This window comes from Erpetoichthys calabaricus, chromosome 12 (genome assembly GCF_900747795.2).
Source record: "Erpetoichthys calabaricus chromosome 12, fErpCal1.3, whole genome shotgun sequence".
In the NCBI taxonomy this organism is placed as follows: domain Eukaryota; kingdom Metazoa; phylum Chordata; class Cladistia; order Polypteriformes; family Polypteridae; genus Erpetoichthys; species Erpetoichthys calabaricus.
This window is the reverse complement of record NC_041405.2, coordinates 14,775,743-14,893,341: the sequence shown is the minus strand read 5'-3', so window position 1 is coordinate 14,893,341 and position 117,599 is coordinate 14,775,743. Positions and strand designations below refer to the sequence as shown.

Sequence of the window (117,599 nt, the reverse complement as noted above, 5' to 3'; positions counted from 1 at the left end):
TATGACCCACACATAAGAAGAATGGTATGAGATACAACAGGAAGGTCCTAAACAGGGGCATAAGGGCACAACACAGAACTCATCAACATGGACATGAGGAAACAACAGAAACATCATTAACAAGATCATAAATGCACAAGATAATCAGAAAATTCTTAACCAAAACCCAGACGAAGACCAGGAACACAACAGAACTTAGCTAAAGGAAAATCAAGAACATAACTGGAAACTCATTAATGAAGACAAGTGCACACAATAAGAAGTTCTTTAACTGGGGAAATGTTCCCACAATCGTGAATTGAAAATGAGGACAAAAGGAACACAATAAGAAACCTTTCAACGATGTCAAGAGTTCCAAACAAAGCTCGTTTAAAGAGAACATTTGGGCACAGCCGAGAAGTCAGTCACGAGGACACAGGAACTCAGGAGGAAACTCAAATATAGTAACTTTCTCAAAAATGAAAGAGAAGTATTTTTTAGTAGGGGGCTGGTAATCTATAGGATTTTTCTAGAAGTCTAGTTTGAAGTTGTATCCAAAGAACGTTTGTATCTGGGAATTCTTCTTAAAGGCTCATTTACTTTAAACAGTTCTTAGTCTACTCCAATGGACCGCATGGGATCTATCGTGGTGGTGTTTGTCGGGGTTTATACACATGACTATGGTTTTTAAATGTTCAACAGGAAACGGAAATTTTTCATAAAAGGATGTCTTATTTTTTTTGCTTCTGCTTTCATTTGCTTTTTTATATTAACCATTCAGTGTGTTGGAATGAAAAATTCAGGTTCATTGAACTTTAAAAGAAAGCCTCTTACAAAAAAAAAAGAAGAAAATGCTGAGTAATTTCTTTTTCAGTTTGATGTAATACAACTTGCACTCATTTTTCACTTCCCTAAAGCTGCAGGAATCCGTTGAGCTCAAATATTTTCTTTTCCTCACATTTTATTATTGTCTTGATTTGCACGCACTGTATTTTCACAACTTCCCCTGCAACATCCTTTATAGTTATTTGTGTTAAAAATATCTTAAACATTTTAAAAGCCGTGTTAATAGTTCCCCTTCCATATATTCTCCCTATAGAGGAGTAATTGATAGGTTGTCCAGGCATCCCGCTTTGACCGGGACAATCGCAACTTCAGGATATGCGTCAGGCTGTTTTTATACATTGCGTCCCACTTTATGTTTAGCATCCTTGGAATTAAACAAAATGACCTGTTTGCCCCATTTTTAGGAGGACAAAACACGAAGGGTGGCCTCCCCCCACTCTTTGATTTCATGTGAATTTGTTATAAGATGCACGATACTTCGTCAGCAGACCCCCAAAACACTCACTGGATTAATGGAACCATGATAATCTGGTCCGTTTATTCAAAAGCATCCCAGTTTTGGACTTTGGACCAATTGGGGAGGTCATTATACTTGAATAGTGGTACACAGTATGACTTTAGAGACTTTCAAAACTCCACTTGATGTTATTTTAGAAGAATTAAGTGAATAGGACTGGTGAGCTTTGTTGGGCTGAATGTGTGTTCTCGTCTAGACTGTTCTAATGAATGCCTTATATAGACAATGAACTAATAATGGTGTCCAGCATTACTTCTTCTTCTTCTTCTTCTTCTTTAGTCATTATACAACCCAGCGTGACAATACTGCAATTTTGCAGAAGTAATAATAAGTTTTGGGTGCTTAAAAACCTTACATGGAAGCCAGAGTTTAAACGTACCTAAAGTTATCCTTGGTGTCTTCAGAATTATTTATGGAGATGATTTGCCTTTTTTAGAACATTAGAAAAGTTATGATGAGAACAGGTCACTCAGCCCAAATGAGCTCACCCATCCTTTTATCTAAATTGTCCAAAACAACATGAAGTCAAGATTTGAAGGTCCCTAACATCCTACTCTCCATCACCTACTTAGTAATTTACTCCATGTATCTACGGTTCTTTACATAAAGAGAAATTTTCTAACATTTGTGCAAAATTTGCCCTGAAGAAGTCACTAACCGCGTTCCTGTGTTCTTGTTGCTGAATTTATTTTAAAGTAACAGCTGAGATCCACTTAACTAATTCCTTCTATGATTTTTAAGCACTTCCATCATGGCGCCCCCCTAATCTCTGTGTGTTAAAAGGTTCAGCTCCTTCACTCTCTCCTGATGGCTCATACCTTGAAGTCCTGGAATCAGCCCAGTTATTCTTCTCTGAACTTTCTCTAGCTCTGCCATGTTGTATTTCATGTTAGCTTGACTCCTGGTGGCACCTTCCCTTGTGTTCACATATTGGGAGCCCAAACATTTAATAAACAAATGAAAAAAAAAACAAAATGAAATGTTTGTGGCCATTTTTCAAAGGATCATGGGTGATGTAACAGCACAGTGTCTTAAAGTTAAATAAATAATAAACAAATGAATATTATTTCCACTGAGTCATTCTTGTATTGGTGTCTTGTCATTGATTGATGTCTGTTGTGGATGCTAGGGGTCGCTGTTGCCCCTTTGAACCCACCAGACAGACGTCCCAGACACACGTGTAAAACACCAAGAAGATTTTAATAATAATTACTTCAATAAAGTGCCCAAAGCACCGCACCTTCCACAATTCTCAATAAACAATTGTACAAATCAATAATAATCAATAATAGAATCCTTCAACTCCCAGCAGCTCCGTCACACTCCCACCCAACTCTGGCTCGTTCTGCTGGGGTTTCCCATAGTCCTTTTATACTTCGTGACCCAGAAGTATTTCTTCTCCGGGTCACCATCATATTTTCCTTTATCAAGCGTCCCGGAAGTACTGCGGGCTTCCGTCCTCGTGACCCCGAAGCACTTCCGGGTTGACGTCCTCGTAATATCCCCCTGGTTCTTAGTGAGCACCCCCTGGCGGCACCCACGACACCCAACAGGGCTGAGGATATGGACTCCATGTCCCATGCTGCCCTGCGGGAATCCGAGGAGCCATTTCTATCCAGGGGAGCTGCCATCTAGCGTTCTGGGGGATGTAGTGTCATGAAAAGGCTATTTCTTTCAGTTGAGGGATGTCCTGGCCAGACTGAAATGCCGGCCGTCCCTCACACTGTCTTTTTATGCCATACTTCCTGGGTTTTTTACACTCGCATGGGGTTTTTGTGTTCAAGAAATACACCATTGATATTGTTTCCTGTATTTCACTTCATTTAATGATTTTTTAATTTTACCATTTCATCATATTTTGTTTTCTTATGGGCACAGCCATTTGTTTGTGTGCACAGTCCATGACATCAGAGAGGCAACAGGATAATACGTCGCAAATTAGGGCACATCTCTATCCACAGCTGAAGATAACTCCCAAACTTTTTGTGCTTCAACGAATCTGAGCAAGTTTGACTCGTCAACTCGAGAGAAAAAGCTCAGAGGTTTGAATTTTAAAGCTTCTGCAATCGCCTGGATCATGGATTAGCTGACCAATGGACAGCAATTTGTGAGGCGGAGGGGACCGTGTGTCAGAAATGGTGGTGTGTAATACTGGGCCAACTCAGGAAAATGTCCTTCTCCCTTCCTGCTTACCTTCTACACAATAGACTTCAAGCACTTGTCATCTATAGAACCTTTTAGATGACTTATCCATCTTTGGCTGCACAAATAATGGAGATGAGTTGGAGTACAGGAAAGTTGTGAAGAACTTTGTCTTGTGGTGCAGGGACAACAACCTGCAACTCAGCATCAGCAAAAATAAATAGAACTGGTGGTGGAATTCCATCATGCCAAGAAGCGACTGTGACCTGTTACCATTCAGGGGGAAGACATGGAAATGGCACAGAGCTACAAGTACCTGGGATTCACATAAAAGTAGATTGATCTGACAATACAGTGGTGCTGCACAAGAAGGGGCAGAGCAGACTGAACTTGTTAAGGAGACTCGGATCTTTTGGTGTGTGCAGCAAGCTGCTGGAAATGTTCTACAAGTGCAAAGTAGCCAGTGTGGTGTTCTACGTTGTGGTTTCTGGGGGAAGCAAATTGAGCACAAAAGAAGAACAATGACTGAACAAACTTATTAGGAAAGCCCACTCAAGCACAGAGTGAACCCCAGACACACTGAAGCTGTTGTGGAAAAGAGAATGATGGCACAATTGGATCCCATCATGAAAAATCCCCTCCAGGAGGTGATCACATGGAGCACTTTTTAGTCACATTCTCATTAAACCAAGGTGTGCTAAGAAGCGCCTCTGAGGGTCTTTTCTGCTCACTGCTATCAGGCAATTCAGTGCTTCCACCCGATATGCTCGTTAAGTTTAATTAATTAATTAATTAATTTATTTATTTATTTATCAATCAATCTATTGATTGACAGGATGAATATTGAATATTATTTGTTCTGTGAGTCTGTATTCTTGTTTCTTATGTTTCTGCTGCTGTATGCATTTTAATTTCATATAGGACTAGTTGATTACCCAGTGGCTTCGCTCACTGAGTGCAAGGGAAAAAAATAAAATGTAATCTATAAGTTATTAAACAGTAAAACATTAACATTTTAAGAAGTAAAGATACATTGAGCACTACAGGAGTGGTTTCGGGTAAACTACATTTTAAAGGCGGTATAACATAACAGGTAAGTATTAATAACAGCAGCTAAAATGTATTTGGATCCATTTTGAAAGGTGGTACACGACCGCTGTGGTATAGAAATTACATTTTCTATGTGATCGTCCAAATTTCTGTCTGACAACCTTGCACTATGTGCCTGTGATTTAAGAGAAAAATAATTGTAATAAATGTGGACGCTGCCCTTCCGTGCTTAATGGGCAGAAGATCCAAACAATTTCGCAAGTCCAACACTTTACATGAAGAGGTCTCTACATCTTCTTAGATGTAAACTCTCCATCTTCTTAAAATAATTGATCACAACAGCAACCTTGAATGTTGCAGGGTTTTAGTGACTCGAACTCACCTTAAGGGACAAACAGAGTTTTGCTTTGATGGCACCAATTACACTCATTTGCAAAGATTTCCACTCTCCCAGGAGCCAACTGGGCACTTGAAGTGTCACAAACAGTGCGAGAAGAAAGGACGCTGCCTGACCCGTTGTTTACAGCTCGGTGAAGTTAAAAAATAGAAAGACGCAAAGCTGTTTTCTTCATCTCTTCTACTATCAAGTACTGCCAACTAAAAAAAAGTTACAATGTGGCAGTTTCCGCAGCAGTCACGTGGACGAAAAAATAAAACTTCTCGGCGTGTTTGTGTTTACTTCTTTTTAATATCAGTAAAATAACTCTCACACACATAATAACAATTCCTAAAGACAATATAAAAATGGCGTCCACAAACGAAGTGATTAGTTCCTGTATTATAATATGTTCTGTGGTCATACGTAATTTCCATTTTATACGTAATTTCCATATCGCGTGGTCATACGTAATTTCCGTTTCAAACGCGAAAAGAATTTTATATATATAGATTAATAACATTTATCTAATCTAATCAAAAACGAAAATTAAAATGAGCCCAAATCATATCACAATCTCAGTATAAGTTATATCAGGGACCACTTGAGGAAGCTCCATGGAATCAGCCCTGCTACTTTTTCTTGTTTGTGGTTAATGCATAAGCATTTCCCTCACTACCCAAGCGTGCCACTGGGAGTACTCCCATCTGTGGCCTTTAAAGGACCTCCATTTTATTCTTGATTCAGATGAGGTGGGAACTGTGAAGAAGAGGAGACATTGGCTCTCTTCAAGAGGATGAAAGAGGCCAGGCATTTGTAAACAAGTTTTGAGAAATGATTTCAGGGACATGTGCTACCGGGATCCATAAAACTCTATGGAAAATGTCAGAAAAGGCACTATATTTATATGATCAAAGACCAAAGGGGAATACTCACGTGAAATGGAAAAATCTAGTAACTGCCATTTTTTTCAAAACTGAGTTTGTTTAGTTTTTGGACTTACTAGGCATTGTATCTTTATGGTCCTGGAGAAAGTATATGATAGGGTGTCTTGAGAGGAGTTATTGTATGGTGGTATTGTATGAGGAAGTTGGGAGTGGAAGATAAGTATGTAAGAGTTGTACAGGATATGTATGAGGGAAGTGTGACAGTGGTGGGGACTGTGGTAGGAGTGATGGGTACATTCAACATGGAGGTGGGATTACATCAGGGATTGACCCCTTCTTATCTGCAATGGTGATGGACAGGTTGACAGACGAGATTAGACAGGAGTCCTTGTGGACTATGATGTTTGCTGATGACATTGTGATCTGTAGCGAGAGTAGAGAGCAGGTTGAGGAGACCCTGGTGAGGTGGAGATATGCTCTAGAGAGGAGAGGAATGAAGGTCAGTAGGAACAAGACAGAATACATGTGTGTGAATGAGAGGGAGGTCAGTGGAATGGTGAGGATGCAGGGAGTAGAGTTTGCGAAGGTGGATGAATTTAAATACTTGGGATCAACAGTACAGAATAATGGGGACTGTGGAAGAGAGGTGAAAAAGAGAGTGCAGGCAGGGTGGAGTGAGTGGAGAAGAGTGTCAGGAGTGATTTGTGACAGACGGGTATCAGCAAGAGTGAAAGGGAAGGTCTACAGGACGGTAGTGAGACCAGCTATGTTATATGGGTTGGAGACGGTGGCACTGACCAGAAAGCAGGAGACAGAGCAATAGGTGGCAGAGTTAAAGATGGTAAGATTTGCATTGGGTGTGACGAGGATGGATAGGATTAGAAATGAGGACATTAGAGGGTCAGCTCAGGTTGGACGGTTGGGTGACAAAGTCAGAGAGGCGAGATTGCATTGATTTGGACATGTGCAGAGGAAGAAGGATGCTAAGGATAGAGCTTCCAGGCAAAAGAAAAAGAGGAAGGCCTAAGAGAAGGTTTATGGATGTGGAGAGAGAGGACATGAGGTGATGGGTGTAACAGAAAAAGATGCAGAGGACAGAAAGATATGGAAGAAGATGATCCGCTGTGGTGACCCCTAACAGGAGCAGCCGAAAGAAGAAGAAGGAGGTGAGAGTACTCTTCATTGTTTTCTGTTGAGTTCCTCATAAGTACTCCTATGAAATTTGATTCCAATTTTCGTTCAGCTCTACTTTCTGTCACTTGATATTCTTTACATGGAAGGACTGCTCGATAGTATCTTATTTGAACGGCAGAGATGCGAAGTGGCTGGCGCGTAGCGCAGGCCACGGGGATTGGCATGCAAAGCAAGCAGGGGGTAAGCCCCTAGTAATGATAATATGATTACAGACATTTATGAACTAACTAACTAAACAAAGATTCAAAGTGTCCACAGTGTTAGTGCAAGGTTGGGCACCTTAGGAGTGAAGCACAGCATCCCATCTCTTGCTCTTTACTCTCCGTCTTTTTAAAAGTAATCTGTGCTTCTAGAGACCTAAACTCCCCCTCTCGATTCTACAAGCACCAAGCAAACAGACTTCCCTTTACTGGGAGATTCTAGCACCACCCTGACGAATGCCTTATGTGTTTACTGCCTGAGTTTCCACATCAGTGTGAAGAGACAGGAACTGGGGGAGGACGGGGACGACTGGAGGAGCCGCAGTGATTCAGGCAAACTTGAAAAGAGGAGTTAGAGTGATGACACTTCACTTGCCTGTGGCTCACCCCTCGCTTTCTGCGTCTTTGGGTCAGCATTTTTTATTTCACAGCAGGTCTATGAAAACAGAGTATTGTGGTGGGAAAGGGGAGACGGGGGTCATGGCAAAACAAATTTTAATGATCTTGACCTTATTTTTCAACCATCATTTTTGCTGTAATTCTTGCCACCACTCCCTTTTGAGATTTACAGCTTCAATTAAAGTGTTTCTTTTTTGAACGGGGAGAAATGTAAAAATCTGATAGGGGAACTGTTTCCTGGATACAGAAATTAATGAGGCCTCCTCCTAAAACAGAACCTACCACAATGCAAGTGACCTTCAGCAAATTGGAAGCCAGCTGGCTGTTTGTCCAACTGAATGAATTACATACAGCAGGAAAGGCAAAGGACCTGCAGAAAGGGTGGGTTGTGTGAATTGTTCCTTGAAGATGAGAATATTGCTTCAGGAAATATTAAATGGATCCTGTTTCTCTATGGCTGCAAATGTTCTGAATTTAGATTTGCCAAAAAAAAAAACAAATATTAAATTCATTAATCTACAGTCATATGAAAAAGTTTGGGAACCCCTCTTAATTCTTTAGATTTTTGTTTATCATTGGCTGAGCTTTCAAAGTAGCAACTTCCTTTTAATATATGACATGCCCTATGGAAACCGTAGTATTTCAGCAGTGACATTAAGTTTATTGGATTTACAGAAATATGCAATATGCATCACAACAAAATTAGACAGGTGCATAAATTTGGGCACCCCAACGGAAATATGACATCAATACTTAGTTGAGCCTCCTTTTGACAATCTAACATCCTCTAGACGTCTCCTATAGCCAGTGATGAGTGTCTGGATTCTCAATGGAGGTATTGTTGACCATTCTTCCATACAAAATCTCTCCAGTTCAGTTCAATTTGATGGCTGCTTCAAATCATCCCATAGATTTTCAAGTCAGGGGACTGTGACGGCCATTCCAGAACATTGTACTTCTCCCTCTGCATGAATGCCTTTGTAGATTTCAAAATGTGTTTTGGGTCACTGTCTTGTTGGAATATCCAACCCCTGCATAAATTCAACTTTGTGACTGATGCTTGAACATTATCCTGAAGAATATGTTGATATTGGGTTGAATTCATCCGACCCTTGACTTTAACAAGGGCCCCAGTCCCTGAACTAGCTACACAGCCCCAGAGCATGATGGAACCTTCACTAAATTTGACAATAGGTAGCAGGTGTTTTTCTTGGAATGCGGTGTTCTTCTTCTGTCATGCAAAGCGCTTTTTGTTCTGATCAAATAACTCAATTTTTGTCTCATCAGTCCAAAGCACTTTGTTCCAAAATGAATCTGGCTTGTCTAAATGAGCATTGGCATACAACAAGCGACTCTGTTTGTGGCGTGAGTGCAGAAAGGGCTTCTTTCTCATCACCCTGCCATACAGATGTTCTTTGTGTAAATTGTGCTGAATTGTAGAACGATGTACAGATACACCATCTGCAGCAAGATGTTCTTGCAGGTCTTTGGAGGTGATCTGTGGGTTGTCTGTAACCATTCTCACAATCCTGCTCATATGCCGCTCCTGTATTTTTCTTGGCCTGCCAGACCTGCTGGGTTTAACAGCAACTGTGCCTGTGGCCTTCCATTTCCTGATTCCATTCCTTACACTTGAAACTGACAGTTTAATCCTCTGAGATGGCTTTTTGTAGCCTTCCCCTAAACCAGGAGACTCAACAATCTTTGTTTTCAGATCTTTTGAGAGTTGCTTTGAGGATCCCATGCTGTCGCTCTTCAGAGGAGAGTCAAAGGGAAGGAAGCACAACTTGCAGTTGACCACCTTAAATACCTTTATATCTCATGATTGGACACACCTGTCTATGAAGTTCAAGGCTTAAATGAGCTCATCCAACCAATTTGGTGTTGTAAGTAATCAGCATTGAGCAGTGACAGGCATTCAAATCAGCAAAATGACAAGGGGACCCACATTTTTGAATAACCAGTTTTTCACATTTGATTCAATTTCATACAACTAAATACTGCCTCACTATAAATCTTTGTTCAGAAAACACCGCAGTACTCAGATGTTCCTAGGAAATAAAAGACATACCACCGTTATCTTTTTTGTTGAAAGTAAATTATTATGCAGGCTGAGAGAGGTTCCCAAACTTTTTCATATGACTGTATTTACTGAATGTGCTTAATCTAATTTGAGCTTGTCAGGTCATCACGTGCAAGGGAGGAACCAATCCTAGATAGTGAACCAAGCCCATACTAGACTCAAGCCATTACAGTCATCCACTCTGTCATTTTCCATTGCAGGGTTAACATTATCCGGGGCCTGTCTTATATATAAATGTCTATGCGTGGAAGTGTGTGTGTGTGTCTGTCTCGGGAGTTCAAGGCTATAGAGTCAAGAGCTGGCAAGGTGGCTCCAAGTTAATGAGTCGGAAGAAGAACGAAGTACAAGGCTACAGCATGAAGGTGAAAGAAAGCGACTCCGTTGCCAAAGTGAAACCACTGAAACTCACTTAACCACTAATACACAAGTGAGGTAAGCACATCGGCGAAACAAAACCTCTGAGGAGAAAGAAACTCACTTAGTTGATAGACAACGGGGGCGAGCACATCCGCAAAATGAAACCACCGACTCTGCATTTCAATTTTTTTTCTAACAGTTTCAATAGTTTCTAGGAGCCTGGGCTTTTTACACCATGGGCTTACACAGTTAGTCTTATATATAAACGTCTACATGTGGAAGTGTGTGTGTCTGTCCGACCGGCCCGGAAGTGTGAGGCTTCAGCGTGAAGCACAAAGTGAAATCGCTGAGAAAAGCGAAACTCACTTAGCTGCTAATACACAAGCGAGGCGAGCACAGCGGTAAAATGAAACCTCAGAGGAGAGAGAAACTTGCTTAGCCGCTAATACACAAGCGAGGAAAGCACATCGGCAAAATGAAACCTCCAAGGAGAGAAATACTTGTTTAGCTGCTGATAGACAACTGATGCGATTGATCGATTGAAGTGCCAGAATCCATGATTTCTAGGAGCCTGGGCTTACACAGCTAGTACTGGTATATCTGTTCGAATCAAATAAAAAGTATTTGCAAGCACAACTGTGCTGTGATCCGGTTCAGCGCTCTGGTTACCTCCAAGGCTGGACCTTGTGTGAATGTTAACTTCTCATGAAACTCACAGTTATATTTAATTAGGACCAGAATGGGTATCTATCACCAAGACTTGGAGTACCACACTACTGCAGTCCTGGATTACATCAGGTTCTGCACGGACAACGTCACCAGGGACAGACGCATAAGGATTTATCCTAACAGGAAGCCCTGGATGACGAGGGATGTCCAGAGTCTGCTGAAAGCTAGGAATACTGCTTTCAGGTCTGGGGATGGGGCTCTTTACAGTGTAGCCAGAGCGAACCTGAAGAGAGGCATCCGAGAGGCCAAGGCAGCATACAGAAGGAGGATAGAAGATCATCTGAGGAGTAACAACACCAGGCAGGTGTGGCAGGGTGTCCAGCACATCACCGGCTACAAATCCAGCAACTCCTTGGCTGCTGAGGTAGACGCTTCTCTGGCAGAGGAGCTGAACATCTTCTTTGCCCGCTTTGAGGCGACACCAACAGCAGCTCCATCACAACAGCCTGTTCACAACAGCAATTTACTCACAGTGGAAGTGTGTGAGGTGAGGCGGGTGATGAGGAAAGTGAACCCGAGGAAGGCTGCAGGACCCGACGGTGTGGCTGGACGGGTGCTGAAAGACTGTGCAGATCAACTGGCCGGAATCTTCACCAGGATTTTCAACCAGTCCCTGTCCCAGGCCACTGTCCCATCCTGCCTCAAGTCCTCAATCATTGTTCCGCTGCCAAAAAAATCCAACATGAACAGTCTGAATGATTTCCGCCCAGTGGCACTCACATCTGTCATCATGAAGTGCTTTGAGAAACTGGTGCGGAGTCATATCATCGCCTGCCTGCCAGCAGACCTGGACCCATTTCAGTTTACTTACAAAGCAAAGAGATCCACGGAGGATGCTGTGGCCACAGCCCTTCATGCTGCCCTGACCCACCTGGAGCAGCAGGGGAGTTACGCCAGACTGCTCTTTGTAGACTTCAGCTCGGCGTTTAACACCATCCTCCCACAACGACTGGTGTCCAAACTGGCAGATCTGGGACTTCCATCACTCACCTGCAGTTGGATACTGGACTTCCTGTCGGGTCGCTCCCAGAGGGTCAGGCTGGGTCTCCACACATCCACTGCTCTCAGCCTCAACACCGGGACGCCGCAGGGTTGTGTGCTCAGCCCGCTCCTCTACACCCTCTACACATATGACTGTGTCCCCACTCACCATAGCAACAAGATTATAAAGTTTGCGGATGACACGACGGTGGTCGGACTCATCTCGGGCAAGGAGGGTGAGCTAGCATACAGGGACGAGGTGGAGCGACTGTCAGAGTGGTGCACAGTCAATAACCTGCTCCTCAACAACAAAAAAACAAAGGAGATTGTTATTGACTTTAGGAAAAACAAAACTGACATCCAGCCACTCACCATTGGCGGGGCCTGTGTGGAGAGGGTCCCGGTGTTCAGGTTTCTGGGTATGGAGCTGGAGGATGACCTGACCTGGAGTGCCAACACCAAGGAGCTGCTAAAGAAGGCACAGCAGAGACTGTATTTTCTGAGAATTCTCAGAAAGAACCACCTCCCAAAAAATCTGCTCTTTGCTTTTTATCATTGTTCCATTGAGAGTGTGCTCACGTACGGACTGTGTGTGTGGTACGGCAGTTGCACTTCCTCAGAAAAGAAAGCGCTACACAGGGTCGTCAGGATAGCGGAGAGAACAATTGGCTGTACCCTCCCCACTCTGGAACAAATCTACACCTCCCGAAGCCGCAAAAAAGCAATAGACATTTCGCAGGACTCATCACATCCCGGTCATTGCCTCTTCCAGCTTTTGCCATCGGGCAAGAGATACAGAGCTATGAAAACTAGGACAAACCGCCTTAAAAACAGCTTTTATCCGAAAGCAATCATGGCCCTGAACTCAAAATAAAACTGCTCTATATTATTCTTCCAATGTGCAATATATACCTTAGCTCAACAAGTGCAATTTGTATATTTATTACTATTCGGTTTGTTATTATATTCTATCTTTTTGTCATTTTAACCCTTATTCCTCACACTGAGTTGATTGCACCTTCAATTTCGTTGTTCCTTTGTAAAAGTGACAATGACAATAAAGATCTATCTATCTATCTATCTAGATCCTGCAACATTCTTTCAGCTTAAAGGCGGATCACGTACCCGAGGACATCAGTGAAAATTAAAGGGAAGTGCATTTAAGACTGAACTTTTACTCACAGAATTGTAGGACACAGAATTGTAGGAAACAAACTACCGAGACAACCTTGACAACCTTTAAGAAGAATCTGAGTAACATATTGGGACAGCGTAGCTATTAACTAAACAAATGGACCTGATGGACTGAATGGTCTCCTCTCGTTTGTCAAATTTCTTATGTTCCTATGCGTGTTTGCGGCCAGCGGGGAAATGGAGTCAGTTGTCATCTGGGCTTTTCTCTTCCTCCAGTCTAAAGAGACAGACGGAATAAAAGATAACGGCAGTGTCACAATTACTTCCTTCTATATATTTGAGGATGTTGATGGAGAAGTTTAGAGAAGGCCAGAAGGAGTTGCATTCCATCTTTGTGGACCTGGAGAAAGCATATGACAGGTGCCTCGAGAGGAGCTGTGGTATTGTATGAGGAAATCAGGAGTGGCAGAGAAGTACGTAAGAGTTGTACAGGATATGTATGGGGGAAATGTGACAGTGGTGAGGTCTGCGGTAGGAGTGATGGATGCATTCAAGTTTGAGGTGGGATTACATCAGGGATTGGCTCTGAGCCCTTTCTTAACGAGCCTCAATTTTGTTCAAATAACTCCAAAATACATAAAAATTGGCAGAATACATTATAGCAGGGCAAAATGATGCTGCACAACTAAGCACGCTCCTTGGGGTACCAACCTGGTAAAAACCCTCTTTAATTTAAACAAAAAAAGGCAAGTAAAGTAACAAAATTCAAGAACTTCAATGTGCGTTTTCTTGCTAACAAATAATCCTTTCCTCCACGATGTGTGGAGTACAAGTCCAAGGAGATTGTGCTCAACCTTTGTAATGCACTGGTGAGGCCTCATCTTGAGTACTGAGTGTGGTTTTGGTCTCCAGGCTACAAAAAGGACATAGCAGCACTAGAAAAGGTCCAGAGAAGAACAACTGGGCTGATTACAGGAGTACAGAGGTTGAATTATGAGGAAAGATTAAAACAGCTGAGCCTTTACAGTTTAAGCAAAAGAAGATTAAGAGGTGACATGATTGAAGGGTTTAAAATCATGAAGGGAATTAGTCCAGTGGATCGAGACTGTTACTTTAAAATGAGTTCATCAAGAACACGGGGACAAAGTTGGAAACTTGTTAAGGGTAAATTTCCCACAAACATTAGGAAGTTTTTCTTTACACAAATAACGATAGACACTTGGAATAAGCTACCAAGTAGTGTGGTAGACAGTAAGACGCTGGGGACTTTCAAAACTCGACTTGATGTTTTTATGGAAGAAATAAGTAGATAGGACTGGCGAACTTTGTTGGGCCAAATGGCCTGTTCTCGTCTAGAGTGTTCTAATGTTCAATCAGACGTCTGGAAGGATGTAGCACTGGCTCGGGGTAGTGCAAATGCCTGGTTAACATTTAAAAATGAGACGGCATCCCCCGGAAGGGGTCTCTTCTTCTAATGAATGGACCGGACGGGGCAGGGCTTCTTTCATCTCAGCGCCCTCAGGGATTGGTTTCCTGTTAGCAGCAGTGCCCCCTCTCGTCCAGAGGTGGGTTTACTTACTTTAAGCGAACCTGGAAGATGACATGTGCAAGTGTGATAATGTTTAAATAATAACAATAACCATCAATACAAACCATTGTAAGACATTACCCTTTTCTAAATAATGTTTAATAAAGCACCTTATCTAGACTTTATCACTTCTATAGTTTAACATTTAAGGGAATGGCCTTTCAATGTTTCCTGGGCTTTTCCAGCTTGTTCACAAACCATGTTGGAGCCGTGATACCCAAAGTAATGTGAAACGACCCGAGTGACCTACAGCAAGTGGATGCTCAGGAATACATTAATACAATCTGCAGATCAGCCCTGCTGTTCAGAACAGCATCTGAACAAAGCAGCATCAGCTCAGAGAATGACGTTACTGGGATTGTGTGTCATGATTATCCAGCTCCACCCCAAACATCCAGTATACGAGAACAAAAGAAATTTGACAACCGAGAGGAGACCATTCAGTCCATTAAAGCTTGTTTGTTTATCTAATAGCTAAACTGTCCCAATATCTCACCCAGATACGTCTTAAAGGTTATCAAGGTTTCTGCTTCAACTCCATGTCTTGGTAGTTTGTTGCAGAGTCCCACAACTCTTTGAATAAGAAGTGCTTTCTGGTTTCAGTCCTAAATGCACATCTCCTTAACTTCCACTGATGTCCTTCGAGTATGTGATTCAGACTTAAGTTGAGGGAATTCTTGTGTATCTACTTTATCGATGTCTTTGAGAATGTTGAAGACCAGGATGGAAGACCCCATGCATTATCATCTGTTTGAGACTAAATGGGTTTAATTCTCTCAGTCTGTTGGAGTAGGATGTATCTCTGTATGTCCCCAAACATTAAGTTCATCATCTGTTTACCGGACAGCGGTGATGTGTACTTGGAATGACTGCGTAGATCAAGGGTCTCCATCTCCAATCCTCGAGCGCTACTCTGCAGCTTTCATGCTAACCCTTTTTTACTTTCTCGTATACGAAGTATAGGGAAAGTATTGCAATTGTCCAAAGATTCAATGTCGAGATTTTGATGAATCTCGTCATTTTAGACCTCCCTGACTTTCTCATATATGAAGTATAGGGAAAGTATTGTAATCGTCCAAAAATCTGATTTCAAGATTTTGATGAATCTCGACATTTTAGATCTCCCTGAGTCTGAAAATATCATTTTGGGAATTATGTCTGTGTGTGTGTATGTGTGTGTGTAAACACAATAACTTGAGTACACTTTCACTTCTTCTTCTTCTTCTTTCAGCTGCTCCCGTTAGGGGTCACCACAGCGGATCATCTTTTTTCATATCTTACTGTCCCCTACATCTTGCTCTGTTGACACCCATCACCTCCATGTCCTCTCTCACGGCATCCATAAACCTCTTCTTAGGCCTTCCTCTTACCTGGCAGCTCTATCCTTAGTACCCTTCTCCCAATATACCCAGCATCTCTCCTCTGCACATGTCCAAACCAATGCAATCTCGCCTCTCCGACTTTGTCTCCCAACTGTCCAACTTGAGCCGACCCTCTAATGTACTCGTTCTCAATCCTATCCATCCTCGTCACACCCCAGTGCAAATTTCAGGCTACTTCCGCTAACCGCAAGTGGTACTTTACTTTTTAGTCATGTAGCTGAGTCTGATTTATTCAACTTTACTTTTATAATAATTGATCAATATATTATTAATTTGATATGATTTGTCATTGATGGTTCTTTAATGTACATAATATAAAAAAATAATCATTGTCTTGCGGTTTACTCCTCAAATATCTATCCCCATATCTGATTACATGAGAAAGTCTAGGGGAGACCACAGTCGATTTTTTAATTAGTGGCCAATTTTTACTGTTATTCGACTTCTTGTACCTTCATTTTACAAGGTTCAGTTCTCTGAATTACTTCATTTTTTCATTAAATGTGAGAAGTTAGCCAACAGATGACCAGCTAAGTCCAATCACTTTCTTGATTGGTAGCCAACTCTCATTGTTAATTAAACCCATTACTTGATTCCATGGCTGGCTGCTGCTCTCATTCTACTACATCAGGCATTTCCAAAACTGTTGATTTTCTTTTCCCTAAGAACACTATCAGAATGTTTTGAGGATATGAGAAGGTCAACACTACTTAGACTTGCACCTTTCTTTATTTTCAGATATTGTGTGATGGACACAGGTTAGCTCATGGGTGTCAAAATCTGGTCCTGGAGGGTTTTTCATTCTAACCATCTTCTTAATTAGTGACCAGTTTTGCTGCTAATGAACTTCTTTTGCCTTTGTTTTAATTAACCTGACTCAGACACCTTAGTTGTTTTTTTTTTTCCTTAATTAGCAGACAAACAATAATGAGACACAAAACGAGCCACCATATGAGCAGCTCACTGGTGTTCATCACACAATATCTGAAAATAAAGAAAGCTGAATGTCTCGGTAAGACTGAACTCTCAGGTAACCAAAATCAGCAGTTTTGGAAATGTCTGCTGTGGCAGAATGAGAGCAGCAACAAGCCATGGAATTAAATAATGGGTTTAATTAACAGTAAGAATAATCTGCTTCTCATTAAGAAACTGGTTGGAGTTTGAATCCCCAGTTTAGCTGGTCATCTGTTGGCTTGTTTTATGTCTCACTTCTATTTGGCCATTTAATGAAGAAAGGAATCAATTCAGAGGTATGAATCCTTAAAAACAGGGCTATTAAAATGAAGGGTAAAGGAGTTAATTAGCAGTGAAAACTGGTCACTGATTAGGAAAAGGGTTAGAATGAAAACCTGCAGCCACTGCAGCCCTCCAGGCCTGGGTTAGCTGGTCATGCATTAGCTTGTTTAATATCTCATTATGATTTGGCTGCTAATTAAGGAAAAAAAAAGAAATATTTAAGGAGTTAAGCCTTACATAGCAAGACAATAAAAAGTGAAGGCAAAAAAGTTAATCAGCTGCAAAAATTGGTCACTAATTAGGATTAGTTTAGGAACCTGCAGTCAGTGCGGCCGTTTCAGGTTCCAAGTTGAAGACCACTGGTGAAGATGATGGTGTGTTAGTGGTGTGTACCAAACTCTTCATATGTCCTAATTTTCCATGAAGCTAGAACGCCTGGATTTTGAATTATAATTAATCTGTGTAGCCCTTTTCGGTGTAATATTGCTGTCATGAATGTGTATATTAAAAAATATTGGAGAAAAAGCAGCCATGTGCATTTGAAAATGTAGTGAAAGTACTTGTAGGCAAATTAGTTTATACTGAAGTGATGTTGAAATATTCTCAAAACATAACCAAGTACAATTAGAAAGTGTTTCTACTCGGTTACTACACAACACTGGGTGGGATGCTAGTTCATCACAGCACACACTCAGGCTAATTTTCCAGCTATTTTAACATACAGTGGAAAACCTCCGAACCTGAAGAAAGACCTAAACACAGATATAGGCAAGGATTTGCAAACTCCACACAGACGGTGACTTCACTGGAATTAAAGACTGCATCCCCTGGGGCTGCGTGCATCCCTAACCGCTGTGCCACGTATGGTATAAATAACCAACACCGGATGATTGTAGGTCTTTGAAAAAAAATAAAATGCAAGTTCTATCTGTTAGGTCAATCTTGTTTTTGCTAGAATTAACAGAAAAAATGTGTCTGTACACTGAAGATGACATTCCTTTTAGGTGATCGGTTATATTTAGGAATTTTCGATGTTTTGCTCATTCATTAATACTCAATTGTTTCCCTTGGAGACATGAGTAATGTTTATTAATCTGAAACCACTTCAAAACACCTGTAAAATATCACTAGACTGTGAAATCCTAATACGTGTTAAGTAGCAGGGAATTACGCAACAGGAGTCTGGATTAAAAGTAATTATCGTCTTATTTCAAATGTCGTGAAACGTAAGCTGATATAATATGGGTGACACACACACACATGCACATTTATCTTGGTATAGCAGTCTACATTGTATTTATTTCTGTTTAATGTCTAAGATTATTCTAAATTCGAGTTATTTCCATCTATTGGCTAATACTGCCAGAAGGCCTCCTATTTCATTGGGCCCTCAAGCAGAGCCCTTAACCTGAAGCAAAGTATAACAAATTATGGACACAGCATTATAGATGAGAACAAGTAAGCCCGCGATTCGCCAGCGAATCGGAAATCCAAGAATGGCAATCAGTTTCTGCGTGATGAAATATCATGGAGGGTGTATGCGGTGGTGTGGGCGGTCGCGTACGGGCGGCTGTACAACCTGGCGTGCACGCTTTACCTCAGGTTTAGTTCACAGGTCGTAGGCATGGTAAAGTTTCCATTTAATTCAATAACATGTATCCATATGGGCTCATTTACAGGTCGTAGCCATACGGGCTCGTGTTTGTATTACTAATCGTTGAGCTCCCTCCATTTGGATACATGCCTCCTTTGCCTGTGCTGTGTCAAAAGCGCGGTGTGGGCGCGCTCGTTCATTGTCCGGGCGGCTGTACAACCTGGCGTGCACGCTGCACCTCGTTTTGGAGCCGTGACTTCTTCGCTTGTGGTGTTTGCGAAGTGCTTGGTAGGTGCCTCCGTTTATTGTTTGTATCCCTAACATGGCACACAGACTGCTGGCACATACATACTACTGACTCTGGGAGGCCGCTGCATTTGACTGTGGGTTGTGGTGTTTGGGCGCCACCTACTGACTTCTGGGAAGCCGCTGCGTTTGACTCTGGGGCGCCGCGGCGCACTGCGCATGTGTGTTGGTGCCTCCGTGCATAAATTAAAACTGTGGATTAGTAATGTAGATAGCAAAGCATTGCACGATGTCAGATTTTCTTAAAAATGTACAAAACATGTTCTTATTTATTGCATGGTTGCTGAGTAAGCCCGTGCTGTAAAAAGCCAAGGCTTCTAGAAACTATTGAAATCATCAGAAAACAAAATTTAAATTCAGAGTCTGCACTGTCGTTTTGTGGATGTGGTCACCCCCTTGACTATCAGCAAGTAAGCGAGTTTCTCTTTCCACAGAGGCTTCATTTTCCGATGTACTCACCTCACTTGTGTATTAGCAGCTAAGCGAGTTTGTCTTTTGTTGGCCGTTTCACTTTGGCGACAGAGTAGATTTCTTTCTGCTTCATGCTGCAGCCTCGCACTTCTCGGGCCGGACTGACAGACACACACCTCCACGCGTAGACGTTTATATATAAGATATGCATACATCATAAAAGATGCTCAATTTAGTGCTTTTCCTAGTTGATTCTGGGGTTCAGCAGGGGTCTGTTCTGCTCCTATTCTGTTCAATGCTTGTATGGACTGGGTGTTGGGCAAGGTTGTGGGGTCCAGAGGCTGTGGGGCATCTGTTGGTGAAGAAAGGTTCACGGATCTTGACTTTGCTGACGATGCTGTGATCTTCGTGGAGTCAATGGAGGCTCTGATCAGGACGCTCGAGAGACTGAGCAAGGAGTCTGAGTGTCTGGGCTTGTGAGTGTCCTGAATAAAAAACAAAGATCCAGGCCTTTAATGACCTCTTGGGCACAGCCATCAGCAGTGTGTCTGTCTTCGGAGAGAGTGTCGACCTCGTCGAGAGGTTTACTTACCTTGGCAGTGACATTCATGTTTCTGGTGACTCTTCCTATGAAGTCAGTAGACAGATTGGGAGAGCATGGGGGGGTCATGAGGTCATTGGAAAGGGGTGTGTGCTGCTCCCGATGTCTATGCAAAAGGACGAAGGTCCAAGTCTTTAGAGTCCAGGTGCTTCCTGTCTTGCTATATGGTTGTGAGACATGGACGCTATCCAATGACCTGAGACAAAGACTGGACTCCTTTGGTATTGTGTCTCTCCATAAAATCCTTGGGTACCATTGGTTTGACTTTGTGTTGCTCATGGAGTCCCGAATGAGGAACATTACCTGCATTGTGAGGGAATGTCAGTTACATATGGCACCATATGGCGCAATTCCCTGAGGATGATCCGGCTCACAGGATCCTCATTGTTGGGGATCCGAGCAGCTCGACCAGGCCAAGGGGACACCCACGTAACACCAGGCTGTGGCAAATAAAGGGTCATTTCCGAAGGGTGGGACTGGACCGCGTGTCTGCCAGGATCCCAAACTTTGTTTTGTCGTGTAGCAATGGTCTGGCAATGCACTGTACCAGTGCATGCTCCCTAACCTAACCTGACCTGAATTTCCAGTGTATTAGGAAGACTTGTCTAGTAGCATCTTCCACATCCTTTGGCATTCAGAACATTAAATCTAATTTAATTTTGGTTTTCACAAAATGAAATTCTTATTGCAATTTCGACCAAATATTTTTTTTTTGAACATTGTACATGTAAAATTACATATTTAGGTTACTTTTATTTTTTCTAGCTCTGATGTCTACGTGGAATTTAAAGCTCTCTTATTAAAACTATTCATTTTAACCTTTCTCACATTTAAGTAACGCTAGCAGGATTTTTTTTTATAAAAAATGAATAATTATCCTAAGAAAAAGCCTAAAAAAATTGAGATTGCCTGGCCCAGATTATATAACGACTCGTCCCACCGTGTCAGAGAATTTAAAGTAATCTCTCCCTAATTTCCATTTATTTTCCATCCAAAGTACTGAATGCTTTCTTTCACAGCGTACCTAAAGGGGGTTTCAAGAGAGGCCCTGTATTAGTTGATTTACGGTAATTTGGACAGCACATCTTGACTTGGAAGCACTTCTAAAGAATAATCGATGCAGTGATATGATCTATTTTAAGTGAAAATTTGAAAATTAGCCAGCGAATTCATGAAGCGTGGAGTGTTTTTTCTTTTTTTTTTTTTTGCTTTTCCATGATAATTATCAAGTGCTGGCAAGATTATTCCTTTTTGATAAATTTGGAGGCTGCTCTTCACTTCTAGTCTGCTGTACACGTGAGAGAATGTTAGTGCAGAAACGTCGCACTTCTTCACATTACTTTTCTAAAGGCATGCCACTGTAGATTAGGCCGGTGAAATTTTCTGTTCTAACGCGTCCTTTTTTGTAAATTTGCCAGAGTTTCCTGGAATCCTTCCAATGAAACAAAATGTTGCAACATTTCTTCAGGCAATCTTTTCTTCTGTAAAAGAATTTCAAAAAAAAAAAAAAACTATTGAGGGAAGTGAAAATTAACACTTTGAACACATTTTGATGAATATTAAGACATTTTGTGCCATTGTGCTTTCTGATATGTAAATATGTCCCTGAGAGAATGCACTTGATACAATGCACAATGTTTCCCATTAATGACCAGCACCTCAAAGCACAACCATCTTCTTTTAAACTCCGTAGGCCGCGATAGAACGAGAAGAAGCAAAAAAAAAAAAAAAAGAAAATGCTCTCTTCAGGAACTTTCTAATGATTTTGATTGAGTTCAAGAATGAGGATGCCACTCTGTTAGAAGTTTCTTTGATTGATAAGGCTGTCATCGTTTGGTATGGTTGAAATTTCAAGAATGAAAACAGCTTTGGTGCTCTGCCAAGGGCAATGAAGGGAAGGGGTTGGGGGGGGGGGTGACGGTGGTTCTGGCATGCAAGCGGCACGCACTTACAGTACTTGGCAGCAAAAACAAAGCTGGCTGGTAGGATGTCAGATGAAACTGAGTAAGACGATGGTGCCAGTCAACATACAGTAGATAACTGGGACTAGGCTGCCAGCAGAAGTAGACAGAGGCCAGGCAAAACTGGATTAGTGGGCCGAGGTTATAGTGCAGGAATTTTATTATACTAAATATTAATATGATTAGATTAGATTATTTATTTATAAGAGCACATTTAAAACAATAGAGGTTGCTGTACAAAGAAGCATTAAAATAAACACAATGCAAACAATCATGCAGGAACAGATTAATAAAATATCCACCACACAGCGAAAAGCAGAAGAAAACAAGCAGACTTTTAAAAATGAAGATCTAATACAACAACAATTTATTTCTATAGCACATTTTCATACAAATAATGTAGCTCAAAGTGCTTTACATGATGAAGAAAGAGAAAAAAGACAAAGTAAGAATTACAATCAGAGAAAACTAATTAAAATAGAATAAAATTAAGGTCTGATGGCCAGGGAGGACAGAAAAAACAAAAAAAAAAAAACCTCCAGAAAGCTGGAGAAAAAAAATAACATTTGTAGGGGTTCCAGGCCACGAGACCGCCCAGTCCCCTCTAGGCATTCTACCTAACATAAATGAAATAGTCCTCATAATAAGGGTCTTCAACCATAGGCTTGAGCCCGGACGTGACATCACAGGGGCCAGAGCCGGAAAGGTCTTCTTCCATAGGCTCTGACCCGGAAGTGACGTCAAGAGGGCCAGGTGGAATCTCCTGTGAATGGTCTGCAGGAAAGGGAGAAAAAGAGTCAGTGCTCTCTGCCACATCCCGATCTGATTCGGAATTGCCCTCACTCAAGCCCTTTAGCTGCTTCCCATGCGCACGTGTGTGACAATATATACAGTAAATATTTATGTGGTCCACAAACAATTATAATACAATACAACTTATTTTTGTATAGCACAAAATCACACAAGAAGTGCCGCAATGGGCTTTAGCAGGCTCTGCCTTTTGACAGCCCCCCATCCTTGACTCTCTAAGAAGACAAGGAGACGCTCCCAAAAAAAACCTTGAAGGGAAAAAATGGAAGAAACCTCGGGAAAGGCAGTTCAAAGAGAGACCCAATTCCAGGTAGGTTGGGCGTGCAGTGGGTGTCAAAAAGAAGGGGGGTCAATACAATGCAAAACACAGAACAGAACGCAAGTAACCCTCAATACAGTATAAAAATAAAAATATTACAAGTACAGAGCAGAATTTAACAGATGATGTCACATAATATGATTTGGATTTGTTTACAGTCCTGAAGACCTCAGTCATCAAGCCGCCTCCCCCTGTTTGGCCATTCCACAGCTGAGTCAGCACTGGGCCAGCCAATCTGATGAAAGAACCCCTCTACCCGATGATTCCTGCGATCCTCCATCAGAGATGACTTTACCTTAGGCAGGCAAAACAACTTGACAGGTGGGCAGTGGCACCTAGTGCCACATTTGAGTACCGAGAAGAGACACAGAATAGGTGAGTGTTAGCAATAAATTACAAATATTATATTAGTTATGTTTTAGTGCTAATGACTAACAACAGAGATGCAGTATGTACAGTTAATCAGCAGCTCTAGTCAGGGTGTGCTAAACTGAAGTAGTGAGTCTTCAGCCGGGATTTAAAATCTGAGACCAGGCAGACCAGTCCACAGTTTAGGGGTCCTGTAACTAAAAGCTCGACCTCCCAACATTATTTTATTAATCTTTGGAATCATAAGTAGACCGGCATCTTGAGATCTTAATGTACGCTCTGGTTTGTAAGTCATGATAAGTTCATACAAGTAAGCCGGACCTCAGCTATTTAAGGCTTTATATGTTAAAAGGAGGATTTTGAAAACTGCCCTAAACTTAACCGGGAGCCAGTGTAAGGATTTAAGAACTGGAGTTATGTGTTTGTATTTTCTTGTTCTTGTAATAATTCTTGCCGCAGCATTTTGGATTAACCGGAGGCTGTATAAAGAACAATTTGAACATCCAGTGAACACCACATTGCAGTAGTCAATCCTACTAGAAATAAATGCATGCATTAATTTCTCAGAATCCTGTTTATTTAGAAAGCGCCTTCATTTCCCAACATTTTTAGGATGGAAGAAACCTGATTTGGACAACTTTGTAATATGCGCTTTAAATGACATGCTAGAGTCAAGGATAACTCCATAGATTGCGGACTGATTCAGTAAAATTAATGGTGATTCCAACTGAGTTAAATGATGACAAAATATTGTGTGATCAGCGTCATTCCCTCCAATAATTAACATCTCTGTTTTATCTGTGTTTAAAGATAGGTAGTTTTCATTTATCCACTCCTTTAATTCATTAACACAGCTAATTTAAGACAATATTGGAGAAACTTCATTTGATCTAAAAGAAAGGTATAACTGGGTGTCATCTACATACGAGTGAAAATTAACATGATGTTTCTTATCACCCCAACAAACTCAAACCTGCTCAGTTGTGGACTAGTTGGAATGACTGGCTTCACGGGAGCACACTGCCGACTACCTCCGACTCGCCAAGATTATGGAAATGAAGGCTATGACCCTGAAAATCGTTGGAAAACTTGTATGATGTGACATAGCCTTAATCTGCTGCATTGTACATTTCTCATCCACTAATGGCAGAGCTTTACTTAATCTCAGCTCTGCTGCATTCTCTACTCACACTGGCTGAAATAAACACAAGGTTTTTTAGCTATTGAAATGTGATGGCTTCAATTTTTCATTTTCTTTTAACTGTCTTTTTTACCCATCCTCTGTTTTCTTCTAATTATTGTGTTGCTATGACATCAAAGCAGTACTTGACAGGATCGTTTGCTTTGTGGGGTATGTGTGCAGATGTGTTTGGCATGCGTACTGCGTATGACATTGTGGTATTCAGCCTTCTTAGAAAAATACAGCAGGTGGGGTGCTGCTCACAAAAAGCTATGAGCTCTTCTGATCTTTATTGATTTGCTGGAGACCATCTTTGTGACTTTCTCTATGCTTTCATAATTTCGTGCCGTTGTTATCTTTCTTTGTTTTACTTTGAACACATTCTTTGACTGCCGTTCACCCCACATTGTGTTACTTTATAATTGCCTTAGTTTGGATATTAAATAACATGTAGCTGTGTTTTTCCAAAATTACCAAAGTTCAGCAGCTCTGCCATACATAATGGGATTCAACAAAAGCCTGACATGTTGAAATGATTCCACAGACAAAATATCTTTGTTTTTAAAAACTTTAGTAAAAATTCAAAGTAAAACAATTCACAAAAAAAAAGAAAAAATTGATCAAGCAAAAAAAAAAAGAAAAGTTCTTGTTTAAGAGAAGTTCTGTTCAAAACTTAAATGTTGTTACATTTCTAATTGTTACCAAATCACTTCTAAACATTTCTGAACCATTTCAAAACGGTCAGAAAACTGTATGCCCATCCCATTTCTATGTTGAGAATGGGTCTTTTAAGTCCCTGTGTACTGACTCAATTGTCACACTGTATTTTAATTATAGCAAGAAAGTTCTATCTCATACTAACTTACAGGGGAAATAGACCATACCATTGTCTATGACTATGAGAGCAATATATATTCTACTAGGGGGTTCGCCCCCTGCTTGCTTTGCTCACCAACCACCCCCTGGCCTGTGCTACACATCAGCCACTTCGCATCTCTGCCACTCACGTTGTGAAGAGGGGGGCTGAACGCACCCCAAGGAGACACGGTCGCTCCTCTGAAACCCCCTCTTAAACGGTGATACAATGGGAAATACAGGTTTTTTTTACCTCCTCTTTGCTCAATCAGCTGCTGGCTTGCTGCTGCTGCCGTGTCACGTGATCTGCATCTCGAATATTTAAAAGCCTGTACAGCAGCTCTCCTACTCTTTGTGTTTTATTTCCGGTCCCGGGCATGGTTAAATCTGTTGGCACAAAGTCTCATCTCGCGGGATATGAGTTCTTGATATTTTTTAGTGTATAATTTAGAAACAGAATAGGAGTTCAATATATTCTGAAAAGAAAGATACCAAATTCTGAAAAGAAAGATAACAAACATATACAGTGGGTATGGAAAGTATTCAGACCCCCTTCAATTTTTCACTCTTTGTCATATTGCAGCCATTTGCTAAAATCATTTAAATTAATTTTTTTCCTCATTAATGTACACACAGCACCCCATATTGACAGACAAAAAAAAAGAATTTTTGAAATTGTTGCAGATTTATTAAAAAAGAAAAACTGAAATATCACATGGTCCTAAGTATTCAGACCCTTTGCTCAGTATTTAGTAGAAGCACCCTTTTGAGCTAATACAGCCATGAGTCTTCTTGGGAAAGATGCAACAAGTTTTTCACACCTGGATTTGGGGATCCTCTGCCATTCCTCCTTGCAGATCCTCTCCAGTTCTGTCAGGTTGGATGGTAAACGTTGGTTGACAGCCATTTTTAGGTCTCTCCAGAGATGCTCAATTGAGTTTAAGTCAGGGCTCTGGCTGGGCCATTCAAGAACAGTCACAGAGTTGTTGTGAAGCCACTCCTTCGTTATTTTAGCTGTGTGCTTAGGGTCATTGTCTTGTTGGAAGGTAAACCTTCGGCCCAGTCTGAGGTCCTTAGCACTCTGGAGAAGGTTTTTGTCCAGAATATCCCTGTACTTGGCCGCATTCATCTTTGCCTCAATTGCAACCAGTCATCCTGTCCCTGCAGCTGAAAAACACCCCCACAGCATGATGCTGCCACCACCATGCTTCACTGTGGGGACTGTATTGGACAAGTGATGAGCAGTGCCTGGTTGTCTCCACACATACCGCTTAGAATTAAGGCCAAAAAGTTCTATCTTGGTCTCATCAGACCAGAGAATCTTATTTCTCACCATCTCAGAGTCCTTCAGGTGTCTTTTAGCAAACTCCATGTGGGCTGTCATGTGTCTTGCACTGAGGAGAGGCTTCCGACAGGCCACTCTGCCATAAAGCCCTGACTGGTGGAGGGCTGCAGTGATGGTTGACTTTCTACAACTTTCTCCCATCTCATGACTGCATCTCTGGAGCTCAGCCAAAGTGATCTTTGGGTTCTTCTTTACCTCTCTCACCAAGGCTCTTCTCCCCCGGTAGCTCAGCTTGGCCGGACGGCCAGCTCTAGGAAGGGTTCTGGTCGTCCAAGACGTCTTCCATTTAAGGATTATGGAGGCCACTGTGCTCTTGGGAACCTTAAGTGCAGCAGAAATTTTTTTGTAACCTTGGCCAGATCTGTGCCTTGCCACAATTCTGTCTCTGAGCTCTTCAGGCAGTTCCTTTGACCTCATGATTCTCATTTGCTCTGACATGCGTTGTGAGCTGTAAGGTCTTATATAGACAGGTGTGTGGCTTTCCTAATCAAGTCCAATCAGTATAATCAAACACAGCTGGACTCAAATGAAGGTGATCTCAAGGATGATCAGAAGAAATGGAAAGCACCTGAGTTAAATATATGAGTGTCACAGCAAAGGGTCTGAATACTTAGGACCATGTGATATTTCAGTTTTTCTTTTTTAATAAATCTGCAACAATTTCAAAAATTCTTTTTTTTGTCTGTCAATATGGGGTGCTGTGTGTACATTAATGAGGGAAAAAATTAATTTAAATGATTTTAGCAAATGGCTGCAATATAACAAAGAGTGAAAAATTGAAGGGGGTCTGAATACTTTCCGTACCCGCTGTATATGTAGGTTTTAAAATAAGCCAGATTTAAAGCGTGACAAAAAACGTGACATAAAATCGTTGCACAAAATTGTTGCACTTTTAGGCTTCAGATTTTATATAGAGAGAGTAGATTGAAATTAAGCAAGCACTAATATGGATTTAACAGTATCATCAAGAGTTTAAAATGATGATGCGGAGTAGGACAGTGTCACTTCAACATAAATTCTCCAACAAAAGCATGGGGACAGAGTTGGAAATGTTTTAAGGGCAACTTTTGCACAAACCTTAGAAAGATTATCTCCACACTAATTGTCACACATGCGCGATTAGGCGACATAACGCTATTGGGATGGGAGTTCACCTTGGTTACGGATCATGCAGGCCGTGCACGGGGAGTCGAATCCTCATGTCACTAGATGGTTTTTAGACTTACAGCCTTACAGGTTCAAGGTTGTTTATGGTCGGGGTACTCTCCAGGCTAACCCCGATGCACACTCCCATGTTTTCGACCTCTCGGTTCAGGCCACCCGACCCAGTGGGTCACGTGTGATTAGGGGACAGTCAAAAGGCTTGATGGTGCATGAAAGAACAAGAGAAGGGGAACTGGAACGAGGCACTAATGCGTTTCTCTCCTTTCATCTACAGAAAAACACCTGAATAAAATGCTCCTATCAAACAAAACGCTCCAGTGTCCATCTCCATCCAGACAATATAGAAGACTTCTCTTCTGGCTCCATGGAATTACCTCACTTCCGGTCTCCTCCCGATGACCTCAGTTCCGTCCCTCTGCTTCTGACGTCATCTCCGGCCGCTGCATTCTACGACATCCCACTATTGATGTCACTTCCTCCCTGTTAATTGTACTTCTTGCATTGACGCTATAAAAGCTTGGACAATTCATATTATTTTGTCGAATGTGTGATTTGTTTTTGACCATTTGACTGAACTAGAACCTACAGCCAGTATACGGAGAGGCTCCCCAACATTTAATCTGTGTCTCTGTGCTTTGTTTTATCACATAATTTATATTGTGAAGCCTAAGGGACGTACAGCCACGCTAACCCCGACACAGACAGGCAGGACATGACTTTACCACACAACACATGGTTTATTTACATACAATGATCACAGAGCACAACACACTCCCTTTGTCCGCCAGTCCTTCCGCCTCCACTCCTCCTCAGGAGCTTCGTCCTCTTCCTCCCGACTCAGGCCGTTAAGTGGTGGTGACTTGCAGCTTTTATAGGGCACCCATAAGAAGTCGAGGTGCCCAATGAGCGTCTTCTGGCAGCACTTCCCAGTGTGACAGAAGTGCTGCCAAATAGGGCCCTGTAAATAATCAGGCGCTCTCTGTTGGTTGGCATGGGCCCCAGCAGGGTTAAACGTCTGTGCTCTAAACCTGTGAGCCAGGAGGATTTCCCTCTAATGTTCCGGGGAAGGTATTGCCCTGAATTTGCCCTCTGTCCCGGTCCTTCAATCACAGGGGCGTCCTGGCTGGGCCCTTCCCACAATATATATTTGTTGGAGGATCTCCTCACAGGCTCGATCGAGATATGTGATAACCTGCTGGAGCAAGATGGCGTGCTGATGCTAACATTCTCTTTTCCATTTCTCCCCACAGCCCTGAGAAACCGCCCAGTGAGGGCACTTAGCCCCACTCCTTCTGGTTCATCCGCAAAAACAGCTGTCTTTTGTGATCAGAATGACCTGTCGGCAGGAGCTCCGATAAAATGATCCTCAGTTCTATGGCTTAGAACCAAATACTTTTATTATTATTTTACCCAAGACAAGAATCATGCTTGTTGGACTCTGCTCAATTAAATCGGACAACATTGTTGGTGTCTAAACTTTAACCCTTTCTGTGACCTGTCATTCCTGCACCTGGCCACAATATATACTGTATATACACACGAGGGTCATTTGATAAGTATGGTAAAAAAAACGATGTTAAGCACTATTTTTTGGAAAAAATTGCTTCAAACGTCTGTAGAACATAAACAATGCGCTGCTACTTGCTAGCCATGATGTCACCAAATGAATTTTGTAAAAGAAATTTACCAAACTTATCAAATGACCCTTGTGTATATATATCTTCTCATGCATCTCCTTATGGGCTCTTTCGAGGTATGTGATAAACAGCTGGGACAAGAGGGGGCACCCTACCTAACACTGTCATCTCCTTCTCCTCCCACAGCACCGAGAAACCACCTACTGAGGACAACTGACTCCACCCCTTCTGGTTCAGCATTCATAAAAACCCAAGCTTCCTAAAAAGAGGTAAAATTTTGACAAGAGTGATTCACCTGATGGAGCTCCTGAGCAGACTGACCCTGACCTACGGCTAGAAGATGAATTTATTTTCAATTCTTTTGTAACCCAAACATAAGACACCAAAGAAATATACTTTTCTGTTTATTTTTGTTTGGATGATGAGGTTGGACCTCAGATTTGCTTTCAGTACCCAGTCATTCCTGCAACTGGCCAATAAAAAAAACAATGAGCAAGAAGTACCCTACAGAGAAATCCCTAAAGCAAATAGAGAGAGTGATACTTAAATAGTATCTTCCCCTGGCTAAACTGGCCCCAGGAAATGAGGTGCAGTGTGAATGGTCACATATATATATATATATATATATATATATAGTAATAATATGGGAGATATTGATTCTCTTGAGCACTTCTGGATCATGTGGAAACCGGGGTAGTCCTCCCCCAGCATCGTCCTCTGGCAGTACCCAAGGACCCTGACAGGGTTTGCATGTCTGTACTCCAACTAGCATGCCACCATGCAGGTGTGTTAACTGGGGTCTGCCAGGAGAAAGATTGGCACCAACTGTGTGGGGGAATGAACTGTTGTCTGGCACCCACAATTCATTATAGTTCTTTCCCCACTCAACAGACAACTATACTGACAGGGCCTTCAATCCTGCCATCCTCCTGGCTGGGATGCCTGTCCTTTCTCCATGGCACTTAAAGTATTCTATATATATATATATATATATATATATATATATATATATATATATATATATATATATATATACAGTATAAGTATAATATAAGTATATATATAAATATCTATGTGGTCCTTAAACCAAGATAAAGAGTTGATGTTTGTAGAATCATTTCTCCACAAGGCTAATTTTTGTCCTTGCTTGCTTACCTGTGAAATTTTGGCCTGATTGTGATTGCGATCGCTCCATTCTGAAAATTTTGTTTGTTCTGTTACTTCATGCATAAAGTTGAAAAATAATAAGTAGAAGTAATAGTAAGAAGTCAGCTATTCCTCCAACAAGCTGTAGTCATATGTTAGCAGTCACCATTTTGCCTGCATTATCCTACAACTTAATTACGGATTTCTGAAACCTGAACAATTCTCCAGTTATCAATATCTTTGCATTCACCTTAAGAATCTTTATCAGGATTCTTCATTTGTCATCTTGTACTTATTTTTTATTAAACCTCATCTTCACAGTAAAAGGTCTTTACTTTCAATTAATTTGTGCAAAGTAACTACATTTCATCATCATCAGCGATCCATTTCAAGTTTTTTTTCCCTCAGAATATGAGATATTCTTTGGAGTGCCAGGTTGTGTGTCTCCCTGAAACCTGACAGTTAGGTTTGTTAATGAACAATTGCCAATGGGTATCTCTGGATAATTAATTTACTTTACTTTGCAAGGGTGCATTACTGACACATTTAGTAGAACTTTCGAAAAACGCTGTTTAAAAATTATTAAACCATCAACATGACATGAGAAATGAACACACATTTAACAGACTCTCAATAGGTAAGGAATGCAATCTTTTAAAAATTATTTTATTTATTACTTAATATTGTTATAAATGTTAAAAAATAAAATTAAGATATTAGCCATAGGTAAAGTTTTAACACGGAGGGCAGGCAGCCCATTTAAATAATTTAAATATAAACAGAATTCAACATATTTTCAGTAGTACACATTTTTTCTTTTTACACAATACAGGGAAGATTCCTGTTATGCTCATGTTACATTAGCACAAAAGTAAGATGAATTTTTGATGCAATGCAAATAGAAAATAAGTATGCCATCTCAGATTCCAGGTGGTCCAGCCTCGAGTGTGTGAGATGATTAAAAAAAAAAAAAACATTCATGTTCATACCGGAGATTAAAAAAAAAACATATAAAACATATTTACTGTATGAAAAAAATGCCAGCTGAAGTCACCAATGTTAGAGTGGGTTTTAAAAAATATTGTCAAATGACAGATGAAAAATAAACAAGTATTTTTCTGAACTCTGTTATAGTATAAATGTATTTGTGAAATCAACATTTAGCAGAGATACAGGCCTTTTCCTATTGATTCACTAATTAAAATAACGGTTCAATGTAAATCCACTATAAAAGATTTTTGACTTTTTTGGTCATAAGATGTCATAAGCTAACAGAGGTGATTTCAGCTGGTTCAGCTCAAACAAATTGGAAACATCTCACTCCGTGACAGATCATATTCCAGTTATGCTCACTGTCACTGGACCACAGTAAAGGAAAACGGTATATTATTAAAAACCTCCTTACTGATCCCTCACTTTCTAATTGTTAACTGATCTAATAGGTCCTCAGTTATTCCCCACCCTTTCTTTTCAAGAGCTCTTCAAAATGTGCCTTTTGACCTATAAAGTGATCACTTCCAGTTAATAAAAGCATTCATACGTTCTTCAGTGTTGTAAAAAAGACGTGGTTCTTACTGACACCAAAAGTAACCCAGTGGTTGGTCATTGCCTATAAACCACAAAATACTTGTAGATGTTGCAAGCAACGATACAAAGAACAGTTATTTCATCAGCTTATTTGCTTCTTAAGCAAATCTAAATACAACACAGAATTCTTCTGAAGTCATCTGGTTGTAGAAGTATGGCCATCGTTTCCATAAATTTTTATCTCAAGAACGTCAGTAACAGATTTAAATATTTATTCCTCATTTTAGGCATTTGCCTTCAAGAAAGGCTGCCACACCAATTGCTACATCTGACAGCCGACGCTCATTAGTTGGTATTTCCATTATTTCGAATACTTTCCAAAGTTCAGAGTTCTTTTTTTTTAATCATCATATATATTTTGTTTTTACAAAAAATGTTAAAATATACAAATACTTCTCTCCTGAAAGGAAAGATTAGCACAATTATGAAGTCTTTTTTTAAGTACAATAATATAACAATGTGTTCAAGCAGTGTTCAGACACATAATAAAAAAATAGAACTGCCCAGCAACTTATGTCCACATCTGAAGCACCAGTTATTGATTTGACTTCTTTAAATATCAGCCGAGGGGAACCTGCAGGTATTAAAAAAAAAGAGAGAGAAATTTGCTTTAAAAACCACTTGACTGTAAAAATCAAGAATTCATACTTTGTAGGTTTCCAGCATTTCATTGTTTTAAATAATCACTCATAGTCTTTATCATGTGATCTAAAGGGAGCATGACTGAGTGTGGCTGAGTGGTTAGTGCATCTGTCTTACAGCTCCAGGGGACTGAGTTCAAATCAAGGCCCTTCATGAAAGTTGACTTCTTCACTCCGTATGTGTGTAGCGTACAACAGTTTTTGTTTTCGTAGACCAAACAAATTAATAATTGGTGCGTTGGGGACTCTAGATTGGCATGTTGTGAGTAGATGAATTTGTTTTCTGATTTACCACTTATGGTTTCTTCCTGTCTTGCATGTATTCTTGCTAGGAAAGGATTCATAAACCCGTGATCCTAATTTTGGATTAAGCTGTTTCAGTAAATGGTTGGGATTAACACAAATCTTTTTCCCCTCCCATCACTAACGACGAAACAAAACGATTTTTGTGAAACTGAATCTGTAGGAAAGGAGCTATATAAATAAAATGTATTATTATTATTATTATTATCATTATTATTATTATTATTGTTATTGTTGTTATTATTATTAGTATTATCTATTCTACATAGAAGAATGAACATAGAATACTGAAGTCAAATCCATTTGAAAAAATGAGTCAGGAATCAGTTGTGCCCAGGATCTCAGCCCATCACTAACAACTTCTATTCACACCTAAAAATACTAGTTTTACAGCTATCAGTTTCTCCCACTTATGTTTTTAGGATACGTGGGGAAACACGGAAAGACCCTAATTCTACACAGACACTAACTGACATGGAATGTGAATCCAGTCCTCTGGAAATATGAAGACCCAGCACTTACCACTTGTAAGGAAGCTTGTTTTGCAGTAATCAGCATGGCGGCAAAGCAGATAGCGTTGCTGTCCTATTCATCTAACATTGTGGGTTCAAATCCCATGCACCAAGGCCGCCCAAGTGGCTTTTGTTTGGTCAGCCCCTGTCCTTTTAGCAGGTACTCTGGATTTCTTCATGTATCGTAAAGAGTTTTTTGGTGACTCTAATTTGACTGTATGTGAGTGTGTGGATGGGGCCTGTCTAGGGTTGGTTCCCTCCCTTGGATCTGACAATGCTGAGATCATCCATGGACAATGAAATGAGATAATAGAAAATGAACATATTTTTCCATATTTTTTTTTTAATAAATAAATGTTTTTTTCTGGTTTTCAAGACTTGCAATATAAACTTGACATTTGATCATCTCTCTTTTCCGGCTGTAAGCCTTGCCTATTTTTTTTGCACTCACCTCCCATTCTTGTGCATCTCAATAATGTACTGTCTCGTTATGAGTCAGTACTGTACAGTAACATGGTTAAAGAAACAGCTGTTAGCGCCTGCCTTCTTTCTAAACAATATTCTATTTAATGTTCACAGGCTCACCCTTGTGTGAAGTTCTTGATTTCCTCCCTGACGAAGCACACGGTGGCTCATTCGGCCACATAATAAATTCGTCTTTGACCTTTGAGAGCTGACTCACCTGTGACTCTGTGCTGCCCACGTTTATCAAGACATCAAGTTTTTCAACGAGGACTGATGGATCATGTGTTTAAACTTGTGGTGTTTCTTTTTTAGAGGCCTCCTTCCTCTTGCCTGGGTGACACCTGCGGATGTGGCTGTAGATACCGCTGCAATCCAAAAGAGGAAAAACAAAACAAACAATTTTAGATTCAGATGAATTTTTCAGAAAATGTGTAATCCCCAAATGGAATTGGCTAATCAGTTTTGGGTCTTCTTGGATCTTATTGGAAGGACTCAAAGGTTAAATCCGTCGAAATTATAAAATGCTTATTGTCACCACTGATAGTTTCCATCTGAACAAAGTGCTTCTACTTGACATTCTGTGTCTAAGAAAGTCAGGTCAGGTTCAGGTCAGGTTGGGGAGCATGCACTGTACCCACCACACTACGAAACAGCTTGGGGTCCTGGTTGGCAACCCCCCAGGCAGACACGTGGTCCAGTCCCACCCTCCGGAAATGACCCTCTATTTGCCACAGCCAGGTGTTACGTGGGTGTCCCCTTGGCCTGGTCTAGCCACTTGGGTCCTCAACAATGAGGATCCTGCGAGTCAGATCACCTTCAGGGAATCGTGGCACATGGCCGTTGTGCCGTAACTGATGCTCCCTCACAATGCAGGTAATGTGACTCCTTCGGGACTCCATGAACAACACAAAGTCAAACCAGCAGTACCCAAGAGAGACACAATGTTCGTCTCAGGTCACTGGATAGCGTCCATGTCTCACAACCATATAGCAAGACAGGAAGCCCCAGAACTCTAAAGACTTGGACCTTCATCCTTTTGCACAGATATCAGGAGTGCCACACATCCCTTTCCAGTGACCTCATGACCCCCCATGCTCTCCCAATCTGTCTACTGACTTCATAGGAAGAGTCACCAGAGACATGAATGTCACTGCTGAGGTAAGTAAACCTCTCGACGAGGTCAACACTCTCTCTGCAGACAGACACACTGCTGATGGCCATGCCCAAGAGGTCATTAAAGGCCTGGATCTTTGGTTTTAATCAGGACACTCGCAAACCCAGACACTCAGACCCCTCACTCAGTCTCTCGAGCACCCCAATCAGAGCCTCCATCGACTCCGTGAAGATCACAGCATCGTAGGCAAAGTCAAGAGCGGTGAATCTTTCTTCACCAACAGATGCCCCACAGCCTCTGGACCCCATGACGTTGCCCAACAAGGGTGTTGAGTAGGGTCACAGAGAGTGAAAAAATAAATCTAAATGCTTGATGTCAGCACATATTGAAAATGAACAGTCACAGCTCTCGGGTTTACCATGTAAGTTAGATCACGAAAATGACGTTAAATCTGAACAAGAAGATTAAACAAATGAAGCTGCTACCTGGTCGCTTGGTGAATACAGGTGAGTGCTTTGGAAGAGGTGGCTTCTTGGCAGGAGTCACGCGCTGTCTGTGATGTCGCTGCACGGATGGGCTTGGACGAGGCCTGTGATGACTTTTATTTGGTGCCCCCTTCTGTTGCCTGGTAGAGATGCTTGTTGATTGTTGCTTTGTGACTGGGCGTGAAAGCTCCCTGGAGTGACTTTGCCCAGAGCCATTTGGATGCAGGATGGGCAGTTGAACAGTGGTAGATGTGGGATGCCGTGGGAAGACTTGAGGATTGATTTGAGATGAGTTTAACTCGGAATTCTGCTTCACCGATGCATCCAAATACTGTCCAGAGGTATTACCTTTGGAGTGGTCTGAGTGGTGACCAGAGTGGCTTCTTATATTAGATTCTGAAACTTGTCCAGAATAATGTCCTGAGTGGTTAAACTTTGAATGTCCTGAGGAATTTAAGATATGATCTCTCAAAGAGTGGTTGGACCAATGTCCAAAGTGGCTTCCTTCCAAAGAAGTTGAAATCTGTCCCGAATAATGCTTTGTGGAGGGTTCCAGATTCAGTTTGGGGTGGGATCCCATAGTTGGTTGAGGAAAATGTCTAGAGTGGGATCCCAGTTCATCATGTTGTCCCACGTGATCCTTTGTAGAAGGATCTACAAGATGTCTGGAGTTCTCTCCAAAAGGATGTTCTGACACATGTTTGGTCTGGAGTTGCCCAGTAGTACTGGGTTGTTGGCTTGAATGCCCCTGGGCTGTATTTGGGGAACTGGATGTCTCACAGTGACACTCAAGATGATCCTCTACTGTCACAACAGCCATTACCCGGGTTTGCTTTCCTTGAGTAAACTCGATCTTCAGGACCTAAGAGTGGACATAAAAACATGGCCAACTTTTACATTTAGGCACAAATTTTATGAAACACTGTTTAGTTTTCTACATATATTTAATTTCTGGCAGGTACCCATTCAAAAAATGGAGAACGATAGGAAGCCCTGACAGCAGGTGAGCAGTGATCTGAAACTGAGCCTGTCCTGGGGAGGTCAGTTCAAGACTAGAGGCATGTCAGAAAATCAAATAGCTAAGGATTTAACTGAAATTCTAAAAAGACACAGTATAAAGATTTGAATAAAACAAAAACAATTTAAACTGAGCCTACTGAACTCCTATGGAAACGTAAACATCCAAAACCCACAAACTGCTCTTCTAATTTAAAATTATTATGCGGTATTTTTATAATGATTCCTGATTGATCTTTTCTGTCTCAATATTACTCAGTCATAAGCACCTTTTTATCTATATATTGTTAATATGACAAAACACGTCCAAATTTCTCACCATTAGATGGCGCAGATGAACCCGCGTTGGCACGCAGCGTACATTTCGAGTGTTACAGCAGCCTGAGCAGCGCTGCACTTCCACACATGTGGGCCAAATTAGGAAGTTGGCATTGGTCCGGTCCACCATACCCCGGGTGAGCTCCATCACCTCTGTGCGAACTTTGCATTCTGCCAGCTTGGCTCTCTCTACATTGATTGCGGACCCTAGAAGACAAAAATGGAGGAAGTCACATTGCCGCTTGCACAATGACATTTCACAGCTCGGCTACAACAGGAAGGGGACATAGAGATCATTACAGAAGCAGAGTGGGGTGAACACCACTGAACATAAGAACACAGGAAATGCGAAAAAGAAGACCAAGCCATTTATTTCATTAAGTTCACTTGGTGGATTTTTAAATTAAGTTTCCCTAATACCTCATCAAAATCTTTAAGGTTATTCACTTCAATTACAAGCGTAAGTCAGATGAAAACCTTATTTTTTTTTTCGTAATTCATTGCATCCTCTACTGTCACAACAGCCAATACCCGGGTTTGCTTTCCTTGAGTAAACTCGATCTTCAGGACCTAAGAGTGGACATAAAAACATGGCCAGCTTTTACATTTAGCTACAAATTTTATGAAACACTGTGAAGTTTTCTACATATATTTAATTTCTGGCAGGTACCCATTCAAAAAATGGAGAACGATAGGATGCCCTGACAGCAGGTGAGCAAATGTATACTTTTTCTATGTGGTTTCCAGTGAGTTCAGCGTAAGTCCTCTAGTGCTAATAAAGTGTAAGAATTCCTTTAAAAAATGTCTTTTGGTTGCATGAACAGCCACTCATGCACCACCTGCACAATTTCCGCTAAAAAAGCCATGACCTTCTGCTTCAACAGGTCACAGAAATTGTTGACAGGCATCAACGTGTTGTCTTAATTCTAGAATCAGCTGCACTGGCGTCCATCTTGCAGAAACTTTACGGAAGTGGAACACATCATGGATAATGTGGTGTGATGAACCATGACTGATGTTTGTAAGCAAGGCTATGTCATTTATCATCTCTTCACAATTTTCCGTTGTGAAGCTTTCAACATGCAACAAAGCAATCGACTTTGTTATCATTAGTCAGTGTGCTTAACCCATCAAGTCACAGAACTTGTGCTGTTTCGGAACTTCCTACTACACTCGTATGCTTGCATTACCCTAGTGATAAATTTCGATAGTTTTCTCCCCTTTACTGATCAAAAAGTCGACAACAGAATGCTTCTTCTCATTGGCGCATGTTCCAGTGGAGTGGCCATCTTTATACTGCTAGTATGACGTCATGTAGCTCATGTGCACAGTGCTTCCACTATCCTTGCTAATGATGTTGCCAACATACATGACAATGGTATGGTGTTTAGAACTTCTATCACAATTTTAGGGCATTCATTTGTCTCACCCTTGTACATGACTAGTTAGTTTGTTCTGTATTGTTACTGGCTTCCATATTATTTGCGTTTCTTGTTTAAAGATGAGCAGCTGTATCAGTGTGTTAGGGAGTCTGTGTTTTCATTTTTAATTTCCACTAGCATTCTCAGATGCGTGAATCACTTCTTGATGAAGTATTCAGTTCTATTGATGCCTTGATAGATGTTAATATAGGGTGACGCACCAAAAAGCAAGCTTGCGTACGGTAGAGCATCACACCTCAGCTTTACCAACAGCAGATGTAGGCAGACGAAGCTAGCAGGAAGTCTTCATTCATGTTAGTTCTGCATGCATCCTGGAGAGAAGAAACGCTGTATTCATCTGAACAGCGTACTTTGATTGTAGAGCTGTATGTTCGTTTAGGCATTCATGTCTTCAGGTTGACATGTCAAGGATACATGAAGCAAGAACACATTGTGAGTGCTTCTGCAATTTAAATGAAAGTGCCATAGTACTAGTTTTGTTAGCAATACCCCAAAACGAAGAAGTTCTTCCATCAGTGCCCCACAGGTTGTCGGCAACATTGCGAAACACGTCATCGACAAAGGTGATCACCGCAGCAGACAACTTACGTCAGGGTGTACCCCATGATTTGCAGGCTATTTCTTCATACGCCACCTGGTATCTCTTCAAGAACTCCTACCCATTAACTAATATTAGATTTTGGTTGAGGACCTGAAAGCACTCAGTGTAAAAATTTGCAGTGATGAAGAAAATCGGAAATGGAGGAGATACATTTCACAGAACAGCATGTAAAACCTGATGCTGTCTTCTTAATCTCCTTTCACAACTTTGTCTCTAACAAGATGGAATAGAAATGGCAGGGGACAGGACTCTAATGAGATCTCAAAATGCCGCTACCATCACCATGAAGATTCTGATGACATGACAATACAGTCAAGGCAAATGCATACTGTCACCCTATGGTGGAGAACCAACTGCAAGGCTCCAAATTAATTTGGAGAAGAATGCGAGCCACTAAGGTTTCTATAAGATTGGTGTCCTACATGGGCAGCCACTGTGTTCATAACCTGGATCCTTTCTGCACAATGAACGCTGGCACATTGCAGAATCATCAGTAAGTGTGGGCTACTTGGAGGCAATCCTGAGACCCCAGTTCTTCATGGGGTAGGATACACTGATACCGGGACCTTTTCAAGATGGTAGCCCTAGTTCTGGCATCATCCCTGAATGAAAAGATGATTTTGTCATTAGATTTGCCAGCAAATCTGAGGACCCTGGAGCTAAGAAGCAGGGAAACAGATGAGTTGGGGTACATCAAAAGTTGGTGGCCACATTTTTAGAAGCATTAGAAACAAGCGAAAGTATAGAGCTAAAGAACAGCTATGATATAAACAGAGTAGCTTCTCACTGTGTATCGGCGCTGGAGGAAACTGCAATTCTGCACTTCTTCCTTCTGTTATTTTCCTGCCTTCCACTTTAACCTAGTTTCATAATTTATTTATTTATTTTATTTTGTGAATAAGTGTTTTGCAACATCCTTTGGTATCTTTGCCTCCATGGCAATCCTTTAGGGACAAGCAAAATGCAGGCCTGTAGCATGACAGTGATAGGATTTCCCTCTTCTCTGAAGGAGGGGAAACTCCAAAATGCTCCTTCAAGAAGACTACTTGCAACATAATGGAGAAGATGGCCAAAAATGCATTGTAACCAAATTCATTTCCATGTGACATTGTGACAATTTAGACTAGATCACTTTACATTACATTAGATTATGTTAGGTTAGGGTTAGGGTTGTTAGGTTGAATTAGATTAGATTAGATAGCTATTATAACTCACTTGGGAAATTCAGATGCATACAGCTGCAGTGGGCAGAACAGACCCCCAGAGGTGCTTCTTAGCACAGAGTGATGGAATGAGCCTGTGGCTGAAAGTGCTCCAAAAGAGAGCCTCCTGGTGGGGATGGAGGATGTTTTCATGATGCCAGTCCAGTTTTGCCATCATCCTATTTTCTACAGCAGGTTCCAGTGAGTCCCAGGTTCATGCTGTGATGAAGCAGGCCTTCCTGATAGGCTTGTTCAGACATTGTGCTTCTTTTGAGCTCAGGTTGCTTACCCAGCATAGAACACCACACTGGTTACTAATGAAGAATCATAAGAAGAGACCATGTTGCTAGTAGTTTTAATTCTTTTTAATCTGGAGTGATGGACTTTTAATTACCCAAAATTGTAGACTCAGAGGTCTAAGGATTAGACAAAATATCATAATCGGACCAAATCGTAAATCATGGACACCTTGTTCTGTTTTCTTTATACTCTTTATACTGTGTGTAATTCCACAGGCATTTGCCACACCAGACATGCTCAGTTAGCTCTTTTTTATCCTGAATATTTGAATAAGGTAAAATGGCAATGCTGTTAGGGACCTAATAAGATCAGAGATGCAAAAGGACTGAGCAGACTCCCCTGGCTTTCTCTTATATGGCACTTCTTATGTCAGCAAAACCAAGGAGATGGTTACAGCAATAGAAATTCCCCTCTGCATTGAAAGGGTGGGCAGCTCTAAATTTTTTGATAAAAAGTGACGCATGTGATGCAAACGGGAATGTTGTGTTTTGCATGTGACTTTGAAATTGTGAAACGCAGAACTCTTTAAAGAGTTTTTCAGGGTTCAAGTTTTTTTCCGGTTGAAACTAAGAAATGTTCCTCTGTAAAGCTTCTGTGCCCATCTTTCTATTTATGCCCCTCATTCACATTACTGTGTAGGAGAACAAAACATTTTTTAAAAATGTGACATATTTTCCATACAAAGACAGACTAAAACACACCTTCATGCACATTACAGTACTTTCTCCACAGGAAACCCCACTACACAGAAAGTCACTGCTGCCAGCACACACAGCCACCCGCAGGGCACTACCCAGCCACCGTTTTATCCCAGTTGAGGGGATGCACACTTCTGTGCGGGCTTGTGAGCATGAGAACTGACCACCAGAGAACGCTCTTCCAAAAGTACAATGCATATAATGCAGTGATGAAGAATAAGGAATACGAGTGTTTTGGACCTCACAAACAGGAGAAGAGCTCGTCTGTGTGCTGTGCCATGTTTTAAATACCATGACAGAATAGACAAAAGCAAAAAAAGGGCAGAGACTGAATCCGCTGTACCTGTTAACCCTTGGTACAACACCGGGTCCATCATGCAGAACTCGATTCCTTGTCAGAACAAGTGGTGAGCACGCAGTCACACAGTCTGATATGTCCAGTTGTTTAAGAGACATTAGATTAGCAACTGTAGCAACTAGACGTCACATAATGTGACATCGGCATTAGTGATCTTTGTAGAAATAAAAAATGACAGGCAGACGCATGCAAATTGAAGGCACGAAAACACTTGCAGACAGGAACTAAACGTCCTTCTTCTTCTGGGGATGGCATGAATTTCATTCGAGTTTAATTTTGCGAATCTTTTGGCGAAGCCACACGCAGAGTCTCCCTGCCAATTCAATTCGCTCAGATTGTTTTGCTCATTACTACTGATGAACTGAAGTGGACACCACAAGTTTTAGTTATTGTCAAGGAGAATTTCCATCTGTCTGGCCGTCTCTTTTTCTCTGTTTGCTCTCACTAGTTTCTGCAGGTGCAACGTGGAGTCCACCCTCAATATCTGCCAAATGCTGTGGCGTGGCACATGCTCAGTTCAAGATTGTACTGCAGAGAATGGTGAACGGGTGCCCTAAAAAATTAGCCAGTCGCCACAACTCAACGGCCTGAGTCGGAAGGAGGTGGACGTAGCTCTTGAGGAAGAGTGGAGGCAGAAGGACCGGTGACAAAAGGGACTATTTGGGTGCTTTACTGTGTTGTGCTATGTGAGCATTGTGTGCTGTGAAGGCAACACTGCATAAATAAACTATGTGCTGTGTGGCAAAGTCGTGACCTACCTGTCTGTGTCAGGGATAGGATGGCTGTATGTTCCCTGGGCTTCACAATATATATATAAAATACAATATATATACACTAGGGGATTCCCCCCTGCTCTCTTTGCTCGCCAGCCACTTTGCATCTCTGCTGCTTGTGTTGTGAAGAGGGGAGCTGAACGCACCCCAAGGAGACACGGTAGCTCCTCTGAAACCCCCTCTTAAACGGTAATATAATGGGAAACTAAAACTTTTTTTTTACCTCTTTGCTCGATCAGCTACTGGCTTGCTGCTGCTGCCGTGCCGCATGATCTGCATCTTGCACGGCGCTTCGAACATTTAAAAGCCTGTACAGCAGTGTTCCTACTCTATGTCTTTTATTTCCAGTCCCGGGCATAGTTAAATCTCTTGGTACAAAGTCTCATCTCGCGGGATGTGAGTTCATGATATTTTTTAGTTTATAATTTAAAAACGGAATAAGAATCTGAAAATCTAACAACATCACATTAAAGTTCGATAAATTCTGAAAAGAATGATACCAAACATATATACTGTATGTAGGCTTTAAAATAAGCCTGATTTAAAGTGTGACAAAAAACATGACATTAAAAATGTCACCGTTGCACTTTTAGGCTTAGGATTTTATATACTGTATATACTACACAAAGAGCCCGTTTCGACAACGTAAGATGAAACAAGCATAAGTTTGTGTCAGCAGTGTATGAAGAACAAATGATAAGTAACGAAGAAGTTGTTTTGTAATGATTGTAGTCTGCTTTACTCATTACTGTACAGGCTTGTACTGTTAGTTGATGAATTTTCCAGGCCTATAGTATAATATTGAATGATGAATGTTCCAGTACAATATGGAATAGTAATAAGTATAAGCACCACAAACCTGATATAGGTGTAGTGAATGAATGCGTAATTGAATCAGAATGCGTAATTAGGCCTCGAGCTGTAGTCGAAATTGCCTTTCAGGCCTCTAGAGCTTTAATCGAAGTCGCCTTTCTCTTTGAATTTTTGCGGCCGTAAATCCGCCGCCCGCCACAATGTTGGGGTTGGATGTCGGTAAGGTTTTTCGGGCAGCTGCGCATTTGGCTTCGGATGGACATGAGTCATGTGAGTGAGTGAGTGAGTGAGTGAGTGAGTGAGTGAGTGAGTGAGTGAGTGAGTGAGTGAGTGAGTGAGTGAGTGAGGAGGCAGGCGAATTATGTATTAAGATATATATATATATATATATATATATATATATATCCATGCATCCATCCATCATCCAACCAGCTATATCCTAACTATAAGGTCGCGGGGGTCTGCCGGAGCCAATTCCAGCCAACACAAGGCAGGAAACAAACTCCGGGCAGGTTGCCAGCCCACTGCAGGGCATACACACACACACCCACACACCAAGCACACACTAGGGACAATTTAGAATCGCCAATACACCTAACCTGCATGTCTTTGAACTGTGGGAGGAAACCCACGCAGACACGAGGAGAACATGCAAACTCCACGCAGGAAGGACCTGGAAAGCGAACCCGGGTCTCCAAACTGCGAGGCAGCAGCGCTACCCACTGTGCCGCCCCATAGATATATATATATATACACAGACAGGCAGACATCATTTTGTCACCCAACACACATTTATTTACAAGTTATAGTGCCACACAACTCACAGACTCCCCAAAGTCCAGGCTAAACCACAATGCCTCACTCTCTTCAGGCCGCTGTCTCTCCTCTAAGACCTTGTCCTGTTCCTCCCAACTCCAGTCATTCCATGAAGGGAGGCGGCCCCTTTTATACGCACCCGGATGTGCTCCAGGTCCTTCCCGGCAATCTCCCACCGGCACTCCCCAGTGTGGCAGAAGTGCGGAGTGCCGGCTGCATACCCGGAAGCACACCGGGTGTCCCCACTCGTCTTCCCCCCGGCACTTCCTGGTGTGGCGGAAGTGCGGGGGTCCAGGGTTCTCCAGGCATGGAGACGCCCCCTGGCAGTGACTACATGCCCCTACAGGGTTGAGCTTCCCAGCTCTGTACCCGTGGCCCCCAAAGGAACTAGGGCGGTCGCCCCCTTGTAGTCTGGTGGAGGCGTGAGCCCTCCTCCGGTCCTCCTGGGTGTCCCGGCTGGGTGCCACCCCCAGCCGCGTGCCACATTATATATATATATATACTAGCAAAATACCCGCGCTTCGCAGCGGAGAAGTAGTGTGTTAAAGAGGTTATGTAAACATATATATACATATACATATATACTTATATATACATATCTACATATACACATATCTACATATACATATATATACATACATATACACATCCACATATACATATATATACATATACAAATTTACACATCTACATATATATATACATATGTACATATATATAGATATAAATATATACATATCTACATATATATACACATATATATATATGCACATATATATATATATATATATATAAATATAGACATACATACATACATACATACATACATACATACATTCATATATATATATATATATATATATATATATATATATATATATATATATATATATATACAGTATATATATACATATCTACTACTATCTATATATATATATATATATATATATATATTCACGGCATTCGTAGTCTGAATCACAATCTGATTGTATGGGTGGTTACCTACCAGGTAACGCTTATGGTTGGCCAGCAAGTCAGCTAACATCCACCACGGTGCCTTCAGTTGTGAGAAGCAGATCACAGAATGGTTGAAAATAGTTTACTGTTAAATAATGCAAAGAGTACGCAACACGTGTTTCGCCCTAATTCTTGGCTCATCAGGCGTACAAACTCACTGCACTCCCTTACGGGAATCGAACCTTGGACGTCAGCGCTAGAGGGGCTTCGCAGCGGTGAAGTATTGCTTTTATATTTTAATTAAGAAGAAAAGAAAACCTTTTTAAATTGAGGGAAAATATACCAATAACAATTTGTTAAGGATCTGTTTTTTTGTGAAGTTGCCTTCACACAGCCTGTCCGCTGTTTTATAAACGAACGCCATATAAGGCCGTCCTTTCTCCTTGCTTAGCGGTTCTGTAGTGGTTTATTGTTCGTTTATTACGATTGTTATAGTTCTCTTTGTATACCACGTTGTCAGTTCAGCACTCCGGTTGTAATATGACCAAGTCGTGCAAGCTTACTGTTGAGAATGCAACGTATAGTTGTACAGGAGAAAAGCAATCTTGCCAAACTTAATTTAAACTTACGGTTTACACCGTGCTTTGTTTCCGCCTTAGCTGCACTTATGAATATGCTTGTATGCGTCACTCGCTCGCTTCTTATTGTTTCGCTGCCTTCTCAATTGTGTAATGAATGTTTTCTTCAGCGCTCTTTGGGGCTCTTCCTTGTTTTCTACGTACTGCGTTCACAGTCAGTTCACGTGATTACGTGGGAGGTGTGATGACGCGATACGCAACCCCGCCTCCCACAGCCAGCGAGCTGCAGTCCATTAGAGTATATGGACAAAAAAGAGGTTCCAGTTATGACCGTTACGCTTTGAATTTCGAAATGAAACCTGCCTAACTTTTGTAAGTAAGCTGTAAGGAATGATCCTGCCAAATTTCAGCCTTCCACCTACACGGGAAGTTGGAGAATTAGTGATGAGTGAGTGAGTGAGTGAGTGAGTGAGTGAGTGAGTGAGTGAGTGAGTGAGTGAGTGAGTGAGTGAGTGAGTGAGTGAGTGAGTGAGTGAGTGAGTGAGGGCTTTGCCTTTTATTAGTATAGATATGGCAGTAGCATATATTCAGCATATGTACAATGTCTCCAATTTCTCCTTTTGTTATCCAAAAATTAATACCAAATCACATACAAATGAGAACAGATAAGGATATAATACAAAATGCACTTTTGATGCAAGATACAAAAGTAAAGCCAAGAGAACGCGTGCCAAAGTTTTCAAGACTTTTCTTCTTACCAAGGCTGCGTGTCATCCTGGCCAAGCTGGAGTTTGAACTCTGTGTATTGTTAAAAGATAAGTTGTGGTGGGTTTCAGCCTCCGAGTCTTCGTCTGCATGATTAAGAGAAAATAAATGCAACATTAATGCAAAAGAAGAAAAACATATAGGCACACATGCACAGATTTTACTTTGTGAGGTTAAATATATATTATTGTACATATAAGCAGTAAATCTCTGACTCAAGTGTGCATCGGATGGCATGAGCTTGTGGCCTGTGTTGGACTGGACGACCTAACAGAGCTGCCTTCCATTTATGTATACGTATGCACATACAGTACAATGATGAGGGTTTGTAGATTTCATGTATTTACTGCTATATGCTTAAAATACATAAAGAAATCTCTTATGGTAGGACTCACGGTGCCCTCCATAATGTTTGGGACAAAGTCCCATTTTTCATTGATTTCCCCAGCTGCTCTATAATTTAAAACGACAAACCAAACAATTCAGACGTGTTTAAAGTGCACATTGCAGACTTTCATTTAAGGGGATTTGCCATTTTGGTTACACAACTCTTTTTCTATATGGTCCCCCCATTTCAGGGCACAATAAAATTTGGGACAGTTGGCATCACAAGTATTTGTGAATCATCAGGTGCATTTCATGGCTTCATAAGATACCTCAAGTTGCTTCTACCCCTTGGAGTCCGGAGGGCACTGCATGTAGGTAGTGTCACCTACTGATGTGCTAAGATTTTCATCATCTGGTTAATATCTTCACATGGGACATCTCACAGCATTTGGATAATTATCCATTTTTATAAAAGTTGGAGCACAGGCAGCTTAAGTGACTCGTTGGCTCCATGAAGCATAAATTGGCACCTGTGTCATTTCAGACTTTGTACCCAAGCCACTAGATCATACTGCATGCTCCTCTTTCACACGTTCAGCTGGGTGGGATGCTGACACGCAGCGCGTGGTCTGTTGCGCTGGAAGTGGCTCACAGGGTGTCCAGTCCTTTATCGAATAAATAATACTGAATATTTCCCCCAACTCCGCACCTCAACACCCTTCGTTTCTCTTCATCTGTAGCTTTTGCTTCCGCTGCCCTGTGGTTCTCACCATTCTTTTTCCTGGTAACCACACCATATCCCTACTCCACCACCAATCATTGTCCAACCCTAAACCCGCGGCGCCCCCCCCCCCCCAAAAAAAAAAGAAAAAAACGCCCATGTGCAGCTGCAGGAAAACTGCTCCGTGGGACTTTCTTAGTTCTATTTAAAAAAAATCACCAAACATTGTTTCAAAGACAAAGGGAATTTTGATTCGGCTCCAGTGCTTCTATTTATAAAGCTCCCTCTTTATGCCGTGTCCAGAATGTGTGTCCTGCTATCTGCGGCCACAATGCACTGGAAATCAAATGGAGAGAAACGCACGTATTGTGAGAGAGGGCGTGGTGCTTCAGGAGATGCCCGGTTACTGTATGTGGAACGACAGACTCCCTCTCTGAGATGTCTGCTTCATGCCAGTTGAATGGGCACTAATGGGCCATAAAGTAAGTGCGGCTCATACCCCTGCTCTTCACGATCTGGAAGGCACACAGCTAGGAGACAGTGAGCTGTAAATTATGTGCTTGGATGCCACACATTCCCCCTGGGTTGTAACTTTGTAGGAATATGTGAGCACATATTGTTACATTGAGTGGCATGAATAAATAGCACTGCATCTTTACAAATTCAGTGGGCTTCATTCAGATCTTGCATCCGATTCTTGTCCAGTTTACACCTTCTGCCTCCGTGTGTCTGTGTGTGTGTGTTTTCACTGGCATGGCCTGCCTTTCATTCTAACTCCTCAAAGACCTGCTGCCTAACTCTAAATTGGCCGTGGATTTATGGATGTGCATGTGAGTAGGCCCTGTGGATTAACACCCGGTCCATAACTGCCTCCTGCCTTGCACTCAGTGGCCCAACAAGACCTTAAATTGGATGAAATGAGTTTGAGAAGACTATATATGATTTTAAACTGACCACCCTAAGAGACTGTGTGTGTATTTATGTGCTTGTCCTGAGATAGAACGGCACTCTGTTCCAGGACTGGTCCCTACTTTGTACCCAAGCCTCCTGGGGTAGCCTCTAGAGAGTGTTAAAATGTCACATGTTAAACATGCAAGCTCACACGGGGAACAGGCCGTCTAACATTTTGGGGAAGGATTTGGAGGTGACACTCACACTAACCGTTTGCTTTAGAAATGGAGGAGCATGATCCAGAAGCTCCATGACGTCAGTTTCGCCAGGACTAATTGTCCCATCAGGTCTTTCGCTGCCACCTCACTGCTAAATTCACCTGCCTGTAGGAAATTATCACCATGTTGGATCAACCACTCCAGAACCACGAGGAACTCTTTGGAGAGCTGATGAAATGTGTGAGACTGATGAACTTATTCATTTTTGTAACTATCTCCAAATCGGTGGACATTAAACAGGGTCATCCCCCTGTTGCCCAAACCCTTCTTTTTTGTGTTTATGTCATTCCTTTTATGCATGTTATATTATACTGTCTAAGCACACATGGACTACCTAACTGTAGTGCAAGAACTTCTTCCAGTATTAGAGATCAAATTGTTCATGTGTGCTGTTCTTCCGTATTCACGGTGGCGATACAAATAGAAATGTAAAGTTCTTTGCCATTGAGCTCAGTTTAAAAGGGGCCATGCAATAATATATATATATATATATATATATATATATATATATATATATATATATATATATGCTGCGGTGGGTTGGCACCCTGCCCAGGATTGGTTCCTGCCTTGTGCCCTGTGTTGGCTGGGATTGGCTCCAGCAGACCCCCGTGACCCTGTGGTTGGATAATGGATGGATGGATGGATATATATATATATATATATATATGGAAGAGAAGGTCTGTGATACGGTTTGCATATTTGCAGCTGGCGATCCACGAAGGGAGAAAAAAGAATCACGTATCATAAAATAGTTTTTATTCCTGAGCTTTCAACCCCTATCAGGGGTCTTCATCAGAGGATAATACTTAGACTTACAAGTTAAGGCCAGTACTAAAAGTGCCAGAGAGTTGGCCGAGTCTTGGCTATCAGATGAAAACACCATCAACAGACACTTGGACATAAATCCAGCATATGCCAATTTAAGAAGAACATGTACATAATAAATAAACTATACAAACCCCCCCCCACCCCCCCGATCATACGGACTTAGTCACCTCCCCCCCCCCCTTAATGTATTACTATATATTGCCTTTGATTCTTGTAAGTCTAAGCATTATCCTCTGATGAAGACCCCTGATAGGGGTTGAAAGCTCAGGAATAAAAACTATTTTATGATACGTGATTCTTTTTTCTCCCTTCGTGGATCGCCAGCTGCAAATATATATATATATATATATATATATATATATATATATATATATATATATATAAACCAACATCTGTCTGTCTGTCTTTATCTCTGTCTGCTTTTCACGAGAGAACTACTTAACAGAATTAGATTGAGTTTTTTTTCCATAATTTGCTTGAACATTCCGGTTGATTTTGCGACTTCTCTCATCACGCTAAGTATCATGGTTCGCTTGCGGTACCGATTTATCTGCGCGAATCTGAGAGAGAGGCGGCGAACCGAGGGGAGTGGGGCAGGGCCCTCCTCACTCACACGCCAGCCTTGGGGCGTATCTTACCTTCGTTTAGCTAGCGAACGAGAGAACTACTTAACGGATTTAGATCGGGTTTTTTTCTAGAATTTGCTTGAACATTCCGGTTGATTTTGCAATTTCTCTCAACGCACTAAGAATCATAGTTCACTTGCAGGAATGATATATTCATGCTAATCCGAGAGAGAGACTGCGGGCCGAGGGGAGGGGGAAGCGTGACATCAAATGTGGGGAGTCGGTCTACCTCTGCATTTTGGAGGGTATCCTGCCTCCGCTTAGCTAGCGATACCTTTTAGTTTATTGATTTTTAAAATTTGTCCTGTTTCACTACTACGCGGGCTGATCCGTTGGGGACAGCTATTATATATTGTGACGGATGGCAAGGACACCCCTTCAGCACATCTGCCAGGGGGACAAGGGTGGGAAGCTCAGTATCTCTCCCTGGACACTAGATGGCAGCTTCCCTGGGTTACAGTGGTGCCTCAGACTCCCCCAGGGCTTCATAGGGGTTGGAGTTTTGTAATAATAATAATTCTTTGCATTTATATAGCACTTTTCTCACTACTCAAAGCGCTCAGCAATTGCAGGATAAGGGCCTTGCTCAAGGGCCCAACAGAGCAGAGTCCCTATTGGCATTTACGGGATTCGAACTGGCAACCTTCTGATTGCCAGTGCAGATCCCTAGCCTCAGAGCCACCACTCCACCTGTGGGGTTCCACAGGCGCCGCCAAGGGGTGCTGCGCTAGTCCCTTTTGGGCACTGGTTTCGCCTTACCCAGAAGTACAGCCGGATGTCGGCAATCAAACACCTGGAGCACTTCCGGGTACCCAATAAAAGGGAGCCAGCGACCACCACTCAGCGGCCAGAGTCGGGTGGAAGGAGGACAAAGCTGTGGAGGAGTGGTGGTGAAAGAGAGAGGAGTGTGGTGATTCAGTGTTTAGTGCTTGGGACTGTGTTAAATAATAATAATTCATTACATTTATATAGCACTTTTCTCAGTACTCAAAGCGCTATCCACACAGGGAGGAACCGGGAAGCAAACCCACAATCTCCTTACTGCAAAGCAGCAGCGCTACCACTGCGCCACCTCAGATTTTTGTTGTGGCTGGAGGGTTCACAGGGAAGACGTGCCCTCCAGCTGAAGAAAAATAAATCTTTTTATTTTATACGTGCCTCCCGTGTCAAGTCTGTGTCGGGTCGGGCGCTATATAGCGCCTTTCTTATAATATATACAATCCAACTTCTGTCTGTATGTCTGTCCGCTTTTCATGAGTGAACTGTTTAACGGATTTAGATAGGGTTTTTTTTTTTCTATAATTTGCATGAACATTCCGGGTGATGTGGCGACTTCTAGTATCATAGTTCACTTGTGGTACCGATTTATTCATGCAAATCCTAGACAGAGGTTGCAGGCAGAGGGGAGGGGGAAGTGGGACCTCAGGAGTGGGGAAGGCAGGAGGGCCCTGGTGATTGGCAGAGTTGTCACGGCCATGTGCTCTTCTCCCCATGTGGGGGACGCTCTCCCGTCAGACCTGAACACAATCAAATACGGTGCCAACGTTTGACGGTACGGGCGTACCTACCTTCTGCTTAGCCAGAATTACATTTTTTTTTATTGATTTTTAAAGTTTGTCCTGTTTCACTACTACATGTGCGGAGCAGCAGGGGACAGCTAGTTAATACTATATGATTCATTTATATTTCTGAGGAAGTGGATGTCGTGAGAAGTCAAGCAAAATGACCCCTTTTATAGGGTAACTAAATTGATTACAGTGTGCAAGCTTTCGAAGCAACGCAGGCCCCTTCTTCAGGCAAGATGGACAAAGTAGTGAAATAAGACATGTCCAGCCATCATTTTCTAAACAAACTATCATTATCCTCAGTTTACAGTTCAAGCGACATTCCCGTTTTATTTTTTTTTTCTGTTGAATTCTTACCCAAAAGATATGTTTACCATCTTATTGTTTGGAACTCTGTGACAAGAACAGGCCGTTCAGCCCAACACGCTCTTCCGTCCTATTCGTCTACATCAGGGTTGGGCAGTGTTGGTCCTGGAGGGCCACAGTGGCTGCAGCTTTTCTTTCAAACCCACTTGCTTAATTAGACACCAATCTCAGACTTTATTTAATTTTAAGGCTTGATTTGAAGCCTAAAATGGATAGTTTTTCTGTCTTTCATGTGTTTTATTGAACCAAATAGTGCATGATGAACCCACCACAGGTGTAAATGGAAATAAGTTAGATGGAGAACTGCTGGCTCCTTTGTCATTCCTAATAAGGAGCCATTAAAAACTTGTATAAGACTGAAATAAGCAATTAAGGGTGGGGAACCTTAACAAGCGGGACCACCAAAATGTCACTTGAGTAACAAGTGCTTCAGCAGCAATCACTGACCTCTCGTTAAGAAACTGGGTGGGAACAAAAACCTGGAGCCACTGTGGCCCACCAGGACCGACGCTGCCCACCCCGATCACCCATCAAGTCGAGATTTAAATATCCCTTCAGACCTACTCTCCACCGGTCTACGGTTCTTTGCATGAAGAAAAACTTTTTAACCTTTGTGCGAAATCTCTCCCTTGTCACAGAATTTACTTTCAAATACCAACTGGGGTGTACTGTACCGATTCCATTTATAATTTTTTAACACTTTGACTGTGTCCCCTTGACTTCCCTCGTGTGAAAAGGTTCAGCTCCTTCAATGTCTCCTCATAGGTCATACCTCCAATTCGCGGGGTCAGCCTAGTTGCTATTCTCTGCTCTTTTTCTGGGGCTGCTCTGTGTTTTTTTGTAATATGGAAACCAAAACTAAACACAGTACTCCAGGTGGGACCTGACCAGCGTGTTATAAAACTTAAGCTTAACATGACCTGGACCCCACACCTCATGATATATAACCCACTACACCGGTGAGTCCACCACGACCCCCAGGACCTTCTCATAAAGAGGTACTTTCAAATTTTGGACCGCCCGTTGTGTATTCAAATCAAACATTTCTCTTTCCTTATACTTTACATGTATTTGCTTTCAATTTCACCAGCCACAAATCTGCCTAAGCCTATACGCTGTCCGTGTCTTTTCTACATCATCTGCCCTTCCACCTAGTTTGGTTGTCTCTTTTGCTTTTCCTCCCATTTCCAGACCCACGTATTCCAAATCAGAGCTGCAGAGGCTGAACTCCATATTGGCACAAAATAAAAACCCATCCCTGAATTGGAAGCCATTACCCTACATTACCCAGGCACACCCTCACTCACATTCACCTGAAAAGGATGTCAATGCATCACAGGCTCACACTTATCTGCTAATTTCTCCTGATTTATTTTTTAACGGTTGCAAGATTCTTTCAAAGTATTTTTAGAAAGCAAATGATGATTAGTGGGAACCATGAAAGATACACTAATGCTTTTAATCTAACTTTTTAAATTTCAAAGTCAGGAGGAGCCAGGGCTTTGTTTTCTATCTGTGGATCCAAAGCAGGAACAAAACATGGATGAGACAACAATTCAATGTAAATCACACTCACGCACATAACTCGGAGTCATTCGAGGGTAACCAGTCGACGTAACACACACCCAAGGTCTGAGGTGTGGAAAGAGGACTTGAATACCAGGAGATAAAAACACACAGAGATGTGGACAGACAATTTGGGAAAGGGTTACAGTGAGAAGAGTTAAGGAGGAGACCACCATAGTGGATGAGCAGTTTGGTTTTATATCAGGGAGAGGAACAACTGAACCGGTCTTTGGATTTGGACAGTTCATAGAGGATCATCAAGAAAAACAGAAAGGTTTGTTTAAGGTGATTATTGATCTGGAGAAGGCCTTATGGTAGAGTGCCATGTCACGAGGTCAGGAGGGTGGATGAGAGATAAAGGAGTACCAGACGAGTGTGTGAGGATTGTCCAGGATATGCATGAGGGAGTGAGGACTCTGGGTTAACAGACAAGATCCTGGTTAGAGGAGGTCTGCACCAGGGATCTTCTTTAAGTCCTTACCTCTTTGATCTGGTTATCAATGTGTTGACTCGTAGGATAAAAGACTAATCCCCCTGGTGAATGCTCTTTGCTGATAACATTGTGTTGTGTAACACCACAAAGGAGGAAATGGAGAGGAAATTGGAAGAATGAGGAAGAACTTTGAATGATGGAAGGCTGAAGATAAACAGAAAGAAGACAGAATATCTGAGGTTTAATGATGTTCAGGATTCAGAAGTTGGCTACTGAAAAGAGTCAGGTCAGGTTAGGGGAGCATGCACCGGTTCAGCGTGTTGACGATGAAACAGCCCACCACACGATCAGAGGTACAATGTTCCAAAAAAATAGTTGGTCAAAATTGCAATAAGAATTTCATTGTGTGAAAACCAAAATTAAATTAGATTTGATGTTACCGAAAGCCAAAGGATGTTTAAGATGCTACTAGGCAAGTCTTTCTAATACACTGGAATATCAGGTCAGGTCAGGTTGGGGAGCATGCACTGGTACAGCGCATTGCTGCACCCACCACACGATGAAACACAGCTCCGGATCCTGGTTGGCAACCCTCCAAGGCAGACACGTGGTCCCAGTCCCACCTTCCGGAAATGACACTTTATCTGCCGCTGCCAGGTGTTACGTGGGTGTCCCCTTGGCCTGGTCCAGCCACTCAGGTCCACAACAATGAGAATCCTGTGAGCCGGATCATCCTCAGGTAATAGTGCCACATGGCTTTAGTGTTGTAACTGACGCTCCCTCACAATGCAGGTCATGTGCTTCATTCGGGACTCCATGAGCAACGCAAAGTCAAAGATGGAGAATATGATGCAGAGTGCAATGTGGATGGAACAATTGGAAGAAGGCATCGGGAGATTTGTGCCATCGGAAAATGAAGGTGACGGTCAAAGTTAATGTTTTTAGGACAGTGGTTAGACCAGCAATGATGTATGGAGGTGAGACATGGGCAGTAAAGGGAACCCGGGAGGAGTCGTTGGAGGTAACAGAAACGAGAATGTGGAGAGCGGTGTGTGGCGTTACAAAAAACGGGCAGAAGAAGAAATGAGACAAATAGAGGTACAACAAAAGTGGGAGAGATACAGAAACTAAGAAAGCCCAGGAAAGTAGGCTGAAATGGTATGGATGTGTGCTGAGGAAAGACAATGAATATGTGGGCAAAAGAGTGATGCAAATGGAAGTACAGGGGAAGAGAAGGAGAGGTGGGCTAAAACACAGGTGGGGGGATGAAATAAAAGAAAGAGTTTGACTGGGAAGGAGGTGCAGGACAAAGCTGTACTGTATAGAGAAGGCTGATTAGTAACATCAACCCGAAGAAGATGAAGATGAAGATGATGAAGACTGAATGTGTCTCCTCCACACAGACAGTGATTTCTCAGCTCCCTTATAGCTCTGAGGTGGTAGTGCTATAAATTGTACCACAAAGTATGAACAGTTTTCAGTATTATAAATTGGATGAGAGACAGAGTCAGAGAATTTCAAAAATAACTGACTGATTTTCAATTGACTGAGTTCATGCTGTAATCGGCCAGAATCTGGCAGTGGGCAAAAGCCTTCACGCTCCATTTAACTCCGCATATCTCTGCTCCCGACCACAGATCATTAAAACACTCAGCCAGACTACAAGTGCCGAAAAAGAGCAACACGCTCCCACTTTGAGCACCAGACAATGCCAGGAAACTGTGTTGGCTTGGAGATAGCCTTCCAGACACGTCATCAGCACACCCAGCAGTCAAAACAAAGCACGCAGGTCACACGGGGTCAATTAAAAAAGATCACAGCGGCTTTAAAAATAGCCTTCCTGGCCGGCCTAGCCGAGTGCGGATGACCGTGAGCCACATGCAGACACGTGCGCGCATTCGGCCCGGGGATGACAGTCTCATCAGTGTGAGACACAAGCTGATTAAGGTGGAGGCGACTGCAACTTGCCAGTAAGCACAGTGCTCTTTCCAGCCTGGCCAAAACTTTTATTTTCTGCAGGCAGAAATTAACAAAAAGATAAACAAGTTATGACTTCAAACTTTGAGAACTGGCAGTTTTATATAACATTTTGCCTGGTGTTTGCTTCATTAATGGAATGACTTTTTTGATGCCATCACATACAGTATGTGTCATTTGTCTATTTCTCTTTTTAAGCTTAGTGTGTTCCTCTTATTGAAGGTTCATTGTAATGGCTCATTTTTAGTTTATTATTCATTCATCACTTAAGTTTCTCACACGGCTGCATGCGTAAGATAAGATCAAACACAGGACGTGATGCCAGTCCATCACAGGGCACACTTACTCAAATAAAGCTTGTGCAGAGTGGTCAGGCAAATTGACATCATTGTTTTTGGATTGAGCAGGGAGACTGAAGTCTTTAGATACCTTTATGAGCACAAGAAGATATGGAAGAAGATGATCCGCTGTGGCAACCCCTAACGGGAGCAGCTGAAAGAAGAAGAAGAAGGGCACAAGAAGAACATGCAAACACCACACAGAGGGCATCACAGCAGCCAATTCATTATTTATTTTGTATCTTTTTTAATTACTATATATTTACTTTCATAGATACTGTGACGGCCCGGGTTGGCTCCAACAGCCACCTCTACCTGGAATCGTCAAAAACATGACCGGGATGTGATGTTCATTAAGGACACATGCGTGCAAAGTATAACAGTGCCTTTATTAAAACAAGCAGTGCTCCAAAACAGGCTGTGTTCCACCCAATACATATACAAGTATTAATATTAATAATTCTTTACATTCTTATAGTGCTTTTCTCACTATTCAAAGTGCTTTACATAGTGAGTGGGGAGCCACTTCAACCACCACAAATGTGCAGCATCCACCTGAATAACGAAATGGCAGACATTTTGTGCCAGTCTGCTCACCGCTTATCATTTTTATACAGATGATACTCAACTCTATTTCAATGTTAAAAGTGGAACTTCATCAGAGCTTTCTCAGCTCACAACTTGCCTCAGTGAAATTAAAACCTGGATGGAGCAGAACTCTTTAAAATTAAACTGCAACAAAACTGAACTCCTGCAAATTGGGACTTAATTGCAACTTCATAAAATGAGCTCCTTCCCAGTCCATCTTGGCAGTGATCTCATCAGACCTGCCTCTACTGTAAAAAATCTTGGTGTCATTTTTGATTCCTCCTTTTCTAATTCCACCCACATAAATCACATTAAGAAACATTCTTTCTTTCACCTCCGTAACATATCCCGCTCCCTCCTCTCCTTTACTAACACTGAGAAACTCGTCCATGCTTTTATCACATCCTGCATCGATTATTGTAATTCCCTTCTGTCTAATCTTCTATCACAGTTCCAGCTTATTCAAAACTCGGCTGTAAGAGTCCTTACACGGACCAGCAGAAGCGAGCACATCACACCCATCCTGCTTCACCTTCACTGGCTCCCTGTGTCTTACAGAATCAAATATAAAATCCTACTAATAACCTACAAAGCCTTAAATAACCTCACGCCAAATTACATCAGTGACCTTCTCCATCACTATGTTCCTGCCCGCCCACTAAGGTCCTCTGATTCTGGTAATCTTGTTGTGCCTCACACTAATCTACACTTCATGGGTGACAGGGCCTTCAGCTGTATAGCACCCACACTCTGGAATGACCTACCGAAATTAATCAGGTCAGCTGACTCCATGAATTCTTTTAAAAAACAACTCAAAACTCATCTGTTCAGGAAGGCATTTAGCTCTACTTGACTTTATTACCCTTCTCTCAGTTTACCTCCATGTCAAGATGCTCATGTAACCTGTGAGTGTGTGTGTGAGACCATCAATTATGTTGTCTATTAGGCTTCTTCTCTGAATTTACTATCTTACTCTTCTTTATTTATTAATTTGGTTTAGTATGTTTACTCAGAGGATGTTAATGGAGAAGTTTAGAGAAGGCCAGAAGGAGTTGCATTGCGTCTTTATGGACCTGGAGAAAGCATATGACAGGGTGCCTTGAGAGGAGCTGTGGTATTGCATGAGGAAGTTGGGAGTGGAAGAGAAGTACGTAAGAGTTGTACAGGATATGTACAAGGGAAGTGTGACAGTGGTGAGGTCTGTGGTAAGAATGACGGAGGTGGGATTACATCTGGGATTGTCTCTGAGCCCTTTCTTATTTGCAGTGGTGATGGACAGGTTGACAGACGAGATCAGACAGGAGTCCCCGTGGACTATGATGTTTGCTGATGACATTGTGATCTGTAGCGAGTAGGGAGCAGGTTGAGGAGACCCTGGAGAGGTGAAGATATGCTCTAGAGAGGACAGGAATGAAGGTCTGTAGGAACAAGACAGAATACATGTGTGTAAATGAGAGGGAGGTCAGTGGAATGGTGAGGATGCAGGGAGTAGAGTTGATGAAGGTGGATGAGTTTAAATACTTGGGATCAACAGTACAGAGTAATGGGGATTGTGGAAGAGAGGTGAAAAAGACAGTGCAGGCAGAGTGGAATGGGTGGAGAAGAGTGTCAGGAGTAATTTGTGACAGATGGGTATTAGCAAGAGTGAAGGGGAAGGTCTACAGGACGGTAGTGAGACCAGCTATGTTATATGGGTTGGTGACGGTGGCACTGACCAGAAAGCAGGAGACAGAGCTGGAGGTGGCAGAGTTAAAGATGCTGAGATTTGCATTGGGTGTGACGAGGATGGACAGGATTAGAAATGAGGACATTAGAGGGTCAGCGCAAGTTGGACAGTTGGGAGACAAAGTCGGAGAGGCGAGATTGAATTGGGCGAGGCAATAATTTATAGTTTGGGCTGGGGGTAAATTTCATAATTCGTATTTTTGGGATGGGACTTAATTTCATACATCATATTTCATAATTCATATTTTTAAAACGTCATATTTCATAATTTGGGATGGGGTTTAAGGTCATCAATCATCCATTTGACAGTTTCTGACTGATATTACTGCTAATGTTCAAATAAATAATCCATAAATACTTCTATAAAAGTAGACGAAAAATGTGGCTGCGTTTATCCAAAGTTACCAAAGTCTGCAGCTTTCATTTGTTTCATGGGATTTTGGTAATAGTGTGACATGTGTGAAAATAATTCCACAGATCAAATATCTCCGTTTTTAAAAGTTTTAGTAAAAGTTCAAAGCAAAACAGTTTGCACATAAACAGAGAAAAAGTTGCTATTGCAAAGTAAAGATTGGTCCTTGTTTAAAGAGAACTCTGTTTAAGGCCTTTATCTTGTTTCAGTTCTCTAAGTTTGGTCATACTGTACTGTTGAACCATTTCTAAATAATCCCTGGATGGATCTATCCTTTCAAACCCATCACAAGCTGCAGTGCTTCTTTCTAAAACCACATCTCTGCTACTCATCCTCACAATTTGCTCAACAGCAAGAGCTGCCCACCAATGATTACTGTCTTCGGTCACACCGGCCACCACATTCGGTGCTCCAAACCCGGCCTGTATCAGCGCCCCCATCTCTAGGTGATTGCGGGAGCCTACTGGAATAATTTGCATTGTGCACTATTTTATGGATTGCTCCCCATCGTTTAACAAAATGTCCCGTTATTTTTTAAAATCGTACGAAACTCAACTCTTTAAGCTAAAATACATCTTTACAATGCAAACTAAGCTCTTGAATTTAAAACTCTTAAGGGTGTCGTCGTACCCCCAGACTCTCTTCAAATTAAGCTACAAATACAACGCTCGCTCGATTACCGAGTTGTGTTCCATTTTGGGACAACGAAAATCTGGTCGGCCTAAGCCTGAATCTCAGACTTAGCCCTTCTTTACAGGCAGGTCATTTGCTTTCTTGCTGTTGCCCACTTTTCGGGGTCCCTGATATTGGTTTATTCTGTTTGCTAGCATTCTAGACATGCGTGAATTCCACGACTTATGCATTCCTGTGATGAATAAAATCAAGTAGCTAATGAACCCGTGATCACACAAACCGTTACCCAGCCAAACGTTCATCCAGACAATCAATCAAATAATGAATGAAAGAATTCATCAATCAATCAATCAATTGTTCATTCATTGGTTGGAAACTACAAAGATTCTCCTAAATGGATTGGTCCCAATATCGTGCCACTTAAGAAGCACATTTGATATGGTTTAGTACTGGGGTCACCAACTCCAGTCCTGGAGGACCACCGTGGCTACAGGTTTTCATTCTAACCCTTTTCTTAATTAGTGACCTGTTTTTGCTGCTACTTGACTTCTTTTGAATTAATTTTAGTTGACTTGTTTAAAGACTTGTTCCCCTAAATTGCTTCATTTCTTTCCATAAATGGCACCCAAACCGAAATGAAATGTGAAGTGAGGAAGCCAACAGAAGTCAGGGAGTCAAACTCCAACCAATTTCACTCCAACTAATTGCTTAATTAGGCGCTGATTCTCATTAATTTAACCAATTCTTTAATTCCATGGCTTGTTGCTGCTCTCATGGTGCAACAGAAGACATTTGTGAAATTTTTGATTTTCTCTTTTCTAAGAACACTGATTAAATGCTTTGTGGACCTGAGCAGATCAGCATTCCTGAGACCTTCATCTTTCTTTATTTACAGATATTGTATGATGGACACAGTTTGCTGGTCACATTTTGGTTCATTTTGTATCTCATTGTTTAGCGGCTAATTAAGGAAAAAGAAACAATTAAAAGGCTTTAGGTCTTCAAGAGCAAGTCAATTAAAAACCAGGTCACTAAGAAAAGGGTTAGAATGAAAACCTGCAGCCACGGTGGTCCACCAGGATCGGAGTTGGTGACCCCTGGTTTAGTACATTTTCAACAGAACGATGTGTTTTTCATTAGTGCTGGACTTTTCAGCCAATTTCTTCCCATGCCCTCATGTCCTCTGAGTGAGATAGCTGAGTGTGCTCACTGACTTTGCGATAGCAGACAAAGCCACCTTTATATCCTTCACACACCCTTCTTGTCTAATAGAGTGCGCATGTTTATATAAGCCTCGGAGTTTACAAAGAGGGCAGCACCTTGGCAGCACTTCCTTCCAGGCCTTGTCAATGTCTGTGTGGGATTTGTCAGCACAGGTTTCTAAGCATAATCCCAGAAATGTGACGAAAAGTGGGTTGATTGGCAACTCTAAAGTGACCCAACGAGAGTGAGTGTGGTCTGTGATGGACTGGCAGTCCGTTGAACAGAAGAACATAGGAAGTCCATCAAGCTTATTTGTTCGGTTAATAGCTAAGCTGTCCACAAAATCTCACCCAGATCCTTCATTAGTTTCTAGAAGTTTCATGTCTTGGAAGTTTGTTCCATATTATCACATCTCTTAGCAGAAAGAAGTCCTTCCTGGCTCCAGTCCCAAATACACGTCCCCTTAACTTCCATCGGTGTCCTCGGGTAATTGATTCACCCTTAATTTGAGGTGTCCCTACCACCTTGCATTTGATGCTGATATAAGGACTACTGCTTTCCATTGATCATGTTGGACCAAATAGGTACACGAAAACACATTGGAAAGTGTACAGAGAATGTTGCATAATCTACATGTCTGAATGACCATACAGTTAAGTGAGAAAATGGTTGTTCATCGATGCAGAATATCTGGAAATGCCTTAAGAAGCTGGACCTAACTCCCAGCTCTGATATTCTGAGCCATCTTCTCTTTTCTCAGCTACAAGACAAAACTTTCACTCTTTCATTGAAATACCAGCTCTGAACCCTGAGACCACAAAGCCATGCCACATCATTCTGCCTTCTCGGCCACACTTACCAAGTTTCTCCTCCTTTCGCTTCCCCTAGCTGACCACACAGAGTTCCTCCAAGTCCCAAAAACTGCAGCCACCAATCCACCCAGCTCTGTCTCATCCTTTCCTGCGCCCAAAATACACACACCATCTCCCCACCCGCAATGCTTGCCAAGAAATGACAGGATATCCAGAGAGCAGATTTACCTACGGAGTCTATCTGGAGAAGCTGTTGCAGGTCCTCAAAGGAGTGGATTGTGTTGCTTCTGAGAATTTGAAAAACCTCCTCTGGGATTTCGTCTGACTGTAAAAGGGAACAAAATATCTGAGGTTAGGTCAGTTGAGGGTAAAATAGAAGTGGTCATGAAGAGCAGGATAATGAAAGTAGGAGTGCACAGATTTCTCATTCGAGGAGGTTCATAACCTCAGCATGGCCAGAACTGCGAGCTGCAGTTCCTTACAAATGAGTGTAGACATTGTCACCTGTGGCTCGTGACACCTTAATGATGATCAGCGCTGCCATTTCATTATGAGCCATTTCTTCATGACAAAACCATGTGAGTGCAGTCATATTGTTTTCCAGTGAACATGTGGAATGACACTGGAAATGAATAAGCCAAATGACAACATTGTCAGCATGTGTTTTCAAAAGGAAAAAAGAAGGGAAAGACTAATTTCATTCTAAGATGAGCAGAATCTCAGAAAGGCAAGCCAAATGGTTCAGTTTCTACCCTAGATAGACTTTTTATATTCATCTGTTAATTTATGAAACTGCGTAATCAAGTTCATGTTATATTATACTACATGTTATAAAACATACCTCACGCAATTAGGGGTAATGAAAGGGGTAATTAGCATCACCCCTGAGAATCACCCCTGGACAGGACACTAAATGGCTCAATTAAACACACACATACACACAAACACACACACACACACACACGGCTCCAGTTTAGAATTGCTAATTAATATAACCCACTGGTCTCGGCGGACATGAGAGCAAAACTGGAGTACCTTGAGAAAAACAGATGCAAGGGAAACATGCAGACTCTATGCAGACAACTATTATGGTTTGAGCCCAGGAAAATTATATATTATATTATATTATATTATATTATATTATATTATATTATATTATATTATATTATATTATCTCTCTGCCTTATCCCGCCGACTACACTATAATGAAAATCTATCTGTCTATCAAAACAATTACAGCATACTAGCATTAATATTTATTTTCCTATGCAGTCCTGCCTACTATACAAAATTATCTATCCATTAGCCACACAACCTTCCGAGAACAGGTAATAGAATAACTTAAAAAATATGCCCTACGTGAACTACTTTGTTCGGTAATCTGCGTGTGTGAGAATGTTTCTTCACCGGCATCCCCCACTCCCATAAAGCCTGCTTCTCAGACTCATTATTTTCAAGGCGGCTTTCACACATCCTGTCTGCTTTCATACTTGCTGTCTTTGAAGGTGACTCTCTGCATGCTGTTTCTCCTCCTCGTGTGTCTCACAGGCGCACTTCCTTTTTTTGTGACATTACCAAGGCCAAACTGAGCTATCACCCCAAAGCCAAACTTTGGTTTGGCTGAGACTTTGGATTGTTCACAAGGAATGGACACACAGACTTTAGTGTTTTATTGTATACCAGTAACGGCGTACTGTACGATAACATGCGGTGAATACACTTGACTTGAGCATTCATAGTTTTCATCCTCTTTCTCTCTACGTTTATCACTCATTTGCTCAGAGGTTGATGCGCTTGCTGCTTCCTGAGCAGCTCTTCTTTTCTCCACCCTAGCGACCCGCTTCTTCTCTTCTTTCATTGGCATCTTTTCGTATTAAAACTGATTAAGTTAGTTTTTGTGTTGTACGTTTTCTTTAATTTTTCATGTACGCTGGCACTTAAGTGTTCAAATCTGCATAAAGAATGATTTAAGATATTAAGAGGTAGAGGAAGTGATGGTGAAGGTGGTAGGGATGAACAGAGAAATAACCTTGGAGGTCAATCATCAGGCCAAAAGCGGATAGTAGACATCGTGTAGTATATGTGTACCAAATTTCAGGTCAATCAGTCAAACGGTTTGTGAGCTACAGGTGATTTAAAATCCTGGACAGACATGGTAGCGTATTATATAATAAAATTAATCTTGAAAACTACAGTATACTAACATTAATATCTAAAATCATTACCTGCACTTTCAAGTATTTTACGTGGTGTCTGAAAATTTCTTCACTGGCGCTCTCTCCCTCTCTCAAGTATGTTCCCAAAAAGTCTGAAATACGTATTACAGTATCTTCATTATTTTCAAGACTAGGGGCTCTGCCCCCTGCTCGCTTTGCTCGCCCACCCACTGGTTTGGTTTACCGGATATACAATTTAAAGAGATTGTTATTTTCATGGCAATTATTATATATGCATTATTTTCACTTTTACTTTAAAACTTTTGTAAAAACAATACTGTACTTGTCCCTTATTTCTCGCCCATTTCTGTGGTTAAATCTCTTTCTCGGAGGACATATAATGCTGTTCACGTTGTGAAGGGGGAGCAGCTGAACGCACGCTAAGGAGAAGCAGTTGGATCATCTGCTGGCTTATTGCTGCTGCTGGCGAGCTGCGTATTCTGCTTGTTGCGCTGCGCGTTGATCATTTAAAAGCCTGTACAGCAGCTGTCCTTTTGCCACTTCGCGTCTCTGCCACTCGCATTGTGAAGGGGGGGAGGGTTTGGCTGAACGCATGCTAAGGAGAAGTGGTCGGATCATCTGCTGGCTTGCTGCTGCTGGCGAGCTGCGTCTTCTGCTTGTTGCTTGTTGTTGTTTTAAGAGCTGGGAGCACATGAAGCGTGTCTGCCAAAAGCATTGCAACAACTGCTAGGTTAAATATCCGTGAACTTGTTTTAAATGTTGTCTCACTGTCTTGTCACGCGTGACATTAAAGCGTCTCTCGTGGGACATCAAATTGTCTTCCGAGAAGATCCGAGAAGATCATGTCTCATCTCCCTTCCAAGATTTTTTTTTTATAATAGAGAGATGGCTTTCTCGCATCCTATCTATCTATCTATCTATCTATCTATCTATCTATCTATCTATCTATCTATCTATCTATCTATCTATCTATCTATCTATCTATCTATCTATCTATCTATCTATCTATCTATCTATCTATCTATCTATCTATCTATCTATCTATCTATCTATCTATCTATCTAATCCTGCCTACTATACTGAAATGAATATCTATCCTGCCTACTATACTACAATTTCTATCTATCTATCTATCTATCTATCTATCTATCTATCTATCTATCTATCTATCTATCTATCTATCTATCTATCTATCTATCTATCTATCTATCTATCTATCTATCTATCTATCTATCTATCTATCTATCTATCTATCTATCTATCTATCTATCACACACTAACTCTCAAGATTGGATCTTCTTGTCATTACAGCCTAACCTTATGAACCATTTGTATCTTTCGAAATTAATGGACCACATGCGCATCCAGCAATACTGAATTTTTCTTCACGCTGCTGGAACAGTTTAACCTCGTACCAACAGTCTGGGTGCTCGGTCAAGCAGTCTTCTTCATTTCCCAAGCAGTCTGGATATCCAGACTGTGGAAATTGCTTCATCCCCCATATGTGTGCCCTTAGCCTTCTACACACCCTTTTGCTCCCACCCATATCACATAGTATTTGATTCCTAGAAGGTTGCAGCTCATAGTTTTTCCCTTGTAATACAAGCTGCTCATTTAACAAACCCTCATTGATTGAGTTAGTCCATTTGTGATAAGTAGTGGCATACCCAGAAATAAAGCTGGTGGCCTTGTAGCTTGAAAAAAATAAATTCACACCTGTACAGTATTTATTGAAAATCCCTTATTAAATAATTCCAAAAGAGATTTTTTAAAATTATCCATAGATTTGTTATTCACAGGTCATCCTCAGGAAGTGTGTTAATTTTTTTTTTCCAAAAGTCACACATGCCTCGTGATAAACAACCCACAGACAAAACATACCCTCTTTATTCGTGATGCTTAAGTGACAAGAAATTAAATAAAAAGTTACCAAGACAAAATCTCTAACTTTATTTGAAGTCTTTTGTCTTCAAATCAGAAAAGCTGTTCTACTAGACTACCTCAGATTGGGAATTCTCCTAAGGCGGACTACATCTGGAAGAAAGTCAAGTGGCTTTGAATGTACACTTATTTTTACAACTTGACTAAAAATGTTCTTGAGATGCTTAAACTTGAAAATGACGCTCATTAACATAGAAACATCCCCCAGCAAAGAAAGAAAGAATGAAAGGTGAAAAATAAAACAGCTGGCAGAGCTCAGGGATTTTCAGACTTTCCAAGTAAGTAAACTAAGAAGACAATTTTGACAGACCTCCCCAGTAGTTTATGAGAAGGTTGTCACCATCCCACATCCCTGTAGATATCCTCCTCTCAGAAAGCTTCCAGATGCTCAACAGCTGTAGACGGAAAGACAAGCTACAGAAATGAGAGTAAAGTGCCACCTGAGACGAGGCAGCAGGGGTAGTTTGTGAGCTTTAAATAAGAGACAGCTGGCAGAAAATAAAGTGAAGGTCTTGGAGACAGGACCTTCCATTGGGTCATTTTGTTCAGGAGTTCCGCTTATCACATTACATATTTGCAAAATGTATGTAAGCACGTGCATATCTGTATATTGTTATCTCATTTATTGGCATGTTTTCATAAATAGTTTGAATATGTGGCTAATTGACCCAATATATTTGATCCAGAGGTTTGAACTATTACTGTATGTCATCCAAGGTAATGTCACTCTCATCATTAACATGATCATCACACTCAACAGTCATTTTGCTTTTTCCTGGTGATAGATGTGGTAGGAACATACTGTGCTGGACTGACTAGGCCTCCCTATCTCCTGCAACCCTTCCAGGACATTTGAAAGATATAAACCCTCCAGTTTTTCTTCTCCCTGTGGGCCAAGGCAAATATATGTCTCATGGGAGACGGCCAGAGGGCATTCCAACTACACACCTAAGCCACCTCAATTGCTGTGCCTTCATACTGTATCTACCCTTTTTAACAGGCTTCTTACCCTGCTATGGAAAGTGACTCCAGCAACCATGTCTAGGAGGTTCTTTCACCTGCTTTTACTCACAATCGCATGCTTTCAGTCATAACCTAAAGTGTGTTTTCATACAATAGATGAAGAGATGGCTGTATTCTGAACAACTTCATCCATGGACTTAGCCCGTTCTTCAATGACACCATCCAGTGCAATTTTTACTGCCACCGCGACAATTCACTCATCAATCTCATTACTAATTCAGAATTTACTCAGGAATAAACCCCTTAGTTAACTGAATGTCTCCATTTGGGACAGCTGCACTAACGTATAGAGAACAAATCACTCCTATCTAGAAGGGGGGACTTCATTTTAGAAAGTTTCACAGATGTATTACACTGAGCTGTGAAACCATTCAAGTACTCACTAGAGACTACAGAATTAAAAAGGTCAAAAGGACAGCATCATCTGCCACCAGCATAGATAGATAGATAGATAGATAGATAGATAGATAGATAGATAGATAGATAGATAGATAGATAGATAGATAGATAGATAGATAGATAGATAGATAGATAGATAGATAGATAGATAGATAGATGTTTTATTACAGTAGGCAGGATACCATAGACAGACAGACAGACAGACAGACAGACAGACAGACAGACAGACAGACAGACAGACAGACAGATAGATAGATAGATAGATAGATAGATAGATAGATAGATAGATAGATAGATAGATAGATAGATAGATAGATAGATAGATAGATAGCAGTTTTAGTATAGTAGGCAGGATAGCACAGACAGACAGACAGACAGACAGACAGACAGACAGACAGATAGATAGATAGATAGATAGATAGATAGATAGATAGATAGATAGATAGATAGATAGATAGATAGATAGATAGATAGATAGATAGCCCTGGATCTCCATACTCTTGCATAAACCTCAATAATGTTGTTTCTAAGAAAATATAATGGGTTTAAATGTGAATAATTGATTCAGAACATTTTTGTCAATGTTTTACTTTTGCTTTTAAAGCCTAAAACACATGTCTCTTATCAATTCCCGTGCCTAAATTGCTTTAATTTGCTGGGACAGTAACTGGGATGGCTTCTGTCTGTGAACTATAGATTGTCCAGACACGGCAGGCCAGCTGACCTTAGCTCATCAGCATGTGATTTTGAATTTCCTGCTACTGACATGGGCCTCACAGTACACTTCTCTTAATTTCACACCAGACCTCATTTTCCTGTCTTCAGTTGCCAGCTGGCCTTAAGCACGTGTCTAACTTGATGTCATTATACGCTGGTTCTCTGCTTCTGATGACTGATTATGTTGGTGCTGCCATTCCTTTGACAGCTTTCAAAGACATCTTACTCCACAGGCTGCAAAGTCCTATTTGGGACTTGATCCTGACATACACCATTTGTTGCTGGAAAAAGCTAGAAAGAGTGTTATAATCCACCTTAATAAAAGGATAAGTGTCTGTGTATCTGTGTGTCATTCCAACAGATTGCACATCACAAACATTTACACTGACTTTACAAATCCCATTCCAAATGACATACTGTATAACAGAGATGCACTGCATTTGTCATTCCAACAGATGGTACATTACAATCATTTCTTTTAATGCATTTTCTTAATCCCATTCCAAATGACATACTGTATAAAAGAGATGCACTGCATTTGTAATTCCAACAGATGGCACATTACAATCATTTCTTTTAATGTATTTTCTTACTGCAAATGTTTATGATGCACCATCTGTTGGAACGACAAATGCAATGCATTTTATCACAACATGCATTACAAACTACATTCCAATGGATGGTGCAATGAAAATATTAACGCTGAGGTCTATGTTGATTACTTAGATTTCAGATAGCAGAACTGGCGAAAGAATAAAATGAAAGCTTTATATTTCAAAAGAGTTTTAAATGTGTGTGTATTATTAAAAGTCTTGAACATGCCTGCTTCACACACTTCTGTTAATACAAGCATTTTGCAGACAACAGAGCATCTTTCATTGCAAGCACCTTGCCTTAGGCACATTTCATTGAGTTATACATTTTCACAGTCCAAACTCAGGTAGGTGAAGTCTTCTGCTCAAATGCTTTGTTCCATTTACCTCGAATGTTGGATGTTGGAGCTGAGAATGACGTCACCCATGAGTTGACCAATATGGACGCCTCCAGGAAAACCCTTGTTGTGTTTGCTTTTTTGGAATAAACACCAGTTGATAACAATGCATTACGTGGCATTTTGTGCATCGAAACACCGTAACCTGTCCACAGAGAGAAGTTGGACAGTATTGTGTGTACGAATGATTTAACAAGACAGAAGTACTAATAAACAGTATAATGCTACCGATTTCACTAAACTTTGTGGTGTACATCACCATTCTGGACTGATGTCATAATCTGAAGTCGGATAAACTCAGGCTTGACAGACCAGGCCTGAGTTTCCTAGAAGAAAATCCAACTTGTGGGGGCTTACCATTTGAAAAGTCTGACTAGAGAATCCGAAATTCCAACTTTCTACTTTAAGAGTCACAGAATGAGCAAAGGTGGAGGCTGAAGTGGCATTCTGCTTTATTGTGTAAAGCTACACAGTCTAGTGCCACGTCAATAAATTGTTAATATCTGACGCAGCCCAAAAATAACATAAGATTTTCAAAGCTACTTGAACTTGTTTTGGGGGTGGAGGTTGTTGGGTTTGAGAGCGTGATATCTAGCCTGGCATCGCTGGGCAGAAGGCTAACCCAAACGATGCCTAGCGTTATCAGCATAGGAAGCTTGTTTATTGTCTGTTTAAATTATTTTACAGCTTTTTGTTGTCGTCTCACTTGGGTTGGGGTGTGCCTTATGATGTTTTTCACTTTAAATCGTTTAAAGCAAACACACACGCACTGACAGATTTACTCATTCATTTAAAAACTCCAAACCTTACATTTAAAACACACGTGAAAACGTTTCAATTAGAAAATGGATGCACACTTCTTCCTAAAAGAAACCACAATTCTGATCTGTCAGACGCAACATCTGACCTAAAATAAACCCTAAATTAGCAAATCTGTTCCTTATCATTTCTTCTCAGAGTAATGTGTTGGTAGAACATTAGAACACTCTAGACAAGAACAGGCCATTCAGCCCAACAAAGTTCGCCAGTCCTATCCATTTATTTCTTCCAAAATAACATCAAGTCGAGTTTTGAAAGTCCCTAAAGTCTTATTGTCTACTACACTACTTGGTCTCTTATTCCAAATGTCTATCGTTCTTTGTGTAAAGAAAAATTTCCTAATGTTTGTACGAAATTTACCCTTAACAAGTTTCCAACTGTGTCCCCGTGTTCTTGATGAACTCATTTTAAATAACGCTCCTGATCCACTGGGCTAATTCCCTTGATAATTTCAAACCTTTCAATCGCGTCACCTCTTAATCTTCTTTTGCTTAAACTGTAAAGGCTCAGCTCTTTTAATATTTTCTCATAATTCAACCCCTGTAGCCCTGGAATCAGCCTAGTCATAATTCTCTGGACTTTCTCTAGTGCTGCTATGTCCTTTTGGTAGCCTGAAGACCAAAACTGCACACAGGACTCCAGATGAGGCCTCACCAGTGTGTTTTAAAGCTTGAGCGGAACCTCCTGTGACTTGTACTGCACACATCAAGGTGCTATATAACCTGACATTCTGTTAGCCTTCTTAATGGCTTCTGAACACTGTCGGGAAGTCAATAACTTAGAGTCCACTATGACTCCTAAATCCTTCTCAAGAGGTGTACTCTCGATTTTCAGACCTTCAATTGTGAATTAAAACCTAACAAGACCTAAACCTAATGAAAGTGTTAGACTCAAGTCTTTTTAGTCTTTCCTCATAACTCATCCCCTGTAGCCGTGGAATCAGCTCTTCTCTGGACTTTCTCTAGTGCTGTTATGTCTGGTGGGCCCAAAACTGCACCCAGGACTCCAGATGAGGCCTCACCAGTGTGTCATAAAGCTTGAGCACAACCTCCTGTGACTTGTACTCCACATATTGAGCTATATAACCTGACATTCTATTAGCCTTCTTAATGGCTTCTGAACACTGTCGGGAAGTCGATAGCTTAGAGTCCACTGTGACTCCTAAATCCTTCTCATAAGGTGTACTCTCAATTTTCCGACCGCCCATTGTGTATTCAAACCTAACATTTTTACTTCCTATGTTTTTTGGGAAAATTCATTCTCAAAAGGATCCAAGTAGAAGTAGGGTGGCCACTGGTTCTGCTCCTAACTAGATATTGTACCCTAAATTACCAAAAATTATGAGTCACCTTTGCTCCTGCATAAGGCACAAATGACTCTTCTCCTGCCCTCCTGGTCTTGAGCAGCCCACCTGATTTCAGGTCCCAGGAGAGCTTAGCATACATTAGACTCATAAATCTTCAACTTGATGCTGGTTTGCAGGGCTGGTGACTTCTAAAATAGATAACAGACAACAACCCCACCATTGCCTGGTCCCAAGCCCAGGATGAGAAAGGAGGTGGGGTGGTGTGTTGTGCTAGTAACCCACCACATTAAAAAAAAATACTAGCAAGATATTCAGAGTGTAGATTCTGAAAAAGTGTTTTTATTGTAACATTTTAATCATTAAAAAGAAATTCCATATCATTTCACTTATGTTAACCCTCACTAATTATTATTATTACTTTTGACCACAGCACTGTCCGCAGTTCATTACTCAAATGAGAAGCTTCATTGCCAGCCACAGGGGAGCCTATAAAGAGCGTAAGCGTGCCACAGTCACACAGTCACAGCTTTAGCATGGCATAAGTGGGGGGTCCTGCTAAGTATCACGAGCTCCCTAACTGTTTCTAACGCCAGTGGCACGCTACATGACTTCTAGTCAGAGGGGATGTCAGACCCGACGACTGCAATTGCTTATCTCGTTTGTCAAAATACACGTCCAGATATTGCAGGGCATGACAAATTACACTACTCGGTGATGACTTTCCAGCAGAGTTCCACCTCAAAGTCAAAGTCAAAGTGAACTTTATTGTCATCTCGACCATATACAAGTATACAGATAGACGAAACTGCGAAGCTCAGGGTCCACAGTGTAACAACATGACGTGCAAATAATAAATTAAAAGTAGAATTAAAATTAAAATTTAAAATAAAAACACAAACAAGACAAGACAAAGAAGTAGCAGCAATATTGACGTGTAAGATATGTAATATAATAAATAAATAATAGATATAGAGAATACGGAAATGATCAGTGTATGATAATAGTTGTTTAAGATGTGTGTAAACAATGACAGGTCAGAATGTTTCACAGCAGAAGGACATCAAGAACGTCAAAATCCTTCAAGGTCAGTATGAGATTTTCAGTTCTTCTCTACCTGCACACTCGTCTTTGCAGGAAAGTGGCTCACATGTATAAAAGTTCTGTTTTTAGAGGTGGTTGAGGCCGTGTGAAGATCCCAGCGGGCAGCCTGGTGTTAAGGAGTCTAATTTGGAGGTAAAAACTCTCCTGCAGCCTGGCAGATCTGGCTTTGATGCTGCAGTATCTTCTCTAGGATGGCAGAAGTGTGAAAAGTCCATGTGAGGGGTGTAAAGGGTCTTGCACGCATTACACTGCGTTTGTAAAATATGTCCTGTAGTGAAGGGAGAGGCACCCCAATAATGTTCTCTGCTGTCTTTGCAGGCGCTTGCGGTCAGATATGTTGCAGTTGTCATACCAGACAGTGATGCAGCTGGTCAGAACACTCTCAATGGTGCCTCTGTAGAACATGGTGAGGATGGTAGGGGGAAGACTTGCTCGCTTCAGCCACCTCAGGAAGTGTAGTCTCTGCTGGGCTAATGGTAACATTCATCATTTAATTTTTCTGAGCATCCATCCATTTTGTAAACCCCCTTTTCCAGAATAAGTAAGCTGGAGCCTGTTCTACCAAGCATCAGGTACAAGGTAGGAACAAGCAATGGACAGGGCGCCAGCCCAGTGAACACACACACACACATATCAAGGGTCAACTAGCTTCTCAGGTCTACCTAACATGCAAGTCTTCAGAATGTGAGAGGAAACTGAGGTATCAGCACTATCCCATGCCACCATGCCAACCGATTAAATTATATTATATTATCCATCCATCCATCCATTTTCCAACCCGCTGAATCCGAACACAGGGTCACGGGGGTCTGCTGGAGCCAATCCCAGCCAACACAGGGCACAAGGCAGGGAACCAATCCTGGGCAGGGTGCCAACCCACCGCAGGACACACACAAACACACCCACACACCAAGCACACACCAGGGCCAATTTAGAATCGCCAATCCACCTAACCTGCATGTCTTTGGACTGTGGGAGGAAACCGGAGCGCCCGGAGGAAACCCACGCAGACACGGGGAGAACATGCAAACTCCACGCAAGGAAGACCCGGGAAGCGAACCCAGGTCCCCAGATCTCCCAACTGCGAGGCAGCAGCGCTACCCACTGCGCCACCGTGCCGCCCTATATTATATTATATTATATTATATTATATTATATTATATTATATTATATTATATTATATTATATTATATTATATTATATTATATTATTTGCAGGCTGGTCAGAACACTCTCAATGGTGCCTCTGTAGAACATGGTGAGGATGGAAGGGGGAAGACTTGCTCACTTCAGCCGCCTCAGGAAGTGTAGTCTCTGCTGGGCATTCTTGATTAGTGATGAGGTGTTATGTGTTCATGTAAGTTCCTCAGTTATGTGCACACCGAGGAACTTGGTACTCCTAACAGTCTCCACATCTAAACTGTTGATGCTGAGTGGAATGTGGGCAGGATGTGATTTTCTGAAGTTCACGATTATCTCTTGTCACAAATTTTCCCCTTTTCCTGATATGGGTGAAGTGGTGGCTTTGAAGCTAGGAATCTGCACTGGCAATTGGAGGGTTGCTGGTTCAAATCCCATAAATACCAGAAGTGATACCACTCTGTTGGGCCCTTAACCTGCAACTGCGCCATCCTGGGTGTGACGTTAAGTAGGCAAGTAGGCCCTGCAGGGAAAACTTGGTGGTTGGTGGCAGGATTAGCACTCCAACCACTATGACAAACCTCACCCTGTTCCATTCCATCTGAACTCGTGTGATGCTGAGGTGTCACCAGTTGCATGGCATGTCCTAACCTGGGATCTTGAGGTGGTTTGTCATGTGGTGGGTGCAGTAACGTGATGTATCACCGCAGGTTTCTAGCCTCTCTCTCTCTCTCCTGATAGCCATTAATGTGTGGCCTGACAGTAAGCTGGTGCTTTACAAATGCTTTACATGATGGCAAGTTCTGTTTTGTTATTCTGTCAGGGTGCACATCAGACAAACGAGCCCTCCTTCTGTCTGTGAGGTCCAGCACACCTGCATTCCTTGTTCTCTATAGCTCGCATTAAATGCGTTGTACTTCCAACTGAGTGCTCATTGGCTGTCACAAAAAGAGCCTGGCCATATGATTTAAGACATACTGTACATATCAGGATGAGTCGCAGACTGGTTGGATTGAGTTGTTAGGCATGGCAGAGTACCGTATTGGCGGCCACAGGAGCGTGCTGACTCACAAAGATTAAGCAAATATAGACTGCGAATGAAAATCGCTGGAAAAGTCGTGACTCATGTGACTTGGGGGCTTAACCCCAGTGGCAGTTTCGGCATATCTGTCCGTGTTTTTTTCAGCCAGCCTTCCTGAAGGTCTGCTCCACTCGCATTCCAAAGAAGGTAATTGGGCTGAATGTTGTGCAAAGCTGCCTTGATACATTCAGGATTGTGCTTCTCTTGCAGGAAACTAACCTTAAACTACTCCCGCCCCACCCCCAAATCTCTACCACGATTTAGGAAAGTCCCTGATAAAATGTATGAACCGTTTAATGAAATTACTATGAAGGGGTTCAACACTGGGAGTTTAGCACTGACCACCGTGTTTTACGACCAAGTAGCTGAACACGGGTGTGCACCGGAGCGTGGCTCAAGGAATTTCAAATATAGGTTTGCGGACAGAGAGAGAGGCAGAGCGTAATGACAGTTAATTAACAGCCTGTCGGCCTACACGCATTCCTCAAGTCAGCTCTGAAAATGCCTCCCCCGGCTCCATTCTCCCTCTTTCTCTTTCTCTCTCTTTAATTGTGTGCCTTCAGATAACAAAAACACTCGCTGGCCACCTGCCTGAGACAGCAGTCGGCTTATCAGCCCTAAATTAGTTCTCAGGCAGCCTTCTCTTCACCACAGGCCCACACTCCTGAAAATTGTACAACTGAAGATAAGATAACCAGAAAGAGCCAGCTGAGTCACGAGTGAGGTGTAAATGTGTCTCAGATGAATTGATCATCAGGGCTGGGTCTTGTCGGGTCTTCTTATCGGTCTGTCTGGATCAGCAGGGCATCTAGTAAAAGTCTGTGTTTGGAATGACCTCATCATGTAAGGCTCTAAATCAGGAGTGTCCAACTCCGGGCCTTGTGGGCTGCAGTGGCTACAGGTTTTCATTCTAACCCTTTTTCTAATCAGCGAGCAGTTTTTGCTGCTAATTAACTCCTTTACCCTTCATTTTAATGGCCCTGTTTTTAAGGATTCAGTCCTCTGAATTGAATCGTTTCTTCATTAAATGGCAGCCAAACAGAAGTGAGATGTGAAGCCTACGAGCCTACAGATGACCAGCTAAATTGCAACGTCAAACTCAAGCTAATTTCTTAACGAGAATCCAGTTCTTGCTTTTAATTAAAGCCGTTCTTGAATATCGTGACTTGTTGCTGCTCTCATTCTGCCACAGCAGACTGTTGATTTTCTGTTTTTTTTAAGACCACCGTCAAGATGTTTTGGTGACCTGAGCAGACCAACATGACCGAGACCTTCGCCTTTCTTTATTTTTTAGGTTAGCTGGTCATGTGGTGGCTTGTTTTGTGTCTCGTTATTGTTTGGCTGCTCATTACGGGAAAAGAAACAACTAAGGGGTCTGAGTCACGTCAATTAAAACGAAGGCAAAACAAGTTAGTCGGCAGCAAAAATGTCTGACTAATTAAGAAGATGGTTAGAATGAAAACCTGCAGCCACTGCAGCTCACCAGGTCCCCTGCTCTATATAATGTGATGGATGACAAAACAGAATTTCTGGAACAGGCTTTCAAAAGGAGATGTTCTGAGAACATTGGGTGTTAATTGAGAACCAAGTCTGGAATGGATGTCTTTGCATTTCAGACGATGCTCATACATGAAGGCTAATTGAGAATCATTATTTACCTAACACACATTTATGAAAGGTAGCTGGAGCACTCAGAAAATTGAATGTACTCAACGAGAACATAGAAATCACACTCACGTATTGAACACCCTCCATTGTCATTGTCCAGCACAAACGTAATGGACAGATATTGCTGGGCTCCATATCACTTTGTTTCCTGTCTGTCTTTATGAGTTCTCATTAGTAATCTACCTGTCAATTTGTCACTCAGTGAAAATCGCTATACAAAAATAAGCTGAACTGAACTGAATTGACACAAGGCTGCACCTACAGTATGTACATCATGAGATAAACATCACATATCATCCTTCATCTCACAGGGTTGTTGGAGGAAGAACTCTGAATGTTAGACAAGAACCAGCCCTGCATGGCCATCCGTTCCATTGCAGGTCCCAAATGATCCCATACCCTGACTCAAACTCACACTAGGACCACCTGAGAGTGCCACCAGAGTATCTGGAGAAAACCCATGCAGATATGAAGAAAACATGCCATCTATGAAATGTGTACAAATCAACACAAGAAAAGTCAAAAGGAAAGGAAATGCTCCTTGGCATTCAGCTTTAAATGTTCACCAGCACGCCAAAGAAGATCCAAAGCTGGTGGATCTCATTTTAATAATTAATTTTCATTATAAAAATAAATGACTCTTTTCAGTGTTCTCTTGTTATGTTGTGTTATGTGAAGTTAAACTCCAGGAACCAGTCATGTATGGGATCTCCTTCACTGATCATGTGACAACAATCTCTTGGCCTTACAGATGCACACAATATATAAATGACTGACTATCCTGGTCCAAGCTTTGGTCTTGTCATGTCAAGACTACCTCAGCTCTCTGCTGGTAGGAGTAACCAGCATGCATCACCAGAACCACTGCAGATGATTCAAAATGCTGCAACACATCTGGTGGGTACATGGCACTCCTCTTCTCAGATCTGTACCTTTTGTTTTTTGTAACATCTCATATTAACTTCAAATCCTTGATGCTTGTTAACAGAGTAGTCAATGGATCAACACCTATATACTGTATATATCGAGAGACTTGTGAGGTCCTATTCTTCTTCTCGAGCATTCAGATCTACTGATGAATGGTGTCTGGTGATCCCACCACCCTCCAGATCTCATTCCAGACTGTATTCATGTGTTGGTGGAATGATCTGCACACCTTCACTCGAAATCCTGACTTCCTCAAGGTGTTTAAGAAGCCTTTTAAGACTCTTATTTGGAGATTTTCTGCCCTAACTGACATTAGCTGTTATGTTTAGGTAACCTCGGAATTATAACAAGATTGTATTTGGGCAATTTTGTCACCTTGTCCTGCAACACTTGTTCTCAAACAGTACCTCAGACTAATGTTTAATTTATTACCTTGACCTCATTTGTAAGTTGCTTTGGATAAAAGCCTCCACTACACAAATAAATGTAAATGGTCATGTAAAAGGTTGCCAGTCCCACACCTAATCCCCACACCGACCCCATTTAGAGACCCTAACTAAGCAAGCTAGCACAACTGTGGATGACAAAAGAAGTCTGCCACCTCAGGTAAAGCTTCCGTGAACATACACAATGTACAGGAAAAGTGACTAGGCTGAAATTGGAACTCGAGTCCCCAAAGCTGCACGCTATCAGTTTTAACCACTGCTCCATTATGTCACCTGGATTAAGATCAGATTCCTGCTCATTAGTAATAATTACCTTCTTTTTGGGCTGCCGTCATGAATATTCACTTTGACTACCATCCACACGTTTTCATAATCAAGCTAGTGCTGCACTCCATTTACCTCGGAATTTGGATGTCGGAGCTGGAAATGACGTCACACCCTAGTTTGACCATGCTCCAGGAAATCATTTGGAAAACTAATATGGATGCCTCCAGGGAAACCTTTGTTGTGCTTGCTCCATCAGAATAAATATCTATTGATAACAACACATTACACGGTATTCTGTGCATCCAAACACTGTAGCAACATTTATAGAAATAGACGTTGGACGGCACTGTGTGTGTTAATGAGACGCAGCCAGACAGAAGTGCTAATAAAGAGTATAACACTACAGCTTTCACTAAAGCATGTGGCACAGATCACCATTTTGGACCCACGTCCTAATCTGAATTCGGACAAACTTGGACTTGACAGACCAGGCCCGAGTTTCCAAATAGGAAATCCAACTTGTTGGGGCATTCCAGTTGAAAAGTCTGACTCGAAATGTGGAAATTTCAAGTTCCCACTTCAAATGGAATGCAGAAAAATGACTCTACACGTTCAAGTAGGATGGCGTCCAAATCCAAAGTGAGCATCTGAATGAACTGAAAGCCGTACATTTAAAGCAGAGATGAAAAGGTTCAAATTAGAAAACAATGGAATACTTCGTCCTAACAGAAGCCACCAGAGGCAACTTACAGAGAAAATGACATGTCTGCTTTCCCATGATTGAAATGTGCTGATTTGAATGAACTCATTCACAAAAGGATCCAAGTATAAGTAGGCCTGCCATAAATAAGGAGCTGGAGGAGCATAACTAATGGTAACATTCATCATTTAATTTTTCTGAACATCCATCCATTTTGTAAACCCCCTTTTCCAGAATAAGTAAGCTGGAGCCTGTTCTACCAAGCATCAGGTACAAGGTAGGAACAAGCAATGGACAGGGCGCCAGCCCAGTGAACACACACACACACATATCAAGGGTCAACTAGCTTCTCAGGTCTACCTAACATGCAAGTCTTCAGAATGTGAGAGGAAACTGAGGTATCAGCACTACCCCATGCCACCATGCCAACCGATTATATTATATTATATTATATTATATTATATTATATTATATTATATTATATTATATTATATTATATTATATTATATTATCCATCCATCCATTTTCCAACCCGCTGAATCCGAACACAGGGTCACGGGGGTCTGCTGGAGCCAATCCCAGCCAACACAGGGCACAAGGCAGGAACCAATCCTGGGCAGAGTGCCAACCCACCGCAGGACACACACAAACACACCCACACACCAAGCACACACTAGGGCCAATTTAGAATCGCCAATCCACCTAACCTGCAGGTCTTTGGACTGTGGGAGGAAACCGGAGCGCCCGGAGGAAACCCACGCAGACACGGGGAGAACATGCAAACTCCACGCAGGGAGGACCCGGGAATCGAACCCAGGTCCCCAGGTGTCCCAACTGCGAGGCAGCAGCGCTACCCACTGTGCCACCGTGCCGCCCATATTATATTATATTATATTATATTATATTATATTATATTATATTATATTATATTATATTATATTATATTATATTATATTATATTATATTATATTATATTATATTATATTATAGTACCTCTTCTTCAAAGATTCAATGTTCTGGATTTGAATCCCATGACTGGTCCTTCTGTGTGTGGATGATGCAAGTTCTCCTCATGTCTTACATGGGTTTTACCTCCTACATCACCAAAAATGTGCAGACTAATATTAACAGCAATTCCAAATTAGCCACTCTAAAATTGGGTTTGTGCCCAAGTGGCACCCTGCCCTGAGTTGTTTTTATGTCTTGCCTTCAAATGTACTGCAATGGGCTTTGGTCTTCGGTGCACCTGAACTTGATTAAGTGGGTCTGAGCATCCCATATAACACTAATAAAACTATACCGTTGTCCAAGCCTGCTTAGTCCTGAACAGGCTCCCGGGATGAGACAGAGCTGAACCCAGCAAGCGTAGGGCAGAAGGGAAGAACAGTCCTTAGACAGGTTGCCAGTCCATTGTAGGATGAATACACACACACACCACTGCCAATTTAGCATCACCAGTTCATCTAACATTCTTCTCTTTTGACTGTGGGAGAAAACCAGAGCAGCTGGAGGGAGCCCATGTAGAGACAGAGAGATCATACAAAATCCATTCAGGGGGCGTCTCAGGATGGGAACCCTGCACTCCTTACTGTGAAGCAGCAGCTCTACCACTATGCCACTGTGCCACCCGGGTCTGAGCATGAATATTATAGCAGTGCCCGGGGTTTGTTTCCTGCCTTGTGCACTGTGTTGGCTGGGATTGGCTCCAGCAGACCCCCGTGACCCTATAGTTAGGATATAGCGGGTTGGATAATGGATGGATGGATATATTATATTATATATCTGCCTTATCCTGCCAACTACACTAAAATGAAAATCTATCTGTCTGTCATAACAATTACAGTATACTAGCATTACTATTTAATTTTCTATGTAGTCCTGCCTACTATACAAAATTATTCTTAACAGCACAAGGAAGATATTACATTTCCATTCGTCCATTTCATTTTCTATTCCACTTATCCATTTCAAATTCTCAATGTGGTGTTTCCTATCCATACAGTCCATACGCAAGGAGGGAAAAAAATATGGTCAGCACACCAGTCTATCACAAGTGAGTATTGTCTTTTTTATTTTTTAAAAGTTCACAAGGAAGTAAATGTGTTTAGAAGACGCAGCACTGATAACGGATTAGCTAGTAAGCATATGACATATCTGTCAGGTGGACCATTGAAAATGTCAGATTTTCATCCATCTAGTCATTCCCTCATTTGCAGACCACAGTTAAGTCCCGTATATTTAATCATGGTTTCCAGTGTCACTCCCATTTAGCCTCCCACAAGGCACTGGCTCTCTGTTGCTTAACATGAAAAGGAAAGCTAACCGGTCAGCTCAGAAGTATCTGTGTGTGGGCGGCTGACTGTAATTATGTTAGCATAAGAACATTAATTATAAGAAATTTGACGAGCTAGAGCAGACCATTTAATCCATCAAGATTATTTGTTTAGCTAATAACTAAGCCGTCCTAATATCTCATCCAGATACTTCTGAAATTTTCTCAAGGCTTCATCTTCCACTACTTATCTTGGTAGTTTATTGCAGATTCACACAACTCTTTGCACTGAACTGCACTGTCCTACATGCCTTTCCCCTTAATTTCCACTGCTCTCCTTCTATATTGATCCTATATGGATATGGATCCTCTTTTTTGATGACTTTGGGAATTTTGAACGCCTGGGTTAGGCCCCCACACTCACAGTCTCCTCATCTCGAGACTAAACACAGTTTAATTCTCCGAGTCTGTCACAGTACGACATGTCCATAAGTTCTGTGGAAGCACTCATCTGCTCTTCTCTGCCCACCTTCAGATGTTGTTATGTCTTTTGTGTAACGCGGTGACCAGAACTGCACACAATACTCCAGAAATGGTCTCACGTGTACTCGGAAAAATAAAGGTGCCAGAGTGGTTCTTCAGAGTGATGCCATAGGGGAACCATTCTTGGTTCCCAACAGACCCATCCACGTGAGGGTTACAGAAAGAAACTTTATTTATTCAGGTCCATAACAAGCTCCATACAGTAAAATACCATGAATAGATGATAACAGATTTGTGAAATTCTAGTGGGTCATATTATTAACAATAGGACTCTTGCTGCATACAATAACACAGGTTATGTTCAGGCTTTCATTAAAGATTTTAGCTTTTACTTCCATATTAGGGTGTTTTTCAAAGCAAAAAGAACCAACTTCATGTGCAAAGAACCCTTCACAGAATGAAATGGCATTTAGACAAGCAATGGATCTGCGAGGAACCACATAACCCAGGAACCCTGACTCTGATTTGGAAAGAACCTCAAAATGCCATTAAAGAATCAGCATTTTTAAGAAGCGTACAATAAATCACCATGAATAGATGGTAGCAGATTTGTGAAATACCAGTGGGCCATGAGGACTCTACCTGTGCACAACCACACAGGTGAACTCCAGGAATTCTTAATCTACCAGTAACTAGATGTGATACTACATGAATACACTTGACTTTCTTTCTCTGTACGTTTATCATTCGTTTGCTCAGAGATTGATGCACTTGCCTTTCTGAGCAGCTCTTCCGTTCTCCACCCTAGTGGCCCACTTCTTCTCTTTTTTCATTGCCATCTTTTCGCGTTAAAACTGATTAAGTCAGCGTTTGCATTGCAATTACTTAGTATGTTTTCTTTAATATTTCAATTAAGCTGGCACTTAAGTCTTCAATCTACCTTAAGAATGATTTAAGATATGAAGAGGTCGGGGAAGTGAAGGTGAAGGTGGTAGGGATGAGATCGGCGCCCGTACACATGCGCCGTACGGCCGCCCTGCTAGCCTATGCCGAGAGTTGATTCTACAAATAAACTACAAATAAAAAGAGGGATAACCTTGGAGGTCAGTCATCAACCTGAAAGTGGATAGTAGACGTCACGTAGTGTATGTGTACCAAATTCAGGTCAATAGGTCAAACAGTTTGCGAGCTACAGGTGATTTAAAATCCTGGATAGACAAACGAACAGCCACGGTAGCGTATTATATATAAAGATTAGCCATCCCCCGCAGCTCCACCCCCGTATTAGTGAAACAGGACAGTGAGGACGGCCCCGCACAGCTCTCTACTCCTAACGTCACTCTTCCCCCTCCCCTCGGATTAGCACGAATAAATCGCTCTTGCAAGCGAACTATGATACTTAGCACAATGAAAGAAGTCGCAAAATCAACCGGAATGTTCAAGCAAATTATAGAAAAAAAAAGATCTAAATCCGTTAAGTGGTTCTCTCATTCGCTAACTAAGCGAAGTTAAGGTTACGGCCCAAGGCAGACGCATGAGTGATGAGGGCCCCGCAGCCCGATGAGTCTCTCTCGGATTTGCGTTAATAAATCGCTCTTGCAAGCGAACTATGATGCTTAGCACGATGAGAGAAGTCGCAAAATCAACCGGAATGTTCAAGCAAATTATAGAAAAAAAAAGATCTAAATCCGTTAAGTAGTTCTGTCAGTCGCTAACTAAGCAGAGTTAAGGTTACGCCCCGAGGCAGACGCATGAGTGATGAGGGCCCCGCAGCCCGATGAGACCCTCTCGGATTTGCGTTAATAAATCGCTCTTGCAAGCGAACTATGATGCTTAGCACGATGAGAGAAGTCGCAAAATCAACCGGAATGTTCAAGCAAATTATAGAAAAAAAAAGATCTAAATCCGTTAAGTAGTTCTGTCAGTCGCTAACTAAGCAGAGTTAAGGTTACGCCCCGAGGCAGACGCATGAGTGATGAGGGCCCCGCAGCCCGATGAGACCCTCTCGGATTTGCGTTAATAAATCGCTCTTGCAAGCGAACTATGATGCTTAGCACGATGAGAGAAGTCGCAAAATCAACCGGAATGTTCAAGCAAATTATAGAAAAAAAAAGATCTAAATCCGTTAAGTAGTTCTGTCAGTCGCTAACTAAGCAGAGTTAAGGTTACGCCCCGAGGCAGACGCATGAGTGATGAGGGCCCCGCAGCCCGATGAGACCCTCTCGGATTTGCGTTAATAAATTGGTTCTGCAAGCAAACTATGATACTTAGCGCAATGAGAAAGTTGCAAAGTCAATGGAATGTTCAAGCAAATTCTACAATTCTTTCGTTCGCTTGCTAAGCGGAGGCTACGTACGCTCCAACACGTGACGAGAGGTAGACCGACTCAACCGAAGGCTGGCATTTGAGTGAGGAGGGCCCCTCGGCCTGAAGCCTCTCTCTCGGATTTGCGGAAATAAATCGGTAGCGCAAGCAAATTATGATACCTGCCGTGATGAGAGGAGTCACAAAATCAACCAGAATGTTCAATCAAATGATAGAAAAAAACCCGATCTAAATCTGTTAAGTAGTTTTCATGTGAAAAGCGGACAGACATACAAACGGGTCTAAAAAACTATAACAAATTTCGCACTTGGACCACGAAATTTTTAAAACCGTTTCTTAGCGAGCACCCAATTGTAAGCTACATTCCAAATCTCAAGTCATAGTTCAAGAGATTTCATGACGAGTGAGTCAGTGGTATTTGGCTTTTATATATATAGAAGATTAGGGTCCTGCTTGGTAGCGTACCATACACGAAAGATTTCAGTTTGTTTTAACAGAAGGTTTTCAAAGTACAAACAAACCAACTTCATATGCAGAGAACCCTTCCCAAAATGAACTGCTGCTTTGCCAAGCAGAAGCACAAGAACCGTAAAGTGCCATTAAAGAACCGGCATGTTTAAGAGTTTAGTCTAAGAAGAGCCTCCCTCGATTTACATTCCACAGCTTTTACAATATGACATTAACATTTTATTTGCCATTTTATATGCACATCACACGACAGATCATTAGCTGCTAATTTAAATGGGCTAATAAACTGATTTTCAACTTTTGAAAATTTCTGATGCGTCCTTATTGCTGTACAAGCCACCTCCCCCATAAGTGGTTACACCGTTTGAGCAGCGCCTTTGAAAACCCCCTGAGGGTCTGTGACACAAACGTCAGATTCCACAGTCGAATCATAACCTGCACCTCATTTCGCAGTCATCTTACATTGCATCAGAAAATCATCTGGAAGCCTTTTTTTTTTTTTTAAATAAAATGTAACTCATACACAAGTGTTTACAAGCAGCAAAAGTGCCGCTATGTAATTATGGTCCCTTTTTCATGATACCAAAGAGACAATTTCCTTTCAAATAAATTTTTTTTAAAACCTCACGCTGACCAGAATCCTTCTATTTTAAACGACTTGGCACAGGGACACACAGAGTCCGCCGAAAAAGGCAGACTTCGGGAGAGCCTGAGGCTCGGAGCGCCGGCCTCGCTGTGTCTGGCTGGAGGACACGTGCGACCTCGTTTAGCCCGACTGACTGCTTAAGATTCATTGTGGGGGGAACCACGGCAAAGTGCCTTGATCAGCACGCTGCTCTTATTTTAAAACACTTTTATTGTTTTGTGGGACCGTTTGGCAAAAGGGATAAATGTTTCAGCTGCGGATTTTAACTTTCTCTCTCTCTCTCAAAAACGATAGAAATGATGGGCTTTAGCTTTTGAGACCAACCTTCCCCGGTGCCTTTTCGGCTCTGGCGCTTTACCACGCCACTCAAGTCTGATGTCCCACACCCGACAGACAGTCATTTTTAAACTCATTTAGCTCACGGATGTGTGCTGGAGCCTATCTCACCTAGTATTGGAGAGCAAACCCTGGACAGAGTGCCAGTGCATTGCAGGGCCAACACACACACACAGCCACCCTAAGCACACACTTGGGACAATTTAGAAATTCCAGTTCACCTAACTAGCATGTCTTTGGACCACAGGAGGAAACCCAGACAGACATGGAAAGAACATGCAAACTCCATGCAGGGATGACCTAGGACGTGAACCTTGGTCTCCTTACTGTGAGGCAGCAGTGCTGCCAACTGCGCCACCATCATCTCCAGACAGAGGAGCAGCTTCAGTGACAGACCGAGGAGATCATTCCTCCTCCAAACTATGTGACTCTTCAATTCCAGCCGGTTGGGGTAAACGTTAACATTATACAAAGTTATTGTCTGTTATACCTGACTCACACTCTCCACCTTGTATTTTTTAACTTGCACTGTGTTTTTATCACTCTTTAATTAATATTGTTTTTTATCAATATACTGCTACTGGAGTATGTGAATTTCCCCTTGGGGATTAATAAAGTATCTATCTATCTATCTATCTATCTATCTATCTATCTATCTATCTATCTATCTATCTATCTATCTATCTATCTATCTATCTATCTATCTATCTATCTATCTATCTATCTACAGTTAGGTCCATAAATATTTGGACAGAGACAACGTTTTTCTAATTTTCGTTCTGTACATTACCACAATGAATTTGAAATGAAACAACTCAGATGCAGCTGAAGTTCAGACTTTCAGCTTTAATTCAGTGGGTGAACAAAACGATTGCATAAAAATGTGAGGCAACTAAAGCATTTTTTGAACACAATCCCTTCATTTCAGGGGCTCAAAAGTAATTGGACAAATTAAATAACTGGAAATCAAATGTTCATTTCTAATACTTGGTTGAAAACCCTTTGCTGGCAATGACAGCCTGAAGTCTTGAACTCATGGACATCACCAGATGTTGGGTTTCCTCCTTTTTAATGCTCTGCCAGGCCTTTACTGCAGCGGCTTTCAGTTGCTATTTGTTTGTGGGCCTTTCTGTCTGAAGTTTAGTCTTCAACAAGTGAAATGCCTGCTCAGTTGGGTTAAGATCAGGTGACTGACTTGGCCATTCAAGAATTGTCCACTTCTTTGCTTTAATAAACTCCTGGGTTGCTTTGGCTGTATGTTTTGGGTCATTGTCCATCTGTATCAATCAATTTGACTGCATTTAGCTGGATTTGAGCAGACACTATGTCTCTGAACACCTCAGAATTCATTCGGCTGCTTCTGTCCTGTGTCACATCATCAATAAACACTAGTGTCCCAGTGCCACTGGCAGCCATGCACGCCCAGGCCATCACACTGCCTCCACCGTGTTTTACAGATGATGTGGTATGCTTTGGATAATGAGCTGTTCCACGCCATCTCCATACTTTTTTCCTGCCATCATTCTGGTAGAGGTTGATTTTGGTTTCATCTGTCCAAAGAATGTTTTTCCAGAACTGTGCTGGCTTTTTTAGATGTTCTTTAGCAAAGTCCAATCTAGCCTTTCTATTCTTGAGGCTTATGAGTGGCTTGCACCTTGCAGTGCACCCTCTGTATTTACTTTCATGCAGTCTTCTCTTTATGGCAGACTTGGATATCGAGACGCCCGCCTACCCCCTGGAGAGTGTTGTTCACTTGGTTGGCTGTTGTGAAGACATTTTTTTTGGCCTTTGAACAGGTTCCTAATATGAAGACAAAACACATCTTGAATATAAGGTATTGTAAGCTACTGACAGACTAAGAAAACCTGAACTTAGCCTGAGTGACTCTGAATCAAGAACCCGTTGGTATTTCAGAAATCTCATATCATCTGTCTGTGGTTATTTATGGAGCCTGTTAGGGAACTTAAATAAATGAAATTTCTTTCTGGAACCTTCCTGTGGACCAGGGGTGTCAAACTCCAGTCCTGGAGGGCTGCAGTGGCTGCAGGTTTTCATTCTAAACTTTTTCCTAATCAGTGAGCAGTTTTCACTGCTAATTAACTCCTTTTCCCTTCCCTGTTTTTAAGGATTCAGTCCTCTGAATTGATTCCTTTCTTCATTAAATGACAGCCAAACAGAAATGAGACAACAGATAACCAGCTTAATTGGGGCTTCAAAGTTCAATCAATTTCACTTTGATCACTTTCTTAACTCTTTGAGGGCTGAATATTTTTTCCAAAAAAACATAGCTTCTGAAAAGCAATGGTTTCATATAGAAATCAACATTAAACGTCTGTTGCTGCATGCTACAGTTGCCTGTTTGCCAAGAATGTGTGGCAGGCTTGCTTCCAGGCTGTCTTTGCGTGGCCGGGGCAGCAGCAGCAGCAGGGGTCACGGCCGCAGTGCATTGCAATCTGGTTTCTACCTCTTACCATTGTTAAGTGGCAGTCTTCCTGGCAAACATTGCCGTAGGCGTGTCAACTACATGAACCTGTTCAGCACCACCACGATTAACTGGGGACCAGTCAGCTGAAGCTGGAACCTCACATTCGTTTTCGATCACTTGTATCAAAATCAGAGTCCGGCAAGTCATTGTCCAGTTCAGAGATAATAGGCAGAACTTCGTCCACGCAGTACTTTGCTTTACGCATTCGCTTTGATCTCTCGCCTTTATGTCAGTGCCATTTTTGCTATTGTTTGTGCCTTACTACTCACACGAGCCCAGGAAATCTTGGTCAGACCAATGAAGCTATCTTTCCTTCTAGCAACAAGAGTCCAACTAAAAGATAACGGTTGGTTTTGTCACAGTTTACTGTTGATTACCATCGTCAACTCTTCCTTTTGACAGAAGTCGACATCAGCCCTGAAAGAGTTAATGAGAAGCCGATTATTCTTGCTGTTAATTAAACCGTTATTTAATTCCATGCCTTTCACTGCTCTCATTGTGCCACAGCAGACATTTCCCAAACTATTGATTTTCTGTTTTATTCTAAGAACACCATCAAAAAGTTTTGGTGACCTGAGAGATTAGCCTTACCGATACCTTCACCTTTCTTTATTTTCAGATATTGTGTGATGTGTCATTATTGTTTGGCTGCTAATTAAGGAAAATGGACAACTAAGGGACCTGAGTCAACTGAATTAAAACAAAGACAAAAGAAGTTAATTAGCAGCAAAAACTGGTCACTAATTAAGAAGATGATTAGAATGAAAACCTGCAGCCACTGCGGCCCACCAGGACCGAAGTTCGACACCCGTGCTTTGGATGATTCTTTGAGGAAACAAATATGGTTGCCCTATGGCACCGCTCCGAAGAATCACAACTGCAGAACTGCTAAAATCTTCAAGCAGGCAGAGCCAATTTGGACAACTGTCCTCACAAAGAAGGACAGATTAAATTACAACATTTTACTATGGAAAGACCACAGGCAGAGAGGAGCACATGAGTCCTTAGGCCAGCTGAGAGCGTGATGGATAACTGCCAAGGAAATTAACGCACAGAGAGTAAAGTGCCAGGTGTCTTTTGAACAGACAGACAGCACAGACTTTATTTACCCCATAAGTGGCCCTCGACATTTCTTTTTGAACATGTCACACTCCAGATTTTCAAATATATTTTGGCCTGGTGTGGACGTGTGGGTAAGTGGACCCTGCGATTTCGCCTTTTGCCCCGTCCTTGCAGCCAGTGCTGCCGATGTAGGACACACTTTAAACCCCAATGCAGCCTGCCTCAAATAATTCACATTTTGCACATAAGAACTTCAGAACATAAGACATTTGACAAACAAGAGGAGACCATTCAATCCATCAGGCTTGATTAAGCTCTTCCCAATACCTCATCCTAATGATTGTCAAGGTTTCTGGTTCAACGTGTGGATTAGGCGACACGTGTAAAGCCGATCTCAACTGACTTCTAGCCGAAGGGTACGTCAGACTTGCCGACTGTGAACACGTCAGTTTACACAACGCTGGGCATTGTGAAGCCAGCCCCCGACACAGACAGATGCAGGACACAGGTTTAACACCCAGCACACAGTTTATTTAGACTTCTGTGCAAATCACCAAGACACAACACACTCCCTTCTCTGCCACCAGTCCATCCGCCTCCACTCCTCCTCAGGCTTTGTCCTCTTCCTCCCAATTCTGGACCCATGATTGGTGGGGAACTGTCCCCTTTTTATATGACACCCAGAAGGACTCCAGGTGCCCAATGAGCCTCTCTGGTCATGGTGGAATTGTGGCCAAATAAGGCCCTGAAAATGTCATTGAGCCCCATAGTGGTGGCCACTGTCTCTAATAGGGTTGCACTCCCCTGCTTGTGGCCCTCCCAGAAACCAAGGGGGCTGCCCTCTGCCAGTCTGAGGGAGAAAGATTCTTAAAAATCCATGTCCACCCCAAGGTCCTTCCATGATCAGGACGTCCCGGCCAGGGAAGGACTCCACACCATTTTAAATGTAGCAACTGCATGCTGACCTTCTGGCACAGTTGTGCTCGCTCCTTTTTCTGACTGCCTGAAAGAGACAGTGCTGTACAAAGGGTTAGCAGATACGATGAGTTCAGCCACAATCTTGAACGTCGTGGCACATAAACATAAGACATCACAGAGACAAGCTTATCCTCTGTCTGCGAGGTTCAAAACACCCGTGTTCCTTATGCATCATCCCTGCATTTATATCCATTATACTTCTGCATGTTGTGAGATCTCATTCAGACAGCATCTGCTCCTACGACTAAAGATAAAATCAAACCTGTTAGACGGGGAGACTCACAGCCTATAAGTCGCCAGGTATGCAGACTAGCTGACTTTCCTTTAAGGGAGTGAGTCGCCATCTTCCACCGACTTGCTAAAGATTATGTAAATGGAGGCTAAGAGTGAAAAGTCACAGATGGGTCTAACTGCAGCCTGCAATACCTATGACGTCAGTCACGTAACACTCACGACATCAGGGAACACCCATAACATCAGTCATGAAACGCCCTTATGTTAGGTGGTGTACCTGACAGTCACCATTATTTGATTCAGATAACCCTCCCACAACTCTAATCTTCATCATAGTGTAACCGAGCTACTGCGTAACTTCAGCATCCTCCTCAATGGAGCGGAGCTCTGAACATCTGCATTGGCATTTCATGGCTGACATTATGGGTCATTACATGACAGGTGTCCAGAGCTGGTCAATCCATTAGGTGACATGGGATGCCACCTAGCGTACGGTCACCTGAGGGGAGCCATTGATGAAACTCAAGCAATGTCCTCTTTGGACACTGGGGGGCACCATTTATGAAACTCAAGCATCACGCTCTTTGAAAACCCAAGTGGCGTACCCTCTGAAATCCAGTCTATGGACTCCAAGCGGTGCCTTTTTGGAAATTTAAGGAGCATGTGTTCCAGAAATTAGAGAAATCCCTGCAATGAAGTCTAAAAATACTGGACACCAGGTGGCGCTGTTTGTGTAACTCAAGTAGTGCACACTCCAGAACTTTCAAGGCCTGTGCTATGGAAACCAAGAGAAGAACGTGCACAGGACATCTCCCTTGTTCTCTCCCAACTTCATGCGCTATCGGTTCCATCAAAGATTAAATTCAAGATTCTGCTTCTCACCTTCAAAGCCCAACATAACCTTGCCCCTCTTTACCTCTCTCAGCTCCATACACTCCTGGTTGCTCTCTCAGATCCCACACACCAGACTCTCCAACCTGGGAGGCAGGTCCTTCAGTGTTATGGCCCCTCAACTCTGGAATTCTCCTCCTCAGTGTCTACATGATTGCTCCTCTTTATCCACCTTAAAATCTCAACTCAAAACTCTCCTTTTCGACGAAATGTTGTCTTCTGTGTGATCCTTTTTTTTCCCCTTAGTATGTAAAGTGACCTTGGGTTTATGAAAGGCGCTCAATAAGTGCAACTTATTGTTATTATTATTATTATTATTACAGGACACCAAGGGGGACCGCAACTCCATATGGGCTTTGACCAGCACTGCTGATGCCATAGGTGTTGAGGGCTGCAGTTAAACTTTGTTGAAAAGTCATGTAAGCGCTAGGTGGTCTTGATTTGGAAAGTGGGCTTGTCATTAGATTGTTGAGAAATTAGGAGGTGGCTAACTTTCACCTCCTCCAACTGACAATTGGACCACGTGGACTGGGAAGACTGAAGACGAACATGTAATAATGATGATGGTGGTGATGGGAGGGACACTAATAGGGGGAATTCAGAGTATGCATAGGAGCCCCAAGCACTAAAGGGGTCCTAAGATACAGTTTTTGACTCGTATGAAATTTTTATTTTATAAAAGTCATGAAGAACGGAGGCTCAAAACCAAATCATGTATACCCACTCAATACAGCGTGTTGCTCCCCTGAATGATGGACAGATCCCTCCTGAGAATCTGCCTTCGGTGCTGGAGTTGTCCCCCATCAAATGAACAGGCAGGCGGGAGTGTATGGAAAGCTCTAAACAGATTTTGCCTTCAATTCATTTCCATCTCTCTCCTTCTCCTGGATTGACAAGTACAAACAGAGGCTTTAGACTGCGCACATGTTAAGCAGATTCCTCGCAGCGCCTCGATGAAGCAAAACCTGCGGCCGCAAAGTGCCTGGAAGCGCAGACGCAGGCGCACGCGCACCCACACGCACGTAGCTGTATACATGAGAGGTGCCGGCGGGAGCAATCAGCTTGGCTAATGAGAGATCAAGGAGTTGATTAGAGGGCGGGGGTACAGTTAGGGAACAGGCGTCAGAACTTGGATGATTTCACAGCTAATTAAGTAAATAGGCGGGTTATCAATGAGTGCATTCCAGAAACAAAATGTCGATCACTTGCTGACATTACAGCGAACGCAGAGGGTCTGCTTGTGATTGGGGGTCACGCTGCAGCTGCCGTGGGTGACAAAGCAGACTGCAAATGCTTAAACGAGATCTCTTTGCTTCAGCTGTCATCGCCACTTTTCCAGTATGGATGTGTAACTGGGTTCACAATCTACCGGGCGGCGCTCCCTTCTGGCATGTTAATTTGAGTTCTTCGCGGAGCGCAGCCGTCGGCTTCTAACTATGAGGATGAAGTGGGGTTTTTGGAGCATTTTTTTTTTTTAAACTGATGGGAGATGATCAATACTGTAGTAATGCTTAAAATTGCTGTATTCATACTTGCTAAATGCGAGGAAAGGGTTTTCCAATGCAGAATAGCAGAACACAGCAAGAGCAGATCAAAAAGGCCGCTCAGCATTCATTTGCTCCGCTGTATCAGTTGAAGTCAGTTGTGTCATATTGTTAGGTGAATCACACCAGGAGAAAACCTGACTCTTACTTTGTGGCTAGCAGAGCGCACTTGCACGCAGGGGATGAACATTTATGGAGTCTGAATTTTAACATGAATCAGCTGAGACACAAACACACATGACACTCATAAAAATAAAGTTGCCAGAGTGGTTCTTTAGAGTGATGCCATTGAGGAACCATTTTGGGTTCCCAGAAGACCCACCCTCATGAAGTTTCCAGAAAGAACCTTTCATTTATTTAGTTCTGTAACAGGCTCCATACAATAAATAATGAATAGATGACAACAGATTTGAGAAATACCAATGGGTTCCTGAAAACAGGCTAATCTGTTTCTAGACTTCTCTAGCGCCTTCAACACAATCCAACCTCTGCTACTTAGGGACAAGCTGACAGAGATGGGATTAGATTCATACCTAGTGGCATGGATCGTGGACTATCTTAAAGACAGACCTCAGTATGTGCGTCTTGGGAACTGCACGTCTGACATTGTGGTCAGCAACACAGGAGCGCCACAAGGGACTGTACTTTCTCCGGTCCTGTTCAGCCTATATACATCGGACTTCCAATACAACTCGGAGTCCTGCCATGTGCAAAAGTTCGCTGATGACACTGCTATCGTGGGCTGTATCAGGAATGGGCTGGAGGAGGAGTATAGGGACCTAATCAATGACTTTGTTAAATGGTCCGACTCAAACCACCTACACCTGAACACCAGCAAAACCAAGGAGCTGGTGGTGGATTTTAGGAGGCCTAGACCCCTCATAGACCCAGTGATCATCAAAGGTGACTGTGTGCAGATGGTGCAGACCTATAAATATCTGGGAGTGCAGCTGGATGATAAATTAGACTGGACTGCCAATACTGATGCGCTGTGCAAGAAAGGACAAAGCCGGTTATACTTCCTTAGAAGGCTGGCTTCCTTCAACATCTGCAATAAGATGCTGCAGATGTTCTATCAAACAGTTGTGGCGAGCGCCCTCTTCTACGCAGTGGTGTGCTGGGGAGGCAGCATTAAGAGGAAAGACGCCTCACGCCTGGACAAACTGGTGAGGAAGGCAGGCTCTATTGTTGGCATGGAGCTGGACAGTTTAACATCTGTGGCAGAGCGAAGGGCTCTCAGCAGGCTCCTATCAATTATGGAGAATCCACTGCATCCACTAAATAATGTCATCTCCAGACAGAAGAGCAGCTTCAGCGACAGACTGCTGTCACTGTCCTGCTCTACAGACAGATTGAGGAGATCGTTCCTCCCCCAAACTATGCGACTCTTTAATTCCACCAGGGGGGGGTAAACGTTAATATTTAACATTATACATAGTTATTGTCTGTTTTTTTCACCTGTATTATTATCATTCTTTAATTTAATATTATTTATTGTATCAGTATGCTGCTGCTGAAGAATGTGAATTTCCCATTGGGATTAATAAAGTATCTATCTATCTATCTATCTATCTATCTATCTATCTATCTATCTATCTATCTATCTATCTATCTATCTAATTTCAGGCTTTCTTAATCTGTTAGTGTCCTGCTAGGTACCATACATTAAAGATTTTGGAGCTTTTCCACATATTAGGAGGGATTTCAAAACGCAGTTAACCGACTTCATGTGCAAAGAATGAAAAAAGTCAGCAATAGTTCAACGAGGAACTACACAACTCAGTAAAGAACCATGAAGTATAATTAAAGAACCAGCAATTTTATGAGTGAACAAGCAGAATAATGAAACGTAATATTAATCAAATTCAGGAATAGAGCAGGCCAAAGCTTATGGAAGCGGCAAAACACAAAGCAGGAACCAACCAAGCTTGCCCAGATGCCCACAATCACACAAGCCAATTTGGCATTGTCAATTAAACTAAAGCCAACAAAACCAGAGACCCCAGGAACAAACCTTGGCAAACACTAGGAGAAGATGTAAACTCCATACAGAATATGCCCAAATGTTAGACTGAGATCTTTTGGTGAGTCCACGGTGCTAAATATTGTATCACCATGGCCACCCATCACAAGGTTATTCTTAGTATGCTGCATTTGGCTATCACTGTAAATCAGGACTACTTACAACACTGGGAGTTATTACACTTGTAGACATCCATATGTTTAGAACATTATTGAATACAACCACTGGTCATGTCTCCTCTAATAATATGGAAACCTGCTGCAATGTCTGTGCACACCACTTCCCCCCTGCTCCCCTACTGTCCATAGATTCAGTTATTCAACTGGCAAATTATTATATGGGATTAAACATTGTAACCACAAGGGAGCACAACCGAGCCCCAAACCACAGACACAATGTTATCCAACACAATTATTTGCCACCAACACTTTTCAAATAACCACCAAACAAAATGCTCAAGTACAAACAGATTCTCTCCCACTTTGTGCCACCAGTTGAGTGTCGCCCACTGCCTCCCGACTCTGACTTCCTGAAGTGAGGCTGTGGGCTTCTTTTAAACCGGACCTGGGACTGCTTCTGGTCATCTGTAGTTCTACTGGGTGAAGCAGAAACTGGGGGGTAGTCCCTGCCCCAGTACCACCCTTTGGTAGACCCCGACAGATTTGTACTTCAGGACTCCAAGTCCTCTGTCACATTGCGGGTGCCTCAAATAGGTTGAGCCTGGAGGAACACTGACACCTGCTGCTTGGGGGAATGAACTGCACCCGGCATTCATGTTTTCCCAGTCCATTTATTATCACTCTTTCCATGCCAGGATGAAAAATTAGGGAGTGGTCTCCCCTCGACTTTCTCGTATACTCAGATATGGGGATGGATATTTGAGGAGTAAACTGCAAGACAAGGATTAAATTTTTATATTATGTACATTAAAGAACCATCAACAATAAATCAAATCAAATTAATAATATATTGAAGAATTATTATAAAAGTAAAGTTGAATAAATGGGACTCTGCAGCTGCATGAATAAAAGGTAAAGTACCACTTTTGGTCAGCGGAAATAGCCTAAAAGTTGATAGAAATCTACATTTTTGTACTTAATACTTGTATGCAAAATTTGGTTGACCTAAGTGAAAGCGTACACAAGTTATTGTGTTTACACACACACACAGAGACAGACACACAGACATAATTCCAAAAATTGTATTTTCAGACTCAGGGAGGTCTAAAACGTAGAGATTCATCAAAATCACAAAATAGAATTTTTGGAGAATTCCAACACTTTCCCTATGCTTCGTATATGAGAAAGTAAGAGAGGTCTAAAATGTTGAAATTCATCAAAATCTCGATATCGAATATTAAGATTATTACAATATTTTCCCTATACTTTGTATACAAGAAAGTCAGGGAGGTCTAAAATGCTAAGATTAATCAAAATCTCGACATTGAATTTTTGGACGATTACAATACTTTCCCTATAGATAGATAGATAGATAGATAGATAGATAGATAGATAGATAGATAGATAGATAGATAGATAGATAGATAGATAGATAGATAGATAGATAGATAGATAGATACTTTATTAATCCCAATGGGAAATACGTCATATACGAGAAAGTCAGGGAGGTCTAAAATGTTGTGATTAATCAAAATCTCAACATTGAATTTTTGGAGGATTCCAACACTTTCCCTGTACTTCATATACGAGAAAGTCAGGGAGGTCTAAAATGTTGAGATTAATCAAAATCTCAACATTGAATTATTGGACGATTACAATACTTTCCCTGTACTTCGTATACGAGAAAGTCAGGGATGTCTAAAATGTCAAGATTTATCAAAATCTCGACATTGAATTATTGGACGATTACAATACTTTCCCTGTACTTTGTATACGAGATAGTCAGGGATGTCTAAAATGTCAAGATTTATCAAAATCTCGACATTGAATTATTGGATGATTACAATACTTTCCCTATACTTCGTATACGAGATAGTCAGGGATGTCTAAAATGTCAAGATTTATCAAAATCTCGAAATTGAATTTTTGGATGATTACAATACTCTCCCTATACTTCGTATACGAGAAAGTCAGGGAGGTCTAAAATGTTTCGATTAATCAAAATCTCGACATTGAATTTTTGGAGGATTCCAACACTTTCCCTGTACTTCGTATACGAAAAAGTCAGAGAGGTCAAAAACATTGAGATTCATCAATATTTCAACATTGAATTTTTGGACGATTACAATACTTCTCCTATACTTTGTATACAAGAAAGTAACAATGTAAGGCATTCCGGCTGGGTCGAGTCTCAGCTCCCACCATCACTCCACTATGGACTCTCTGGACAAGAAATCATCCTCCATCCCAGTCGGAATGCCTGTCCTTCCTCTGGGGACGATAAGCTTATTCCAGTACAGGAGCCTTCCCCCCACTGCTCCTTTGTTTTGTCCTCCTGCCCGGGTAAGGCTCCCATCGTCCCCATCCTGTACGGGATGCCAGATAATCCTGCCTGGCACTTACATCAGTTATTTCTGAGGTTTTATCTACAATTTTACTGCTTTAATTGAACTCACACAACCACTTCAAGTTTTCCATTAACTTGCCTTTCATTAGACAACGGCTGTAGCCATTCTTCTCTCAGGTCATGGTGTCAATCACCTCGCTGTCGAGGCGTCTCAAACAGTAGCAGACAGGTGATCAGTTGCTGAATTTTAATTACTTTGAGAGAAATGGTCTGATTCAAATTCAATTAAAGACACAAAGGACTCTGGTGGATTATGTAAATGAAGATGTTGTTTGGGTGAGGAGCACATGTCCTTGAATGAGAATGAATGTTTTGTGTTGGAGACAGATTCATGTAAATCAGGGCTAAAAGGTAGACTGTGTAAACTGGCGACAAGGTAGAGACTACTCCGTTTTAACGTGCCACTCCTGTATGAATTAATGACTCCCAAACCGACATTAGGCAACCGTAGTGATTCTAACAACAAAAAAAAAAATCCTTCATCACGTTGTCTAATAACCCAAATCTCTGAGACGCCATCATTTTTTTCCCACAGTACTCCATCTGTCTTATTCTTTTTGGTAGCCTGTACTTTCAAAGACAGGGAAGACTTTTCTGGTCAGGTTCAATGTAAGAAGCAGCACTGGACGTAACACACTGATCTACCTCATGGCCCAGTCACATAGACCCACCAACTCACTCCCCATCTATTTTTACTCTTTAACAATCCACCTAAGCAGTCATTCTTGGACAATGTGAAAAAAAAACAGACTGCTGAATCACATCAACATGCAAACTCCCTGCCTGACAATCAAATTCAGACCCTTCTAACCAATAAATCATAGCATTAAATTAACAACTGTCATGGCGTAATTTATCAGATAATCAGCTTCTATTCATATCATTGTAGAATGATGCGTGGAGAAAGAGAGTAACAATAAGGAGTATAGCATAGTGGCCAGAACATTGGATCTTCAACCACAAGACTGCCAGTTCCACAATCATAAAGTAAGTTACCAGTCACTGTTCAGACAGCGCCTGTCACAGAGAATACAGCTACTAGTTACACACTGTAGGCGTGTGTGTTGCATTCATGGTCAGTCTTTATTTAGAGTTCATTTAGGAAAAGTACTATTTAAAGTGCTCTGCAACTTCTTCATCAGCGAGTGAATCACCAATGTCAAGTATATCCATATCTGGAAACACCAGAAGGACTTGGAAAAAGGACACAACATTTGCACAGCAATAATTAGACAATGGAAGAAAATTAAGTGTCGTGGAATAAATCCAGAAATTCTGTTGGATGGGAAACCTTCAGTCCTTCTGTCCTTACAAATGTTAGATTCTCTGACCCATGGAATGAGGTTCCAGAAAATTACAATCTAAAATGGTTTGGAAGGTGCAAAACAGAGAAAATTAACATTAATAGTTTACACACAAATGCAAATAGTGCATCTTACTGGGCTAAGCATGGACTTGAGAAAACTACACAATCCCACCGCCGGCTCACTCTCTGACCGGGACCACATGGAGTAAACATTCTGTCCTGTCGTCGGGAGAGGAGCTGCAAGGTCAATAACAACTACCTGAATACAGCCCACTGCAGTACAGCCATAAGTACAAAAAACATATCAGAAGTACATACTGTATGCTAACGTACAAACAAAAGTGACTTTTATAGTGCATGAGGAAAAGCAAAGATGTTCTGCTCACTAGTGTTCATTTGGCAACGCTTCAGTGTAAGTAACCATTATCAGCAAGTATTAACAATCTGAATGTTAAAAATCATTTCATCCTTTTTAATATGATAAAATACAATGAAAAATGCCAATAAAATACTGTATTTCAGGAGACATAATATTATAAATGATTTAATATTATTAATATCATAGTTAGTAAAGTGTTTATAGACTCTTAATAGCTGATTTGCAATGGACACATTAAGTGTGATCTAACATTTCCACAGGTGAATATCTTTATGGGCGGCATGGTGGCACAGTGGGTAGCACTGCTGCCTCGCAGTTGGGAGATCTGGGGACCTGGGTTCGCTTCCCGGGTCCTCTCTGCGTGGAGTTTGCATGTTCTCCCTGTGTCTGCGAGGGTTTCCTCCGAGCACTCTGGTTTCCTCCCACATGTCCAAAGACATGCAGGTTAGGTGGATTGGCGATTCTAAAATTGGCCTTGGTGTTTGTGTGTGTCCTGCGGTGGGTTGGCACCCTGCCCGGGATTGGTTCCTGCCTTGTGCGCTGGGATTGGCTCCAGCAGACCCCGTGACCCTGTGTTCGGATTCAGCGGGTTGGAAAATGGATGGAATATCTTTATTTCTGAAATATGAATTTTGGGCTGTCGTAAATATGATTTAAACTACCTGAATTTGGATAGATGGACAGATTATTAAAGTTTAAATAAATAATAAGTTTAGATAGATAGATAGATAGATAGATAGATAGATAGATAGATAGATAGATAGATAGATAGATAGATAGATAGATAGATAGATAGATAGATAGATAGATAGATAGATTTTCATTTCAGTATAGTTGGTAGGATAAGATAGCTAGATAGATACTAATTTTAGTATAGTAGGCAGGATAGATAGATAGATAGATAGATAGATAGATAGATAGATAGATAGATAGATAGATAGATAGATAGATAGATAGATAGATAGATAGATAGATAGATAGATAGATAGATAGATAGATATTTTAGTATAGTAGGCAGGATAAATATTAATTTTACTATAGATAGATAGATAGATAGATAGATAGATAGATAGATAGATAGATAGATAGATAGATAGATAGATAGATAGATAGATAGATAGATAGATATTTTAGTATAGTAGGCAGGATAAATATTAATTTTACTATAGATAGATAGATAGATAGATAGATAGATAGATAGATAGATAGATAGATAGATAGATAGATAGATAGATAGATAGATAGATAGATAGATAGATAGATAGATAGATAGATAGATAGATAGAGAAATACGGAGACCAATGAAAGTTTACAACAATGTTATACGTTGACTTGTTGGAATTATCTTTCTCTGTAGCACATTTCATAAACTCACCAGAGCAAAGAGCATGACAGAGCAGTTTAACAACATATTTCTATAGTTTTTAAACTCTTTATAAATTAAGTTTATCATTTTTATGTATTTGAATGATGACTGCAATCATTTTTGAGGCAAGCTTTATGTTTTTGGCTTCTGCCTGTTTTTTCCAGAATAGGCAGCTGCTCCCTGCAATCCAGAATTGAAAACGTGTAAAATGGATGGATGAATGGAAATATCTGAAGTGGGAAAATGCAACCAGTCTGTTGGATTCTGTCGTGGTTTCATTCCAGTCGATGTGTTTCTGGACACTACATTTGATGTTTTTTTGTGTAATGCTGTTTCAGCTGGCAGCATTTGTAAACTGATTCTTACACATAATTAATCAAACAGACAACTGGGTTATTTAAGCAGGACACATGCTCTCCTGCTGCTTCATTTTTCTTCAGTGGTGACTGGGGAAGCCATTTCAAAGGCCGGCTGATTGAGAAGGAGAAGATGTTGGTCAGGAGCTGGCGGCCCAGCACTTAAAGACATCAATTACAGCGAGCCTGGCCTGCAATTGAGGTCTGTGCATATTGGAGACACCTCAGTGACTGAAAGAAATGTAAAATGTGATTTATTGTGTGGGTGTCATGAAATGACTCGTTTTTTTTTTCAGCTATATGTGCATTAATTTATGTGTTTGTGCGATGTTAACTCTTGAAAACAAAAAGTGGTTCATTGTATTGGTTCTTTAGATAGGTGCCCCAGGGCAACCATTTTTGGGTCCCAAAAGAGCGAATCACAAGTAGGTTCCAGAAAGAGCCTTTGCCTCCATAACTGGTTCCACAGGTAACCATAATAAATGATAACAGGTTTGTGAATTTCTAATGAGATCAAAACTTTACAAGGACTCTTGCTGCTCCAATAGCTCAGGCACAGTTCAGGTTTTCCTAATTTCAATTTCATTTCTTTATTGTCATATGTACACGTACAAGTACCATGTACAATGAAATGCTTGCTTGCATGTGCCCCTGCAGACAGTGAACATAATTGCAGTACCCTCAGATAGTTTATACCTTAAATATCTCCATTTTAGGGACCTTTTCAAACCCCAAAGAGCCAATTTCACATGCCAAAAACCCTGTCCAGAACGGTTCTTTTAGGAGCCACACAACCCAGTAAAGGGCCATTTTAGAACCAGTATTTTGAAGTGTATGTTAATTAATAAATATATTAATCTATGAAATTTCTTTTTGTCCATTGAAATGCTGCCTAAACTTGCAGTATAGGCTGATGTTTATACAAAGAGGATTTCAACATCTTTTTTTTAGTATAACAAACAAGAAGAAAGACTCATGTGGGGGTGAACATTCAGAATGTGCAGCAAAAGGAAGCATTTTCTCATTTTTCAGCAGTTTTAGTATAGTAGGCAGGATAGCACAGGTAGAAAGATATCAATATAAGGACGGACAGACAGACAGACGGGCGGATAGACAGACAGACAAACAGATAGATAGATAGATAGATAGATAGATAGATAGATAGATAGATAGATAGATAGATAGATAGATAGATAGATAGATAGATAGATAGATAGATAGATAGATAGATAGATAGATAGAAAGTATAGTTGTAGGAACTTTAATGGTCGCACTATTCATTCATACTCACTTAGGACTGTAAAGCCGTGAGGTAGACACACTAACTACTGGGAACACAGTTTTATAGGGAAAGTGTGTCAAGTAAAGACAATGCGGCTAAACTCTTAGAAACAGGAGTTCTTTAATGCCAGTTTTAGTTGGTTCCGTATTTTCTTGTATAACTGTTGCTGTGCAGAACCATCTCATTTTGGTAAATGTTTTTTGTTTATGAAACTGGGCTTTAAAATGGTCTCTAAAATGTGGACAAGATATAACCCTTTATTGTTTATCAGGCGGTTTGGTGGACTCAGGATTGGGTCACTGCTTTTTGCAGATGATGTTGTCCTGTTTGCTTCATCAGGCCGTGATCTTCAGCTCTCTCTGGATCGGTTCGCAGCTGAGTGTGAAGCGGCTGGGATGAGAACCAGCACCTCCAAATCCGAGACCATGGTCTTCAGCCGGAAAAGGGTGGAGTGCCCTCTTAGGGTTGGGGGTGAGATCCTGCCCCAAGTGGAGGAGTTCAAGCATCTCGGGGTCTTGTTCACAAGTGAGGGAAGAATGGAGCGTGAGATCGACAGGCGGATCGGTGCGGCGTCCGCAGTGATGCGGGCTCTGCATCTGTCTGTCTTGGTGAAAAAGGAGCTGAGCCATAAGGCAAAACTCTCAATTTTAGCAGTCGATCTATGTTCCTACCCTCACCTATGGTCATGAGTTATGGGTAGTGACCGAAAGAACGAGATCGCGAATACAAGCGGCTGAAATGAGTTTCCTCTGCAGGGTGTCTGGGCTTTCCCTTAAAGATAATGTGAGAAGCTCAGTCATCCAGGATGGGCTCAGAGTAGAGCCGCTGCTCCTCCGCATCGAGAGGAGTCAGATGAGGTGGTTCGGGCATCTGATCAGGATGCCTCCTGGACGCCTCCCTGGTGAGGTGTTCCCAGCACGTCTAACCAGGAGGAGGCCCTGGGGAAGACTCAGGACATGCTGTAGGGACTATGACTCACGGCTGGCCTAGGAACGCCTCGGGATTCCCCCGGAAGAGCTAGAAGAAGTGGCCGGGGAGAGGGAAGTCTGGGCATCTCTGCTCAAGCTGCTGCCCCTGCGACCCGACCTCGGATAAGCAGAAGAGGATGGATGGATGGATGTTTTGCAGGCTACCTAGCGAGATACTAAAAGATGAATGACATCTGAACTTAACCAGTGTGATTGTATGCAGCAAATATCTTTTAACACTGGGAACCCTTTGGTATTTCACAAATCTTAAATCATCTATTCATAATTATTTATGGATCCTATTAAGGGTCAGGCGGCATGGTGGCGCAGTGGTGCCTCGCAGTTAGGAGACCCGGGTTTGCTCCTGCGTGAAGTTTGAATGTACTCCCCGTGTCTGCGTGGTTTTCCTCTGGGTGCTCCGGTTTCCTCCCACAGTCCAAAGACATGCAGGTTAGGTGCATTGGAGATTCTAAATTGTCCCTAGTGTGTGCTTGGTGTGTGTGTGTGTGCCCTGTGGTGTTCGCTGGGATTGGCTACAGAAAATCCAGGTGACCCTGTATTAGGATATAGCTGGTTGGATAATGGATGGATGGATATTAAGGGTCTAAATAAAAGGCTTTTTCTGGAACCTTTATGTAAATTATTCTTTTTGCAGCTAAAAATGGTTCCCCAATGGCATCACACTAAACTACCACCCTGGCAACTTTATTATACGGAGTTGAACTTGATCACTAGACTGTGACTAAGAGCAAATACCTTCAGTTAATTAAACCTGTTAATATCTTGGAAGCCCTCAATAGGTATGTATTTATAAATTGGTTTAAGATTATGGTGTTCAATATTTGTGCTATGTATTACAGATGTTTTATCATCAATACAACATTAAAAGATAAAAAAAAAAATTGCAGGTGAACTAAAATCTGGTCTCGGGCAAGGAGCATTGCTTTTATCTTAATTGACTCTGATGCAGGACCCTTAAAATAAAAGATAAAAAGCTTTGAGTGTTTTCTTTGAAGATAAATCTGCCAGCATTGTAAGCAAAGACAAAAATGAAGCACTCTGAGCTAACGTGGTCATTTGGAAACCACAAGGTAATCACTTAGGGGTGCCGCGGTTCCACCTGACTTCACTAAGAGTGGCTAAACCAGGAGAGAGGCACTGGCACATTTAAAACCGTCAGGTGCACTTGCCACTCCCTCTGACCCTCGATGAGTGCCATCTTCTGCAAAAACTCCCACCTGAAGCAAAACAACTAATGGCTACACTAAGAATCTGATCAAATGCTGAAGATGAGAGTAGCGTCTGCACAATGTGTGACTGCCAATGTCAGAAGCTTTCTTTCTTTTTAGTTATTTTAGTGTGTGTTAAGATGATAGTACATGTTTAATTAATTCATTGATTTATTTATTTAAAGCTACAATAAAAAGCCATATTTTCACCGGGAGACAAAATAATCTATCTATCTATCTATCTATCTATCTATCTATCTATCTATCTATCTATCTATCTATCTATCTATCTATCTATCTATCTATCTATCTATCTATCTATCTATCTATCTATCTATCTATCTATTGTGATATATGGCCGGCAGTTTATCCCAGCCAATACCCCCATGCCGCCAGCTGGAGTCCTCCCTGCCACATGAGGTGGTCCGAGTTCCCGCAGGGCATCCTGTTCAATGAAGTTCAACGTCACAGCCCTGCTGGATACCATGGGGGCCACCAAGGGACATTGCAGGGATGCATGAGAGTTTTTATTATAGCCCGGAAGTACTACCTCATCACGGGGACAGAGGAAATGAAGTACTTCCGGGCTGAAGAAAAAGAATTCATCTGACCCGGAAGTGAAGAACGGAAGCACTTCCGGGTCAGGGAATATAAAAGGGCTGTGGGAGATCCCAGCAGTGAGCCGGAGTTGGGAGGAAGTGCAACAGAGCTGCTGGGTGGAGTGGAGGATTTGATTATTGTTTATTGTATTGATTTATTATTGAGTATTGGTGTATCGTGGAGGTGCTTTGTGCACTTTATTAGAAGAATTCAAATAATTTGTGGTACTTTTACCTAGTGTCTGGACGTGTTGTCTGAGGGTTCAGGGGTCGACAGCACCCCCTATCTATCTATCTATCTATCTATCTATCTATCTATCTATCTATCTATCTATCTATCTATCTATCTATCTATCTATCTATCTATCTATCTATCTATCTATCTATCTATCTATCTATCTATCTATCCTGCCTACTGTACTAAAATATCCTCATAGAGCTATTGCTTAACAAAGCATCATCTCATCCTGGGTAGGGTTCTTTGCTTATAAAGATGATTCTCACTGCTTTGAAAAAAAAAACAAAACTTCCTAACATGTAACAGTAACTCTAATCTAAAAACTCTTAACCCACTGGACTGAATTCACACATAGAAGTTCCTAATTTATGAAAACATAAAAAATCTTTAATGCACAGTGGACTAACAAGTGAGATAGAATAGATGAATGAAATGTGAACTTAGCTTGTGTGACTGTAGGTAGCAAGGATCCTTTAAAGGTTCTTTTAAAATCAGGAACCCAATGGTATTTTAAAAATCTGCTATTATCCATTAATGGTTTAATTAAATAAAGGATCTTTCTGGAACCTTCATGTGGATTATTCTTTACGGAACCAAAAATGTTTCCCCTATGGCATTAATCTGAAGAACCACTGTGACACCTTTATTTTTAAGAGTGTTGTAAAGAGTTTCTAAGCACAAAGTCCCAAGCATGACTCAAAATGCCTATTAAAGGGGGAAAAAACATCAAACCCTGGCTAGTAACTTAAAGCGTGAACATGGAATCTTTATAACTAAAATGATTTAATTTTACAAAAATGTTCTATTTCACAAAATAAACTCTGAAAAGCACAAGAGGCCAAAGAACGTGTTTGAAATAGCAAAGGCAATCCAAGGCAAATGATGTCCGTATACACAGATCCAAAGAATACTCGAGAAACAGAGCACCGAGGTCACAAACCCAGCAAGTCACAAAAGCACAAAAAATTGATAAAAGTGCCAGTGCATTCAATGAACCGCAGGGGACTGTGGGTTTTTCTTAGCCTTTACAGGGCTGAGGGCTTTCCCCTGATGGTGATTGGCAGGTGGTGCCACCTTTTAGGAGACCATCCACAAAACACATGGCTCATGGAAAAAATATTTTGGCATATAGAAACTAAATAATCAACAATGTTAATATAAAAAATTAACTAAATAGATACGTATACGGTAAATGAGAAATTCAAACCCCATTTGGGGACCCTGGCTGAAACATAAGAGCTACTGTATATTGTGAGCATGGGCGTGCCCTTTGATGGACCAATGCTTCACTTTTTGTCTGCTGTGGCCAGGATAAGCTCCGACTTCCCACCACCCCATGCTGGAACAAACGCCGGACGTGGGGATGGAAAGGATCAAGGCCAATGAGTAATAAAGGTGATTTACTGGTTTTCCCGTAACCAAGGAAGACCAAGTAAGAAACTGAAAGATCCAAAGCCCCAATAGGTTGCATTATATTCCCTGATATATTCGATGGACTGACATTTAAACTTCAAAACTTAATACTTGACTTTGGGCCATTTGGTGACTCGATTCTGCCCCTACATTGCAAACATATTTTCCATGTAGAAGGAAATTGTTTTCGTTTTTTTTTTTCTTTTTTCTTTTTCCTAGTAAAATGTCCCAGGGCTACAGATTGTAATGATTCTTCTTCTGTAGAATGACATTTTCTTGGAAAATTAAGAGGGTCTTAAAGGTATATGATGATGAGTTTAAACATTCCAATGTGTGCAGAACACTGGGATTTTGAAATGATTTTGTGGGTTCAGAAAATAGATGACTGGAAAAGGTGATGGTAACTCTAATTCTAGATTACCTCGAGATATTACAAGAGACACCAGAAAGTGTAATGCACTGAGCTGGCTCAGTCTGACCTTGGCACATTTTTATGGACTACTGATGATTTTCCTGTAAAATTAACTTCTAAACCATTTATTCTTTTTTTTCCCTCTTTTTCTATCTACACTTAAAAATAAAGCTGACAGAGTTGTTCCTCCGAGCTATCCCATGATGGTACCATTCTTAGTTCCCAAAAAGAACCATCCACATGAAGGTTCCAGAAAGAACACTTATTCATTTAGACCCGTAACAGCATTCTTAAAAATGAAGGTGCCAGAATGGTTCTTCAAAGCGATACCACAGGGGAACCATATGTGGTCGCCATAAGACCCATCCAGATGAAGGTTCCAGAAAGAACCTTTATTTATTTAGACCTGTAACAGGCTCGATATAGTGAATAACCATAAATAAATGGTGACAGATTTGTGAAATACCAAATGCCTCATGATATTAAAAGGACTCTGTTAGTGTATAATGACACAGGTTGAATTCAGTTTTTCTTAATTTCTTGGTGTCCTGCTATGTAGCCTGCCATACATTACAGATTTCAGTTTGTTTTTCTACACATATTAGGAAGTACAAAGACCCAACTTCAAATAGCAAAGAAACCTTCCCAGAATGGAATGATGCAACGGCTCAACAAGGAACCACACAACCCAATAAAGAACTATAAAAGGCAATTAAAGAACCGGCATTTTTAAATGTGAGGTTCCATAAACAGACATAATGATAATCCATCCATTATCCAACCCACTATATCCTAACTACAGGGTCATGGGGGTCTGACATAATGATAATAGAAGTCTAAAACCCCAAAGAGTTCCGAATTTTAAAAGGACTCTCAATACATAAAACCACACGGGCTAAGTTCAGGTCTTCTTGATCTTTTAGCATCCAAGCCGACAATGCATTAAAGATTTCTGTTACTTCCACATGTTAGGAACCTTTTCAAAATAAACGTTCATATGCAAAGAACCCTTCATAGAATACATATTAAATGGTTCTGTCAAGCAACACGAGGAACCACAGATAACCACACAGGTGCCATTTTAGAACCACTATTTGTAAGAGTGTATGTAGCCTCACATGCAGTGCAAAATGCAACTTCTCGATTCCTACATTGACCTTCTCATTCATTCATTTACTCAACCTCTTATTTAAATATTGGGCCACATGAACAACAATTAAGCACCGGGGCAGTGCGGCTGGGTGTTAAACATCTGTGCCCAAACATCAAAGCTTGAACTTTTGATAGACAAGAACACGCCATTCAGCCCAACAAAGCTGGTCAGTCCTATCCACTTAATTCCTCCAAAATAACATCTTGTCGAGTTTTGAAGGTCCCTAAAGTAATCCCATCTACCACACTCTTAAAAATAAAGGTGCCCAGGTTCTTCAAATCAATGCCATACTGGGAACCATTTTTGCGTCCAACGACATGAAGATTCTATAAAGAACCTTAATTTATGTAGATCTCTAACAGGCTCCATAAAATGAATAACCATGAAGAGGAACCACACAACCCAATAAAGAACTATCCATCCATCCATCCATTTTCCAACCTGCTGAATCCGAACACAGGGTCACGGGGGTCTGCTGGAGCCAATCCCAGCCAACACAGGGCACAAGGCAGGAACCAATCCCAGGCAGGGTGCCAACCCACCGCAGATAAAGAACTATAAAAGGCAATTAAAGAACCGGCATTTTTAAATGTGAGGTTCCATAAACAGACATAATGATAATCCATCCATTATCCAACCCGCTATATCCTAACTACAGGGTCATGGAGGTCTGACATAATGATAATAGAAGTCTAAAACCCCAAAGAGTTCCAGATTTTAAAAGGACTCTCAATACATAAAAGCACATGGACTAAGTTCGGTTCTTCTTGATCTTTTAGCATCCAAGCGGACAATACATTAAAGAGTTCTGTTACTTCCACATGTTAGGAACCTTTTCAAAATAAACGTTCATATGCAAAGAACCCTTCATAGAATACAAATTAAATGGTTCTCTCAAGTAATACGAGGAACTACAGATAACCACACAGGTGCCATTTTAGAACCGCTATTTGTAAGAGTGTAGCCTTACATGCAGTGCAAAATGCAACTTCTCGATTCCGACATTGACCTTCTCATTCATTCATTTACTCAACCTCTTATTTAAATATTGGGCCACATGAACAACGATTAAGCACCAGGGCAGTGCGGCCTGAACGTTTGAACGATTTAGACGAGAACACGCCATTCAGTCCAACAAAGCTGGCCAGTCCTATCCACTTAATTCCTCCAAAATAACATCGAGTTGAGTTTTGAAGGTCCCTAAAGTAATCCCATCTACCACACTCTTAAAAATAAAGTGCCCAGGTTCTTCAAATCAATGCCATACTGGGAACCATTTTTGCGTCCAACGACATGAAGATTCTATAAAGAACCTTAATTTATGTAGATCTCTAACAGGCTCCATAAAATGAATAACCATGAAGAGGAACCACACAACCCAATAAAGAACCATAAAGTGCAACCAAAGAACCAGCATTTTTAAAAGTGTACAACTGTTACAGGAGCTGGTCATTTCATTGTCACCCACATGGTTAAGAAACGTTTAAAAGTTGTGCAGCTACTGGAGACCATTCATATTATGTTCCTTTTCGACTTTCTATTAGTATTACGCGCGACGGCAAGTAGCAGAGATGTACAATAAAAAGGGCAGCAAAAACTTTCACAAAATATAATAAAGCGATGCCACTTCCATCCACCCGGGTAGTTCTATACAATTATCCGAGTTAACTTTTTCTTTTTTAAATTTTATACTATTCTTTTTATTTGCCATGTGTCACACACATAACAGAATCATTACGTAGACTTGTCCATGACATACAAAAGAAAACAGCGTGACGGAGAAGGAAAGTAAAAAGGGACCGCAAAAACTTCCACTAAATACCTGAATAATTTCATAATGCAAACAAAAGCACGACGCACAACAGCAGCGTGCAGACCTTTACTCGTAGCTTCTTTCATGTCAGCTCGCTGGTTGACGAGTCCGTCTCGAAGAGAACCTAATTTTGTAGGCTTTTGTCTAATAACTCGCGCATTTTTACCTTACTAGTCGCGCGCGTGCATCTCTCGTAGAGGAGACTCGCGCTTGTCCAGAATTGAGCTCGCAACCGCAGAAGCCAAAAAAAAGCTCCACTAGGAAATCAAGGCAAGTCCAATTAAGAAATAGAGAGAGAGAGACGCTCGTTAAAGGCGGAAAAATCAACGAGCAACAGTGATAATGAAATGGGGTAGGGATCTGCTATGGTCATCGGACCATCCCGATCGGGTTGACATCCACCAGAGGAATTGGACCTGAATGCCATGCATGGACATTAGGTTACATTGTGCGCATTCGGTGGAGTTGGGGGACTTGTGTGCGCTTTTAAAAGTAAAGGTGCCAGAGTGTTTTTTTTTTTTTTTTCAAAGCGATGGCATAGGGGAACCGTTTTTGGTTTCCAAAAGACCAATCCACGTGAAGGTTTCAGAAAGAACGTTTTATTTATTTAGATCAGTAATAAGACCCGCAGAGTAAATAACCACGAATAGATGGTAACAGATTTATGAAATACCAAATGGGTCAAAATTTTCAACCTGTTAACGCAGGTTAAATTCTGGTTTCCTTAATCTGTTGGTGTCCTGCTAGGTATATCCTACCATAAAGATTTCAGCTTTTCTCAATGTATTAGAAAGTTTTTCAGAGCAGGAAGAAACAACTTCGTATACAAAGAAACCTTCCCAGAACGGAATGGTGCTTTGTTAAGCAATGGCTCCAGAGTGGTGGCCCAGAGGCTACAGATCGGCTCAAATCCCATTACTGACAGAAGGGATCTGGTGGGCGTTTGAACTTTACTCTGAAAATTCTGCAACGGTTGACTCTGCGCTTTGACCCCCATTATTACCTCACGGATTAATAAAGTATATCAAAAATCAATCCAGTAAACAATCATACAGTTCTTAGGCAGGATTGTGTTAATGGGAGGATGCATTATAAAGACATGAGTATAACGTAAATATGTTGGGAGACATGTGTAGCATAACATTCTCAAACAGGTTTAGCTAATTTAGTGTCGTGAGGTGCTGGAGCCTACCCCGGCAGCATCGGGTGCAAAGCAGCCCACTCACGCACACATCCACATTCATCCCCTACAATGGGGTCGCCAAGTAATCTCTTTGAGAATGTGGGTCGGAAAACTGGACTACTGGAATTAAACTTTCTCTCGAGAGAGAGACTGATGGGAGAATGTGCAAACTTTACACGAACATTCTAGAGGAGTGAAACAGCAGCGCTTAAACCGCTACAGAAATGTTAAGGGGGGCGCGTCTGAAATGCTAAGGTGGGCATGGAGTGATGAAGTTTCAAGCAATTAACAGCGCGGGTGTGGGGGCTTGACGTGATATGACCCCACGACCCTGAATTGGCCGAACCGGTTTGTGAATGTTATGCCATGCACATATGTACATTACGTTATATTCATATTTGTTCCCCCACCATGCCATGCACTATACACTCTTAAAAGTAACTGTTCCTTATTCGGACTAGGGGGTCTTTATTGTGTGCGTGTCTGTGTGTGTCATGTATGGGGGGGGGCTATCCCGACCAAATGCTCCTAAATGAACATATGTATTCCTGCAGTTAATTTAAATTGAATTTCTCTGTCACCACAATACATATGTAAAATAAATAATTAAATAATTAAAGCAAGGGGCGTGAGGGACCCAATTCGCTTGTATAGTTTGTTATGATCGCATGGATGAGATGTCGAAATGCTTAAAGGGTGCAGGCGAGCAACAGAAAGGAGCTAAAGTAAACTTGACTTTTGAGCGATGTAACTTCACCTTAATCCGGCATCACACTGAGGGGCACACCTGCTGTGCCCACCTCCGGACCTACTGCTCAATACAGACACGATTTTGAAGCCATGCACATCTGTACACTTCAGAAATTGTTTGCAAGTATCTGGTCTTAAAGTAGTGTGGCATAGTAGGTACGACATTAGCCTGCAAACCGTGCAATTGTGGGTTCAAAGCCCGTTACTGACACTGTGTGACCACAAGCGAGTCACTTCGAATGCGACAGCAGCATAATTGTACCCAATGGTGTCTCACAATAATATGAGATCAAGTAACAACACTACAGAATATATTCAGTCCCCTTCAATCAAGACTTACCTCGGCGCTAGCAAACGTCAAGTAGAAGCTCAGTGACACGAAGAAGGCTCCCAAATGCATCGTGCCTCCGCGATATCAGGTCCCGGGATGAACTGTGCATTTATAGCAATGCAAACATCAAAATCAAGTGCAAAGTTGTGAGACTACGAAAGGTGTAAATCCGACCCCCGGGGCGGGTTTGTGAGGTGTCCCACCCGAGCCCCGGGCTGTAGGCGATGTAACGTGTCTTCTTGCGAACTTTTTTGTTTTCTTCTTCTTCTCTCTTCTTTTAATCCGAAAGTTCACTGGAACCTCCTGTCAAAGTGAGGTGGGACACCACCCGCCCACAAACCGCGATGTTTTAAGATTTAACTGGTAAAAGAGACGACGCCAGTAGAGAAAAAAATAAACTTGTCACTGCTCACGCTACATCCGTACGGCGCCTCCAGTTTGATGTTTTTATTTTTTTTCCTCAAGTGAAGCCTGACATTAAAAACAAGAAAAGTGTATTTCTTCAGGTCCTTCTACAGCCGGACACGCTGTTAACTCTATGCCAATGTTTCGGTCCATCTCCTCTTTTTAATTATTTTACACCTGCAATCCAAACTATGCGCAGCTAAATAAACGACTTCGGGTGTCAGTAGCCAGACAAATCCGCCACCCCAGCCAGCCGCTGTCGCTCTCCTCCTCTCCGCAGGTGTCCGATCCCGTGAGCCTCAAAGTGCGCTCTGCTCACATCGGCGAGCGCGGCTTGTGTTTAGACAGAGAGGAGCGCAGTCTCCGCCTTGGGATGGGAGGGAAAGGGGCGGGCTGGGACAGCAGGGGAAGAGCAGGCACAGGGGAGAACGGGAGAGACCGAGTGACCGAACGACCGACCGACTAACTGACGGACATGAGGCAGGGTGCGCGACTCCTCTCTCGTGTTAAAGTCCGCAACGGTTCTGTAACAGCCATTGGTTCAAAAGGATATGAGAAAAAACCCCAAGACACCGTAACGCTGAGGAAACTAATTGAAGTTATTTAAGTTATTGCATTTTGGGAAATATTATTAGGTAGATTGAGTTGTGTTTCATTTTTAATCTGAAAAATACTTAACCCAATATAGCTCAAGAAATAGGGATTAATTGAATTCAGGGTAGCGAGTTCATATCATCCTCCTCAGGGCAGAGCAGGACACCACCCTTGCTTGTGCGCATATCCTCCACAGGGTCAAGTCACACCTCACACTTATGAATCCAATTAAGATTTAATTAACAAAGCCCTCACGTCTTTGAGATGCTGGAAGAAACTGGAGTGGCACAGGTTCTAAGAGGCCGTGCATACTCCAGGATACCATGGCTTCTTGAAGCACTCGCTCTAAGCACTGCGCCATCCAGCCATCCCTAGGTATGAAGTAATGCTTAGGCCCACATATTCCAATATGGACGCTCACTGTGGCCATACACCTGAGATGCTACTCGAAGCAGTATGCTGTTTGGTAAGCCTGGAAACGACCTATTGGTTTAACACACGGATACACCATACACAGTGGCGTAGCTTGGCAAGGGGGGGCATCTGTCCCCGGGCACAGCATCCAGGGGGCACCAAATTGATGTTCCCCATTGTATTTTGGCAAACAGGCGGGGGCGCGAAATCTTCAGTTGTCCCTGGGCGCTGAAAACCCTAGCTACCCATCTGATCATACATACATAAATGATGAGTTAAAGTCAGAAACTCCTTATAGGGTGGATTAATAACGTAATAAGAGATTGGGACACAAACAAAATAAGAATGATCAAAATCTGTAACTTTGAGACACCCCAAAAATAAAAATAAAAAACAATAATTAAAAGCACAACATTTACTAAATTGAAGAACTGAGTAATACAAAACAATTTATAACAAAAATCACTAAACTTGAGACTCTTTACAAACAAAATAAGAGAATAAAATAAAAGATTTATCAATCTTTTAAATAATGTAATCAGAGATTGGGACACAAACAAAATAAGAATGATCAAAATCTATAAATTTGAGACACCCCAAAAATACAAATAAAAAACAAGTATAAAAACACATTTACTAAATTGAAGAACTGAGTAATAGGAAACAATTTATAACAAAAATCTCTAAACTTGAGACTCCTTACAAACAAAATAAGAGAATAAATTAAAAGATGTATCATATAAAGTATCCAAGAACAATTGGATTAAAAGTATTCCAAATTATAGGTTCAATATTCCTTTATCTAGTCATTTTAACACAAGAAAGTTTCTGTTTTGCTATCAGAACAGGGGCACAAGCCCACTACTTTGCCCAGGGGCCTATGATGTTGGTTTGCACAGACAGAGTTGTTTTAAAATGATGAGCCATTGATATTTCACAAATCTGTTACCATTCATTCACAGTTATTTACTGTATGGAGTCTGTTATGGATCTAAATAGATAAAAGTCAGTCATTCTCCAACCCGCTATATCCTAACACAGGGTCACGGGGGTCTTTCTGGAAACTTCACGCAGATGGGTCCTTTGGCCACCAAAAATGTTTCACCTATGGCATCACTCTGAAGAACCTCCTTGACACTTTTATTTTTAAGAGTGCAGAGCAGGGCTATTCCATTAAAAATTCGCTTGGGTCAGATCTTCAAACCAAGAAATTTAGTTGGGCCAGACGTTTTCAGCAGCAGGTAATAAAAGTATTGAAAACTGCAGTATAATGTGCATTCATTGCTTGCCTTTTAAATTTAGTCACATCTGACACAGGCACATCAAACAGTGTATAAAAACAACAAAAAAGCCATAACTGAACAGAATCTGAGGTAGTAGCGATACTTTTTTCCGCTTCTGAAATAAAAAAATAAACATTTAGCTCACATCTGACCCAGGATTATCAGAATAAAAGAGAACTGTCACAGCTATCAGTGCACAAACCCATAACAAGTGATAACAGCAACTAAACCACTGGAGTACAACGCACACGGAGGGAACACGGGTTCATTTTAAAGCACCACATGTGTGATTGGCAGAGGCAGTGGCGTAGCTCGAGTTCGTGCCACTCAGGGCAGGGCGGTGATTCAGTTTGCCACCCTCTAACATGTCTGAATATGTTAACCTATTTAAATAGAAAATTAAAATGACATATAGAGAAAAATTAAGATAAATTTTGCATATTTGTATATAGAGAAACAGCAACAATTTTTCACATATAATTATTTAAAAGCATCAACTAGACAAGAATATCGTATAGCCGCACTGATAAGTTGTGTTCTAATTATTAGTTTAATATAATTACACTGCGAAAGCCAGAATCAGTGTAGTGTACCAGTGATAAGTGGGGATGTTTTATGCGCAGAGCAGGAACGCATTCGAATTGATAACAAAACAAAATTATAAATTGTAAATTAGTTGTTTATCTTCCTAGAAATTATTATCAGTGTAATGTTTATGTTTATTTTTGTTATTGCCTCATAAATTTCAACTGCCGTCACAGAAGAACAGTCTGAAAATGATTTTTGAAGGATTTGTGGATAAAAAACAGAGAATATGACTTTTCATTTACGAGTGATATTTTGCTGCTTACACACGAATTGTACTGAGCCTTTTGGTCAATAATGCCACCCCTAAAAAGGTGCTGCCCAGGGTGGACCCCCTAGCTACGCTACTGGGCAGAGCTTTTTTTTTTGTAAACCAAAAGATGGTGGTATGCATACGTTACGTCTGCATCAAGTTTGAGGTACTGTGACAGTATATAGAGGCCGAGAGTCCTAGCGCTGCATGTTTTGTTTATTTGGTGAAAAATAATAACGTTTAAAATTTGAAATTGACAAATCGTCAAGTATAACGATAATCACTCTTTACATTTATATAGCACTTTCTTCGCTGCCGTCACACACGTGTAAATGGGAGGCAGCTAATGGTCTCAAAAGAAGGTCATTCCCAAGTTGGACCAGGGGGTAGCACAGTGTGCTGAAACCTTTCTCTTTTTTCCCCCTGCAGACCAAATGTGGGAAATGTCACCTGGGCCCTTGAATGTCATTTCTGGTTCCACCCCTGAAAGCATCACTTCCACCTTATGACTTTAAAACCCACCCTGTCGGTACCAAGCCTCAGTTCTGTTTTGGACTCTTGTCTGTAAAGAGAGTTTCTAAGCAGAAAGTCCAGAAAATGACTCAAAATGGCCACTAAAGGGGGGAAAACCGTCAAACCCCGGTTTATAACGTAAAGGGCAAAAATAAAATCTTTGTAACAGAGCAATGTCAGGCCTATTTTAATAAGGAATTTTTGCAGTGACATTTTAGTTTTATTTCCTGATAGACTATATGGGCATAGAATGATCGTATTCTTCAGGGATCCACAATTTGGACCAATCTCTACTACTCTCTGGTGTTTTTCCCAGTTCATCTGTGCTGATGGTCTGCACAACCACCACCTAATCAAGACACCATGTAGCCATCTGTGGTGATGGAATGAAGGCGAGTGTCTTAGCTGTCCACAAAACCAACTTAATCAGTTGCTATCATGTGAAGCCTGAAAGCAAAGAGCATTGATTTATGAACATTTATGTTATGTGATTGTCCAGTGGGGGCTGGGTGGTCTTTTTTGCTTTGGAACCCCTGCAGATTTTATTTTTTTTTCTCCAGCCTTAGTGGAGTTTTTAATTTGTTTTTTTCTGTCCTCACAGCCATCTAACCTTACTGTTTGCCTTTGTTACTTATTGTTTAATCTTCTTCTTCTTCTTCTTCTTCTTCTTCTTCTTCTTCTTCTTCTTCTTCTTCTTCTTTTGGCTGTTCCCATTAGGGGTTGTCACAGTAGATCATCTTCTTCCATATCTTTCTGTCATCTGCATCTTGTTCTGTTACACCTGTCACCTGCATGTCCTCTCTCAAAACATCCATAAACCTTCTCTTAGGTCTTCCTCTTTTCCTCTTCCCTGGCAGCTCTCTCCTTAGCATCCTTCTCCCAATATACCCAGCATATCTCCTCTGCACATTTCCAAACCAACGCAATCTCACCTCTGTGACTTTGTCTCCCAAACGTCCAACCTGAGCTGACCTTCTAATGTCCTCATTTCTAATCCTGTCCATCCTCGTCACACCCAATGCAAATTTTATCATCTTTAACTCTGCTACCTCCAGCTCTGTCTTCTGCTTTCTGGTCAGTGCCACCGTCTCCTGCCAATATAACATAGCTGGTCTCACTACCAACCTGTAGACCTTCCCTTTCACTCTTACTGATACTCATCTGTCACAAGTCACTCCTGACATTCTTCTCCACCCATTCCACTCTGCCTGCACTCTCTTCTTCAATTCTCTTCCACAATCCCCATTACTCTGTACTGTTGATCCCAAGTATTTAAACTCATCCACCTTCACCAACTCTACTCCCCTCATCCTCACCATTCCTCTGACCTCCTTCTCATTTACACACAGGTATTCTGTCTTGTTCCTACTGACCTTCATTCCTCTCCTCTCTAGAACATATCTCCACCTCTCCAGGGTCTCCTCAACCTGCTCCCTACTGTCCCTACAGATCACAATGTAATCAGCAAACATCATAGTCCATGGGGACTCCTGTCTAATCTCGTCTATCAACCTGTCCATCACCATTGCAAATAAGAAAGGGCTCAGAGCCAATCCCTGATGTAATCCCACCTCCGTCACTCCCACCATAGACCTCACCACAGTCACACTTCCCTCGTACATATCCTGTATAACTCTTACGTACTTCTCTGCCACTCGCGACTTCCTCATACAATACCACAACTCCTCTCAGTCACCCTGTCATATGCTTTCTTCAGGTCCACAAAGACACAATGCAACTCCTTCTGGCCTTCTCTCTATACTTCTCCATCAACATCCTCAGAGCAAACATCACATCTGTGGTGCTCTTTCTTGGCATGAAACCATCCTGCTGCTCACTAATCATCACCTCACTTCTTAACTGAGCTTCCACTAATCTTTCCCATAACTTCAATCAATTTTATTTCCCTGTAATATTGCTTAATCCTATTTGTTTTTCATTTTACATCATTTTCTTTATGATGTCTTGTGAAGCACTTTGAGCT

General features: G+C 41.6%; 1 protein-coding gene across 2 annotated transcripts; it reads right to left on the bottom strand.

Moving 5' to 3' along the window:
- Window positions 1-31,430: 31,430 nt before the first annotated feature.
- LOC114661903 (uncharacterized) lies at window positions 31,431-112,295 on the bottom strand. 2 transcript variants are annotated; one of them, XM_028815133.2, is made up of 7 exons: window positions 111,578-112,295; window positions 62,044-62,140; window positions 46,517-46,609; window positions 37,222-37,427; window positions 35,886-36,747; window positions 34,504-34,651; window positions 31,431-32,939 (listed from the first exon to the last, which is right to left on the bottom strand). In XM_028815133.2, the coding sequence occupies exons 1-6, from the start codon at window positions 111,635-111,637 to the stop codon at window positions 34,530-34,532; spliced, it is 1,440 nt and encodes a 479-aa protein (XP_028670966.1). In that variant the 5' UTR covers window positions 111,638-112,295; the 3' UTR covers window positions 31,431-32,939; window positions 34,504-34,529. The 2 variants fall into 2 exon arrangements, with proteins under 2 accessions (XP_028670966.1, XP_028670967.1); XM_028815134.2 differs by lacking the exon at window positions 111,578-112,295 and having other exon boundaries at window positions 62,048-62,140.
- Between the last annotated feature and the right edge of the window lie 5,304 nt (window positions 112,296-117,599).

What these genes read in the sequence shown, in the direction of transcription:
- LOC114661903 (XM_028815133.2), bottom strand. Translation starts at nt 111,637, where the DNA reads ATGCATTTGGGAGCCTTCTTCGTGTCACTGAGCTTCTACTTGACGTTT. An exon ending in TGACGTTTGCTAGCGCCGAG is followed by an intron (nt 62,141 to 111,577) that starts GTAAGTCTTGAT and finishes TCCCTTTTACAG; the next exon opens with TCAGACGAAATCCCAGAGGA. An exon ending in TTCATCTGCGCCATCTAATG is followed by an intron (nt 36,748 to 37,221) that starts GTGAGAAATTTG and finishes GTCCACTCTTAG; the next exon opens with GTCCTGAAGATCGAGTTTAC.